At 38.3% G+C, this 144,179-nt stretch overlaps 8 protein-coding genes, 2 long non-coding RNA genes and 1 pseudogene across 13 annotated transcripts; 7 read left to right on the top strand and 4 right to left on the bottom strand.

Moving 5' to 3' along the window:
• Positions 1-1,552: 1,552 nt before the first annotated feature.
• LOC133712858 (uncharacterized) lies at positions 1,553-5,100 on the top strand. The gene is made up of 3 exons (XR_009847632.1): positions 1,553-3,058; positions 3,732-3,808; positions 4,835-5,100. It is a non-coding gene; the product is annotated as an uncharacterized LOC133712858 (long non-coding RNA).
• A 9,728-nt stretch (positions 5,101-14,828) lies between these two features.
• LOC133710701 (probable helicase MAGATAMA 3) lies at positions 14,829-26,662 on the top strand. Its single transcript, XM_062136834.1, has 20 exons — positions 14,829-14,971; positions 15,076-15,226; positions 15,324-15,484; positions 15,753-15,956; positions 17,177-17,368; positions 17,566-17,601; positions 18,897-18,982; positions 19,105-19,155; positions 19,822-19,933; positions 20,005-20,110; positions 21,107-21,204; positions 21,940-22,029; positions 22,132-22,224; positions 23,004-23,057; positions 23,159-23,217; positions 23,298-23,382; positions 24,127-24,495; positions 24,782-24,904; positions 25,016-25,105; positions 26,119-26,662. Exons 1-20 carry the CDS (start codon positions 14,864-14,866, stop codon positions 26,335-26,337), a joined length of 2,487 nt encoding a protein of 828 aa, XP_061992818.1. The 5' UTR covers positions 14,829-14,863; the 3' UTR covers positions 26,338-26,662.
• A 4,958-nt stretch (positions 26,663-31,620) lies between these two features.
• On the bottom strand, positions 31,621-38,615 carry LOC133710710 (disease resistance protein RPV1-like). Of its 2 annotated transcripts, none has more exons than XM_062136847.1 (8): positions 38,403-38,615; positions 36,264-36,793; positions 34,911-36,021; positions 34,401-34,679; positions 33,298-34,293; positions 32,828-33,181; positions 32,389-32,549; positions 31,621-32,311 (listed from the first exon to the last, which is right to left on the bottom strand). In XM_062136847.1, the coding sequence occupies exons 2-7, from the start codon at positions 36,779-36,781 to the stop codon at positions 32,547-32,549; spliced, it is 3,261 nt and encodes a 1,086-aa protein (XP_061992831.1). In that variant the 5' UTR covers positions 36,782-36,793; positions 38,403-38,615; the 3' UTR covers positions 31,621-32,311; positions 32,389-32,546. The 2 variants fall into 2 exon arrangements, with proteins under 2 accessions (XP_061992831.1, XP_061992830.1); XM_062136846.1 differs by having other exon boundaries at positions 31,621-32,284.
• A 6,215-nt stretch (positions 38,616-44,830) lies between these two features.
• LOC133710566 (uncharacterized) lies at positions 44,831-52,084 on the top strand. The gene is made up of 4 exons (XM_062136670.1): positions 44,831-45,753; positions 47,235-47,475; positions 50,520-50,697; positions 51,217-52,084. The coding sequence occupies exons 1-4, from the start codon at positions 44,910-44,912 to the stop codon at positions 51,775-51,777; spliced, it is 1,824 nt and encodes a 607-aa protein (XP_061992654.1). The 5' UTR covers positions 44,831-44,909; the 3' UTR covers positions 51,778-52,084.
• Positions 52,085-52,401: 317 nt separating this feature from the next.
• LOC133710567 (zinc finger CCCH domain-containing protein 14-like) lies at positions 52,402-53,874 on the top strand. Its single transcript, XM_062136671.1, has 2 exons — positions 52,402-53,287; positions 53,368-53,874. Exons 1-2 carry the CDS (start codon positions 52,571-52,573, stop codon positions 53,641-53,643), a joined length of 993 nt encoding a protein of 330 aa, XP_061992655.1. The 5' UTR covers positions 52,402-52,570; the 3' UTR covers positions 53,644-53,874.
• A 30,485-nt stretch (positions 53,875-84,359) lies between these two features.
• Positions 84,360-86,914, top strand: LOC133710418 (uncharacterized). The gene is made up of 4 exons (XM_062136485.1): positions 84,360-84,585; positions 84,667-84,740; positions 85,449-85,593; positions 86,122-86,914. Exons 1-4 carry the CDS (start codon positions 84,469-84,471, stop codon positions 86,650-86,652), a joined length of 867 nt encoding a protein of 288 aa, XP_061992469.1. The 5' UTR covers positions 84,360-84,468; the 3' UTR covers positions 86,653-86,914.
• Positions 86,915-87,429: 515 nt separating this feature from the next.
• Positions 87,430-90,808, bottom strand: LOC133710419 (vesicle transport protein GOT1-like). Its single transcript, XM_062136486.1, has 8 exons — positions 90,650-90,808; positions 90,453-90,509; positions 90,294-90,340; positions 89,644-89,735; positions 89,445-89,525; positions 89,261-89,358; positions 89,096-89,177; positions 87,430-87,732 (listed from the first exon to the last, which is right to left on the bottom strand). The coding sequence occupies exons 3-8, from the start codon at positions 90,322-90,324 to the stop codon at positions 87,694-87,696; spliced, it is 423 nt and encodes a 140-aa protein (XP_061992470.1). The 5' UTR covers positions 90,325-90,340; positions 90,453-90,509; positions 90,650-90,808; the 3' UTR covers positions 87,430-87,693.
• Positions 90,809-111,190: 20,382 nt separating this feature from the next.
• On the top strand, positions 111,191-113,430 carry LOC133710459 (protein RDM1-like). 3 transcript variants are annotated; one of them, XM_062136526.1, is made up of 4 exons: positions 111,191-111,370; positions 112,000-112,080; positions 112,173-112,311; positions 112,931-113,430. In XM_062136526.1, the coding sequence occupies exons 3-4, from the start codon at positions 112,191-112,193 to the stop codon at positions 113,308-113,310; spliced, it is 501 nt and encodes a 166-aa protein (XP_061992510.1). In that variant the 5' UTR covers positions 111,191-111,370; positions 112,000-112,080; positions 112,173-112,190; the 3' UTR covers positions 113,311-113,430. The 3 variants fall into 3 exon arrangements, with proteins under 3 accessions (XP_061992510.1, XP_061992508.1, XP_061992509.1); XM_062136524.1 differs by lacking the exon at positions 112,000-112,080 and having other exon boundaries at positions 111,195-111,370; XM_062136525.1 differs by lacking the exon at positions 112,000-112,080 and having other exon boundaries at positions 111,364-111,501.
• A 1,879-nt stretch (positions 113,431-115,309) lies between these two features.
• On the top strand, positions 115,310-116,231 carry LOC133708410 (uncharacterized). Its single transcript, XR_009845831.1, has 4 exons — positions 115,310-115,693; positions 115,817-115,882; positions 115,979-116,027; positions 116,119-116,231. It is a non-coding gene; the product is annotated as an uncharacterized LOC133708410 (long non-coding RNA).
• A 3,181-nt stretch (positions 116,232-119,412) lies between these two features.
• Positions 119,413-121,090, bottom strand: LOC133712256 (flavanone 3-dioxygenase 2-like). Its single transcript, XM_062138364.1, has 4 exons — positions 120,709-121,090; positions 120,350-120,600; positions 119,947-120,265; positions 119,413-119,855 (listed from the first exon to the last, which is right to left on the bottom strand). Exons 1-4 carry the CDS (start codon positions 120,922-120,924, stop codon positions 119,607-119,609), a joined length of 1,035 nt encoding a protein of 344 aa, XP_061994348.1. The 5' UTR covers positions 120,925-121,090; the 3' UTR covers positions 119,413-119,606.
• Positions 121,091-141,564: 20,474 nt separating this feature from the next.
• Positions 141,565-144,179, bottom strand: part of LOC133711544 (uncharacterized) — an 8,004-nt pseudogene continuing 5,389 nt past the window's right edge.

Here is a 144,179-nt window from a genome sequence, read left to right as displayed (position 1 = left end):
AATGTGCTCTGTAGATGGGCACTTAAATCCCTTGACGTAGTAAAGATCCTTGAGGATTCTTATTTGTTCTGGAGTAGGAATCCATCTGGTACGGCTTCGCCAGAAATCCATGTTGGCACTACTCCCGGCTGCTTGGGTGTTTCCTCCCTCCTCTGTTGGTTGCTGTTGTTGTAGTTCCATTTGTTGCGGGGTTTGGAGCTCCATTAGTTGCAGAGTTTGTGGCTCTTGGGTCATGGGGTGAGAGGATGTGAATATCGAGGAATACATGGTTTAGTGTTTGAGGGAGATTTTGTTAGAAGGATTGGAGTTGTTGAACTGGTGATTGGAGATCTGAGATTCTCAGAGGAAAGATGAAATCGAATCTTCAAATGGAAGAAAAGATCTGAGAAAGAAGGATTGAAGAATTGGAGGAAAAGATTGAAGATCTGAGAGTGAATAACTGGGGATTTGAGAAGAGAAAGGCTGAAGAGTTGAGAGAGAAAGGCTTGAGCTCGGAAGAAAATTTCTTTTCCTTTGGAGTGAACAGTCGCATCTCCAGAATGCACCTATTTATAGAACAAGGTGAGCAGATCTCCACCGTTGGATGAACGACCTCAGAATTTGAATCCACGCGTTGGATTAAAGTCGCCCCGAAACCCGGAAAAGCTGTTGGCGCGTGTTGAGCGCGTAAGAGGACAGGCCGAATCTCGAGACGCTGTGGCAGACAGCTTTAGCCGAAAGTGATTTGTTTTCCGTAAATCACGGAAGAGACGTGTCGTGGCACGTGGAGTGTACCGACAGTTTGTTGTTATTCTATCGCTTATGATAGAATAAATAAAAGAAGTTGCATGGATAGTAACGAGAGCAGCTGGTGCTCTAGTGGTTGAAGAGCAAAGCTCTTGTACAAGAGGTCAGAGGTTCGAACCTTGCCTCTCGTTTATTATTATTATGTTCGCTTATGACATAATAAGTATAACATTTGTACACATTATATTAAGCACAGCTTGTGCTCCAGTGGTTGGGGGACAAAGGTTTCGTGCGGCAGGTTGAGGTTTCGAACCTTGCCTCCCCCGTTATTTTATTTATGTCGCTTATGACATAATAAATATAACACGTGAGCATATATTAATGAAGGCAGCTCTTGCTTCAGTGGTTGGGAGCGAGGCATTGGTTTAAAGGGTCGGGAGTTCGAGACTTGCCTCCTGATATATTTTATTTATGTTCGCTTAGGACATAATAAATATAACGCGTGTGCTTCTATTAATGAAAGCAGCTCTTGCTTCAGTGGTTGGGAGAGAAGCATTGGTTTAGGGGGTCTGGAGTTCGAACCTTACCTCCTACAAATATTTTTGGATCCCGTATATGCTTGATATACGGACGCATATACGGTTTGTACGGTATGCATACGTATATATGGTCTGTACGGTATGCATACGTATATACAGTTGTACGGTATACATACATATATACGGTCTGTACGGTATGCATACGTATATACGGTATGTACAATTTCATACCGTAGTCGAGCTGAAAGTTGGTGGGCCGATTGGTAGGCCCAAATAGTAAGCCCAATTGTTCGGCCGAATGGTAGGCCCAAATGTTAAACCCAAATTGTTTCGGGCCGGTTCGAAATGTGGATGGTTCGGTTCCTTCGGCCCAAATGGCCGGTTCAAATGCTTAGCCCAAGGATTGGGCAAGCCCAAGCCATCATTACTGGGAGTAACGCGGATTAGTGGACCCTCCCAGAGCCCACAAGAAGGCCCAGGTGGCCCATAATGAATAAGAAGACGTTGTGGAAGTGTTTGGATTTTATAAATTCTTGATTTAGGGAAGCAATGTTTTTGCACATTGATTTGTGTGCTTGAGATTTGGCTAATGTTGGTAGTTAAACTCTAGCCTGTGATTTCTTGTTATGGAGAACTTGTGGTGATTTGTGAAGTGATGAATTGATTTAGTTACCATTAGGATATGACCTTTGTGGTTAGAACTGTTCGTATCTTAGATAGGTGTACGAAGAAGCTTTGTAGGAAGGAGGTTAATCTTGTGAAGGTGCTGTGGAGTCATCATGACGAGGGTAATGCATCATGGGAGTTAGAGTCTGACATGAGAGTGAAGTATCCACAGCTCTTTGTGGAATTGGGTACTTGAATTTCGGGACGAAATTCCTTTAAGGAGGGTAGATTGTAATAACCCATTTCTTTTAATCAAAGCAAAACAACATTGCTTTTACTTTCATGATTTTGATGCTTTACCTTTAATGATTATGCTTAATTAGTAGGGTTACTGATTGAGTTGATTGTGATCGACCGACACTCACACTCTCCCTCTCTCTCACTCACACTCTCACTCTCTCTGTCGGCCGAACCCAGCAACAAACAGAGCACGGTTTCTCCAATCTCTCTCTAGCACCACAGACCACCAAATGACACCGGACCACGTCCTACGCCTTCACCTCTTCCTTGCGCAGCTGCCGGTGGTATCTTTTGGCCGTCTCGTGAGCCGTACACGGCGGTGGAGCACGAGGCCGGTTTAACCCGATTTGGTCCCGAGCTTGATAACTCGAGCTACAAGCCACCAATCCTTGCCAAACTCCATCCTCAGGTTCGTCTCAACCTTCTGAAACTCCCAGAAGCACCCTTGCACGGCGGCGCGGCTCGTAGCAGCTGCTGAAGTCAACCCCGAGCTAGATCGAACGGAACTTTCGATCCAGATATCTCAAGCTGTGGAGCTTCGTTTCGAGTGATTCTTGAACTGGTAAACTCACCTTGAGTTTCTGAACAACTCTCTAGAAGGAATCGAAGCCTGAAATTGAAGTTTTGACGTCGAAATCAAGCCTTGCCGGATTCTGCAAAATTCTGGAATTTTTCCGACCACCGAAGCTTTCGATCGGTATATCTCGAGCTACAGACCATATTTTTCTGTACTTCTTGAACCAGTGAGTTCTTCTTGAGTTTCTTAACAACTCTTCAGAAGGAATCGAAGCCTTAAATTGACGTTTTTACGTCGAATTGGAGCTCGCCGTTTTCTGCAGTTTCTCGCCGGTTTCTGGAAAATTCCGGCCACCTTCATACTGTTCAAGGTAATTTTCGACCCCTTCCGGTCATTTTCAGACTTCGTGCTAGTTATGAAAGTTGTTAAGCATGATGAGAGGAAGAAGAGCAGCCCGGCCCCGACACCATTGGTGGTGGTCGGCGGCGGCTCTGCCACTAACTCCGGCGGCCCTTTCCGGCCACCTCCGGGGATCAAAAATATGGTTTCTGTACATTTTCAGATTCTATATTTCAATACGATCATTTTGATATATTATACGCAATTTTTGGATATCATATGATTAAGTTATGAATTTTTACGTTTCGATCGATTTCGATCGTTTGATTCGTAATATGTGAAGTTAGGACCGTCAGATGGACTTGTAGTTTTGTTATGATGATCTTATGACTGTCCCAGTGGCTTTGTGTGGTCATGGGCGAAGATCCGACCGTTGGATCTTCGTATAATTGAGAAATGGTGATTCGGAAGGCGATTCGTGAGAATCCGACCGTCAGATTTTCATATAATTTTGTGGAGATGTTTGTAAGGATGATTCGAGAAGATCTGACCGTTGGATCTTCGTGATAATATTGGAGGATGATCCTAAGGGCGATCCGTGAGGATCCGACCGTTGGATCATCATATAATTTCGATCCGACCGTTGGATTTCTGTATATGTGTGGTTTATGAATGATTGCTAAGTTAAGATCGTGTTTGACTAGGTGGTTGATGGATTGATTGGTGAACGATTTCGGATCGTTGTTTTGAGCTGTTAAGAAGACGCAGCGGGAATTTAGAGGTGAGTAAACCTCACGTGGTTCATATTACGAACCGAGTACCTTTAATTACTTTATTTTCTGTAGTAATTGTGTGAAAATATTTATGGAATAAATATTTGTTTTAAATCATATGGACTTGATCAACTACGGTCCATAGGTAAGTAAAATGATTTAATTATACAAAATGAATTTCATGATTTTCTTGTGTGAACTATAGTTGGTATTAGTGGTCATTCCTGAGTGGGTGATTACGTATATATATATATAATTACGTGATTATATGTGGAATGGTGTGACATTGAAGAGTGTGGAATTGTGATGATTTATTTATTATGGTTTGAAATTTGACTTATCATATTTATATGTGATGATCATGATTGATGAGTTCTTGTTAATATTCATGATTTACATTGGAGTATGTATAGAGTTGGAGAATGTAGGATTCTGAGGACGAGGTGTCCGAAGTTTGACGGTTATGGATAACCGGAGTGTTTGTGTACTGAGGACGGGGATGTCCAAAGTGCGACGGTTTATTATTAACCGAAGTTGTGTACTGAGGACGGGGATGTCCAAAGTGCGACGGTTTATTATTAACCGAAGTTGTGTACCGAGGACGGGGATGTCCAAAGTGCGACGGTTTATTATTAACCGAAGTATATGGTGCTGAGGATGGGGATGTCCAAAGCGCGACGGTTATAGTGTTAACCGAAGTATTTTTGCCGTTGCTTGACCCTAGGCCAAGGTGTCAGAGGTAACGAGGCAGTTAGAGCTCTAACGTGTTATTGGGATGGACCAGAGTGGTGTTATGTGGGTTGGGTGTTTGCAGGACCAGTGTGGTGTATTGTGATTTGAGGATTGTGAAAATGTATTCCTTGTGGTTTTCCATGAGTGGTTTGATGTCTCTTTGCAGACGTAATACTGTTGAATTTTACTTGAATTGTAATTTAATAAATCAACAGTTCTTTCTTGTTTACTCATACTGGCTGTAAAAAGCTTACCGGGTTTTGTGTTGTTGCAACTCCCGGTACACTATTCAAATTGTGTAGCGGGTAATCCTACAGGACAGGAGAACCAGGACGGTGATCGTGCGGTTAGAGCAATGGTTATAGTTTTACAGCAATTGTAATAGTGAGGCGAGTTAAGCTCATTTGAGCATTACAATTTGATTTGGTGGGAGTGTGCTGTAATAAATAACTTGAGGATTTGGGTTATTGTAAATTTGAGAGTTGTGAAGTGTGGTTGTTTGTGAGAAAAAAATTCAGGATGTTAGTTGTAATTTGTTATTATTCATGTTTCGGATTTGAATTGATTATTCAAAATTCGGGGCGTGACACGTATTTGGTTACTATTCTGGTGGCTCAGGCGGTTACAACAGTGGCTCTAACGTTTCTCTTGAGCTCAGCCTCAATCCATCCGGAGCTGCTGACTAGGCTTAGCATAGCATAGTCCTCGTTTTCCTTTTTTTTTTTTTGTAATATAAAATCAATAAGATGGTGTGCATGTTTTCTTTTCTTTTTGTTTAACCAACGACAACACCAAGGATCGAACCTTGGTCACCCAATACTATTTTCAAAACCATAAACAACTCTACTGCACACATCTTTCATAATGATTCAATAAAAACAATCACTCAAAAAGAATCCAACAATCAATTAAGTCGCATCGAGGTCTAGCTAGGATCCTCTGAGTCAAACCAAACACAACAATTGCATCGATAGGATTAGGGATTTATAAAGCTAAACACATCCTGAGTTAGCTAGGAAAAACCCACGTTTTTAGAGTTACTCTTACCACTCTTATAGAATCTCGATAATTCCATCTATCAATTGTTTCAACAAAAACTCACCACAATTCAATCCCTAACATTTAGCGATTCAGAAATCGAATCAAACTCCATATCACATAGTAATTCACTTGAACCACTATGGATACCTAACAAAGTCACTAAAATCAATACCCAAAATTGCACTTAACCATTTCTCCTAAAATCCATCACCACAGAAACACACCCTCATCTAATAACATTTACAGAGAGTTGACTCTAAATCTCCCCATTATTTACCGACCAAGATCAAACTCCATTTCAAAACTTTAAGTGTCCCGCCTACTTAAACTTAAAATACAAACAACCTCAAATTCACTGCAGTCCATCTCCATACTACGATCCAACACTTAAGAAAACTAGTTCACCACACAAAGGCCACAAAATTCAATTTCATTCACTTGAACAAAACTATATTCACAAGTCACGGTCAGGTCATCAACCCATGGTGTTCAAATGAATAAATTTCAAATCCAGTTTTCCTTGTGAATCGTAACGTATCGTTCCAAAATGATGCAAGCAACATCAACCACGTATATAAGACATATCTCACGAACTCAATTCAAATTCTGAATCACCAAAACTACTACTAATTCCAATTCTACCAACAATCCTGATTCTGAAGGAATTATAGTACTCAACGACAACCCAAAACAATGGTCTCTCATCTCTAACCATCGAGCACAAAATAAAATTCTTGTCTCGCACCTTAAACCCTGCTTAACAACTTACAAGCACAAGGAAGAAGTAACCACAATAATTTCTTTCCTAACCTCAACCCTACTAACAAACTCCACAAGGACATCTCATTACAAAACAAGATATTTAATCCTTGATACGTACATCCCATCCAAACGTCTGTACGTCCAACTTAAGAAGACAAAATTTATAACAATTCATACTCGTATCCACACTAGGTACGTGCATAGGTCAACATCATGCCTTCAACCAACACTTCAACATCCAAAAGGACCTCACTTCCATAAAACAAATCTCACCGACTCATCAGAGTTAAATCTAGAGGTCTCTATTCCTCGAAGATTACAACCTGCGGAAACTAAATTTATTCTAATACGAACTTAGAAGACAACTCTACCGTCCTACAGACATACACGCTGTCTAGACCCCATACTAAGACATACCCAATGATTATACCAGTACCGAAGAGTATATGATGGGGATCCGCTGCAGACGGGCCATCACTCGGGGAGTACTGATTATCACCAAATATGTACCTTACGCTCTGATACCAAACTGTCACGCCCCGAATTTTGAATAATAAATTCAAATCCGAAACATGAATAATTACAATTACAAAATCCAAATCTCGAAACTTCGAGTTCATTATTACAATTCACTCTCACAAGCAATATTGTAAAGCTCAAATGAGCATAACACACCTCACAACGTACAATTGCTGTAAAACTCTAACAATTGCTCTAACCGCACGATCACCGTCCTGGTTCTCCTGTCCTGTAGGATTACCCGCTACACAATTTGAATAGTGTACCGGGAGTTGCAACAACACAAAACCCGGTAAGCTTTTTACAGCCAGTATGAGTAAACAAGAAAGAACTGTTGATTTAATAAAATACATTTCCTTTAACTCAAGTATAGAAATGTAGAAACATCACAATTACAATGATCACCACAAAACCACTTCACTTTCTCACTCTCTTATATATATAAATATATATATATATAAATATTATACACTTATGAGTCACTCCCCGTTACCCTCATAAGATCACTCAACATTTGGCAGACAGACTAGAGCTCTAACTGATCGTTTCCACCTACCCGGCGCGAGGGCGTGGTTCACGATTTAATGCTATTAGTTTCCACCTACCCGGTACAAGGGCGTGGTTCACTAATAGATGCCATGGTCACCCCCGTGACCTATTGATCTCCACAGATCAATATATCTCAACAAATCAACAATTTATTGTTTCTCAACAATAAATTTAATACCTCTCACAATATTGTTGCTTTTCAACAATAAACTCAACACAACCATAACAGTACATAATATCTCACAATTTCAACAATACATATTATTTCACATAAATAATATATATATAGATAGACATTCACACAGGAATGCCCATTAATACCAACTATAGTTCATATGATTGCAAAATAAAGCAATTAATTATATTGGGTTCGTAATATGAACCACGTGAGGTTTACTCACCTCTAATCCAGCTGCGTCTTCTTAACAGCTCCATTAACAATCTCACGAATCGTCCGCCAAATAAATCCATCGATCACCTAATCCAATAATGATCTTAACTTAGCCAACAACTCAAAAGCACACATATACGGAAACCCACGGTCGGATTCTAATTTTAATGATGATCCAACGGTCAGATCGAAATTATACGATGATCCAACGGTCGGATCTGAATTTAATGATGATCCAACGGTCGGATCCTCACGGATCGCCTTTAGGATCATCCTCCAAAATTATCACGAAGACTCAGATCTTCTTGAATCACTCTAACAAACATCTCCATAAAATTATATGAAAATCCGACGGTCAGATTCTCACGAATCGCCTTCCGAATCACTATTTCTCAATTATACGAAGATCCAACGGTCGGATCTTCGCCCGTGACCTCACAAAGTCACCGGGACAGTCATACGATCAACATATCCAAAATTGAAGCAAAACCGATGGTCAGATCTTCACAGATCGTAAACCGAAGATAAACGTAAAAACGTTAAATAGTAACGTCAAAACGTAAATCCACTATTTATCAACTTTTTCTAACATGACCATGTTATATATCAAAACGCTCGTATGGATGCATAGATCATCGCCTAGATAATGAAAACTCGAAATATGGTCTGATGCGCCGCCACAAGCGGTGGTCAGTGGGCGGTCAACGCGGCGGTCAACGCCGGTCAACCACCTCAGATGGCAAAGTGACCAACTACAAACTGGTTCAAAATGAAAGGGTGGTCGACTTTCATACCTGGAGCTAAGTCTGGTTTGGCCTAGATCGTCCTAGATCAAGCGTTGAAGTTGGATTAATCTCGTGCGTCTGATCAGATTTCAGATTAAATCAGGGACGTCGAAAAAGTCAAACCATGATCTAGCGTTCTATACACAAAATCTTGATGAAAGGCTTACATGGGGATGATCAGCATGAAGAGGAGATCACGAAAATGGGAACGATCGGCCCATGCAACGCCGGAAAAGTGGTTTTCCGGTCAGGTCGGGTTCTAGCTTCGGGGGGGCTTCGATCCACTTCTGGGGGCAGCGGCGGAGCAAGATGACACCACCAGGCGACTGGGCGTGCGGCGGCGAGTTCGGCAGGCGCCGGGTCCTGAGCTGGAGGTGGCCGGAGGGTGGTGAAAAAGCCGGGTCGGGTCGAGCTCGACCCGCCGGGTCTGAGGGTTTTCGATCGAGAGAGAGAGAGAGTCCGGGGGACTATTCCGCAAAAACAGAAAAGTTTCGTCCTTAATGAATAAATCAGAAATTTTTCCTATTTATAGAAAATTCCCAATTTTCAAATATTCATAACTTAATCATACGAACTCCGAATAATGCGTTCCACATGTCCACGAACTCGTATCGACGAGCTCTACAACTTTCATGAAGGAAGTTTTCCCAAATTTTGAACGTATAAAAAGTCAACTTTGTTGACCCCCTAAAAACGTTCGTTTTCGAAAATAAAATCGTTCGAACTAATTCCACAACTTCTCCAAGCTTCGTACTCGCTCCTACTATCGTGAAATCATTTCTAAAAATCCACGGAATTTAATTTGGATTTTTTTCCGGGGTATTACACATTTGTAGAGCTCGTGGAAATAGTCATCGCCTACAAAGCATATTGTAAAGCAAGAGAAGTTCACTATGTGGAACAAGAAGATCAAGAAGATGAACTAGAGTGAAGGGTTGAAGACTTCAAATCTAGCTGGGATCAATAGATCACCAATTCTGTTTAAGTCTTTATTTTCCAAGAGATGTAATAGGCAATTGCCATATACTTTGTAGTAAATGTCATTGGTTTAGTTTTTCTTCTCATAGGCTCATCCAAAATGAGTATGATGTCTAGAAAGGTTTTGAGATAAGTGGTACTTAAGCGAGCTTTGCTCCACCTACATCTCTCTACTCACCTGGTCATATTTATTTTGGAGTTATTGAAAGAAGTCAAACAATTACTTTTGTTTTGCATTAGCTAGCATTTAGATTAGATTCTCCTAATGGTTAAGAGACAATTATGTACTCCGTTGGCTTATGAAATTTTTTTTGAGTTCTTTTCATTATGACTTCATTTTGATTCTGAGCATATTACTTTGTGACTACGATGGCTGGGTCATCAATATTAATTCAAGGACATGGAATAGCCCAAGTTTCCCTTGCCAAATGTCACCTTGATTACTGTCACAGAAACTCTCTACGCTCCTAGGGCAAATCACACCTATGAATAGCTAACGGATTCCATGCGAAAACGCATATAGAGAACATAAATGAGTTCCTTTGCAATACATCTAACAATTGCAAACAAATGTGCATCTTAGAGAAGTTTATGTGTCTCTCTAGTGGACTCTATGTCACTATTCGAGCTATTAAATTCAATAAAGTTATGAGAGAAGATCTCATAGATTTAGACATATATTGATTTTGTCACGATAGGATAGGTCATCCTGGTCATGATATGATGATCCGTTTACTAAATACTTCACACGGATATCCATTCTCTCGAGCAAAACAAAGCATGAATCAAAAGTTGATTCCTGGACTTAGTGTGACCGTTGTCGCTCCCTTTGGCACCGCCATTGTCCACGACCAGCCTAGGGCTGGCATAGTCCCTATCCATGATGCCATGGATGGCGTCCATCATGATGATGGCGCCCTAGGTGATGCTGCAATCATCAACTTTGCTTCAAATAGCGTTTCAGATGCTCAGGCCCAACCAAAATCCTCATTGGTTGCTTCTAAAGCTTCTTGCTCGTTTTACAAAGCATGTTCCTTAGGGAAATTAGGACTAAGACCATCCTGTACAAAGGATATGAAAATACTCATTATGTTCTTACATAGAGTCTGTGGGGATTCTGTGAACTAGTTCAACCAACTTGCGGACGTTTAAATATCTCATGATGTTGACTAACAAGCAAACACGCTGGTCATGTGTTGTGCCATTGTCCGCTTGTAATGCTGCTTATGCTACACTCCTAGCACATATCATATGACAACGGGCTCACTCCCCGGATCATCCTATTTAGTCAATTGGATTTGATGATGCTAGAGAGTTTACATCGAATACTTTCGATGGTTATTGTAATGGGACTGATGTTTGACATCTTATTCCCATGAACACACCCAAATAGTCTAGCGGAAATGACTACGATGGTAGCCCGGATATTGGTAATGTGCACCAATCTCCTTATATCCGCTTGGGGTGATGCAATATTGCATACAACTATGCTAATTCGTCTACGACCCACCACCACTCAATCTATCTCTGCATTACAGCTAGTGATTGGGTACAAATATTTCGTACTTACGCACATTTGAGTGAGCCATTTATGTGCCAATTGCGCCGCCACAGCGCACTATGATAGATCCTTACAGACAAATGGGCAACTCAGTTGGATTTGAGACTCCAACAATCGTCGGCCACTTAATGCCCTTGCAAGGCGATCTCCTTACTGCTAGATTTGTGGGTTGTCACTTTGATGAGACAGTCTTCCCATCGTTAAGGGGAGATAAGAACACAAATGTTCAGCAGGAACGACAGGAATTGTCATGATCTATCCCCACTATGTCTCATCTCGATCCTTGTTGAAGTGACGAGATCACACATCTGCTGCAAATATGCCTACAAGGAAGGACGTCCCTATGAGAGGACGTAGCGCCACCCTACATGGAGGTAGGCATGGCGCTAACGCCAAAGAGACTGACACTCTGTCATTATAGGCCATGACCCCAGCCAGGATGCGTGGGAGGCCCGTGGGTTCGAAGGATACTTTGACACATTCCAATCCTTTGATCATCAACACTCAAAATCCGTCTCATGATAATCTTCTGGATTATGGTTATCGTTGGGGGACGCCTCAACATCAGAACCTATTCCTGAGAATATAGAGCTCTTTGAAAATTACACTAGTGTACATAAGACATGTGAGAAAGACTCCATCATAATTGATGATGTAGTTATGCATTTCGTTGCGTATGAGTTTGTTGAGTCCGATGATATCGAACCACGTTCCGTTGATGAATGAATGCTAACGTAGAGAAATTTGGCATAAATGGAAAGATGTGATCCAGGTTAAGTTGGATTCTCTAACGAAGATGAAGGTTTTTGAGCCAGTGATGCCAACACCTGCTAACATAAAACCTATTGACTAATGGGTATTCGTTAGAAAGCGTGTTAAGAAAAAGAGATAGTAATATCGCCTTATGGTGCAATGCTTCTCACAAAACACCCTGGAATCAACTATGATGAGACATATTCTCTCGTAATGGATGTCACTGCACTCCACTACCCTGTTAGCTTGGTAGTTTCCGAATAACTAAACATGCAGCTTACAAATGTGGTCACTACGTATCTCTATGGGGATCTACATACAGAATGTACATGAAGGTTCATGGTGAACTTCATTTACACAAGTCAAGTGGCTCTAGACCATGGAGCGCATTTATAATAATGTTGAAACGTTCACTAAAGTGACTATTTGATTGGGAAGGGATATGCCCGCGTGTTTACATAACAAGTTTCGAATTCTATTGCGGTTCATGTTGAACATGATCTTCATTAGAAGCCCTTAAAGAGTTAAGGGAAACCACTAAACACTTGAAATCTGAATTTGAGATGAAGGATTTGGGAGAACACGATTATGTCTCAGTTTGGAACTTGAGCATCGTGTTGATAGATGCTTAGGCATTTTGACAATGTCAAACCTTCAAGCACCCCCATGATCATCTGTAGTCTTGATCCTGAAAAGGATCCTCTTCATCCAAATGATGATGACAAAGACGTGCTAATGGCAAAAGAGCCATGCTTAAGTACAATAGGCACAATATTGTACTTAGCTCAATGCGCAAGACCGGACATCTCATTTGCAGTGAACTTTTTAGCTAGATATAGCTTTGCGCCAACGCAACGCCATTGGATTGGTGTAAAAGATATCTTTCGGTACTTGAGATGTACGATTGATATGGGCTTGTTCTATCCCTACAGAGAGACGATGGATTCGGCCCGTCACACACCAGGAACGCCGCCAACACTGGCCTGCGTCCTCTATCCCCATCCCAAAATAACATGTGTTTTGAAAGGTTTTGCTGATGTTGGCTATCTCTTTGACCCACACAAAAGTCTTCCCAAGTTGGTTAAGTGTTCACCGTGGGTAAAGACTGTGATATCTTGGAGCTCTACAGAACAGACCCTAGTCGCTATATCTTCGAACAATTTAGAGATTATTGCTCTTCACGATGTGGTTCGTGAATGTATATGGATTGGATCCATAATTATGCATGTTCCAACAATTGTGGTTTGAAGTCTACCACAGATGAGCCTACAAGCATTTAAGATAATGCTGTTTGTTTTGAACAAATGAAGCAATGTTACATCAAAAACGACAACACCAAGCATAATCAGCAACAACAGACTCTCCTCAAGATCAAAGTGAACTAGGTTCGATCTGAGGACAGTGTGGCAGACTTGCTTACTAAGTCATTACCTAAATTCTACTTTCGAGAAACATGTTGGTAGCATCATTTGGGGAAGTTATCCGAACTCCCATGACCTTTGTCATCAGAGGGAAATGCAGACATCAGGGGGAGATGTCTAGATTTATGGTCTCGAAATGTGAATGGTGTGTTGTGCTCTTTTCCCTCTTCGACTGAGGTTATTTTTGTCCAACTGGGTTTTTGTTACTCGATAAGGTTTTTAATGAGGCAACTAGAGGAGCACCACGTTTGGGCGACACAAGGGGGAGCTAGTGTTCAAGTAAATCCAGAATATATATCTGACCCAAACTCTAGGTTACTTGACCTAGTTGTAATAGGGTTTTGAATTAGAGATATTCTCGGACATATTCTTAGATATCCGATTAATTGTACGATTATCTTTCCTTGTACAACTCTGATTCTATGTCTTGTAATCCTCTATATAAAGAGGTCCCTATTATCAATAAAAGTACGACTCAATTCTCTCCCAATTCAGTTTTCCTTAAACAAGAATGACATTCTTTTAAAAAATTCAAATTTTATTCCTTCAAAAATATTTCATATGGCTGCTAACGTTTGGAGAAACTTTCAGGCTTGTCATACTTTACCTCCTAAGAAAGCTTCCCGGTCTATCATTAAATGGATACCTCCTAACCATGACTCTTTTTAAGCTGCATGAATTTTGATGGCTCTGTGATCCTTAATTCTAGTGCAGCTGCTGGCTTTGTTTTTAGGAATTCCACTGGTGAGCCTATCTTAGCAGCAAGTACGTAATAATATCGGCCCCCTTGATGTTCTTTTGGCAGAAACATTAGCACTACAAGCTGGTTTGACTACTGCCTGGATCCATGCCTTTAAAAATATTGAAGTTGAAGGTGACTCAAAATTATTTCTGAATAGCATTATGGCTACAAGCCGCCCCCATTGGAGAATTATTCAGCTTATCCATGACATAAAAATTCTTGCCAATGTCACCCAAGTAACATCTTTCCATCATACCAAAAGAGAAGCAAACTTCTTGGTGGATGCAATTGCAAAGATAGGGCATTCTCATCATACTCAAAGTTGGTTACGGGCTCTTCCTCTTTCTGCTAATCGAGCATTAATTCATGTTCGATAGCTTAGGTGTAGGTTGTCGTATAGGGTTTGTTGTGTAACTTTGCTTCCTTTATCCAAAAAAAAAAATAAAAAAACTATTGATATTATATTATCTTATTATACTAATTATGATTTTCATAATAACTTTTCCAATATTATAAAACATAAGAATGAAAAGTTCACGAGAATCTTGATTAGCCATTCAATAAAAATCACATTTTTTTTCGTGAACCCAACGAGTCCTAATAGCATGAACATAAGTGTGAGATAATAAATTGATATTTAAAAAAAAAAATGAAAATGTTAAGAAAGAAAAAGATCGAAAGACTAAAATTATATTTTTTATTTGTCCAAAAAAAAAAGAAGAAGTGATATTTTTCAAATTCCCCCTATTTATATTTTGGGGTGAATTTTGCTTAATAGTTGCTAGTGCTCTAAACCCTGAGAGTGTGTGTGGGCTAAACCCTTCCGGCAATGGCTGTGGAGATAGACAAGCTTCTCCACGATGAAGCTGCTTGCATAGCCCGTTTTTACCGGATTATTCTCAGTTGGGACTTCTTCCGCATAACCCAGGAAGCCGACGTAATCTCTCTCTCTCATTCATTCATATACATATACATATACATATACATATAGGAGTGTTGGTATATGAAATTTCATGCTTTTTGAAATTGAATGTGAATCAGAAAAGAAATAAGGACAAGGAAAAGATAGATGAGAGCTTGGGATTTGGACAAGTCAAGGACAGTTACGCAGACGTTGATGACTATATCTCTACTTACGAGCCTCTTATTTTCGAAGAAATCAAAGCTGAGATTGCTTCCAACAAGGATCAGTGTATGTATCTCCGTTTCTCCAATTCAGACCAATTCCCTTTGTATTTTTTTTTTTTTTTTTTGATTTTTTGAATTTTTGATTTTTGATTTTTTGGCAGTGGGAACAGGCAAGACAACCTGTGTGAAGGAATGCAAGGAAGAGGATGGGTTTTACATGGCTACTGTTTTTGTTGACTTGGATGGTGGCCATGATGAACAGACAAAAGTGAAGCCCAATGATCTTTTTCTGTTGTCGAAACCACTTTGGTCCAAACAAACGGTAAAACTAGATGGTTGTTAGTCTTTGTTACATATTTATTGCTCTCCTAGTATGTATGCCAAATGCGAAAAGTTTTGGGGAATTGGGTGAAACAACGTTTCTCTATGTTTTTGTTGGTGAAATTGAAGTGGGGCACGGTTTAAGGTGTATATCGTATGATAGGCTTTGGTTTTGCACTTGGAGTTCAACAACCAGAAAAGAACAGTCTAGGATTTTTTTAGTATGGTTTTTGGAATACTTGCTCATTTGAGGGCATCGATTACGACAGGTTCCAGAGGAGAATTCTTATAAGAAATACGCATTTGCATTGGTGGAAAGTCGCACAAAAGAATCTATAAAGCTTAGAATGTATTTGGCTGGAGAAGTCAGAGACTTGAATACAGATGCAATTCAATATTGTCCGAGGCTGGCACAAGTGCGGTCATTGGTTACTTCTAATGGTGAAGGAGACAGGCTTTTTGATGTTACAAAGGTAATGCCTTACTTAGTATATCACTTATCTGTTGCTACATAATGTTATTTCGTTTGTGGGAAGTCTCTTTCTATTGTGTACAATTCTTTTAGTAGTAATTCATGCGTTCTAATTTCCCCCCATTATGGGTTTCTTTTATTAACGTACGATAAAAGATCCTTTATTACTTAGAAGTGAATCTAACTTTATGCTTGCTCTGTAATATTTTCAACAACAAAGGGACTTCCATTATACAAAAATGAAAAATACAACACAGGGGATTACATAAATGGTTAATAAATCAATCACAGACTGTCATCTCACTGAAATGATTGAATGCTTCCTTTCTTCCTTAAGCGTAGCCAACTACAATGAATGGTGGACCATACTATTCCAAATATAATGGCCTTTCATCCTCTACTACTCCATTGGGATAGAATTTATGAGCTTATGCCTTTATTATCTCTGTTAGAGGGTGTTGTGCTGTTTTGTCTCCACCAGACAACAACAATTGGTTGTTAGAGTCTTCAGTTCTCTTGTGAAATGTTCGAAGGAATTTTATAGGCAACCCTATTTCCTCAATTCTCTCCCTCTTCTGTTGTATGGAAAGCTAAAGTTTGTCCCAATGTAAGGTGTTAGCTTGGGTTCTCAGGTAAGGTCAATACATGTAAACATGGTTCAGAGGAGAAGAGCTGCTGTTTTCTTTCCCCTCTTTGGTGTGTTCTGTGTAAGTGGGCGGAGTGGTTGTCTCTACGATATCCAGTTGCATGAGATCTGTTAAAATGAGTTTTTAGGGAGTCTAATCTGAGTTGGGACAATCTAGTGGATTGTGTAGCCTCGTAGTGTGAAAGATACAAGAATCTTTAAGGGAAAAAAATGGACTGGGTTCGCTGGGCAGATGTGCTATAATGACTGTATTCTGGGCATTTGGATGGAGAGAAATAAGAGAATTTTCTGCTGGAGCTTCTGGGAAAGGGTTCACTTTGGCAACAGTTTCCTCAGGATTAAGAATTATCCATGCCATTCTGTGTCATTGAAATGCTTCTGTCGCTTAGCTTATTAAAATGTTTACTCTTTTGCTGTTTGATGCTATTTTTAGATGCAGCCTAGAACATCTAGCTGTATGTTCAGTGGACATCTTGTCCTCTGGGATGTACTTTGTTTAATTGTGAATAACAATATATTTCTTATATGTATAGAAAAGAGATTGATTTGACTTTAGTGCAAAAAACATGTTTCAGATTTGCAGTTTATCTACTACTGCTCGTGAATATATAGCTTTGCGGTCAATTGGTTCTGTCCCTTTTAAGGATTTGATACTTGCACCTTCTGAGAAAAATCTTGATGCAGAAGACCAAGCCTGGAAAGTTTCTGGACCTCTTGAGGAATATATAAAAGACAATCTTAATGAATCTCAACAAAAAGCCATACAGGTGAGTCACTATTAAAAGTATCCGTGTGTGCGTTATATTTCCTGTTTGAATGTTGCTACCTTCACATATATAAAACACTAAATTGATCTGATTTTTCTGTGTGCACCTGTACGTTGAGATTTATCTCTGTTGGTGTTTAAATTTGTATATAAAGATTTCCAGTTGTTCTAATGAAGGAATATTATTGTTTGTTGCAGGCCGGTCTATCACGAAAACCATTCATCCTGATACAGGTATTCCTTGTGTCCATTTGACAATTCTTTAGAGCCCATATACCAGCTTGCTTTTTTTTGTTTAATGTTTCCTGATGGAAAGATTATGAAACTGTTTTATTCAAATTTCATAATGAACTCTTATCATGTGCCAACGTACAACACCTAAAACTTATAGGTTCCGCTTTCTGATTAGATATTATGGGTCTCAAGTACGGTTATCTCTAATCTAATTATAATGGGTGACCAGAGATTAGTAAGATTGTCTTAGGAACAACAATGACACATGTTTAGGAGCAAGAAGAATCATTTTGTATTGATCCCTTTAGCCATAAATAATTAGCGGAAGTCTATGGCTACTATCAAATTCTGGTTGCATTAGTGCTTCAGTTACCCAAAGGATGACATGAATTTATGAGAAGGAAAAATGATGCAGTAGTAGTGTGGCAAAGTGATGCGGGAGCCAGTTCATATTGTATTCAAGAACTTCATCCAGTTACTAAGCACCATATAACTAAGAGGTCTGTTCTTCAGGATGTAAGAAATGCAATTCACATATACAGTTTTAGGTTATTGTCTTTTGAATTTCTTCATGCCATGATGTTCGATGTATTAACTGTCATAACTCGTGTCTTTAGAATTCTTAAGTGCATTAATTTGGTTCTTTGAATAATTCATGTATCAATGGCTCTACGAAAAGAGCTAGATTGTTAGCTTTGAAAAATTAAGTTGATAGTGAAAGTTCTTGATAGTTTCTTCTCGTGTGTGAAGCATGGGTTGACTTGGAGTGATTCCAAGGCACCTTTGGTGTGTTGTGGAAAGTTTCCTATTTCACTGATTCCTACCGCTGTGAAGCTGGTTGTTACTATCGTTTCTATAATTTATTCCTTTTTTACTACATCATACCTTATCTTATCTGTGTACTTTGTTGATAGAGGGTCTAAGCTTGTCATTTAAGGCACTAGGCATTCAGTTCTTGAGTTGAGGCTAATTTGTCGTGCTTGATATATGCATTGATGACATTACGACAAATAACATTCATAATTCACATTAGTCTTTTTTTGTTTTTTTCCCTAATGTCATCTTGTGTACAAAGCTATTTAGGTAAATAAAGATTAAAATTCCTTGGTGCCTTTTTTTTAATTTTAATTTTATTTTTTATTTTGGAGTAATTTCAAGACAAAATAATATAGAGCTATTAACCTATTATAAATTTATGAATATCCGAAGTTAATTACTGCATTGTTTAGTATGACTATATTATTGTATTTTGCACATCCTGTTTATGATACTGATTCAAGCTTCCATCCATATAGGGTCCTCCAGGAACAGGAAAGACACAGACTATCCTTGCGCTTCTTAGTGCCATTCTGCATGCTACTCCTGCAAGAGTAAAAGCCAGGTTTGAATATCTGTAAAAAGAAGAAGTGAATCCTAGGAGCTTAGAGGGTTTTAATATGAAATGTATAAATTCTATATTGTGAGAGAAGTTCTTAGATCATGTAATATTTACTTCTCTTGTAGGGTTGCACTGCTAGACATAAAGCATCAGCAGAAGTTATCTATTCAGGAGAAGTAAGTAGTTAATTACTTTTCTTTTTTCTTTGGGATGATAGTCATAAATGTATGGCAGAAATGTATGGCTTATGACTCAAATTATGTATATTTTCTTATTCACTGAAAAGTTGTATATTTTTCTTGTTCACTGAAAAAAATTGTATATGTTTCTTATTCACTGGAAAAAATTGTTTATCTTTCTTGTTGGCAAATCAAACCTTTGAGTTTGTACTTTTATCTCCAACCTCATGGCAGGGACTCAGTCCTTTATGTTCTACTTATTTATTCATCTATGTTTGGAATTACAGAAACAATGAAAGCCACCATACAGAAAACAAACCCTAGGACACACTTGGTACATTACTCCAACTCCCAGCTGAGAAGTATTGACCTATTTTTTTAAATAATTTTTAGGCTTTTTTAATTTAATTTAATTTTTTTAAAAAATATTTTAGCACCGAAGCCTAAAGAAAAGACAACAATCTAATTCTGTCTATGAAAAAAAATCCCCAACTTCCTCCATGCCATAAAAATCTCTTTTGCTTTACTCCATCCACTGACCCCACAAGAGGGTGAAAAAATATCACACGTGCAAAGAGTTATGGTTCTCTTTTGGCAGTCCCTTTTGTTGACATGTAATGTTTCAATAATGCACTATATATTAATGTTTTGCACTTTTCTTAGATTCAATCATTGGCAACTAGCGTCTCCCTGGCTTAGTGGTAGCAACCCTAGAGAGAAAACAATGCCTGTTAATGGCGATGATGGTTTTTTTCCAACCACTGGAAATGAGTTAGTAAGTGCCAGTCTTTGCATCATATTGATATCTGAAATATTCCTCTCTGCTAACCCTAATGTAATTTGCAGAAACCAGAAGTAGTCAGTTCTACCCGTAAATATCGTGTACGTGTCCTTGTCTGTGCTCCTTCAAACTCTGCACTCGATGAGATTGTATTGCGTGTTATGAACAATGGTACAATCCTCTTCTGATTTAGAACTCCAATTTCTCCAAGTAATTCATTATGCTCCTGTTATTTGGAGAACTGCTGGTTAAATTTTTAGTTTCTTTGTAAACTTTTCTATGTTTACTGAAAAATTCTCGTGGAAGCTTGATTACTGTGTACAGAAAAAACATACAAGTATTCTTTAAAGAACATTGATAAACTTATGCTTGAGGTTCATTTTGGTGTAATCCATTGAATATTGATTTGTCCTTCTATAGTGTAGTAGTTGTAAGTTGAAGAGGATAGCAGTTGAAACTAGATACCCAGTCAAAGCAGTCATAGGATGGCTTTATAAGAGAACCAGAAGAAAAGGAAAGTTTAATGTTGAAAGTAACCAATATACAGGACGACTTGTCAATCTTAAATGTTCAACCTAAATGTGTCTTATTACAATTGAAAGAGAACATTGTTCCACAATATTAAGGGATAAGGGAAGACACTTCTGATAGCATTGCGTACAAAATCAATTTATATTTAGAAAGACATGATTTAGCCTCAGTTTGTTTGCAACATTTGAGACATACAATGAATTTGGTCCTCAAAGTTCTTTACTGAAAAGAGTTGTTGAATAAATAAAAAAAATTAGGATAATGTAAATTGTTTGCGTGAACACTGGCCCTATGCTTTAATATATCTGGCCATCATTGACCCTATCACATAAGGAAAAACTGAACACTTCAATTTTCATGGATGTTTAGTTATCTACAAGGTACTTGTTCGGTCAAATTGGTGCATAATCTATTTCTTTTCAAAAAACTAAAAAAATAAAAAAAATTGGTGCATAATGTGTAGCTGACCTTTATTTACTTTATTTATTTATTTATTTATATTTTTTCATTCTTTTGGACAAAGTTTGAGAAGTTGAATATCTACTTGTAGTCTACATTATCATTTTATCGTTCATGCATTTATTTCCAGTTTTCTATGTGTTTCCACATGGATTAATGTATTCTTGCTATGCTCAGGTGTGCGGGATGAAAGTGACCGTTCATATAGTCCCAAAATTGTGCGGATTGGGGTCAAGGAACATCATTCTATCCGATCTGTCTCCATAAATGAGCTGGTACGTAATAGTTTCTAAATATTATCACTCTTAAACTGAGAGTACTTTTAAAATTTCCACATATCTATCATTAATTATTTCTCTTAAGCAAGCTGTCAATTGTTACTGCAAATTCATATCCTTCAGTATTACCTTCTGCATACTGATGAGAGAAGATAGAAATGCAAAATGAATTTAGGATTTTTCATCCTGCTAATTTGTTGAAGACAATTCTGGTGACGCAAGTCTGTAATTTTATGTCTATTGCTAAAGCTAAAATAACTTTTTGTTCTCCCTTGGATAGGGGTCGGGAATGGAATCAACAGAATATAATTGGGAACTCGTGACTAATCTATCAATACCAATAATATTTCTCGTTTATTGTCTTTCCGAGATATCTAGTCAATATATTTTTTTTTCCCTAATTTCTGGGTTCAAGAACCCTTTGTTTTATTTTTTTTTAATTCCTTTTCAAGATTTGAAAACGAGCTAGTGCAGACTCCAATAACTTTCTTATTTGAAGTTCAGTATGAGCTTGAAAAAATCACAATCCATGAGACAAATTCTGTCTAAAGTGTAGAATCTCTTTATGTCAAGGGGTTTCACATCCACACACAGAGGTAATTCATGATGCCCATGGAACCTGGGCTGCATTGTCAATGTTATAACTATGACACCCATGTAAAATTTTTATTGAAAATAACCAGGAAAGTGTACACATGTTGCTTGAAATTGAACAAAAATGTCCTGTTGCAGGTACAAAGAAAGAAAGGAAGCATGGGGGGTGCTAAACTAGATGGAGGTGATGAAGCACTTCGAGCTGTAATTTTGGAGGAGGCCATAATTGTAGGTTACAGTAACCTTCTGTTATAACGTTTACAGTGAGTTTTGTAAAGGGTTCTTTTTATTATTTATCTGATCTTCTTAATGAATATGTATGAATGGCAGGTCTTCTCGACCCTCAGTAGCAGTGGTTCAGCCCATTTCGGTAAATTTGATCGTGGTTTTGATGTTGTTATAATAGATGAAGCTGCACAGGCTGTGAGTTCCGATAATCCATTTTACCTATTTCATCAGTTCCTAAACTCCCTACCCCTTCGCTGATCTCTGTCTCTCATCTTGATATTCTAAAGTATAATACATATTTTTCCTTATCTATAATAATTAGTAATTTATTACTTCACACACACACACACACACATATAGTCTTTTTAACTACACGTTACAAATATGGGTTTACCCAAATTGTAAAACATTTTTGCTGTCCGTGGTAGGATTTTTTGTTTATTTTTTGTTTTGTTTTGAAGGAAATTTCATTCCTCACCTTGTCAACGATTAGGTTGTTCCTTAGAACTCGGAAGTTAAAATTTATTTTGAAACGTATCAATTAGAATAATTATTATTTTGGCCATGCTTCTACTTGGTGTTTAAAGCTTTATGCCATTGTAGATTATGTTAATTTTTCTAAACAAGCTTTGTCAATGCAAATGCAGTCCATCTAACATAACAAGATCAAGTTCCTGCCTAGTATAAATTTGAGTTTGTTTTAAGGTTTTAATTATTCTTTTATGGTCTTTTCATTAGTGTAAAAACACAATAGGTCTCTACTCTCGGGTTCAAACAATTATACTTTTCCTGTAACCCTCAAGTATGTTTTGACATTAGCAGATTCTTTTGACTTCTATGGTTGAATGTCAGATTATGATTAGCACTTTTGGTTTTATTTTTCATCAAAAGGTGGTGCATGTCTAATTCTAGGTGTATACTATTGATTAATGGCTCTTGAAGTTTTGACATCTACATGGTATGGTTGTGTTTAGGTTGAACCCGCGACTCTTGTTCCATTGGCGAATGGATGCAAACAAGTATTTCTGGTAATGCTATTTGTTGGTAATTAATTCCAGTTTTTGTTTTCAGTTCCTTTCATTTTTTACTGTGCTAAATTGTAAATAGTTGTGTGTTGTTTCACATTTAGATAGGTGACCCTGTTCAACTGCCCGCTACTGTAAAGTCTCCCATTGCTGTGAAATTTGGGTAAAACCACAATATTGTGATTTTCTTTTATCTTATTGATTTATTGGTTTAAATGTCTGATAGCTATTTCCTGATTGTAGGTATGGAAGGAGTATGTTCGAGAGATTTCAGCGGGCTGGATATCCAGTGACCATGCTGAAGATGCAGTATCGTATGCATCCAGAGGTTAGATGAAGAGCTCCCGTTGAAATTTACTAAAGATTGACCATACTATAAATAACCTTAGAAACTGTGGTACTACACCGGTGAAATTTCTCATGATACCAGAACAAATGAGAGACTGATAAACTTATCTGCCTACTATTACAACCTTCCCACTTTCATTGGATTCCACATGCTAGGTTCTCTTGTGGCAGAGAGCGGCCCACATTTGGCCTCATATCTTAACAACTTGAGTTGTTGAAGCCGCAAAGTCACAAGATATTAATATTAAATTAAGGTTTTGGTACTTTTAGACATGACACAGTATAGTATCCTATACATAGACATGACAGAATATGAATTAGAGAACAAAATGTGTCAAAGTTAGAAAGATACATAATATGTTATTCTGAAAAGAAGTAAAACATCATTGCTTTTACAAACCTGAAGTGTATAATTCATTTTCGTTTTATATACCAAAAATAACGTCTGAGGACATCTTGCTGTATTTAGTTAGTTAATGTATCTGTAGTCAGTACTGTTCTTGCTGTACTGAAGATGAAATAACTATAGTTAGTAACCATATATTTAGTCTAGTACTATTTGAGTTTGAACTCTCTTTTTCTCTCTCATTTTTTGTAAAAAGGCTCTCTATTTTGTTATTTGTTTATTAGTTGTTTCCCCTAAGTTACTCTACTTGTCATATGCCTCTGCTTTTGAGCTTCAAAACCTTCTATTTAAAATGTATATCCATGTATTCCTGAGCAGATCAGAAGCTTTCCTTCTGGAGAGTTTTATGCAGACTCATTGGAAGATGGTCCTAATATCAGAGAGCAGACAAAGCGTTCATGGCATGAGTATAGCTGCTTTGGACCATTTTGCTTCTTTGACTTGCATGAAGGGAAATCAGTCAAGCCTCAGGCAAGTGGATCTTGGGTGAATGCTGATGAGGTTGAATTTGTCTTGAACTTGTATCACAAGTTGGTGAGCCGATATCCAGAGCTTAAATCTAGTAATAAGTTTGCAATTATAACTACTTACCGTGCACAAGTAGATCTCTTGAAAGAACGTTTCAAAAGTACTTTCGGAGTGGACTCTGAGAAAGAAGTGGAAATCACTACTGTTGATGGTTGCCAGGTAAGATGGCTTATTCTTCCCATTTCTGAAATACTAGACACCTGATCTAGTTTTTAGGTAATGACATAATGTAATATGGATGGAGTTGTCCGCATATAGGAAATGTCATTTGGTGTTGCATAGATTCGTCCAAATGCTTGACATGCAATCCAGTTGCCTTATTTTGTTAACCCAACCCCACAAAAAATTAATTTAAATTAATATTTCAAGAAATGTTTTACTTCGTTGGTCATCTGAAGGTTTAAATGTTGTAGTATAAGTGAAGATCTTTAATGTTTTCTTTCAGGGACGTGAAAAGGAGGTTGCAATATTTTCTTGTGTCAGGGCAAGCAAGGAAGGAGGAATTGGGTTTGTGGAAGATTTTCGGCGAATGAATGTTGGGATTACTAGAGCAAAAGCATCTATCCTGGTATGATTCAAGTTAAAAGTTTTGAATGAAGTTTAAATACTATGCTTCATTTTACGAACTTATTTGTTGGTGGGTGTACGATATGCATTTTCAAAATTGACTATTTCTTAGGTGGTTGGATCTGCATCAACATTGAGGAGGAGTGATAGCCATTGGAATAACCTAGTGGAAAGCGCTGAAAAGAGACAATGCTTAATTAAGGTGAATATCATTTTCAAGTATATGAAATCTCACATTGGACATTTTAAATCTTGCTTCTAAAATTCCGTCTTCACTTCTTGATATTTGGTTTTGAAAATATATGTTCCACAATAGGTATTCTGAAAGCTGCCATCTTATGTAAAATGATTTTTCTATTTCTACAAACTGGCACCAATGTCCATCTGTCTTGGGTTGAATGCTCTAAAGTTTCTATAATTCTAAGTTTGAGGTATAATTATTTCATGGTATTGTACATATGGAAAGTTTCTTTTCTACTATTTTAACAAGTTAACAGGTAATGATCTTTTTCTGTATGAACACTGGTTGAATCATCTCAAGTTCTTTTTCTTCTAGGAAACGTGATGAATGAATAGTCTCTTTTGTAACTGTTAGCAATGTATACCTTAGTCCTATCTCTGGCAGAAGTTACATACGGAGGGTGGTGGGGCAACTGGGAGTCTCCAGTGTGGACTTCCAGTCTTTTTAATTAAAACAGTTCTGGTTTGGTAATGGCAAGAAAGCCAAACTTTTGTGGGACTTTGGTGCCTTCGCTCTATTGTGGGTGCTTTGGATGGAAAGAAAGAGAAGAATATCTTTAAGTCTATGAAAGTGCAGAGCTTTGGGAGAGAGTTGGATTTTGGTCAGCTCTTTGGGCTTAAGTTTTTGAGGCTTTATTGCTTCTCTTGTATTTTAATGGACTGCAGAGCAGCAGCCGTTTAGGAGTTCTGTTTTCGTTTTTGGTTGTTTCCATGTGGGTTTCTTGGTTTCTGTGGTTTTGTTTTGAGCTTCTGCTCTGTCACTTTCATGTGGGCATCTAGTCCACTTTGTTGTATCCTTGTTTAATAAGTGTGTTCCTTTTCAAATTAGATAAAATGAACTGTTAGTGATGCATGGACATAATTGACATATATTCTTGGTAACAAAATAGAGACATTCTTTTGCAAAACTAGATTTTCAGCCCGATACTTGTCATTTTATGTTATATATGTGTGAGTTCTATATTTCGAATGCAGGTTTCGAAGCCATATACCGCGTTTTTCAGTGATGAGAGTCTGGAATCTATGAGAACCAAGGAAGAAATCATGCCAAGCGAGGAAGTTCAAAATGATGAATTAGATTACAGCATGCCTACCTACACTGTTGGGGATGCTGATGAAGTGCAGGGAGATGACAATGGCTATGGTGACGGGGACGAGATGGACATGGATGATGGAGGTTTTGGAGATGACTGAGTCCACGTGTTGCTTGGTTAGTGTTTCATGATCAGGCTAGGCAGCTTGTTCTGTAGGCCTTGACTTCTGTCAGCCACTAAGATGCTTCAACACCCACTATACTTTTGTACAGCAATTGACATGGTCAGCAATTCTAATTTCCAAAAATCCTGTCTTCTTTGGACTTCGTCCTGCCAGTTAACTTACAAATGAAAAAAGAAAAAACAAAGACTTCATAGATACAACGCCAACGCTGAATGTTTAAACACAATGTTCTTACATAAATATAGATGAGATTCGCCACATTTATTATTGATAGACTGATTGATTGTGTGTTCTGGTTCCATTTCACCATTTGTTTTTTGCATGTACTCATGCCTGTATGAATTCTTTCGATTATATGGTCACATAAGATCTGTAGGTGATGTAAAAGTTGAGTGGTTTTGTTATGTAGTTCTTGCGATTGCTCTTCAATTATGAGGTGCAAATTAGAAAGTACAAACTCTTTTTAACACCAGCTATACCTCAGGCGTTAAGTGATAGCTTTATTCATCCCAAGAACGTTGGCTTTCAATGTCCATGTGGGAGGAGATTAATAATTGACTGTATCAACAACTCTTATGGCGTCCCTTAGAGAGTCCAACGTATTTTGAAGCTCAAACACTCATTTTCTTTTTCATTTCATTATGTCCTTTGAGAAGCAAACTTGATGGCGGATAGTTTGGCAAATAATGGAAACACCCTAAAGACGTTGAGTTTGGCAAAAGAGAGCTGTTATTTTCCTCTCCGCTTTCATCCTAATTAGCTAGCTAGGAGAGGAAAGAGATGAGAGAAATGAGCAGCCTAATGGCTCAGGGTTAAGCCCTCGTCTATTCTCAATTCTTAAGAGCTCTTAGTAGGCTGTTATTTGTCAGGGATTGGGGTGGACTATGAGGCATTGAAAAATCGAAAACCAATTAAACTGCACCAGACTGATTAGATTTAACTGGAACCGGAGTGAACAGGCTGGTCGGTGTAGGAAATCGCACTGAATCGGCCAATTTGGCTCCGGTTTTTGGTTTTATCAATATGAAATCCGACCCGAACCAAACTGAGTTCCCTTTACTCCTTTAACTTACTAAAAGGTGACTTGCCTACACGAGTGCTTTGTTTTTACCCTATAATCAATAGCTAGCCGATCTGAGTATGTACGTACTCCCAGTTTTGAAGTTAAACCTACAAGGGCCATTGCCAGTTGATGTTATACTCCAACACTCCAAGCGCAGTAGTCTCTTCCAGTCTTCCTCCATCATATACATCAAAGTGATCAAACCATTTAAATGAACCTGACCACTGAAAACTTCAATAGAAGTCGATCTGTTCGGCCTATGAAGGTAGGTTTGAAATTGAAACTGAATTCATACTATTGTTGGGGAAGAAGTACTTTGACGCCGGGATCGTCATCTGAGGATTTACAGTGAAAGCTGAGATTCATTCCTCCGCTCAAATCATTTGTGATTCTGACTTATGTTTTAGCATCACATGTAATTGTAAAGAGTAGAAAAAGCAATATTTATTGGCTTCACTGTGCTTCCAACTAACGAAGCCATGTTTGCTTTGGTTGAGCTAGGCTTTGGCTTAGTTTGGGATTGCTGTGTTGTGAGAAGAAGCACTTCCGAACTTGCTGTGAGAAGAAGCAGTTGAGTGTTTGGTAAACTGTTTTTAAAAGTGTTGTGAGAACAAAAAGCAATTTCTAAGTGTTTGGTAAGTTGCAAGACAAAAGTGCTTTGGCTGGGTATAATTACCAAAATGATCATACATGTTAATACACTAGGCACATTGCTCATCTCATCATCTCCTTTTTGTACTGTACTATTAAAATCAAACCAAGCAGCAACCTTGTTAATTAACTCAAGGGCTTGTGGGACATTCTTCCATGAACTCTGCAATTTCTATTTTGCCATAAAAATCAAGCAATCACTACAAACCATTCTAGCTCCCAATCTTTAGCAACAGTTGCAACATGATTAAAAAGATCCATGAAATTTTGTTCTTTCCAGACTTTGCAGACATCCACCAAGAAAGTATTTTTCCATACATCAGTAGCTACTTCACAGTCCCACAAACAATGAATAGCAGTCTCTTCCCTGAAACCACAACTCTCACAGCATGCACTAGACCCAATCTTTCGATAGAACAAGACATGTGAGCCCGGAAAATTTATCGAGCTTAATTGAGATAATTTGATAATTATTTATTTACGATCTCAAAAATTATTAATGGTGCTTGGAAATTATTTTCAGAATTTTTCACTGGGAAAAATTCTTGATTTAAGGGTTTGAGAGTAATGCACACAACACAACGAGTCTGTGAGAATTTTCGGAAAATTTTTCGGATACCCGAGCTAATTTTTACTAATTTTGGAAGTTTTGGGGATTAAAGAAATTATTAAAGAAAAATAGAAAATCAGGTGGAGCGATCTTTCTCCACCAACTGATTTTGGCTGTTAGATGCTGTTTAAAAGGAGATGGACCAGATCAGATCGATCTAGAAGGCTCGGGCTCTGACCGGCGACGCGACCTGAAAACGAGATTCGGCCGGAACTCCTCCGTACGGCCATCTTCTGGCGGCGCACCACTGGCGTTTGACTCCTCTTCTCAGCGCTGACACGTCTATGGTGATGGATCGTCCATGCAAGGATGTTGGAGAGAGATTCGAAGCTTGGAAGCTTCAAGCTTTTCCGGCGTGACTCCAGTCACCATTGTCGATGCTTGAGGTATATAAATTGATCTTCTCTTCACGCTCTACACATTAGTACACATAATTTTTGATTTCGCATGAGTTATGATCAAATGGAATTTTTGGTTGTTTTCGGTGCCGACGGAGCTCACTGTGCACGACAGTTTTCTGGGCTTCATGGTTTGATGATCATCTTAGAGCAAGAACCTGGGCTTGGTAGTGCTCAATTTCAGAATCTATGTAGTAGTGGAGTGCAAACCTGAGCGGAATTGGAGGGTGTTGGCTTCGAAGTTATAAAACATCGTGTTCGAAGCTACACACAGTAGCAATAATCGTTATTAACATAGTAAAGGTAAATTTCATTCTCATACTCCATGCGTATTGAGACTGTTTTGCTCGGTGCGTAGAAATGGAATGGGTTGTGGATGTATGCTTATTGTTGGCTTTGTTGTATTTCGATCCTCGATTAGAAAAGGACGAGGATAAAATAGGTAGTTGGCTAATTTTTCAGCCGCGTTCCTCCTACAATTGTTGGCAAGTATTATTTTACCACAGCCTAGGCTGGGCCAGTAATTGATTCCCCTGTTAGTGAATAGTGATCATGTATGTTAGGCATGAAGCCTTTATCCTTATTATAGAAAGTCCTTTTTACTAGCATTAATTGTTTCACAACTTATCCAAGGATGTTTTTTTTTTTTTTTTGATCGGGTTAGTTGTTAGTAACTCACACACCCATACAGTGGTATCCTAGTGCCAGGACACCTACACCGACATTGCGGCGAAAGCCTGGCAAAGCCAGACTAATCCACTGCACCGCAGACGCACAAACCCAAATGGTCCCTCAAATCTGCTGGCCACGGGATGGAGCTGGGATTCGAACGCTAGACCTGGGGGTTCCAGACTAGGCCATTCGACCAACACACCACACCACGTGGTTACTTATCCAAGGATGTTTTCCTCTATCTTCTTGTCATTAGTGGCCATGTAAGATGGTTGAAAACAATGGTTGAGGGGTTAAGTTTGTTTAGCAGTTAGTGTGCTTTCATGCTTTAACATTCAAAGGTGTTGGGAACATCTTTTAGTATGAATGTGTATACAATTTATGAATGATGTGCCCTACTCCCAAGTATATGAGACCAAGTTTTAATAAAGGGAAAGTGAGAGTATCGTAGCCAAAGGATTGAGTAACTCTACCCTATTTAGATTACCGCGAAAATAAAACGTAGAAAACACATGCAAGTCTACCTTTGCACAAATTCACAACCTTAGCCCTTTGGAAGCTAAAAATCATGAAGATGGTATTAACAATTATGGTAGTGAACGGCTTGATTGATTTTAATTTTTATGCAATCAAATTAAAGTACACAAAAATAAAGTAAGCAAATAAAAACAGAGACTTTGATGTAAGAGAGAAATAGAGACTTAGACATCACACGTAACCTTACTCATGCACATAATGTAACCCTAAATTAATGAAACGACATGCTTTGATAAATTTCCCCATGGTGCTTTGAAGAAGCTACCAAGAAACCAACTAGTCATGCAATTTAACAATCTCTTCTGAAGCAAAGCTAAATTACACAACCTTTATACCATTCAAATATTTCGGATCCTAAATGAGCTATGGTGCCGTGAGCCTAAATTCTTCCGAAACATAAACTCACAACATCATGCATTATTTTCAAGGTAAGAAATTCAAGCAACTTAGTTTTTCCCATAGGAGTAAGTTAAGCCACCACCTATTTAGCTACACATGCTCATGGAATCAAGAGTTTATCGAGTTCATGTTTCCAATTCATTAATTTCCTAAAGCATGCTTCTAGGTAATAAATCTATAAACACACTTAGGATACATGAAAGTATAGTAGCCAAAATATTCAAAACATGCATAAACATCAAAGAACATAGAAATTTACGTTGTTTTGTGCACAAGTAAGCCCTAGCCCCAAATTCAAATACTCACAGCTCATATTGACACAACTACAGGCCATAAACGTACATCATAAATAACAAACAAAGAGAACAAGGAGTGGAGAACAAGTGATATACCCAAGGATTTGACTATTTTTGGAGTCAAACCAAAAGCACAAGATGTCTCCCTTGCCTCTTAGATGCTATATGAAAAGAGAAATGCTTCAAAGTATATGGATTTCGGTTTCTAGAACACAAATCACTGTACAAATCCACAAAATCTCAAGAACAAAGTAAGAACAAGACTTGAATGTGTGAGAAACAAGAGAAGTGATTGATCAAACTGTGTAGAAACTTTGGTTTTGGTGAAACCCAAGTAGCTACACACCTTTCTTTTACACAAAACTCAAATAACTATGTACAAGGTATCAAAAACTAACCTAAAACTAGAGAAAAGAGAGCTTTTATTGTTCTAAAATGGGAGAACCAAGGGGATGCACGGTTTCGAGAGAGCGAATGGGCTATTTAAAGGCCAACAATTCAAATCAAGGGTGGAGATCAAAAGGAATCACTGGTGAGATGTAATTGACCAATGCGTAAGCACAAAATGTGGATCTAGTCTTTGACTTCATATAGAAATGACTTAGAAAGACCCATAGATATTTTGCAAGGCAATAAGGGTAGAAAAGTCATTGTGCAAGGGAACAAAACAATAAATGGGAAATAAAGGTGTAAGATGTAAGAGAGAGACCACTTGTCATCTTTCAAATTTTGAATTTCAAAATAACCTACACCTAAGGTCTTCCATTCTAAAGTCTCTAACCCTAGTCAACAGCTCTTCCTTGTCTCCACATATGTTCTTCGTCGGCCAACTTGGGTGGAAATGGTCGGGATTCAGTGTTGACTTGAGGGATAATAAAATATTTATCGAGGCTTGATAATCATTTTATTTGGTTATACTGACGTCAATAAAAAAACAGAAATAAATTCTTACACTCTGCTCAGAGAACAAAAACAAGAGAAATCTTGTGAGAAAAAAATCTCTACTTTTGTCAACAACCCTTGGGAGAGTTCTCACCGAGTTTTCTGTCAATACATCTGCTGCATCTTAATGGTGCCACAATTTACTACGTATTTCGGGATGCTTGGGGGGTTTCATTGGCTTCGACTTCATTGCAGACAACTTCTCTTCCCGATTTGTATGTTCCAAAGACTTTACTTTGATGAAAGTCCAACGTCCATGAAGTCAAGTTCGTATCAGGATGGCATTCATACCAATCCAGGTAGTGTAGCTGGTAAAGTGTTGTCACAAATACTCATCAAGGGAAATCAAATTATCCTGAAACATGGTGTTCAAGAGCAACACCTGAAGGTTAGGTTAGGCAAGTACACATCAAAATATGAAATATAAACTATTTTAGAATGGAGAATTTAGGGTCGCACCTTTTGTTTGTTTCTCCTTTTTCGCTTCACATGCCCAACCTACTGACATCCTCCAGTTCATCTCATCTGTTGTTCATCAAAACTCAAATCTTTTCGGAGGTCACTCTTCATCAAATGTTCGAGTCATTTCCTCACCTCATCATCATCACGATCATAAATCACTATCATAGTCATCATAAAAATTAAGATCATCATCATCTATACACATATCATACGTATAATCATATGTATAATCATATGTATAATCATATGTATACGTATAATCATATGTATACGTATAATCATATGTATACGTATAATCATACGTATAATCGAAATCAAAGCCATAATAATCTTTTCTGTCACTATCATTATCATCAGCAAAATACCAAAACTGATACCAAAATTCATTTTGCGAGTTAATAGCTTTGTCACATACTCGAACCGTTACATACTTCACCTCGAAATAACTATCTTCAGGTCTTACAACAACCTTGACGAGGTCGCCACTTTCCAAATTGCACTCTTTGGTTGGTATCTGTGCCAGTAAAAGATAATCTTCATCTGAAGCTTTTACTATGCCTTCTATCTGGGTGACAAATTTCCTCTTCTTGGTACAATTAATAATATGTATGAAAATCTCAAAGGAAGGTAATTCGTCATGACACGAAGAATAAACGATGCACAGAGTCAACACGTTGAAATTGCAACCAATGATCTGAGGCATATTGAAATGTTCGGTACCCCTGAAATCAGGGAACCACTCCGGGACTACATTTCCAGGAAGATAAATTACACCAGATCCTGTCCATCCCTATACCAAGTGAAGAAATGTTTGTATAAGCCAGTACTTCTTCTGTGTGCGTGTGGTGTGTGTGTGTGTGAGAGAGAGAGAGTGAGAGAGAGAGAGAGAGAGAGAGAGAGAGAGACCTGTAAGAAGCTCTCAGTAAGAAAATCCTTGGTGACGTTGTTGGTACCTAGCATTCTCAGTGTCATCATGCAGTTTAACGACTCATCCAAGCCTGGTAACTCATTCAAGCTGACACACCCATTTAGTTGCAGCATCGTCATATTTGACATTTCGGACAAATTTGGGATTCGTATCAACTCGATGCAGTCATCAGCATTCAGCCTCTTCAAACTTGTTGGTAACATAGGGATTGCATGAAGGTTTTTGCAATCATTCAGAAGTAGAATCTCAAGCTTCAAAAGGCCCTCGAGGCTTGGAAGCCAACAAAATTTATTGCCTCCTAGAGCCAATTTTACTAAAGAAGGTAGAGTCCCAAATTGTGGAATTGCATCATCAGTTAAATTGCAGTTTTCCAATGATAAAACTTGAAGCATCAAAAGGCCACTTAATCTTGGAAGGCTATGAAAATTATTTCCAGTTAGATCTAAAACTTCTAAAGAAGATTGAGTTCTCCCGAGATCCTTAGGAAATACTACATCATCAGTTAAGTTGCAGTCTGTAAGATATACTTCCTTTAAATGAACTAATCCCTGTAACAAAGGAGGTGATTCCAGATATAAAGATTTGAGGCCACATAGAGACAATGATTCCAGGTTCTCCAACCGTACCATGGATGGTATTATTCTTATAGCTGTGAAATCTGCGAAAAGAGTAGTCAGTGATAACATCTCCCTTACGTTTTCCTCCAGGGTTTCAAATTTTGAACAACCTGAGAGGAGAAGAGTTTCAATAGACTTCAACTTATAGAAACTCCTTGGCAGATCCTTAAGCATTTTGCAGTCTTGCAAATTTACAAAAAAAAGTGATTTAAGTTCTCCAATGGACTCGTGAACCTCGGACAAGCACTCACAGTGTTCAAGTATCAACTGCTCTAGATTTGGGAGTTTCAAAAAGTTTGGCAATTGTGTTATGCCATAGCAGTGACTGAGATTAAGAATCTTTAGCTTCCCAAGTAACTGTTACATAGCCAAAACAAAAGGAAGTTATCCAAAAAGAACAGAGAGTGCAAGATGGTAAAACTAAAAGGAGATGCAGAATATGAATTGCTGGAAATTATATGTACCTCACAATCTTTCCAAGCTTGTGTGAGGTTGCTATACTGTAGTTCAATAGCAACTAGGTTTTGTTGCATAAAGTCATGTGGTATGAAGTCCAGAGGACACCCATGCCAGCACAACCATCTTAACTGGCGCATGGGGTGATATTTGTAGTCTTCACTGACTTGTACGTAGTTCAGTTGGAGAAATCTCACATTCTTCATATTCGTAAATGCTTCTGTACTAAAACTTACATTGTCATGTCCAGATACATTTAGAGTGATTCCTAGAATTTCTTCAGTTCCCTGATAATATAAAAGGCGTACACACTAGTAAGGAAAGTACACACTAGTAAGGAAAGGTGATTTCCAGGTGAAAACAATTATGCAGATCAAGCAGTCATAAATACATGAACCATGAGGAAGGTACAAGACCTTATAGAAATTGGACTGCATAAACATCTCTGAATAAAATCTTTAGATGTGGAGATACATATGATTACATTAAAAGCACAAAAATAATTGGGAAGTACTTACAGATTTATCTGTCAGTACATCTATTGCATCGTCCCGACGCCAAACTCTACTACGTTTTCCAGGGAGGTTAGTAGATTCTGCACGTACCATTTCTCTACCCATATCTCGAAGTAAATCATGCATCATCAGCTTGTTTGCTTCACCAACAGTTACAAGACACCGTTGAATGAGGACTCTGATTTCTATTTCTGCGGAAAAGCCGCAACCATCCAATATTTGTATGACATAGTTCTTATCCATTCCAATAAAGAAACAAGCTATGTCAAGAAATATTTCCTTTCCATCCTTATTTAGTCCATCAATGCTGATTCGGAGCTTTTCCCATATTTGGTCATTATCAAGAATTCTCTCCAATTTCTCCAGTGCACTTTCCCACTCTATAATGCTCCTTCCCAACAGGAAACATCCTAATACTTCAAGAGCTAGTGGCAAACCCCCACAATATGTGATCACACTTCTTGAGAGTTCTAAATATTCTTCATCAGGACAACTATTACCAAAAGCATGCCAACTAAAGAGCTCAAGAGCTTCTTCTTCATTCATTGCTTCTGTCAAATAGATTGCATCCACTCTCAGTTGCTTTAGCAACTGTTCATCTCTTGTTGTTATTAAGACTATACTTCCTGGACCAAACCATGCATGGTTTATAGGGTTTATAGCCAACGCATTCAGTTGGCTTGTTCGATCAATGTCATCAATTATGACAAGTACCCTTAAACCCCTAAGTTTTTTCTTGATCACATTGATCCCACTATGAACACTATCTACCTTTATCTTGGTTGTTCTCAAGATATCAGAAAGAAGTTGTTCTTGCAAAAGAACCTCACCATTGGTTTGCTTTGTAGTTTCCCTAACATTTGCAAGGAAACTTTTACCTTCAAAGTCATGGTAAAACTGGTTATATATGGCTTTGGCAACTGTTGTTTTACCCATTCCACCCATCCCCAAAATTCCAACCATACGAACATCATTTGATGCACTACATAAATGATGATTTATATCTTGCACACGAGAATGCATTCCAACCGGGTAGACAGCTATGTTTAAGTATTCACTCGGAAGCTGTCTAGTAATCTCGTCAACAATTTTCCTGATAAACTTTGCTTCATGCCTGGCAAGGATAATCATAACCAGAAATAACATTCAACAACAAAAATAAAATGAATTAACAATTACTTATTTTGACAATAGGTTCACTATAATAAAAATATAATGGCTACTATCTGTAAATATTACGCAAAAGTCTGGCAAGAGAAAGTGAAAAGTAGTAGCCAACTTGGAGTCCTAGTTCCAAGATTTCTAAATATTTATGTTGAATATTAAAGAAATGTCAAGAAAAATGAGTAAATTTACCTATCTGCGGTTTTTTGAAGGTCCCAGCCAGACAAATTTGAAGCTTCAACAAGAGCAGCTCTCCACCTCTGCACTTTATCCATATCTGACAGAAAGCGCTCTTCATGTTTCTGAAATGCTTGTGCAAAATTACCATTCTGTTTCCTGACATCTGACGGATCAACATCATAGAATATTGGGAAAACCATTTGCCTCGATGTTTGTGTACATTCCATGATCTTCACCAGCTCGTCCAGACACCAAGTGGATTCTGCATATGTGCTTGAGAAAACAATAACAGAAATACTGGACCCTTGAATTGCCTGCACTAATTGAGAAGTTATATCCTCCCCTCTTCTTAGCTGGTCATCAACAAAAGTGCTGATTCCAGCATTTTGCAATGCCATGTAGAGGTGGCCTGTGAAGTTGTTCCGTGTGTCTTCACCTCTGAAGCTCAAGAACACATCATACATCCATTTTTTTGAGAAGGTGGAAGATGAAGATGAAGAGAAGGCTTCATGGACTGTCCTTCTAGCCATTGGTAGCACAGACTGCAGGTAGGGTCAACTCCAAATGGTTGGTTCTAAAAGTAATATGGAAAATATTGCAACTATACCCACAAACACTATATAGACCTATTTGGAGCGCTAATCATGCCTGTATGTAGTTAAATATAGATTAGCGTGTCATAAGACACAGTCAAATCAAAACTTAGGCTATATCATAGTCAAATTTAAGCTTTGCTTGGGTTGTAGTTGGCTATCATTAACAAATGCAACTAAGCTGTTATTTTATACCTAATGAAGCCAATGGTTTTATAAAAGTCCACATTTTATTTGTTTAAAGAAGTTGACTTTAGGAGAAAAGAGTGAGCATCAATTACTTGTAAAGTACATCATCTTTGCATCTTATCTTAGATATCCTTGACAGTTTACTAATTCTGATCACCTAGGGGTCACATCCAGAATGAGAAGAGAAGAGGCCCTTGAAATAAGACGCCACAATATTGTTCATTGTCAGCTTATTGTTATCCATATAAAATCAGATTTTTAAAGACAACAAAGGAATTCAATTAAATCCAAAAAAAAAAAATTAAAGAAAGTAGCAACTCCAAACCAAAATCAACAAACAGGAATAAGTCCCCAGGAAAGTGCAATCAAATTTCAACAAAGAGAAACCAAAAAACTAAATATAAAGAAGTCGAACTCTCCATTGGAATCTTTTAATCCAAACCAGACAGAGGCTTTATAACTCTATTAAAAGTAGCTATTTGTATGGTTTTCCAAGAACTTTGAGGGCAGAGGAGGTGTCTGGGGATTTAGGATTTCCAATTAACAGCAGGAAGATATTTGGCTGATGGAGGTTTGGGTATTTTATCTGAACAGCGAGGAGAGAGAAATTTCAAATCGTTGTCAGTTTTATAGGAATTAATTCTTGCAATCCCTATTTCCTCCCATGCTTCAAGTTTTGACATCTGTTCACTCAGTCTATTGTTTTGATAAGAAACAAATTTCAGTAACAAGAAAGAGGAATAGAAAGAATAGGAGAAACTGTCCACTGAAACTAACAAACCACAGCAGCTAAAAGGAAACAACTAACAACACAAAGTAACTCAATGGTAATACAAAGAAAAACCTTGTGTAAAAGGGACATAAAAGTGATGAAACACTATAGTACAGTAGCTTTCGAATCCAACAACAAACGAACAAAGCATATAAAGAACTATCACTGAATTCAGGAGAAATGGATGTCCACAACGAAGCAAAATAACAAACTCTATCCTACAAATGGTTCACCTCCTCACCCCTAGCTCCTTCAAAAGTATTCTTATTCCTTTCCATCCACATAACCTTAAAAATTGCCATCATAACATAACCACTCATTACTGGAGCTTCACAACAGGAATTTATTGTCTACAGCTCGACACCTTGGATGGAATAAGTTTGTGTTTGCAATATTTGAGCTTGGCAACAATTACAAGATAAATATGTGAGGTCAGACATATCATCTTGAAGTTGCACCAGCTGACTTAGAGAGAGAGATCCATTATCAGCAATCACACAGAAGCTCAAATCACCCAAGATTGGGGAGACTGAACGAGAAAACTATAATTGAAATGGGTGGAGCCAAGATTACTGAAAACGATTGAAAGCTGCTTACCTTTGACTTTGAGAGATTGAAAGTTGCACTGAGGGAGTGAGCGGTTAACCACCTAGGCTGAGAGAGGCAAGACGGCTTTTGGCTTCTGGACCGTCGGAGACTCGGAGAAGAAGAACTGAAGAAGACGATTCCAGAAGAGAAGAACTCGCGAAGGTCAACCCTTTCCCGCTCATCAATCCTGCCACACCAAATTATACGCTTAGTAACAGTGCCGGCTTGAGCCGAGCCGTTACATGAAGAAAAAAGACTGTTCTGCCCCTCTATATTATCAGCTTGCTTCTGACCTTTAGGCTTAGTTTGGGATTGCTGTGCTGTGAGAGGAAGCACTTCCGAACTAAAGCAGCTGAGGTGTTTGGTAAACTGTTTTTAAAAGTGTTGTGAGAACGAAAAGCAATTTCTAGGTGTTTGGTAAGTTGCAAGGCAAAAGTGCTTTGACTGGGTATAATTACCAAAATGGGCATACATATGTTACCAAAATACATAATTTTGTTTTTTGATTATGTAACCATACCAAATAAAAAAAATTTTCATGTAATTGTGTACATGTAAACATAACTTTGCTAGAAAGTCATCTGTTGTATATTAAGTGTACATTTGTTGTATAACCAAAATGTAAATTAGCATTGTAATTAGGTCTGCATATATGACCTTGATATATATTCACTCTAACAAGAATATTAAACAGAAATTTTGTAAAGGAGAACATTGTTCATATAAGTATAAAACCACCAATATAAAACCACCCCTTTTATGGTATAGTAAATGAGTAGAACATTAAATCTGTTGCATAGATGAGAGTTATGAATTTGGACTTCATTGCAAACCGAAGTAGAGGACATGAGTGTAACCGTAGAGCTTACATGAAAAATAACCCAGATTACAATGACTAAAATGATTGCCAAGACTCTGAAACAAGCCTTTGCTGAGCAAAACCTTACTTCAACTTAAACAGGGTTTGAGGGCGTCGATGAGTAAATTCCATCTATATAAAAGGCTGAAAGACCAACCAGCAAAATAACACCTAGAGAAAGAACACTGATAACATAAATAAGCTGTACAGAAAGTTTTCTCTCTACTGGTGCAATGCTATACTTAAATGACTTTTGCCAAATGTGCAAGTAAAATTGCAAGAACTACACATTTTTTCTTCCAAAGAAAATTTTCCAAAGGAGAAAAACATTTGGATAAACTGTACTTACAACATCGGTTATCGGAAATTAAGTTTATATGTACTATCAATGACACTATTTTTTTAACATGCGGTATTCACAGTGGCATCACTTTCTTTAGTATTCTATATTCCTGATGTTGCTGGATTCATCGACGACGCGTCAATCAAGATCAAGTCGTTTCATCGAATGCCATGACCTACAAAAGCCAAACGATAATTCCACAGTTTAGAGTTTAGACTCTACGCATTCATGAATAAAGACATTTTTCATTCCTATCTTGATATCAAAAGAAATCCTAGACATATAGCTTTAAATAGCATTTTTAGTTTCTAAAGTTGATACTTGATATCAAGGCATGCAGCATGCATCCCTCTACACTACAGAACATCGGTAGAGTTTCAAGACAGAGCAGAGTAGTGTAAAACTTTCAATTCCGATCCCAAGTAAATACAGAACACACTCAATCAATCACCTAAGTAAAATGCATCACAACTTAGTATACGGATCGAAAACGATTAAAGTTCAAACCCCCGTTGAACTAAAATCCCCAAAAGTAATTCCAATCGAGGCGAAACTTCATCCGAGACCACCCGAGGCCTCTGGGATACTTATACGATCAATATAACAAAAGTACAAGTCAATTGGACGGCCAAATCCTCACGGATCGAAAACCGAAACGAATCGAAAACCCTAACATGCATCAATTTTCTCCAAAATAACCTTATAATATATCAAAATGACTGTATCGATGCGTAGATGCATAAACTGAAAACATAACACAAAAATATAGTCTGACGCGCCGATACAAGCGATGGGTCAGCAGGCTGTCAATTGCGGTGGTCAACGCCGAGTCATCCACCTCCGATGCAAAAGTCGTCAACTACAAACATATTCAAAATGAAGAGATGAGCCACTTTCATACCTGGAGCTAAGCGAGATTCGGTCTAGATCGTCCTAGATCAAGCTTGGAAGTTGAATTATTCTCGGCCCTCTAATCAGATTTCCAGATTCAACACGGCCCATCAATCTTCAACGCTTGATCTAGCGCTATACACTCCAAATCGTGATGAAAGGCGAGTATGGGGATGATCAACAGGAGGAGATGATTCCAAAAATGTCAACCAATCGCCGAGGGGATGCCGGAAAACCCTTTTTCCGGCCGGGTCCGATCGACTCAACCGTGGTCTTCGATCTCGGTCTGGGGGCGACGGTGGGGGGAGCTGACACCGCAGAGAGGATGATCAGGCCGAGCCGAGTCGGTCTGGTCAGGTCCGCGGCCAGAGGATGAGCGACGGTGCCGGAAAACTCGGGTCAGGTCTGAGGAGAGAGAACAGAGAGAATTTGGGGGAGAAAATGAGAAAATGGGAAATTTCAGAAGTTTTGGGATTTATGAAAAAATCTCGGATTTTCTTATATTTATAGAAATTTCCCCAAATTTCAATCACTCATAACTTTCTCATACGAACTCCGATTTCCGCGTTCCACATGTCCACGAACTCGTATCAACGCGCTCTACGACTTTCGTGAAGGAAATTCTCACATAATCTAAATGTATAAAAAGTGAAACTTCGTACCCCCTAAAACGTGCACTTCGAATAATTATTTGTCCGAAAATAATTCCACTCCACCCTCGAACCACGAAATCGTACAAACGAACACTTTATTAATCCCAGGAAACATTTAGGAATTAATAACAAATTTCCGAGGTCTTACAGCCTTAGCCAAAATGAGCTCCATCGTCTTCAGTTCCAGAACAGCTACATCGCGCCTGATCGAAGCATTCAGCCCCCGCTGAAACTTTATAGCCAAGCTCTCAGCATCCATCTGTCTTACAAACCTATGCAGCCTTGAGAACTCCGCCTCACAATCCCTCACACTCTTAGTCCCTTGGACTAGTGAGAGGAATTCCCTCTTTAATTGCTCCCTCACTGAAGCCATAAAGTACTTCTTCTGGAAGAGTTCCACAAACTCATCCCACGTCATGGTGGACACATCCCTAACCCTATGTGTGTAGTTCCACCACACCTGTGCATCGCCTTGAAGCATAAACGAGGCTATCTTTCTCTTCTTCATGTCGTCACAGGCGACCATCTCGAAGTAAGTCTTCATGTTCTCGATCCATTGATCTGCCAACATGTGATCCGTATCTCCTTGGAAATGGATTGCTCCTAGCCTCGAAATCTCCTTTGCCAACTTCGACAGACGAGTGGCATCCACAACATTCACAACATTCATAATAGGTGGAACAGACAGCTCAACATTTGATGCCTCTACATCATCCTCGAATATCTCCTCAACAGGAGGGATCTTGCCCCTACCTCGGGCTCTACCCCTACCGCTAGGTCTGCCTCGACCCCTTGCTCTGCCTCCCAGATGATCCATTACCTGAGAAGCATAGCAACACGTGGTTAATACTTGCATAACTCTCAAACACAAAGTATAAGTCAACACTATATATGACTAAATCAATCACAACACTACGTCAGAGGATACAATTCCGTCCCCTACGTCAAACAAGAGTTAAATCTAAGGGTTCTCATTCCTCAAAAGACTATAACTCAAAGGAGCTACACAAAGCTCCTACACTTCACTCGCTTAGCTGACACTACTCTGATGACTCCACACTCTAACATTCCTTACATACCCAATGATTATATCAATACCGAAGAGTATCTGATGGGGATCCGCTGCATACGGGCCATCACTCGAGGAGTACTAATTATCACCATGTACGTATGTAACCTCAGCTTTCATACCAAACTATCACGCCCCGATTTTTAAATAACATTAAAAATTAATATAATTCTCATAATTATACAGACGTGATGGTCCAGCCATCAATACAAAATACCTGGAAAACTTTTCCCTTTTATATTAAGTACATACTGATACCTTGAACCCACAATGTCAATATATACTCGCTCAGCAGAGTCATATATTACACAAGTTTACGAATTAAATTGTCACAACCAAATAAACGTAAATGCTCCTTAGAGCTCACTACATAGCGGAAGTCATAACAATGGCAAAGCCAACAAAATTTGTTTCCTACCCGTACTGCTGCTATTAAGCTACCTCAGCTTCAGCCACGATTACCCTGACCTGCAGGATTAACCCCAACACCATGAAATAGTGTACCGGGTTGCCACACAACAAACCCGGTAAGCTTATGAAAGCTTGTATGAGTAACTCAAAACATATCAATCAAGCCACTCACACCAATCAACTTAAGGAAACAACTCAACCATGATTCCTTCCAACCATCTATGTCCTTTCCACAGAAGGACAACATAAGTCACCACCGTGATAAAAGCATATCATTTGATAACTCAACAAATCAATATGAATGTTCAAGTCCCACATGGATAATAAAAGAAAAAAAATACTCTCGAGACTCTCTTTAACTACACACTTATGAGTCTCCAGCAACCTCGACTGTTACCCTAATAAGCTACAATAGCAGACAGACTAGAGCTCTAACTGATCGTAACCACTCACCCGGCCAAAGGCGTGGTTCCCGATAACATGCCTTGTCACCATCTGTGACATATGATTTTTTGACCCATCTAGTCTTCGAACCAAACATTTGAATAAGTCGCACCCGACGGAAAAATGTTACATAAATCTACTAAAAGATTTCTCCTCCTTGATCACCATTTGTGACGCTTGGTACAAAGACCAATACATTCAAAATAAGTCACACTTGACTCAAAAATGTAACATCAAACTCAATACTTTTCAAACAATAGAAAACAACTTTTTCCATAATATTGTTTCTCAAAAAGTCACATTCAAACAATAATATGAACACAATCATGCATATTGTTTCATCACACATCACTCACAAGAATATATATATACACACACACACACACACACACACACACACGAAGTCATTCGCTCAGGAATGCCATTAATACCAACTATAGTTTGCAGTTAAATAAATAACTCCCAAAACGATAAAGGGAACTCCGTTCGTAAATGAACATTGTGAGAGAAATTCCTGTTGTGTCTTCACACAACTAGATTACTTACAGAACGCACTCTGTTAAGCACCTAAGGAAGAGGCGAAATGATCTAGGTAGGTATCACTGGTAAAGGTTGCCGAAAAATGAAATTCCGATCAGGTCGGAAATCTGGATACGGGTCGGGTCAGTCGCGTTTTAGGAGAGAGAGCGGAGGTTTGCAACTTTCTGAAAATGGAAGCTTCCAAAAATTAAAATAGTAAATTTCGGAAAATGGAAATATTTATAGTGGTTTCCAAAAATGGCAGAAACTTCCAAAGACCATAACTTTCGCATACGAACACCAATTTACGCGTACCACATATCCACGAACTCGTATCGATGTGCTCTACAACTTCCATGAAGGAAACTTCGAGAAACCCAAAGTATAAAAAGTCAACCTTTGTAAACCCCCCTAAAAGACGTTTTCTGAAAAATTAATCGTCCGAAAATCATTCCACTTTACAAATAACATATGAATAAAGCAAAACACTCACAATCAAATAACTGGTCCATTATTAATTGCAATAATTAATTAACAAAAATCCAAGTCATCATACCCACATTAGAAAAGTGATAAAAGATAATATAATTTATAAGTGGGTGGCTCACGCCCAATTGTACCAAGGTCTTTTGTGGTTAAAACCCAACACCTAATAAGTTGGTTAAGTTGGGACAATATTGGTACAATAGTGGGTCACGGGCCATGCTTGTTGCCGTTAACATTGTTGTATTTCTCCTTTTGTTCGACTACATCAGGTTTGGCTTCCTTCTCCACTAAATATATATGAGTAGAAGATAAGGGCTATTGAAGAAGCAATGGCTAATCAAGCTAGCTTGCAATGTTTCGATTGTAGCATCGGAACTTCAAGCCTTAAAAGGCCGGATTAGAATTTGCTATTGATGGGTGCTGTTTAATTGTTGAATCTGATTTGTCTTGTTAATTCAAACTAGCCATATTTTGTCGCGGGCCAAATGATGACCAATAGTTGAAGACTGAAAGAGATCCATAAACTTTTTACTCGTTTACAAATGAAGTATGTTATTCAAACTCCATTTTGATGTTTACAAACGAGGTTTCGTGCCTTTTTCGGCTCATGGATTTTTTCGCCATGGCCAACCGCCAACACTCCCCTCCTCGTAATATGAGATTTACCGAAACAGTAGGGGAGAAAGGACGGTAACTTGATATTTACTAAACCCTAAACCCCCTGTAAAATAAAATCTTTTGGGATTACTCTACAGCTTCTCACATAGCACACACGATACCCAAAGCTCATAACTTCATAAAATCTCCTCTCTCTCTCTCTCTCTCTCTCTCTTTGAAAGCCATGGCAGACGATATGGGTTCTGATACTACATGCGTCGGCAGCAAGCGAAGCGTGGAAGAGATCGAAGAGACTCAAACTGGGTCTCCAATTCCAGAGCAAGATAGCCACCACGCAAACTCGTCTGACATCGTTTCGCCTCTGAAACAAGACCACGAATTCATCCCCAAGACCCCGCCTTTCCTCGTCCCTGAGTCCTCCAAGAAGGTCAAGTCTTCACCTGACTACGCCCAAGATATGCCCGCTTCTGGGTTTTCTGTTTCTGATTCTGTGGGAAATGAAGTGGGTCTCTCTGGAATTCAAGAAAGCAAGAACGAAGGCTTGGCTGCTGCTGAGAATCTCTTGGATGTGAAAAAGAAGCAATTGTTGGAGGAGGTTGAAGCCAATCTTGTGCCTGCAGAGAAAAAGGTCTCTTCTTTGAGAGTTGAAATAATTGATGAAACTGCATTGATTGAAACCTTCAAGCCAATGGGTTTTCTGGGTCATGCTAAATCTGGTGCACAGAGGAATGCAAAGCAAGAAGTTAATGGAAAGAAGGCAAGAAACCAACGAAGGAAAGAGAAGCTGGCAAATAGGTTCAAGCCTGAGAATACCATCCATGTGGCTCAACCTCCTCACAGCTCAGGAGCCAAGAAGATCACTTACTCGAGGATGGAGTTGGAGGCCATGCGGTTTGTGAACCTTGCAGAACAGAGGAAGCTGTGGGAACATGTGTACAATGGGCTTGGGCCAGTGGTGGCAAGGGAGTATGATGATCTGGCGGTCTCTAAGCATCAGAAGAACATCCAGTTCAACTCTGATCATCGTAAGCGCTATGGGAAGATGGACCAGGCACCTGGCATTCTTGGTAAGTACTGTTGCTTGATACACTTTGATATTTGTCATGGGTTAATTCTTGTTATAATTCAGTTGGGTGATAGAAAATATGATATAGAAACTGTGTCTGAGGATCTTTGTCTAACTTAATTGCATGAAACTTATGTCTGCTAGTGATTTCCCTGCTTGTTCTAGAGTTATTGCTAATTTTGTTCTTAGATTCCTTTGTTGTAATGTATGACATTCTTACTGTATGAAATAGACGTATCTGTTAGAACTTTAATAAAAATATATAGATGAATCTGGTGCAAATATGAGCCTGGATGGACCAGTTATCGTGGTGACAAAATGTTGATCATAATGTTAGAAGACTGATTTTGTGACCCTTTTGGTTAGAAGAAGCATTTGTGACATAGTTTCCTTGGTAGCAACCGTTTTGGCTGTTGTCACTGCCACTGTTTGTAGTTTGGGTCTCCCTTTACATTCCCTTTGTGCGGCGAAATTAAATGGATTACTCCAACCATCTCATCTATTTTATGGCCAGCTAGCTGTTCCGTTTTATCCCCGGGCAGTTAAGTAGAAACATTGCCTACTTTGATGAAAAATAGTTTCTTCTTTAATGTGTTTTCTACTATATTTGCGAAACCAATTATGGCCCCCCTTTCCCCCTGATAAGTAAAATCGAATGCCTTGCTTTGGTGGGACAAATATATTCCAGTGCTGTATCTCCTCATCATCTTGTCTGAGTACCTGAGTGAGCACCTAGATTACAACAACACCTATTTCAATAAAGAAGCCTACTTTGGTATATGTCCATCATGCTTATTCGTAATGTACCTTGTTCAGTATTTTTTTATCTTTGATTAAGCCACGTTTAGTCATTTGGCCATTCCATTCCTGACATTCAAAATTCCAGATTTTGCATTGCCATTTGAAATCAAGATTTTTCTCTTCCATTCTTGTAGTCCATTCAGGGAAATTTCTGAATTCTCTTCATATACCTTTTTCTCCCGTCCTTAGCTCTGATGGTGTCAATTTGATGGGTTCAATTTCTGTTGTGCACAGGTGTGGGTGCTTCAAGGGGAAGATGGAATCAAATGAATATCTTTGTGCATTGAAGAATGGCCTAAAGCAATCTGCAAAACACCTAATGTCTAACATAGTTGACATATGTTACTTCTTCTGTGTACTTAGGTTCTTGATAGTCGTTTGGTGTACTACTTGTATGCAGTCCTTGTACATGTAAATTCTTTTTTTTTTTTTGGCTCTGTAGATTGTGAAACATACTTGGCATTGCGGATGTTGTTGTATTACATTCTTTCTGCAGTTGAAAAGTAATAAAGTGATTTTTCCGTAGTAGAATCAATTGTTTTGATGGCATACTTGAATGAATTACTATTATGGATGTCAACTCGAAAGCTGAAAAAGAAAAAAGAAAAACTTCGCTTACTTTGTTTGGATGAAATGATTCTACATCTGTGTGATATTGCTAAAAGTTTTGATTAATTTCAGGGGAATCATTAGGAAACTCGGTGAATAATGAAACCCAAGATGTCAGTCTCCTGGACCCTGTTTGCAGTTATAATGTTACTAATGAAGATGGGTATCCATTTCCAGAAAAAGAGTGCAGCGAAGATGATGACAGTGATGAAGAGTATGCTAGCATTCAGAGGCCTGCCTTTTTGGTTGAAGGAGAACCCAATTTTGATTCTGGGTCACCAGAAGATGGATTTGAGTACCTTAGGCGTGTCAGGTATATTTCATTTGTCTTGTCCATCCCATCCCGTCCCTTCTTTTTTTATTTTTTTTAGCAAGTGCCCTCCCTTCATCTATAATGCGGTTTCTTTTAGGCTATATGACATGGACTTAATGAGAAAAGAGTGAATGAGAAACTCTTAAAACCAATAAACAAACATAGGGAGAAGAGTAAAACTAATAATAGTTTTCTTTGCTTCTTTAGGAACCCATACAGAGATAGGTGTCATACATATGAGGTAAAAATTGCTGTTGGTCAAACCTGGTCTGTAAACTTTAGACAACCACTGAAACTGCATATTAGGCACGATCACTGGAGTCATATACTAGTTGTCAAGGATGATTGCCGAAATTACTATTTGTAATGACCATGATTAGTATTGGAACCCTATTGATTGATCCTGACTAATCTGACATAGAGGAAGTTTTTTTGAAAGCAATGGTCCTCTGTAAAACTTAGGTATATTATCTTTTAATATTCTTTTGTATTCCTTTTTATTGTTCTCTCTTGATGTAGGAAAGCATAGTTGCCCATTGCTTCAGCTCGTTGGCTAAAAAAGGAAAAAGAAAAAGTAAACAGAAAGAAAAAAAATGAAAGAAGGACAATATTAATTTTTTTTTTTTTTATCATGGATTAGAGTGGGGAATCCCGACTTGAAATCCCTACCACAGAAACCTTCCAATATGTTGAGTTCCATGTGTAGAGAGAACCCAATGTGAGGGGAGCTTAAATTTAAATTGCTTATTGGCCCCATATATTAACTCTTAGCATTTCTGGGAATAATGATAGATCAATAAGCTTTATCATATATAATATGGTGAAATTAGTTGGTGATTCCCAATTTGCAATTCTAGACTGATTTATCCATTATGTTGCTCTTGGTTGAGGTGTTTGACCTAGATGTGCAAGAATAGTTAAGTGGGGCCATGTGAAGGCGAGGAGCCACTTAGGAGCAGCGAAGTTTGGGAAAACAGATAAGGCTTGCTTTTTGGGAGTCACTACTTATGTTCCTTCTATAAAAGCTTAGATTGGATATTCTGTTTTATGTTTGGCGGGGTTTGACAATAGAAGTTGGGAAAATACACTAGGTGCCACCGGGATTGGCAGAATATGATTGCATGAGAAAGAATTAGATGGCCTAAAATGTTTCTTGGGGGTTTGTACCCAAAAAAGGAAGTTATCTTGGAGGAGGCTTTACAAAATTTGTGTCATTTTGCACTCACTGTATATGGGGAATCACTAGCGATCTGGGGTTCTCTTAGTTTCCTTCAGGCTCGAGGAATATATGCTCATGTTTGTTACTTATTGGCTGGCATAATGCACGAGTTCAACTGATAAATTTGGATTTGGAAAAAGATCAGTTATTCAGGATGATTTTGTGATGTAGGATTGTATTGGATGTGCTGTTATTTTGTGGAGTCAGACTTGCAATCTGGGGTCACACTTGTTATTCAACCTTTACAGGCATTACCAAAGATGTAAATATAAACCTAGCTCAAAAAGGAGGAGCATGGTTATGCTATCATATATTGTGCCACAGAGATGCATTTAAGAAAGATAAGAGGGACAGTGGTTTCTCGTAAGATGCATGCATCTCAGGTTTGTTTGATGTCATCATTTGAAAAGATGCTGTGGATGTAAATTCAGGTTGTTGCTTTGCGTAGTAAAATCTGTATGTCAAAGATACAAAAGGTAGTAAGAGAAATAATCAATCTTCATTTCCTTTTCTTTTTGATATTAAGTAGAATTTTGAGCATTCCAAAAAAAAATAAATTTAAAGGTAGATACCCGTAAAAAGGTTAGAGGCATTGGTGATCACCATGAAGATCTGATTGTCATTACTTTAAAGTTTCTTAAATGATCATTTAGATAGGTGGGCAGAAAATCCATGGTCTACCCAGAAGTTGCTTCTGGCTACCTAGCTTCTACCGCTCGAATTGTAGAAGCTCAGAAGTGGATTTAATTTAAGGTCTGAGGTGCAATTATGGATGATAGCTGGTAAAAATGCCTGGCATCCTTACTTAGATGGGGGCTTAATAAAGTAATAATAATAGCTGAGTATGCGCCATGTTTCTTTTAGATCTTTATGTACTTCTGGGGCATTTGGGCTTGGTGAATGTGCTTCTGATTTTAGAAGTGCGACATGATATGTGATAATGTGAAGGAGTGGTTGCCTCTGCCATCTGTATGTTGGAGGGATGGACTATCAAGTTTGGGTCAAATTGTGAACTTATGAGCTCCTACTTCCTTTTATTCCTTTAATGAGATTGTTGAATTTAAAAGTCATTACCATCAAAATGCTATTTGTTGAGCCTATTGGTTAAGCGAATTCCTTGAACTGTTGATTGAATTTGAACCATAGAGAATGTTCGAGAAACTGAAATATTGACCGATTTGAAAAATAAAATTATGTAGATAAAAGTTTTGTAAAATCATGTAATAGAATCCGGATTCTTAAATGTGTTAATACTAATTAGTGATATATATTATTTTCATTCACATTGATGTTCTCTAAGACTGCCAACTTATGTATTAGAGCTGCGATGAAGATGGGTATCTAATGATATTTTCCCCATTAGTTGGATAAAACCTGTATTTGATGTTATGATGCCATTATTAGTCTGGGTTTTGAGGAAGAATGTGAAAGGATTAAAGGGTTATTATATGTAGTCAATATACGTGAATTCAAAGACAGTTGAAACTCTTACTATCAGTTAAAAAAATTAATTGAGTATCCTATGAGCTTTCCACATTGTAAAGGGGAAAACACTAATAAATAATCAATAACCCAGACCCTGGTTCTGTTCTGAATCTGGCCCTATACATAAAATTCTCTGGCGATTTCTGTTCTTACTTCGTTTCTTGGAGATTGATGTTTTCTGCTAGTTTCATTTGTTGTAATATTTTAAATAGATTCATTCGTCTCCTATGGCAGGCACCTGGTTGTATATGTTGGCAACATACCTTTGTATTATATATAATTTGCCATGCTCTTTGTATAAAGTTGATACATAATTGTATTTAATCTTTTTCATGCTTAGGTGGGAAGCTGCTCAAATTCCAAAAGTGAGGGTAGCCAAGGTTGATAGAAGCAAATTTAACAGAGAACAGAGTGATTATATGCCCAAAATTCCTGAGATTGCTAAATGTCCAGAACAATTGCTGTCGCTGAAACAATGGGAGGAGGCTTTTCTTGCCGATTTTTCAGATCTAAGGCTGGTATGTTCTGATCCTGATTGTACTTTGTGCTCTTGCCATAGTAGCAGTATTTAGTATGCTCTTTTGTTGAAGAACAATTTTATGTGCTCATCCCCTATCAGTCGTATTGTTAGATTGGAAAGCTGCGGGGAATTGATAGATGTTGTTATCTTGAACATTTTGCCTTGTTAGTGTCGTGTTTAGTGTAGCTTCACTCTGCCTTGGTTTTTGATTGAGGAATTTTTATCCTGTATTGTTTCTTGAACCCTTTTCTGATTCCAGTGTCTTCTCGAACATATATGTATTTATATGCCTGGTACAAATTTGTTATAAAGGTGGTCACTTCTACTTGTCATTGTGCTTGTATCTATATGCCTGGTACATAGGATGCATGGATCTCTACAAATTATAATTTACATACTTTAGGCTACTTCAAAAAAAAAAAATTAAAAAATAGGGACCTAAAGTTGGCAATACCTTTGCTAGAATCGAAGGAAACTTGACTTCATTTTTGACTTCCACTTGTTTTATGAATCTCAGGATCTGTCTCGTTTTGAGGGTTCTGGTGCCAACACATCTCAAGATTTGCAATCAAAAGTTATTCTTCACAAGAATTGCTCCTCCCATCAGCCACCGGTCAATATTGTTTTTGAAAATTTTGCTCATGTCAAATCTACGGAAATTGACTGCACGGAAAACTCCGATTATCAGCCATCCTTGTTGACTGCTGAAGGTGGTAGTGCCTCACCCCCTGTGGAAAACTTCAGTCCTAAAGCTTCTGTGGATCATAGTTCCAGAGACTCCCCGTTGTTGTCTGTGATTTTTAGATTGGACTCTGTTGCTAGAGTATCTATGTTGAGAAAACGCATAAAGGCAGCAGAGGACACCAGCACACTGTCAAGGGATGATTGCCTGTGGCTATTTGCGCTGTGTGCAGTTGTTGATACTCCACTGGATGCTGACACCAGTGCTTCTGTGCGGAGTCTGCTAAGGAAGTGTGCTGCATTGCGAGCTACAAAATCTACAGTTGACGATGAGTTAATAATGTTGAATATTCTTGCCACAATATCAGGTAGATATTTCGGGCAGTCAGAAAACTGAAGCTTTCCTTATTTTCTACGTCTCCCCTTGATGATGAAAGGGAGACTACGTAGTGAAGAGCTGCACTGTAATTTATGAAGAGGTGTTAATCCGTTTTTGGTTTCAATAACCGGAGGAATTCATTATTATCATTCGCATACTTGTTTGTGGTGCCATTCGTCCCCTTTCGCAAACTAGGCTTGGTATGTGTATCTGCCTGCATCCGGTATCAATCAGTTTGGAACTTGTATTAGCATTCCAGCAGTTTTGTAGATAATGGTCATCATGGTGCTATATATATATATATTTTATGTTGTGCCTCGAATAACTTTGAATGACACTGTAGCAGTGGGAGTGTTTTCCATAGAAGTAAATGTAAAGTTTTAGGAGTTCTGAAACAAAGGTCAATATATCTGAAACTGGATTCAGTGGATTGGTTCTGCCCCGGTTTGATTTTTTTCAGATAAAAAAAAATAAAAATGAAAGGATATCTGAAAGGGGCTTCAGGTGTTGCCAATTACGAAAATGAGGGGCCATAGAGTTGGTTAAAGTTGTGATAAAGAAGCAAACGAGGAGGATGCAATTATTATGAAATTTGGTTACGTAAAATGCAAAACTTAATGCAACGTACCTAGCTATGTCTTAATCAAGTCCATTAGTTTGTAATTTTCATTTCATCTGCTTCCACCTTACTCACACAAAAATACTTCGATACCACGCCAAACCAAACATTCTCTCTTGCAACAGCAACAACCCCTGAACTACCATTTCTTTAACCTCTGCACCAACTGACGCTTCTCATATATATTCTGTTATGGCTTCTAACTGTTTTGATGGTTCAACTTGTCAATTATATTATTCATCCTCTCAATTACGTGAGGAAGCTACAATGCAAAGCAAGCAAGCCATGGAGACCAACAGTAGTGCCGCCTCCCCAAACTCATCAGCGTTATCCGACTCTACTACTCACCAACCTGCTGCATCAGATTTTGGCAGCTCCATGTATAGCTCCATTTTCCCGCAAAAGTTCACTCTCCCAAGTTCCCTTTCTCTAACGCCCTCAACGCTCTCCGATGACGACGGCGACCACGACGACGACGACTGCAACACCATGCACCGCCTCGGCCAAGCTCAGCTCGTTCTAGAGTGCGAGGAGCTTCGCAACCACCTCAGGGACCTCAACAACGAGGTAGACTCGCTTCGCCGCGAGAACGCTGTTCTCCGATCTGCAAACACCGATTTGGTCAAGCTTCTGTCGTCCCCGGCAGCTCTCCACAACTTCCTCAATGCGTCCACCTATCTGAACAGTTTCATGGCCAATGAGTTGAAGCCACTCGGAGTGGGAGTATTTAGTCCTCGTGATGGCGACGAGGCCTCCGATATCAGCCCCACTAGCGTCATCATGGAGCGCAACCGCTTCAATGCCGACCGGTTCTCACTCCCGAAAAGCATTTCGGTTCGCTCCAGCGGTTACAAAAAGGTGAACCCATCATTTGGTGCCAACCAACTGCTGCAGGATGGTCCTGCAAGGGTGAGTTTAGTTTATTTTAACTTGATCGATGATGACTAGAGTAGCGTAGCGTAATTGCAACTTCATTACAATTTATTCAGGTACCCGAAGAGGGGAGTAGTGGCGCAATGCAAGTGAAAGTGAAGGCTTATAACCAAGGGATGTTGAAGACGGAGCTTTGCAACAAGTGGGAGGAGAGCGGCGCGTGCCCTTATGGAGACAACTGTCAGTTCGCTCACGGTGTTAGAGAACTGCGTCCGGTGATGAGGCACCCGCGCTACAAGACCCAGATCTGCAGGATGGTCCTCACCCGCGGGACTTGTCCCTACGGACACCGCTGTCACTTCCGCCACTCCCTCAACGACCCACATAGATGATCAAGGCGCAGTTTCATAAGTTTGGTATTTAAGAAATATTATTCAATCACTTTGGGATAATAATAGTAACAATTACCAGGAGGTAATCAATTGTTTATATCTGGTTGCTTTTATAGTGTTTTTCATTTGTTAATTTTTTTTGTTTTTTTGATTTGTTAATTACATCTCCTTTGTTACACATGAAATTATTATTTTTGTGAAGATGAACCTCTGATCGATGTAAATCATTCTATGATCAATAAAGAAAGTTACATTTCTGTCTTTGTAAAATTCGATCATGGTCTCTTGACCTAGAGCCGCTCTATCAAGGTGTTCTTCAACGACAACAGTCATAAACCCTAAACCACCGTACCACTACTTGGTGGGTCGCCTCCTTATCCTAAAACCCCATATTGTGGGATTTCAGCTAACAATTCCCTAATAAATCTAGTGTGTGCACAATGGCCTCTCTCTAGTGTGTGCACAATGGCCTCTCGATCGGACAACGTTAAACTTTATGTTTTTGCTTGATCAAGAAGCTGATCGAAATCGTATTCTTAATGGCGGACCTTGGTCCTAGCGCAACATATATGATGTTTGTTTTGGCGGTGTATGTCGACTATTGGGTGCGGTGGAATTAGTGCTGTTGCGTTCTTTGGAGACTTGGGTTACGATGAAAGATATACCTCCATCTTTGCATCATATATCTTGTTTCTCTTTCAATGGTTGGATCAGCAATGGGCCGTTTGCTCATATTTGATCAGTTCGCGCCCTATCAAAAGGAGTTGAAACAACGTATTTGTTTGGTCCTTAATATTGGACAATGCCTTCGTGTTCCCTAGCAATCACCTTCTCGCCATAAGTGGAAGTTTACTCGGATTTCGTGTTTTGAAAGAATCAAAAGCTTTTTTGAGCATGAGTTGGGTGGTTTTGATTGAAGTTGATAGTAAAGCCACCCATACTATATATACTGCATAAATTATAATGAGAAATTTTTAGGTAGGGCAAACGTACCAGCCACGTGGTACGTCGAGCCAATCACGTCTCTCTATTTATTAATTGTATTCCAAAACAACCCACGTTTTAATTATAATGAAATACTCAAAACACCCCGTACATAAACAATAATTAGCTAGGTATACCGCCATGTGGCGCACCAGCACTACTTAATAATCTCTCAATTATAGTAAACAGTGGCATGTGACTAGTAAGTGGTGTGAACACAGGATGCTGTGTATGAAGCATAGCCAATGTGCTTTTGATATCAGCCAGCTTATGGACGATGCAACGTGACGATCAGTAGTACTCATAGACAGGTTGCCGCTCGATAAGGACATGATATTGGGGAATATTAATGTATATATGGCAAGTAATCTCCAATAATTAATATATTCATTCATGGACTACTTGAGTTATTCCTTGACTACTCTACGTACACGTAGTAGTCGAATCATTTTTTTTTGAATAAGTAGTAGTCGAATCATTTTTAGCTTGCCTAAGAATATCCCAGTAAATCACATCTTACTTCAATAACAAGTAACGGAGTTACGTGTAGCTTACACAAAAACTCTAGTATCTTTGCTTCCTTCCTACCTATATATAAGAGCAATAAATTAAACACTACTTTACATACATTCCTACCTTAAGCCTATTGCTTGAGAGCTTGACTCGATTGTCGAAGGATCTTTACCATCGAACATATATTTTTTTTTGTAGGTACCTGGCGCATACTAGAGATTCCCCTCAAATTTGGTGTTTTCAGCTGGTTATCTTCGTTGTTTATACACACGCACATGTTCTTAGCTATAACCTTGACATCAAACAAGAGTTTAACCCAATGATTTTATCACCAGATCTAGAATTTCATATATAAATGTAACTAATGTATTTCATTAATCAAAAAGGATTTATCCAAAACAGCTAACATTGGTAGCAGACAAGAACTTGGCGAACGACGACCCTAAGAGCAAATGCATCCATGAATCAAGGGTAATTGCTTATTTGCCAACCAAATTAGTACTACCAATCCACTATTCATCCAAAATTGGCAATTACCTCCAACTTGCACAATGCACCAATAAAAGGCAATTTGCCTACCAATTCACTATTCACACTTCAAATTTGAATAATACATTAATTCAAAATATTGTTAAACTTATAATTTAATTAATTACATAATTAATAATAAGATTAATCATACAACATTAATTTAAAAAAATTCAGAAGTTATTTAGAAATTAAGGAGAGAGTATACTCATTGAATTTTTAGAAATAGATTTTTTTTTTTTTTAACTTCAGCTAATTTTGGGTGAAAAAAAAGAGAGTTATCATTGGTATTTAATTACAACCATTGGATTGACATCCGATGGTTGAAATTAAAGAACCGTCGCAAATCATGTGTGTTTGGAAACTTGCAGGTTAGCAGCAACTGTGGAGCCCATCATAAGAAGTCGGGCTATTCATCAAGCAATAATTGGTCACCCAATAGCCCTGGCAACCGGCCCCCATGTGGTCCCTACAAATTGGTCGGGGTTGCATGACACAACTGATCTCTCTCTCCCAATTAGTCAACTAACGAGTACGTTGGTGTGTTTGCTCTAACTACAACGGTCCTAAGGTAGGGAAATTTGTTCATTCAATTGGTGAACGCTTGTTAAAAAAACATTTGCAAGTAACTAATTGTGTCAGACATTTCGGGTTATTATTAGAACTTTTTATGACATTCGTGTGTGTGTGTATGTTGTTGTGCGGAAGCGTAACAAACACAATATTGATATGGAACTAGATGAGCAACCAAACAACTAAAAAGAAAGCAAACACAAGAACACAAGAATTTATAGTGGTTCACTCAATCAATGTGATTGAGCTACGTCCACTTTTGGAGCCGGCGAGGAATTGCACTATAATCAATTGGAGAGAATACAATTTGAGTTTAGCAATAAAACTCTGTAACCAAAACCCTAATACAATTAGGTTAATTGTCTCACTCTCACACACCTACCAAACTGGCAACAACAAGGCATACACACACACACACACATATATATATATATATATATATATATATATATATATATATATATATATATATATATATATCCTAGTCAACCTAGGCATACATATATCTCCTAATTAACCAAGAGAGTCTTGCCCACGTGATGTTCACACCATGAGCCACTCACATTGGATTTTGTCCACAAATCAAATTAAAGTCAATAATCTCCACCTTGGCTTTACTTGATGTAAATTCTCTAAAGTAGAACTTCACAACCAATCGCCGCTCCGACATCCCCGTAGGGAATTTCAAATTCTACAAACACCAATCAAGTTCAGGCATTGTTTGAACTTGCTCAATGGAACCGACTTTGTCAACATATCAGCAAGATTATCTGTAGTTCTAATTTTGAGGAGTTGAACATCACCATCCTCCACCATCTGACGAATCTTGTGAAATTTGACATTGATATGTTTAGTACGAGCATGAGTAACTTGGTTCTCTGCTAAATGAATAGCACTTTGACTATCACAATAAATATCCACATATTCTTGAATAATTCCCAAGTCCTCAAGCAAACCACGAAGCCAAATTGCTTATTTTGCACCCTCTGTTACCGTCATGTATTCAGCTTCTGTGGTCGACAAAGCAATTGTAGATTGCAAATTCGACTTCCAACTCACCGGTCCACTAGCAAGAGTAAACACATAAGCTGTAGTAGATCGACACTTATCCAAATCACCTGCGAAATCAGAGTCCACATATCCAACAACACATTGACTCATCTTATCCTGTTGAAAAATCAATCTAACATCCATAGTACCAAGAATATATTGTAGAATCCACTTTACTTCTAGCCAATGACCTTTACCTGGGTTATGCATATATCTGCTCACCACACTTAAGGCCTGTGAAATATCAGGTCTAGTACACACCATACAATACATCAAGCTACCAACAACACTACCATAAGGAACTTTGGCCATATATTTCATATCATCATCTGTGCTAGAAGAGATAGTAGATTTAAGCTTAAAGTGAGAGGCAAGAGGTGTACTTACAGGTTTAGATTTATCATTCATGCCAAACTAATGTAGTACCTTCTTCAAATATTGCTTCTATGACAAACAAACTTTGCCTCTTGATTTATCTCTTTCAATTTCCATGCCCAAAATCTTTTTAGCTTCTCCCAAGTCCTTTATCTCAAATTCATCACTCAATTGTGATTTCAATTTATTTATCTCCACCTTGCTCTTTGACGCAATTAACATATCATCAACATATAAGAGCAAATAAATGAAGGTCCCATCCTGTAGCTTGTGAAAATAAACACATGGATCATAAAGACTCCAAGTGTACTTCTAATCGAACATAAATTTATCAAACCGCCTGTACCGCTGCCTTGGAGATTGTTTCAAACCATACAATGATTTATGCAGTTTGCAAGCCCAATTTTCTTTACCAGCAATTTTAAATGGGAAGTGAAATTTGCACACCCACTTTTACAATCTGCACTCCCTTTGAATTGTTTAATATTATTTTGTTTAGTGTTGTTAATTCTCTTCCATAACTACCCTCCTCTCTCTCTCTCCCCCCTCTCCCGCGTTCTCTCTCTCTTCGGGTTCTTTGGTTTTTCCGGCATAACTCTGCCGTCCGGCCACCTGACGGCTTTCCACCGGTCATTTTATGACCGCCTCTTCCTGCTGCACACGCCAGTGGTGGTAGATCACGACATCTTCGCCGGAGAAGGAAGAATCGACGCCTTGAAGTTTACTGTAGCAGTTAGAGGTTTTCTGGCGATTTCTTCTGATTCCGGCCATCTCCGGAGATGAAACCGGTCTTGATCGGAGCGGCTTGAGCCATATTACCATTCCCCTCGAGTTTCTTGATTCAATTTGCAGTGTGGAGGGAGAATTGAAGAATTCCCGATGCGAGTTAGGGAATGTGAGCCCGGAAGGAAGAGATATTTACAGAACCTTCCTCATGCTGGCAAAAGTCAAGCATGGCTATAACAGCAAGTTATTGCTGTACAACGTGGGCAAAACAATGGCTATGAATCAGGAGCACAAAATTGAAAATTAAGCAACCAAGCATTGGAGGTGAGTTGCTTGAGAATATATGTCCTGCTTTTGAGTGATGGAAGTATTGATAATTGCATATTATATAAGCCCAAATATGATTGGGCATATCAATTTAGATGAGATAAGGAAGAAGCAAAAATTCAATTGATAGGAAGATGAGAGAGAGGAGAAAATACCTCATTGTAGTCAATTCCTTCTTTTTGTGCATAGCCTTTAGCTACCAACCTAGCCTTGTACCGTGATCCTTCCTTTTTAGCAAACACCCACTTGGAACCAATTGCTCTCTTCCCATGTGGTAATTGAACCAACTCCTATGTTTTATTCTTGTGAAGAGACTTCATCTCCTCACCCATAGTTTTTTCTCACTCTACACAATCTACATGTGACAGCTTCTTCATAAGTAGTAGGAATTTCTTCTTTAGTAACTGGAAGTGCATAAGTCACCATATCATTAAGCGAAGCTGGCTTTTGAGCATTCCTTTTTCCCTTTATAGTTGCAATTGGTCCATCTTGTTGTGTAGGCTCTTGGGTTGGAGCCTCTATTTCAACACTCATGTCCTCAATATTTGAATCATCTAAATCAATAGTAGGACTCACTGGATCAATTGGAGTTTCAACAATTTTTTTCTTTAACTCCACCTGCTGCAAACTCTCTACGGTCATTTTTTGCTCTTCAGAATTTTTCTGCTTGTTCTGATCAACCATAATAGCCTCATCAAAAGTCACATCTCTGCTTACAAAAACTTTCTTTACATCTGGACACTAAAGCCTGAATCCCTTAACACCCTCATTAAATCCCAAGAATATAGCTTTCTTGGCCCTTGGATCAAGCTTGCTTTCCCTGGCATAAAAATAAGCAGGACAACCAAAAATATGTAAATAGTGATAATCAGTAGCAGGTTTACCAGACCATACCTCCATGGGAGTTTTTCCCTCAAGTGCAGCAGTAGGTAACCTATTAATGAGATGGCTTGCATACATAACTGCCTCAGCCCAAAATTCTTTGCCTAATCCAACATTAGACAACATACACCGAATTTTCTCCAATAAAGTCTGATTCATGCACTCTGCCACCCCATTATGTTGTGGTGTCTCTCTAACTGTAAAGTGTCTCATAATATGTTACGTCCCGAACCTAAATTTATCAATTTACTGGTTATTTAGATGGTAAACGACAATTTAACTCACTTTTTACTTTGTTCGATACTTTTAGTGGACCAAATAGTAAATTTTTGTTCGGGTCAGTTTTTGAGAAAATTTTTTTAGTGAAAGTCGTAGAGGACGTTAAACTGAGTCCGTGGGTATATGGTACGCTTAAATCGGAGTTCGTATGCGAAAGTTATAACCGAAGAACTAAAGTTACTATTCAAGATAATTTAGTGTAAAAAATGAAAACCTACTGATACCAACTGACAGGACCCAACCCAAAATTTCACCCTGAAACCTAGGGTGGCCCTGCGGAGCCCACTTTTCAAGAAAATTCGGCAAAACCTCCCCTAAAAGTGGACAACCCAAAACCTGTTTAAACACATTTCACTTCAAATAAACCATCATTAATTATTCTCCTGGAGCCACCCTGCTCCTAAAACCATACAACTTGACAAAACAGATTATCATACAACCAAATATGTCCAACTAGTAATTTAAAAGACCACATCCAAGTAATTCAAGTTTGCAACCATCTCTGGAGAAATTCTACTCAATCCAACCCATAATTACAATATTAGCAAATAACATCCCATGGTTATCAGAGCAGTCTAAGGAAAGAGAATAGAAAAATGATACACTAAGTAGGTTAGCAAGTAACCTACGAATGATAGATGGCAGCGGTGGTGCTAAGCCTCAACTCCTAATGCCGAACAGCTACACTGCAAACTGGGCATTTGAAACCAAAGGGCCCAGGGAAAAGCATACAAAATGTTAGCGTAAGTGGAAAAAAATAAGTAATTGTAAAAGAAAATGGATTTTATACTTTCCCACATTTATTCCTTTAAGAACCCGATGCAAACAACAATTAAGGAAAATAATTCAAATGATGTTTAGTTCAAGAAAATCGACTAGCCCCGCTAGTCACAAACAACCAAGTAAAAAGACTGAAACTCTGATGCTCAAGAAAATAAGACTAGCCCTGCTGGTTAAACAAAATCGGACTAGCCCCAATAGTCAAGTAACAGTAGAGTATGGGGAAGAAGTTATCACCATACGAGTAAAGGAGCCTCCCAGGCTCGGGTTGGAGCCTCCTAGGCTCTTGAGCATCCCATGCTCTTTGCTCAACTCACTCACAAACACATAGTAAGCTGGGAGGAGTACTAATAGGCTAACTAGTAATAAAAAAAAATGACCCAGGTATAGTGGAGTAAAATCATAAGATAACCGAAAACTAATAAGACTTCCCCAAAATCTCGCAAAGGAAAACAATACGAGTACGATTCCCAATCGTACTCGAAAATTCTCAAGAAAAGGCAAATAAACCACCGGCATGTCCCACACGCCAAGACACATTCAAAAAGAGAAATATCTCATGACAAAAAAATCATTAACCACAAATTCCGGAATTTCCTCGGAAAGCTTGATCTCAAATCCGATCATAAAGTAAATCAACTTCCAAAAATCACAATCGTAATTAATAATTTAACGTTGCAAAGATAAATCTCACATATGCTTAAAACAACATAAATAAAAGTGTTCACATTTAAAAGTGGTTGCATGCATATTTACTTTCAAAATAAAAGTCCACTCACTGTATACGGCTAAGCCTGCCGTTGATCCGAACTTGCCTCGTGTGGTCCTCCTCACATCCTGTACACTGTAGCACTCATGAATAACACATAATGGAATTTAAATTTACGTTAAATATAAACTGAATTCTAAATATCGCCTTTAAGCACCAAAATCTCCAAACTTCCTCAGATTCATTCCAAACTCCACCACTAATATCGGTTTGTCGATTAAAGTGTTCCACAGTGGAAATGAGGGAGATCCAATGGTCGGATTCCCATAAATCGACAACCGAAACTCCAAACGTCGAAAATTCACAATCGATATCAAACTTCTCCAATTTCCACCAAAATCATATCTACAAATTCTACAACTCCCAATTAATTTATCTAGCCAAAACAGCAAGTCAGAAACTGCCCTACACTCCTCCACGCGTCACCAACAGTGGTGGCGCGTGGGGCCCACGTGCCGTCGGCCAACTCCGATCCGGGTCACCAAATTTCACCAATAAGATCATCTCAACATTTCCAACATCTTTCACAAGTACAACAATGCCAAAAAAAATACCTTGGTTGGTCGGAATTTAAGCAAAACAGCAAGAAACCGATTTGAACAGTAAAAGCTTCAAATCTTTGATTTGTCTTCCACACTCCGATTTGCTTCAAGAAACTTGGAAGGATTCATCAGTGAAGGATGGGTTTTTGATTGGGACTGTTTCGTCGTCGATGGTGGCCGAAATTAAGAGAAATCGCCGGAAAACCCCAATCTGCTACAGTAACCTTCTAGGCTTCAATTATCTCTTCTCCGGCCGAAATACTGTGACCCACTGCTATAGGCATGTGGAGGAGGAGGAGGCGGTTCAAACAAGACCGGTGGCATGCTGATTGGTGGCCGGACGGCTGCGAATAGACGGAAAAAGCAAAAGGGCCTAAGAGAGAGAGAGAGAGAGATTTTACTGGGGTGGGTTTCCGAAAATGAAAACCTACCACAGTAACTTTTCCTTTTTTATACTAAATTATCATGAATAGTAACTTTAGTTCTTCGGTTATAACTTTCCTATACGAACTCTGATTTAAGCGTACTACATACCCATGGACTTGGCTTAACGTCCTCTACGACTTTCATGAAGAAAATTTTCTCGAAAACTGACCCCAACAAAAAGTCAACTATTCGGTCCACTAAAAGTATCGAACAAAGTAAAAAGTGAGTGAAATTGTCGTTTACCATCTAAATAACCAGTAAATCGATAAATTTAGGTTCGGGACGTAACAATCTCCCCTCCTTATAAAAATTTCATCCTCGAAATTAACATACTGGCCTGCTAGAAAAGATAGGGATACCGCTGTCTCATCTGATCCTCTGGTTCCCAAGTAGCCTCCTCCACCAAATGATTACTCCAAAGTACTTTAACCAAGGGTATCGTCTTGTTCATGAGTACTTGCTCTCTCCTATCAAGTATCTGAATCAGTTATTCTTCATACATCAAGTCTTCCCTAAATTTAATAGGCTGCTTTTGTAGGACAACAATATATTTGCGGAGCATGGATACATGGAAGACATCATGAATCTTTGATAATCTTGGAGGTAGTATCAACTGATAAGTAACTGGGCAAACTCGCTCCGATATCTCAAAAGGTCCAATGTATCTATGTAACGTCCCGAACCAAAATTTACCAGTTTACGAGTCTTTCGATGGGTAAACGACATTTACATTTACTTTTTGGCTCCGTTTCGACATTTTAGGGGGCCCTAAAAGTTGAATTTTTGTTCGGGTCAAAATTTGAGAAAATATTCTTCATGAAAGTTGTAGAGGACGTTAAACCGAGCGCGTGCATATGTGGTACGTAAAAATCGGAGTTCGTATGAGGAAGTTATAAGCGAAAAGGTAAAGTTACTGTTCATGGTAATTTTCTATAAATAGCCGAGTTACTGTGGTAAGTTTCCATTTTTGGAAACCTACCGGCTTTTCTCTCTCCTCTCCCCCGACCCTTTCTTCCTCTTCGGTCCGGTTTCTTCTTCCTCCGATTTCTCCCATCTCCGGCCGACCCACGACGGAATCCGGGCACCAGCAAGCTCGCCTCCTCCTCCTTGTCACGCCTGTGGTGGTGTCTTGCGGTGGCTCGGCCGGAGGAGCTTGGAATTGAGCCGCGAAGATTACTGTAGCCGAACGGAGGTTTCGTCGATTTCCGGCGATTCCGGCCATCTCCGGCCACCAAACCGGCGTCGAAGGTGCGGTTTTTGCCAAGGATCATTTTGCCCCTAGCCTTGAGCCACGATTTGCAGTGTGGAGGTCGAATCGAAGATTTGAAAGTCTGGGTTACCATTCACAATTCGGGTTCAAACTTCTCCTTAATTGTTGAGGTACTTCTAGTCGTTTTCTGGATTTAATTGTAGCAGTTATGAAAGACGCTTAGAATGTTGAGTTGATGATGCTGGTAAAATTTGGTAGCCAGATATGGTGGTTGACCGGCGGCGCGTAGGGCCCACCTGCAGTCGTCTGTGGCGGCGCGTGAGGGCGCGTCCGGCCGTTCCTGGTGAGTTGTTTTGGTCTATTGAGTAGTTTATATTGTTACGAATTTATGGATAGATGTTTGGTGGAAATTGGAGGAGGTTTGGATATTAATCGGAATTTCCGAAGTTCAATAGTTTGGTTATTGATTTATGAGAATTCCACTATCGGATTTCTCTCAATTTTGCCCTAGAAACCTTCAATTAAAGAATTGGTGCAAATGATAAAGTTTTGGTGTTAATGGTGAAGTTTGGGTTAAATTGGAGAAGAAATGGAAATGTTAATTTATGAGGATTTGATGTGGGAATCGTATTTAATTTCCGGATTGTTATTCACGAATTATAATTGTGTACAGGGCGATATACCGAGCTATTGCTCGATGAAGGAATTCGTATACGTGATCGCCTAAATAGTACTGTGAGTGGACATTTATTTTAAATTAAATGTGCATGCAGTATATTATTATTTTCCGATGGAGGTTTAATTTATCATTTGAATGATTGAGTACTATGATTTTATGAGCTTGTTTTCTTGAGATTTATTATGCTCTATGAGTTACGGGATTTTTAGTGGTTTTCCTTCCCGAGGGCTTTTAATAGATTTTTCAAGCTATTTATTTATGGGTTATTGAGTTGGGAAACGATTTTCGGGAAGTGATTGATTAAGAAAATATTATGAGAATTATTGATTTCGAATATCAGTTTATATGATGATATACGAGTACGAAGGATTTAGCAATTATTTGAGAATGGTTGAATTATCGAGATTTATTGAGTTTTGAGCTCCGCACTTATCAGCCTTGAAGTTAGATTGAGATTTCTTTCCGAAAGCATTTATTGATTTACAGAGTATTTGACTTATGCTTTCGAGGATTTATTGAGATATTGAGATTTGAGTTTGCGAGATAATCCTGAGTTATGCTTTCGGTGAATTATTAATGTTTTATTGAAGTAACAGCGAGTTTCTTTCCGAAAGCAAGTAACTGAAAGAGGTTGTTTCCAGTTTATTGAGGAGGCTATTCAGTTTATTGAGGAGGCTATTTACGGCGCATGCGCATATTACCTAGTTGGCAGTCCCTTCTAGGTAATAATCTGGTTGGCAGTCCCTTCCAGACTATATTCCGGTTGGCAGTCCCTTCCGATGCGTCATCTGGGTGGCAGTCCCTCCCAGATGGCATGAGATGGTTAGTTAGCAGTCCCTTCCGATGCGTCATCTGGGTGGCAGTCCCTTCCAGATGACATGAGGTAGTTAGTCGGCAGTCCCGTCTACTACCTGTGGTTAGTTGGCAGTCCCTTCTACCACCGCCTCCTATTCCGGTTGGCAGTCCCTTCCGATGCGTCATCTGGGTGGCAGTCCCTCCCAGATGGCATGAGATGACTAGACAACAGTCCTTTCTAGTCATCAAGCAAGCCTCTTGAAAAGGATGTTTTTATAAGGATTGAGGATGAGATTTTAAGAGATTTCAAGATGTTTTATTTCTACGCGATTAAGATTGCAGTAAAGATGATGATTAAAAGTATTTTTCAAAATTGTTACTGCATGCAAGATTTTAGAGAATAACTTGGGAAAGCATTAAGTTTTACTTATTCATTCGAAATTACTTATTTTTCGTCCACTCACTCTAACGGTTTTTAAATGTTTTCCCCTGGGCCCTTCGGTTTCAAATGCCCAGTTTGCAGGCCAGTTTAGCTTGAGGTCGAGCGTACTTGGGGTTGAGGCATAGCTGTCATAGCTTCCGCATTATAAAAGTATCGGCCTTTTATCTTGTATTCTACCTTCTTGTACGCCTAAGAAATAGATTTCTCTGATAACCTTTGAGATTAATATTTTTAAGTTCAGAATTGTTTGTGAAATTGGGAGGTGTTGTGATTTAGGGAGCATGGTGGCTCCAGAAGTTTGTGGTGGATTATTTTAGAAGTGTAAATGTCTTTCTACAGGTTTTTGGGTAGTCCACTTTTAGAGGGAGTTCCGCCAAATTTTTGGTAGAATTTCTTCTAAGGTGGGCCCCGCAGGGCCACTTCGGATTTCAAGGTGAAATCCGGGGCGGGTCCTGTCAATCTAGGATTGAGCTTCCCACGTTTTCCAAATCGTACAAGACCCTTCCATAGAGATAGTTTCAGGAACACCCAATCACTTATCTGAAACTCAAGATCTTTCCTGCGGTTATCTGCATAATTCTTTTGCCTACTTTGAGCCACTTTAAGTTTTTCCTTGATCACCCTAATCTTTTCAGTTGTAATCTGCACCATCTCTGGACCAATAAGTTTTCTTTCCCCCACTTCATCCCAACACAATGGGGTGCGACACTGCTTGCCACAAAGAGCTTCATAAGGAGCCATATCAATGCTGGAATGGTAACTGTTATTGTAAGCAAACTCCATCAAGGCCAAATGATTATCCCAATTTCCCTTGAACTATAAAACACAAGATCTCAACATTTCTTCTAGAGTTTGAATAGTACTCTCAGATTTTCCATCGGTTTGAGGGTGAAATGCAGTGCTAAACTGTGATTGTGTGCCCAAGGTTTCCAGTAAACTACGACAAAACTTTGAAGTGAAATGGGGATCTCAATCAGAAGTAATGGAGACAGGTGTGCTATGAAGTTTCACTATCTCATTCATATACAACTCGCCATACTTATCCATCTTATAAGTCTTTTGGACCGGTAGAAAGTGTGCGGATTTGGTAAGTTGATCTACAATTACCCAAATGCTATCATGACCACTACGAGTATGTGGTAAACCTGACACAAAATCCATAGTGATATATGCTCCCATTTCCACTCTGGAATTGGCAATGGTTGTAACAAACCCGAAGGCTTTTGTCTCTCTGCTTTCACCTGTTGACACACTAGGCACCTACTCACGTAAGCTGCAATTTCTCTTTTCATATTCGGCCACCAATAGTGTTCTCTAAGAGTCCGGTACATTTTGGTCCCGCCAGGATGTATGGCGTAAGCAGAACTATGAGCCTATTCTAATATTTCCTGCTTAACATCATCTTGATCCGGAACACAGATTCTATTCCCAAACATTAAAGTTCCACCCCTTTTGATAGTAAAGTCCGTTCTAGAGCATTCTCAACCGGTTTTCTTAGTTGCTCCAAAGATACATCATAATATTGTGTCTCTCGTACTCTGTTAAGAAGGATTGGTCTTACGTGGAAACTAGCTAGTAAGGTTGCAGATCTATCATCAACTGCCAAGCTAACCCTGATAGCTCATAAAGGAGTGGGACCCGAACTGTTCTCAAATGTGATAAAGAAAGGGAGGGACGACCAATAAGGCTGCATAGAGACTAGCTCGTAATTCATAAAGGAGTGGGACCAGAACTGTTTCCAAATGTGATAAATAACAAGTAAATCGATAAATTTAGGTTTGGGACGTAACACAATGCCCTCATCTTGACATAGTTTCAAGAACGGATAAAATTTGTATTCACCACCATTATCAGACCTGAGCCTCTTAATTTTTTTACCAATAGAGTCTCAATCATCTTCTTCCACTTCACAAATATATCTAAGACTTCATCTTTATGATTCATGGTGTACACCCACATTCTTCTAGAGAAGTCATCAACAAAAGAGACATAATAATGCTTACCTCCCAAAGATGCAGTTTTGGTAGGTCCACATACATCAGTGTGAACATAATCTAGACTATCTTTAGTTTAATGAACTGCGGTACCAAATTTAACTCTTATATGTTTTTCCAAGACACAATGTTGACAAAATTCTAATTTTCCGGTCTTTGCACCTTTCAATAGACCTTGCTTCACTAATCCCTGCATTGCTTTATCACCAGCATGTCCAAGCGCATATGCCATAATTCTGTATTGTCTGCATCATCATCTATAGTCTCAGATATTGCTGTTTCACCTGTCATTGTGCTCCCTTGTTGTAAATACAAATTTCTGAACGTTTCACCTCTCATCATCACAAGTGAACTGGAGACAACTTTAGCAACTCCACTTTTCAATGTAATTGTGTGCCCTTTTTATTCTAAAGTTCCCAAAGAGATAAGATTTTTCTTCAAATTTGGAACATACCGGACATTAATTAACTCTCTGACTACTCCATCATGCTTCTTGAGACGAATCGTACCAATCCCTCTTGTTCTGCAAGGATTGTTGTCTCCCATCAAAACTATTCCACCATTCAACTCCTTGAAAGTAGAGAACCATTCCCTATTAGGACACATATGATGTGAACAACCTGAATCCATAATCCACTTGTCAGAATAACCAACTGGAGATGAACTAGCCAAAGCAAACTCAATCTCATCTTCTTCAAAATCTTCAAAAGCTGCTGAACAACTCAAAGCAAAATCAAAGTCGTCATCTTCATCATCTTTACAACATTCACTTCAGAACCCTGCTTGTCTCTGTTCTTCAACTTAGGATAATCTTTCTTCCAATGGCCTTTGTTGCGACAAAAAACACACTCGTCTTTTGTAGGAAATTTACTTCTTGACTTGGAACGAGATTTACCTCTTTTTCCAATAGGTTCTTTCTCATCAGATCTGCCCCTTATAACAAGTGCTTCACCTGAAACATTCTGAAGTTGCTTCTCTTTCTTTCGGCACTCATTATTTATCAATGAATTACACACATCATCAAATTTCACATCATTCTTTCCATGCAACAAAGTTGTAATCAAATGCTCATACTCGTCAAGAAGAGAATTTAGCAAACACAAAGTTTTATCCTTATCACTATTTTGTACATCCAAATTAGCCAAATCTGCAAGTATCTTACTAAAATCACTGATGTGTTCAGACACAAAAACACCCTATCAATAATTAAATCGGAAAAGCCGCCTCTTCAGGTGAAACCAATTTTCATCACTCTTAATCATATATTGGTCTTCTAATTTCTTCCACAACTCTTTTGCAAAAGTTTCTTTCATGACAAAGAATTTCTAATCTTTAGCAAGGCACATTCTAATAGAACCACAAGCCCACTTGTTAATTCTCGCCCACTCCACATCATCTATAACTGCAGGTTTATCTTCCAGATCTAATTCTTGTTGACACAAGACATCCATCATCTCACACTGCCACATGCCAAAATTGTTGATGCCATTAAACTTTTCAACTTCAAATTTGGCATTACCAATTGATGGTCTGGTAGTCGACCAACGCGAAGAACCTGAAGACTCAGCCCCTTTCTTTTTCTCTTCAACCATTGGTTTCCAACCAATGAATCAATTCCCAATTCAGAACCAGAGCTCTGATGCCAGTTTGTTGCACAGAAGCGTAACAAACACAATATTGATATGGAACTAGATGAGCAACCAAACAACGAAAAAGAAAGCAAACACAAGAATTTATAGCGGTTCACTCAATCAATGTGATTAAGCTACGTCAAACTTTCAGAGCCGGCGAGGAATTCCGCTATAATTAATTGGAGAGAATACAATTTGAGTTTAACAATAAAACTCTGTACCCAAAACCTCAATACAATTAGGTTAATTGTCTCGCTCTCACACACCTACCAAACTGGTGGTAGCAAGGCATATATATATATATATATCCTAGTTAACCTAGGCATACATATATCTCCTAATTAACCAAGAGAGTCTTGCAGGCCCACGTGATGTTCACCATGAGCCCTTCACATTGGATTTTGTCCACCAATCAAATTAAAGCCAATATTCAATATATGTATTGTCCTTTCTAAAGAGAATGTTGGCGTTACAAATGAGGCCAATGTATAAGGTACACAAAATGTGAATCTATGTACATGTTCTTATTTCCATACAATTTCTCATGATATATATCTTTACGTCTTTGATGAATAACCAAAGTTAGACTAGACTAATTATTACAGATCGATAGATTCTCAAGAAGACATAAATGGGTCATTTTGTCATGACCTTCTATTTGTTTGAACCTAAATTTGGCAAGGCCCACGTAGCAGATAATTAAGCTAGGGCCCACAGGAAGCAGGACTGGGTCATGATGGGCCATGATATAATAAGTATTTAGGTCCGGCTCACTTCACCTCAGCCGAGGCCCGGCTCACTTCAACCGAGGTCCTGCTCACTTCGCTTCAGCCGATGTCTTACTCACTTCACCTTAGTCGAGGCCCGGCTCACTTCACCTCAGCCGAGGTCCGGCTCACCTGAGTCGAGGTATGGTTTACTTGTGGCTGAGAAATTCATATCCAATGCCCGTTTCAATTGGTCAGGGACACTGATGGCAGGACATTATGAGCAGATAAAAGCTACTAAATGTCAAATTCTACGTTCAGAGACAGTGCAGCACTAGGTGTGGCCGTTACAAAAATAAGCATTGAAGAGTCATGATGGTCTGTTACAAAAATAATCATTGAAGAGTCATGATGGTTGATTGCCAGTTATGCACATCAAAGGAATTTTATTCATAGAATTCAATTTGTAATCAATCTAGTCTCAACAATTAAAGCTGAGATTGTATTTGTTTTATTTATTCTGCACTATAAAAGGGGCCGTAGACATCTTTGTTAAAGGTCCACGACCAAAAACACAACAGCTGAATACAATTTCAACATTCTCAAATTCTATAATCGTATCTCTACACTCTATCAATTTACAATATCTCTCGTGTCATTTTACTTACTGGTATTGTTCTTGTCTTTCCTGCACTTTACATTCTTGCATATTTATTTTGTCGTTCTTTAATTCCTTGCTCATTATTTTTCTTGCACTTGATTTCTTTGCATCTACTCTCCTGCATTTACTTTTTCACAAATCATATTAAGAAAATCATATAAACAAGTTTTTAGAGTTCATGCGTTTCTTCGTCCGTACTCGTATTGAATCAAGGCATCAGGGTAGCATCTTATACTTTGATTTTGTTTTTACTGTGACTTGTGAGTATCTGCATCCTATAGATTTATCAATTAATTATCACTTGCACTTTCACATTCACTCACCGAGTTGCACAGCACGAACACTCCGGCTAGCAAAGCCGACTCGTGTAAAGTCCTTGCATCCAAGGTAGAGAGAACCCCGCGGTCGAGATCGATCCTTCCTCGGCCCACAATAGACTGATTAGAAGTCAAATCAGCGCAAACTCAGTAACCTAGATTAAAACCTTGCTCGGCCTCTCGGCCGCGAGTTGGCACACCCGCGCACACGTCACCAAGCCAGAAGGACGCGTGTAAGCCAAGAAGACCTCGGCTGAGTGACACGTAGCCGAGACGATTTTTGAGCGAACACTATTTTAGACGATTTCACTTGACACTAATAGTACAGTAAAAGGACAAATTTAAATGTATTATTTCTTACGTGTGCTAGCTTTTCATGATAACGGCAATTCATTTGTTGTCTATATTTCTCACACCATTTATGTAGTAACACATGTAAACAACTATTTAAATTTGAATCAAAAGTTTATTTGAGATGGTTTTATTCCACTTTAGAGATATGTATGAAGTTTTTTTCATGTGAAGAAAATTTTGATCGTTATGAGTAAAGGAGGAGCTAGTAGAAATACTATATAGCAGACAACTTTCATTTGAAATCCAAATCAAGGAGAAGAAGAGATTGGTTCTACTAGGATATTTAAGTTTAGATTGAATTCTTCCCACATTGAAAACATGAGTGAGTTAAACAATCCAAAAATAAAAAATAGTAATAACTCATTAAATAGTGGGTACAAAACACTCCTATAGCCAACCAATTTGTAAAGCGCACGTCTATGAGTTCTAGAAAGAATATCATATTCTATTATTTCTCTATTTCATAACTAGATTCTTAATTTCCTTTAAACATACGGCATACTCGATACAATTAATCACAGTCGAAGTTAGATTACAATCCTACCATAAAATTTGTAGGCAAATGCTAAATGAACAAGTCTTGCGAGAAAACAAGGCATGTATAAGAATTAATTTGAGTTTCATAAGAATAACAAAGCTCGTAGCATTGGTTTCTCTTATTTAATATCAGATACAAATTACATGATGACGGTATAGATAATGTTTATCATTTCTTCCGTTGACCTTAAAATTATTGCTAATAGATTCTTTAGATATAGATTAGAAAATTACATAGTAGCATATGACCAAAGATGTAAACACAAAAAACTCACTTTAAAAAAGATTTATTCAAATAACGACATGAGCCCAGGCCCAAAAGTCAAATGATGCAAGCATGACTCCCAGTTTTAATGTAAAATGACCAAAATGCTCGAGTTTCATCAAAATTTACGGGTATTGCCACTAACCCAATATCCAATACCCAAAAACAGAAAATCCAAACCGCTCGAACGCCAAAACAGAAACCCAAAAATCCCAAATCTCCGAAGCAGTAGCAGTTGGGATTCAAATCCATGCGCAGCTCAAATCTGGCTTCAATGGAGGTCAACAAGGTAAGCCCTTACTCCAATTTCGCTGCTATTTGGTTCAATTAAGATTCCGTCCGGTTTTGATTTGTGAGGTGGACTAGATTTGTGAAATTCAGTAGCTTTGTGAAAATTTTGTATGCTTAATTTGGATTTGGGGTTGATTAGTGGTTGGATCTGTGAGGTTTCAGTATTGAAAATTAAGTTCTTTACTCTCCTTCTTCATTCTTTACTCTACTTCTACTGATTTTCTCTCTCAAAGTTGATTGCTTTTCTGGGTTCTCTTCTCTCTCTGTATGACTCTGTAAACTATCATGCTTGTTTTGTTATAGATGCCTTCAAAGGGTAAGAAGAACTCAAAGGCCCAATCGAGGCTGTCCAATTCTGACAGCTTTACCTCTTCTAGGTCGATTGATTTTGAACCCAATGAAGTGGGTTTTGCCACCTCTCTTGAACAAGCTTCCAGCAAATACCTATCTCTGATTGGAAAATTTGCTTTCATTGGTCGTGTCACCGATGTCGATGACACCTCCAAAGGCTGTAAAAATTGGCTTTCAGAGCCTTCCATGGTTGCCAATTCCTTCACTCTTGGCTCCATTGTATCGATAATGTATTCTATATGAGGACTACTACTGTGTTTGTATTTCTTTATAGTGGTTGGATTTGTGAGGTTTCAGTATTGAAAATTTAGTTCTTTATATGCAAAGAGATTTTAATCAAGAAAAGGATCAACTTTTCTGTAGTCCATGAGAGAACTAAGCTTTATACTGTGTAAAAACATACCAATGATACTCTGTTTGTGTAGTTTATAGCAAACCCTCCAATCATATTTAGCTAGAGTTGTTCTTAAGGTCTTAAGCCTCTGATTCTTTTTATTAATAAAAGCTATTATTGATCTGCTACTGTTCAAATTAAATTGATCTGCTACTTTATAGTTATATAGTTTATGTCAATGATATGCTCTGCTACTGTTCAGTGATATGATCTGCTACTGTTCAAATTGAATTGATCTGCTACTTTATAGTTAATTTATAGTTTATGTCAATGATATGCTCTGCTACTGTTCAAATTGAATTGATCTGCTACTTTATAGTTTATGGTTTATGTTAATGATATGATGTCACGCCCCATATTTTGAATTAATAAAGATATTCGAATCCGAAACGGGAAAACATAACAATAACAAGAAAACACACATAGAAAATTTTTCATTTAAACTAAGCAACAAACAAACTAAACTCACAATGTCAATACCGACTCGTTCTTTAGAGTCACATATTACATTACAATAGTTTACAAATTAAACTGAATATCAATTCAACGTGTAACCACTCTCACCAACTCACTACACAGCGGAAGACTACAAGTATAAGCGCCCTTCTACACCACGTGACGGAAAGTCCACCTCAGCTTCGATAACGATCACCCGATATTCTAACCTGCACAATAACCCCTACACCATAGAATAGTGCACCAGGAATGTAAACAACAAACCCGGTAAGCCTTTCAGCATGTATGAGTAAACTCAAATAAAATGACTCACGTCACTCATGCTTATAATTTCTCAATTCGTGAGATAATTAAAGCAACAATATTTAATTAACACAACAAAAACATCAAGTTCAAACTAATCAATATCATGCTCAATAATTTCAACCCAACTAAAACCCACATGCTCTGACTCTCAATTCATTTTATCTCACTTCCCACAATCTCCAACTATACAAATAACTCCCAATATTTTAAACATTTTACGTCCCCACAATCTATCAGATCACCATTCCTTTGCCTCAACGGCACAACCAGGAAAACATACTCATTTCCCTCAACATGACGCGGTTGCCAAAATCATGCCACCCCAACTCATTTTCCAATCACTACAGATCACAACCCACAACTATACCCACAATAAGAATTAAGCAAAATCAGTAATCCCTGCATAGAAACTTAGTTCAGGAGATCACATGAAAACAAACAAAAGAAATCATATAAATCCCTGCATAGAGTTTAGTTCAGGAATTTACATTAAAACAAACAATACAAAAAGCAGTAATCCCTGCATATAACTTAGTTCAGGAGATTACAATAAAGCAAACAATACAAAAACAGTAATCCCTGCATATAACTTAGTTAAAGAGATTACATTAAAATTCAACAATTAGAAGGAAAGGAAAATCAATGAAGAAGTCAAACAACTCCCACTAAAGTCAATGATCACCCATCAACTCCAAACTAAAGTCGATAGTCGATGTTCTCCCATCGACTTTGACTAAAGTAGATGATCACCCATCAACTCCAAACTAAAGTCGATAGTCGATGTTCACCCATCGACTTTGACTAAAGTAGATGATCACTCATCAACTCCAAATACTCTTTTAATACAATTCCATCAATCACTCACATGATGAATTGTATGCCGCTACACTCATACAATTACACCAATCACTCACATGATGAATTGTATGCCGCTACACACATACAATTACAGCAATCACTCACATGATGAATTGTATGCCGCTACACTCACACAATTACATCAATCACTCACATGATGAATTGTATGCCGCTACACTCACACAATTACATCAATCACTCACATGATGAATTGTATGCCGCTACACTCATACAATTACATGTAGCGGCATACAATTACATCAATCACTCACATGATGAATTGTAATCCCGAAAAGAGTAATGCTCGCAATAATAATTCAATCAAATCACCATCATTACTTCACCAATGTCACACCATCCAATATATATATTCCACGTAAATATATATATACGTAATCATTCACGCAGGAATGACCACTAATACCAACTATAGTTTTATAAATTATTCCTCTCGAAAATCATTTTATATCAAAACATTGTTTTAACTTACCCATGAACCGTTGTATTTCAAGTTCATATATTTTAAAACAAATAATTTGTTTCGAAAATGATTTAACAATTAAACAAGTAATTCCGAGTAATAAATAAATCCGTTCGTAAATGAACCACGTGAGATTTACTCACCTCTAACTCCAGCTGCGTCTTCACACAAATACCAAGACAAGCACAAAATCATCAAAACTCCGCTCACACAATTCCGTCAATCACCTAATCACATCAAGGTCACACTCAATACAACACAAAGCACACAATTCACAAAACACAATTATATCACGATCCAACAGTCGGATCCTCATCCAAGACCATCCAACGTCTTCGGAACACTTCTACGATCACTATATCAAAACTACAAGTCGATCGGACAGCCGAATCCTCACGGATAGAAAACCGATCGAACCGAAAACCCTAAAACTTGGAAAATTCATAACATGCTCATACGATTTCCAAAAATTACAAACTATATATCGAAATGCTCGTATCGACGAGTAGATCACAATGAAGAGCAGAAACTGCCCCAGAGGTGGCCGGAAGCCGCCGGAAACCACCACCACAGTGGCGGCACCGCCACCAAACCAAAGTCAAAATTTGACAAAACTTCCAACACCAAAGTTCTTCATCTCAACTCCAATTGAAACTTTCATAACTAGCACAAAGTCATAATCAAATCCATTTGGCCGGAATTTACCTCGCAAGTTCAGAAATTCGACGAACCCTAGATTCCCAATCTTCAAAATTCGACCTCCACACTTTGAATCGTTGCAAGCCTCTTGGAGGGAAGCATCAACGTCCAATGGGCTAGAAAAACCCTCAAAGAACTCGAGCTATAGTGGCCGGAGATGGGAGAACCAAGGCCGGCGATTTGCAGCTCCACCGTGCAACTTCTCGGCCTTGTAGCGTCGTCTACGGTGCTTCCCACGACGAATCACCACCACAGACATGTAGAGGGGACTGACGAGAGCAGGATTCCCTTTGGAATCGAAGCAAAAGGTGGCCGGAGGAGGAAGAAATCGACCGGCGAAAGTGGGAGGCCGATCGGGCTCGGGGAGAGAGAAACTTTCCGAAAATGGAAAGTTGATATTTTTATGATATTTTCGGATTTTTTTTGTATTTAACCAAAATGGAAACTTTTTCCAACGGCCATAACTTCTCTCCGATTTTCGCGTTCCACATGTCCACGAACTCGTATCGACGCGCTCTACAACTTTCGTGAAGGAAGTTCTCACAGAATCTAAACGTATAAAAAGTCAAACTTCGTAACCCCCTAAAACGTGCATTTCGAATAATTATTCGTCCAAAAATAATTCCACTCCACCCTCGAACCACGAAATCGTACAAACGAACACTTTATTAATCCCAGGAAACATTTAGGAATTAATAACAAATTTCCGAGGTCTTACATATGATCTGCTACTGTTTAATAATATGATCTGCTACTGTTTAAGGATCTGCTATTGTTCAATGATATGATCTGCTACTGTCAACGATATAGTTTATGTTAATGATATGATCTGCTACTATTCAGATTGAATTTTTAGGTGAATATGTACTATCATTGATTTTTAGGTGAATAGTTTGGTTTTTCTACTAGCAGTGGTTTTTTGTACTATCATTGTTAGACTGAAGGTGAACTACTTATGTGCTACTGTGTGCAGGTGCAAAGGTTTAGTTATATGATGCAGTGACAAATAGGATGCAAAACTTTTCTCTGCAATAAAGAGGATCAAACAATGAACTAATTGGAAAGAGAAGCAAATGGAAGTTTTTGAGGTGCAAAAACCCTTGAAGAAACAAAGGAAGAATGGCGATTGAAAATGTTTTACAACCGTGTTAGATAGAATATTTTTGGTAAACCAATCTTATGAGATTTGGTGTTAACGGTTACTTTAACACTCAACTTTCTAATTCTAAGTAGGATAATGCTACTGCTATATAAAATTGTAACAGTTTACTACTCAGTTTTTTAGATTTGCTTTGGTGATCCTAGATATTGACATATTGTTCATCGACTTACATCTTTTGTACTTATTGGAATGTAAGTGGATAGACTATGATGAGTTTGATTATTTGTTTCTTTATCTTTTTTGACCAGTTTGATTCTTGGTTACACTCAACTTTCTAACTAATTGACCATTTAGTTAAAATTGTAGCAATTTATATATATCACTTTGACACTTAACTTTTCTAATTCTAAGTAGGAGAATGCTAGCTACTGCTATCTAAAATGATTTGTATTTGGAATTTGTTATCGGAATGAAAATTGGGTTTGATTGCTAAAAGAAGGAATAATGTTTTCTTTGCAACATTAAAAGTAACAAAACGAAAAGATTGAACATAAAAAGGGCAGCGTGCCACTATACCGCCAAAGCCCTGCTACTCCACTAAAAAGAGAAAACATACAACCCTGCTACTATACCACATCAAAGTACCAAACCAAAACAACTAAAAAACTGCACTATTAAAACTAAACTTGAAAGCAAAATGTACAACTGAAACACATAATTGACTAAAATCAGAAGGATTATATGGCTACTACTACACTAGCTAAGACATTGATCAAACAAAAGTACAAAACCTGCTACTGCATTACTGGAAATCTTTTTATGTTAATTTTGAATTTCTTTTGTTTGATATAACAACACAATGTGCGAAACAAAATGAACCTAAAATAGGCACCGTGGCGCTACACTGCCAAAAATCAACCTATAAATTTTTTTAGAAAATGATAAGTTTTGGTAACAATAAAGATCAGAATCAAATAGTCACATTGCAAGACCTGCAATTGTGGTGTCCTAATTTATCACAAAGTGAGCACTTGATTGGCCTAGACTCTTCACCAAACGATCTGATTCTTCTTGTCCTTGGCCTTCTTGGGGGCTTTCTAGTCTTCGAAGGCTACAATCCGAAGTTTGGCACGCAAATCTTCAAACTTGGTGCTTGATTATAATGAAAAAAGAATAGTCTTTGCCCTATATGTAAATCTTCCAAACTTTGAATTTGACATCCTACACAAAGCATTCATACACTGTTAATACAGCTCTAGATACATTGCTACTGCATTACTAGAAATCAAGCTCTACTGCTACTACGTTATTGGAATTCAAACTTTAGTTACATCAAAGTAAAAATACTACTAAAAAACACATAAATCACTAAACGAGAAGGAGTATAAAGCTGCTACTACAGTACTAACTGAAACATTAAACCAACAAAACTAGAAAACCTGCTACTGCATTACTGGAAATCAAAGTCTATATATACAAAACTCAATCATCACAAAACAGAGAGTTTTGAAGGAACTTGAAAATAGATTTAGAACACTATTAGAACTTCGATAAAAAAATTAGAACAGCACAAAACCCTACAGCTCTTCAACAAAAATCAATAAGCCAATTCAAAAAGATAACATCAAGCATAGCAGAAGAAGAATTGAAGTAAAATTAAGAGGATCAACATACAAATCCTTCAATAGAAACATCAACAAAATTAAATTAATTGAATCGAAGTAAAAACAAAACAAATTCACAAATTTTTGAAACTAAGAGTACTAGAGGAAGAAGCTGAAAAATTCGAGAGGAAACTAAAGAATAATAGATGAAGGAAGCATCAAATTTTCCTGGAAGCTCAATCTTCTTCAATCGGCCGGAGAAGCAAAATCAAGCTTCAATGGAAGAAAATCCCCTGTTTCTCTCTCTTCGTTCTAACAAACGAAGAGAAACTGGGTTTCTCTCTCATCAATCTAAAAGAAGGTGTTATTATATTTGAATTATTAAGTTAATTTAGTTGTCTTAAGGTTAATTTGGTAAATCAGCTTATGACACATGTCAGTCAGAGAATAACTTGTCCTTAAATGTAAATATTTGTCCTTATAAGCTTAGAACCAACTTATAAGGATGTATTTGTGAAATCATTCTTTGTCAAGGAGTTATATGTAGTTTGTTATAGATTTCGTACTTAAAGACAAATTTAAGAAAGCAATTAAATAAAAGTACAAAAAAGTTATGTTACATTAATTAACTTTTTCTCTATAATTAAGTTGACAGATATGTCTCTGCTTAAAAAGACTCCCCAGCCTCACATGAAAAATAAGGTTTGTGGGTGTTAGGAACTATCTTGTTGGGTGATGATATGAATCTCTCAAACAATTCTTACCCACCTACTCCACAAGTTTTGCACGACTTCAAGCCTATGCCTTCCTCCCAAGAGGTGAATTAGCTTCTTAATTAATATCTTTCACTTTCCCTTCTCTATGTTTTTTTCTCTTCTGTATCAGTTCTAGGTATATTTGGTATAATTGAATTAGCTTCCTAATTATACATGCAAGTAGAGAGTAGACACCATATTGGTATAATTGAATTAGCTTCCTAATTTTTCATTTGTTTTAAATTCTTTTATTGATATTGGTTATCATTGATCTAATCAAATAGGAGGCTGAAGCGGCTAGACGAAACAATTTTGTCCAACTGCAGATGAATAATGTGCAGCTGTTTTGGAATAAGCAATTGCTCGAGATTCACAATACTTCAGGTTTAATTTCTTTCAAATATTGTTTATTTTTCATTCTTTTTATCAAATGAACAACTGAAAATACACAACAAATTAATAGTCATGGCGGTGAGTAGCACTCACAGCCTCCCATATCTACTGTGCAATTAGATCAAATGGTATTGAGTTTTATATATTTATTTATTTTATTATTATCATCATCTAAAGAGATTCCTATTAATTTAAATTATATATTTTACCATTTTTGGTTGAAAAATCTGCAAACAAATTACTGTTGTTAGGTTGAATTTGTTCGATCTGCTTTTAATTTTTGTTAGTAGAATTTCGATTTCCATCAGGCTTTTCAAAAAGAATAGAAAAGAAGAAAAGAGAAAGAGTATTAGAAGAAACAACCAAAAGTTTTTGGGGTTGTCTAGAGTATTTGGATGTTTATCATACACTCATTTACATCTAATTGAACCAAAATTACAATTTAGTTTAACTAAATTTACAACATTAACAACAAAGTTATCACATTTGTTTTACACATTTACATATAATTGAACCAAGTTACTACATCGACAACAATTTGTTCATAAACTTGTAAAAATATCGTAGGTGGAGTAATTATCTGTAATAGAACTAAAATTACCCGAAAAATAACTCTATTTACCACAATGACAACAAAATTGTTGTCAGATATGTAAATGAGTGTATCACATACATACAGATACCGTAGAATTTCCCAAAGTGTTTTATTTTTATTTTTATTTTTTGGGAACATGATTGGTTAATTATGCATGTAAAAACAGTGTCTAGGAGTTGCCATCAACTACCTCTTGCGCGGGTGAAAAGGATTATGAAATCAAATGGAGTGGTCAAGGTAATTAAAGTAATAACTTAGTAATTCAAAATTGACCACATATATCATATATAGGTTGGATGTTTGTTAATTATAAAAATAATTGTATGATACGGTTGATGATATGGGGAAGCAGATGATCAGTTCAGAGACTCCGATCTTGTTCTCGAAAGCATGTGAGCTATTCATAATGGAGCTTACACTTCGGGCATGGCTTCAGGCAGAAGTAAGCAAGAGGCGAACATTGCAGAAGTGTGACATTGCCAAGGCTATTAGGAACGATCAACTTCTTCACAATTTCTTGGCTCCTATTGTTCTCTGTACTCTCCATGACCACGAGGGCGAGAACGAGAATGAGGTAGAGATTCTGGGTGACCCTTCATCAATGTCCTCCGCTCCTGGTTTTCCTTCCAAGGTATGTTAGCCGATACACGTTTATGGATCCGGTTATTTCGTAATTAGCTAGAATGATATATAGATAGCAAAGTTCAATCAAGTAGCAAGCTAAACGAACAGTACGTTTGAATCTGAGACCTCACTCTCGTGATGAATTCATTTGCCTTGCAGTGAGGAAACTGCGTGCGTACGTACGTGCTGGAAATAAATGATGCGAATGAAGGAAGAAATAAGTGGATCCATCGAGGAAGGATGTTTGCGGTAGAGATGCTAATAAAAGATCAGATTCTTTTTTTTTTTTGTTTTTTCAATTGGTAGTGAAAGAACTTTTATTATGTTAATGGAATAAATGCATGCATATATGCATGAAAAAAAAATTATATTCCAAAAGAAGCACTATGGCTATATTGGTCATAATTATCTAGCTAGATTGCTTGTGTTGAATTGGCCGGATAAGGAGCAATGAGTTAATGGCACTAGATCGATATGAACCTAGAGTTTCAGAACCAATTATAGTATATAAACGAGATTTGTTGTCCTCTGCCATCTTGCTCATGGCCAGCTGAGAAGAAGAATAGGGAAAAAAGATAGGGAAAGAAATCATAACTTCTGGATTTCTGGGAGTTGTATAAACGATTTGATAATACTCTACAGTTACGAATCTAAAATCACACACACCCACTGCAAGAAACTGAAACAACAAGGAAACATGGTCTTTAGCAGTTTGTACAAGACAATTTTATTGAATTTTAAAGAATGAGGAGGAGCTCTCTAATGCACGCATCTCAAACTATCTTATAGAATGTTAAAGGCACGGGAAAGAAGTAGCTTGCTTGTGAAGCCATAACACTTGGTTCAGCATTACTGAAGATTGCCTTTTATGTTTCCAAATTAGTGAGCCTGAGGCGCTTATTGAGATAGAGGAAATTGCTAGCTCTCTGTCTGGCTATCTCTGCCTCCTGTTCAGGGGAAATCTCCCTAAAACCACAGTCAGTTGGTATTTTGGTCTCACTTTAATTCAGAAATATGGTGGCAGACATCTTAGTTAAGCATAGTTTGGACAATGATTTAGGAGTGTGCGGACTGGACACAAATCCCCCCTTTGTAAATCAAGTTTTGATGGATGCATGATATGGAATTATGGATGGCCTGGTGAGGCCTAGGACTATTGTAACAGCTTTGGTCGAGTGAGGGTAGATTTTCTTTCCTTTTTCTAGGCTTTAATGCCCCATTTAATCCTAAAAAAAAAAATAATAATAAATAAAATAAAATAAATAAATAAATAAATAATCAAGTTAAATTTGGCTCTGTGATCATATCTCAAATAAGTCTTTACTCTTTCAAGTTAGGATTGTTATCATAGATTCCGATGAGTGGTTGGATTTGGGTAGCTGGTTTGTTATTAATAGATTTCAGTCTTCTGCCAACTTAAAGTCGTGCGTTTCATTATCAACCTGTGTTGAGGATTCCAGGAGATCCTGGGATGGCCCACCCAATAGTTATCTATTGTGGTCAGATCCTATCCTAGTTATTGCTACCTATTTTGGTCAATTTAGATCGATCAGTTGTCCAATTCGGCCTTCGTCGTTGGATATATTGACATGTCAGTCTCTTCTCTTTAGACTTTAGAGTGAGGATGTGTGGTGTGAGTTTAGAGTTGTTTGTCATTGGTTGTAATCCCTTGTCAGGTGCTGTGATTGTGGTGTAATAACAGCTTATTTAAATGAATTTTCTTTTGATGAAAATAAAAAATAAAAGGGAAAAATTCACCAACGGTGTCTGGACACTTAGGGGACTTTCAGAATGATACCTGAACTTACAAAGTTATCAATGTGATACCTGGACTCATTTTTTCGTATCAACGTCGTACCTACGACCAATTTCCGTCACGGAGCCGTTAAATTTTGCAGGGAAAAATTCATCAATGGTGTCTGGACACTTAGGGGACTTTCAGAATGATACCTGAACTTACAAAGTTATCAATGTGATACCTGGACTCATTTTTTCGTATCAACGTCGTACCTAGGACCAATTTTTGTCACGAAGCCGTTAAATTTTGCACGTGCGATGCACGTGAGTCACTTAATGAAGACAAAAAGACCGCTTTACCCTCAAAAGTTTTTTTTTTACCTTTTTTCTTTCTTTCTTTATTCTTCTTCTTTCTTTCTTTCTTCTTCTTCTTTTTTGGTTTCTTTATTCTTCTTCTTTTTTGGTTTCTTTATTCTCTCCTTCTCTCCTTGCCAACACCACCGCTTTCGGAGAACCCACCATCGAATATGCAGGAAGAAAAATGGGGGAGAGCCACAACAACCTCCACCACTGAACAACAACGTCGTCCTCCGCTGCTTCTCGATTGGGTTTGGGGATAAGGACTTCTTCTTCCTCCACTGCTAGCGAAATCGTAGAGGCTCAAGGCCACATTCTAAGGGCCACCGGCCGGAAGGACCGCCACAACAAGGTTTGCACCACCAAAGGCCCCAGGGACCGCAGCATCTGGCTCGTCGTCCACACCGCCATTCAATTCTACAACATGCAGGACCAGCTTGGATACGACCGGCCTAGCAAGGTCGTCGATTGAAGGGGTGGGATTGGAGCTGTGATTTGAGAGTAGGGGGCTGGCGGGGTCTGAGTTTCTGATCAATGGTGTATAAAAGGGGGTCGGAGGAGAGAACGAGAGTGGTGGTGGTCAAGTCATTGGCGGCGGCGGCGGGGATGAACTCAGAGTGAGCGGTGAAGCCTCAGTGCACAATTTCAATTTGCTATAGGATTTGAAGTTGGGGGAACCAGAAACATATGTGGTGCATGAAGGTGGATTGAGACGCAGCGGCGGTGTTTGATCGACGATCGGCGGTGGGAATCGGACGAGCAAGATGATTTGAATCTTGATGATTCAAATCAGGGGAAGAAGAAACAAGAAAAGAAGAAGAAGAAAGAAAGAAAGAAAGAGAGAAGAATAAAGATAAGAAAGAATTTAATCGGTCATTTTGTCTTCATTAAGTGACTCACGTGCATCGCACGTGCAAAATTGGGAAAAATTCACCAACGGTGTCTGGACACTTAGAGGACTTTCATAATGATACATGAACTTACAAAGTTATTAATGTGATACCTGGACTCATTTTTTCGTATCAACGTCGTACCTACAACCAATTTCCGTGACTCACGTGCATTGCACGTGCAAAATTTAACGGCTCCGTGACGGAAATTGGTCGTAGGTATCACATTGATACGAAAAAATGAGTCCAGGTATCACATTGATAACTTTGTAAGTTCACGTATCATTCTGAAAGTCTCCTAAGTGTCCAGACACCGTTGGTGAATTTTTCCCAAAATAAAATGATGAGTGTATGAACTCTTCCACCACAATCAGTGTAGTCTGTTAAAATGAAGCACATGTCATGCAAACACGTGGCATAAAGTAGGGGTATATGATAGTCGAATGATATTGGAAATTATTTGGAAAATGTTCTCTTGGATCTTTTGACAATGTCATATTACTCTGCAACTTTGAAGTTTGAACCGTCCTCAAAAAGTTAAAAGAGCGCGATTGAGTCAGTGACAATTCCCGCCATTAGGAGATAGATGGTGTCCACCAGAAGAACGTCGGCCTCTGCAACGCCGCCCCAACCTTATTCAAATACCCGAATCCTCAAAACCCCATTTTCTACCCCCAAAACCATCTCTGCCTCCGTCAAATCGGTAATCCCCTAAACCCTGATTCTCTTTTCAGAATTTTTACCCAATTGCTTTTACTTTTATTGGGTCTGTTTTGTTTTGTAGGTATTATTGGATGATTGGTGGCTGGTCAAGGCTCAAGGAAAGGGCTTGGCTGTTGAAGGCTTGGCTAAAACACAGTAATTCCTTTGACCTTTAATATCTACTGCATTTTCAGCAATTTAGAACAAAACCCAGGAAGGTTTACTGATTTTTAGAGTGGATTTCAGTCAAAGTAACTAAATAAATAGGACCCTCTACAGGTTTTATATTAATCTTTTGCTTCAGCCTGTTGATCAAAGCAAAAGATTTGAAAGAAAAATGGACAAGTTGTTTCCAGGATGCGTTGAATATTTTGAAAATTGACTACAGGTTTTATTTAATTAGCATTTTTTGGGTTTGTGTTTCTTGGTCTATTCATTATTACGAAACAACATTTCTCTTAAATTTTGTTTTGTTGTGTGTTTTTTTCGTAACCAGTTTATCGTTCCTCTTTCCTGTTCCTATTGTGAAAGAGGGCCGTGAGAGATCGTTAACTTGAGAAAGAAACTAGCATTCTGATTTCTGATTTCAAAACTAGCTAGTTTGAATCATAAAAGTGTAGCTAACAAGTGTCTTGTATATCCAGCTGTAATTAAAGAGCTATATCAGCAAGCTGTGGCTGTTTGTGTTTCTTCTACCAGTTTATTACTTGATCCACCTATGATAGTTTTACCACCCTTTATAAAGTTCTGGCACTGGGCTTGTGCATGACTATTGACTGATTAGATCTGTATAATTTCTGTTTTAGATAAATGTGTTGATGATAATTCTTCATGTTTGTAGCTTTCCTGTTTTTTATGTGACAGGAGACCTGCAATAAGAACTTTTAGCTCGGCAGCAATTTCAAAGAGACATACTGCCACAATTCTTGAGACAACAGATGGCATCATTGTTACACTCTGTGGTTTTTTAAATATCTCCCGCACAAGTCAAAATGGTTTTCCGCCTGAGGTATGTCATACCTCACTTATGCTTCTCTCACCTCTTTACGAAGGACAAGTAACCCAGAACCCTAAATGTAAAGGAATAAAAGATATTAAATGCTATATCAAGAGTAGATACATTTTGACTTAGGATCGGTATGTTCTAATTGCAATGCCTCCTTTACGGAAAACATGAAAACAAAAATCATCACTCTGTATGAATGAAGTGATATTGATACAGTCTTAATCAAATTCACTGCATCTATAAATATTGATTTATTTCAAACTTATGTGTATTGACTTAGGATCAGTAGGTTCTAATTGCAATGCCTCCTTTATGGAAAACATGAAAACGAAAATCATCACTCTGTATGAATGAAGTGAATTGATGCAGTCTTAATCAAATTCACTGCATCTATAAATATTGATTTATTTCAAACTTACGTATATTGGTCTGTGCGTGTGTGTGTGTGTCTGTATTGACTAGTTTCAAATAAGGTCATGGCTGTACAGCTACTTCCAAATGAAGTTAAGATTGTGGCAGCTAATCTGACAGGTATACAATCGCTATCTGCTTGGATTTCCATATGACTGGGAGGAGCATGCAGCTGGTTTATTGGTTCAAGGTTCTACTGACAAAAGTGCCTCAGCCAGAAATTCATCGTCTCAGAAGTTCAACATGTTTTTAGAAGACAGTGAAAGTAATCCGTTACCATTTTCTATAGCTGATGTCCCAGCGACAGTTACACGTGATTTTATAATGTCTTGTATTGGAGATTCTGAACAATTGAAGACCATATTCGGTGATATACTGAGAACATCCGGGGACAATGTTCTTGGGGATACCACTCCGCAAATCAACTCAAACATGGAAGATAGTCATCCAATTGAAAATGTGAAATCTGGACGAAATGAAACACCCACCATGGCTAAGAAGGTTCGGATTGATGATGACAAAAACAAGACTACAGACACATGTTTAAAAGGCAGCCAGAAATCTAAGAAGGGAATGTGTTCCAGAAGAAACCAGACCAGCACGAAATCTGTACCCACAAGATCAAGCGCCAGGCTGAAGAATTTGAAATGATATGCAAGACGCATCTTTAACTTACGACTCGGAACTCAAGGGAGTGCATTAGCTCTAGATGTTCTGTATGCACCAAGGCGAGGCAACTTGCAGAAAGAAAGACGCACCTCCAACTCACGAATGAGAACTGAAGGGAATGCATTAGTTCTGGATGTTCTGTATGTAATGAAGTGAGCCATTTCTTTAGTCAGCAGTGTTTTAAGAAAGGCTTAAGCCACATTCCTTGTATACTTTATATTATATATACTTGTTTTTGAAGTAAGGAGCTGATCTTTTAGTAACGATTTGCAGGTCATTTATTTATTGTTATGAAATTGAACTGGATTGGATTTATCTGATTCACTTTTAACTATGAGGATATTACAAGACAACTTTTATATGAAATACATTTCAACCTTGACTTGGCTAACATGAAGCCACTCGTCTTTGGACATGGAATTATGCGACCTAATGTGTGAATCGGGTATGAAATAACGCCAACACTTCCTTCAACCGAATCTGTGAACCCGTTTTACTTGCATATTGCTCAAACGACGAAGGATTGCATCAGTCTGGTTTGAGGCAGGCTTGATTTGCACGCCCTTAGTACCTCTTTGATACCTTCTACTTTTCTTCCAAGCAGACACAGTAGGCAGTTTAACATACGAGCTGCATTGGTGTCGGCTTGTGATTTGACTCAGCATAATACAATTGTCATTGCCTCTTTGAATCCAGAGGTATCCAAAACTAACTACATGTCATTGAAGATTATTGATTACTCTCATTTACTCTGAACACTTGACAATTTGAACACTGTATTCAAAAGAAACAGAAGTTTGCATTTAGCAATAAGAACAAAAGAATCAGACTAACACAGACAGCTACAGATAAAGCTCATCCCTCTTTTTTCTTTTTTAACTTCTTTTTTGTAAAAGATAAAGCTCAGTAATTTCCTACAGTCAATTTGTGGGCTGAATTTAAAAGAATTATGTTTATCCATCTAACGTATATTACAAGAAATTACAGGTTCGCCTGCATCAGATTTGGCACTCTGTTTCCTGGCTACACAGGCACCCGTCGACCACGGTATCGGTCAAAGAACTGCACATATGAAATGGAAAAAGAGATTACATCAGAATGACACAAGCTTAAGGAGAAAAAGAGGAGATACACCCTGCATTCTACTCAATCATGCAAGAACTACATGAACACAAGCCAGTTATCCTGGAGCAGTTGTCATCATGATTCACAAAAATACTGCAATGTGAATGCTACCAAACTAATTAAGGCGTGGTTCTTGTATGTAACCAAGTACTCTTCATTTCAAAAATGTGAAAAGTAAAAACCCTTGACAATAAATCTCAGAATTTCAAATAAGATGTCTTCCAGACGTCTATTTGACATTGACTTATAAAAGAGGTGTGTCGTCCATTCTTTAAGATATTTTTAAATGTTGAGTCACCTTGACATGGACCATAAACTAAAAATGCAATGCGACATCAATGGTAGAGACTCCAGACATCAGGGAAGTTAAAGCATTTCAGGCAAAATGAAGGTTCTAGGCACCTCCTTCCATGATAGTTGGACAAAACTGACAATTTCTTGAAAAATTATGTCTCCTAACGATATATACATAGGGTTCTAACCCAACCAAGGCAACTAAGAGTTTTGAAACAAATTGTAAGATACGCCCACAACAAGGTAACAACAAAATCATTGGCCATACAAATAACCACTAGTTTTTGCTTTTAGTTTTTGACTTTTTTGTTTGATAAGAGCAAACAAACACTAATTGATTGGATGGAAGCACCAATCTGACCATTACCTAACTAAAGCTAAACCCATTTCAGAGATACATCATATTCAAATACTTTAGAAGCCAAAATTAATACTCTAACTAGTCCCTTTTTTTGGGTTAAAAATAAGAAAAGGTCCAAAGACTGTCAGATTTGCTCCTCAGAAACTTCAATTTAACAAACATCTAGTCAAACACCAAAGCATATTAAGATTATGGACAACTTACATTAACAAAAGAAGAGTAGCATGAAATAAAATAAATAAAAACTGGCATCAGATTTTACAAGGGAGATCCCATTAGGGAAAAAAATAAGTCATAACTTCACAGACACACATCTGTGTTGGCATTGTGTGTGTGCACGCGCCATGTAATCAGCAGCAGTAGCAAGGGAAGGGAAGGGAAGGCAGATAATCATGGTCATATAATTGTTTTACAATAGTATCCAGTTTAGTAAGTCTCAAGTTTGCATTACCTGTCAACTCAAAACATTTTCCTGATTATAACATTTTGTCTTTTTTGTTTAAACTCAAGTCTCTATGTATATTAAAATGGCCAGACCAACTCATATGACAAGTGTAGATGTAAATCACTAAGGCACTCACTAATGCACACGTCAAGCAGGCACAAGATTAAATTGACAGCTAAACATCAACAAACTGAACATACCGATCTAATATATGGCTGTTGGACCACCCATCCCAGAATTGGAATCTTCTGCAGAAAAACTGCCAATGTTGGCCAGAAGCCACTGCACAACATACTTTCCATCAGCAACTTACATCTAAACCGGAGTATTAACACTATGAAAAGGGTCAAAGTAACAATATAGACCTGAAGAGTACAACGAAACCATATGCCTCCAAAATCATGCCCACAATTGGCCACCCTATGAGCACAAAGAAGAACCCAACACCAAAAGAAATTGACCCCTGTATAGTAGAAGAAAAGGCAAAGGTGAAAAAAGAAAGTTGAAATACAAGGACACAGATCCAGTGAAAAGTTGAACATCAAAAACCTTAAAATTTTGACGTTTCATGAAGAATTGCAGCGTGGACTTAAATCCAATTGTTAAAGTCACCCCTGAGAAGAAGAGGATCTGATTAAAAAATAAGAAGTGTTAAAACACATATCGTATCCAATAATAAATAAAACAAAACATAAATGCACAGGAAGCAGATAACTTAGCAAGAAGAGTAGATGTAAAATACACTCACATTTCCCATTGCAAGTAATCCCTTGTCAAAGAAAAAAACCATTCCCAGGAATGAGAAAAATACGCCAAATCCTGTCAATCCCAGTCCGATCTCTGTCTCATTTCAAAATTGCATGAATTAGAGGTGACACCAAAAGTTCAAATACATCAAATACAGCTCAACTGGCAATCAATCCAACCTTTCTCAATGAAATTTGACCCCCAGTAAGAAGAGGCAGGACAAGCAATGCAGTATAAAACATACTGGAAAAATAAGTTCCTATAATAGCTTCTTTTGTATTAGAAATAATTCACCGCACGTGTTGCAATCCACCGCACATCAATTCACACAAACTCAGAAAAAAGGCATAAATACCGGTCACCAGAACCAAATTCCTAAGCACAGCAGCTTCGGTCACACTACACTCAACTATAGTGCCAGATTTTAATGAATTACGATACTAGTAACCACAACCAAATTCTAAGCAGAGCAACTTCAGTCACACTAGACTCAACTATAGTGCCAGATTTACTGAATCAATAAACAATATTACCTATAACAAGTTCACATAAATAAGATGCATATAGCTTAAATCAAGAAAGTAATTAAAGAATCCAAATCTATTGGGAAACTATGAGAATAGCAAAGATTAGTAATAAAACTCGTCTTACTTTTCCGATCATTCATCTCGAAGGAAACCATTTTTGCCGACGACTCACTGCAAACAATAAACACAGAAAATGAGAAAAGAATTCACAGATCAAATAAACGAATCAAAACGAAGAAAATTAGGGATTCGTTAAAGAACTTGACGCATGCGGCAACAGTACCTTAGAGAAATCTGAAGAACACAAAACTCGATTAGATGATGAGGATCTTGCGAGGACCTGTAAAGAAGGAGATTGCGATCAACTTATCTTAAGAGGAGCAGATAGTGAATCTAATAGCCCTAATTTTCATCTTCTTCTTATCTATTCCTAGGGTTTCTCCGCTACCAAATCGTCGCGTTGAGAGAGAGAGAGAGAACCTGTGAGTGCGAGCGAAGCAGACTGAGAGGTTGGAGCGGAAATGGGTTTGTTAAGAGAGAGGGGGCGCGTGATGAACACGAATAAAATCAGTTATTCTGGAAACGAAGAGCTTAATACGAAAGTAGGAGTAATTGAGCTTTTTCTTGCTTATAATCCCCCCCATTTTTGGCCGCTTCGGATTTCAAGTCAATGCAACAATTTAATGATGATGTTTTTTTTTTTTTTTTTTTTTAAAAGATGGTGATGTTGTTTAGCCAATAGGAGTTCAGCACTTCAGCTTTTGGTCTACCAATAGGAGTTTAGCTTTTGGTCTACTTTTATAATATATTGATCTCAATGTCTTAAATATTAAATAAAAAAAATAAAAACTAGTCCATGCTTCTTCAACTTTTTTTTTTTTTTTTCTATATCAAGTTCTAAATATGTTTTAATTAATGGAAACCTATTTCATGCGCCTATAGTGTGTAAGCACTCACAGTGACTCGGTTTTTCCTTCGTCTCTGCGCCACATCCGGTCATAGAACGGTCCCAAAAAACCGTATGGTCACGTTTAGTCGTTGCCTAAACTCCACCACCCTCCATAACCTCCCACAGCGGTGTATCGAAGAGGAGATAACTGAAACGGGTTGCAAGCCGGCTCTTCCTCCTCCAACTACCTAGATCTCCGTCACCACTTAGGTTGCGTTCCTCTCTTCCTTGTGGTTCTAACGCCACCAACCATGCACATCAAATCAGATTGTGGAGGGAGAAAACATAATTGGAAAGTTTTGACTGAAAACCTTTTGAGGTAAATTCCTCATTTCTTGTTCATGTTGGGACTGGGCTCTAGTTATGAAAGTTATAGATGATGTAGAGATGAAGCCAAAGCCACCGATTTCACTCTTTTGGTGATGATTGACAGGTGATGCATATATGCAATATAGGTGTATAAAATAATTTTCCTAAATTCTCAACCTTAGAATGCTCTCTATCCCCTCTCTAGGCAGCCACTAGGATTCTTGTTGGCGACCTAGCCTACAAGACTATTGATTTGTCTCTAATATGATCTTGTAGAGCACCTAGTATGCTTCTCCTACATTTTTTAACCTTCGTACCATTCCTCTTATGTCATGTTTGAAATCTTCTTTTATTCTTATTTCATGTTTATCTATGGAGGTTTCATTCTTCAACAAAGATTTCAGTGTTTGAGACAGTGGTTTTATTTTATTTTAGAGCTAAATATTGTTTAGTCCCTGAAGTATGCCTTCGTCCTTGTTTCAATCCCTGCTTTTCTAATTTAATCTTAAATGTCCCTGAGGTTACAATTTTGTGTCTAACAGGTCCTCGTCGTCTAAATGCATCGTTAACTAGCTGACGTGGCAGATCAGTAGACGCCAACTCAGCGTCACGTAAGCATGGTGGATGTTAAAATGTCGAAAATAACCCTAGCCTCCCCTTCTAATTTTTTTAATTCTTTTCTTTTTTGTTCTTGTTGCAATCTCTTCTTCCTCTTGTTCCTTTACCCAAACACGGGCCTCATCATCCTAGCTCTTCTTCTTCCTCTCATCAAATCCAACATCAAAGCTAAAGAAGACAAACAAAGCCACTCTGTGAGACCAAAAACGAGGAGAACCCAATCTTTGCCTCATGTTTTGGTTCTCATTCCCGAGCAAGTGCGCCACCTCTACACCACATTGTTGGGCTTCTCAAAGAATCGGACTCTGGTGTAGATCTCGTGATCAGAGTTTGGCCACAGAGGCAGAGCTTCAACGACCACGACCTCGGTCCAGTTAGATCCAAATGGAAGATGAACCAGACTACGGAATCCGACGGTGATGACGGGTACAAGGCCGACAGTGATGGCGGGTATGAGTCTGACGGTGATGACGGCGATGCGGTTGCTATTTTGCTGAAACAGGCTGAGGATTGGGATAGGTAACCCAATCTCAGTGCTTCGGATTGATTGTTTTCTGGTAATTTTGGGTTTCAAAGAAAGAATTGGGGTTAATTTGAGGTGGAATTTGGTTTTTGATGAACTTGGAAATACCCATATGTTGGATATGTTGGTTTGATTGATTATGCAGGTGTAGTTCTTGGAATTTGTTGATATATAATCGCAATGAGATTGTTGGTTAAGCTCGGTGGTGGTTGTGGTAGTTTTGGTGGTGGTGAAGGTAGGGATCTCGGGGATTAGAAATGAGGAGTTGAGAGGCAGTAGCTTGGAGAAGTGGGTCTGGGAATGGTTGTGGTGGAGGGTAAGGGTGGTCGGATTGGGTGTAGTGACAAATGGAGTAGGAGGTGGTGCAGCAACAAGTGGTGGTGGTGAGAAGGTGGTTTTGGTGGTGCAGCAGCAGAGGGAATTCTAGTTTGAGTTCTTTGAGTAAGAGATTAGGGAGAGAGGTTGGTTGATTCAGTTTCAGACGAGGCGGCGAGTGTCACGCCCCTGATATTTAACACAAATAAAAATCAATATATAATCCCATAATTATACATGCGTGATGGTTCGGCCATCAATACAAAATACCTGGAAAACTTTTTCCCTTTTAAACCAAGTACATACTGATGCCCTGAACCCACTATAGCTATGTTTGGGGGGGCTTTTTAGCTCCCCTGCTTATAAGCACAAGAGGACTATGTGTTTGGTTAGCTGACTTATGCTCAGCTTCTTCGAAAAGCCACTGTAGCTTCTCTAAAAAAGCAGAAGCTGCCTGAGGCCAGCTTTCAGAAGCCAGAAGCCAGCAGGCTACTGTAGCGGAGGGTACTGTAGCTAAATGAATGTTTCAAAATGACGGATTCTATCCTCCATTGGTTTAGGCAATTACAGATTGCCATCAAGCCTTCGAGATGCAATCAGAGGCCGCACAACATTTTCATCTCTATCCCATCTCCACTCTCCCTCTGACGCCGCCGGGCTCTCATCACAGACGAAGCTTCCCTCTCATCAAAGACGCCGCCTCAGCCTCTGATCACGAAAACCCCAAGCACAGAGCAACCGAGCCAAACACCATCACATCATGACCTGAACCCACATCCTCCCCCAATTTCAGATCGGGAAGCCAGCTTTTCTTCATCCTCTCTTTCCTACAGAACGCATTCTGGTAAGGAAAAGCTAGTTTGTGTTTCTTGATTTTCGATCTCCGAAATCAATTTTTCTTTCAGCTTGGTTGAATAAAATTTCAAAAACCTGTTTGGGTTCTAGTATTTATTTCTATTTCAAGATTATGTGTGTGATTTTCAAACTTGGGTTTGATTTCTGGGCAACAAAACGTACGATTTGGTTGAAATTTTTTTTCAGACTTCATGGGTGAACAACGAGAGCTCTAATGGGTCAGCTAGGACAGCTGAGGAGGTGAAGGTGGTGAATTTGTTTGAGGACGCGCGCCAGATGGGTCAATGGGACTTGGGACTTGAAGCAGTTTGAGAAAAGTGGCAAAACGTGCTTTCTTCCTCAGCTCTCTCTCTCTCTCTCTGTCTATTGCTCAAAACAATAATCCCCAGCTGCTTCATTGTTCATGGTTTTGGGTGATAAGGGTGTTTGTTTGTTTATTAACTCATTGAGGATTATCGGGTATTTTCTCAATTTGTGTTTGAGCTGTGAATAATTGTTAGAGTATCGCAATTGAGGTCCAATCTGTAATGAACTGTCAATGTTCGATGTAGATTTGTCTATAGTTTAAGTCGAATTTTGTTGTTAAAACTCTTATATGATTTCCTCGAAAGAGAAGAACAGCAGGGAATTACCTGGATGCCAAATGATAGTTTTTAGTTGTGTGATTATCGGAACTGCATTACATACACGTTTGTTTGGACCATCCACACAATGCAGTTCTCCTCATATGTTCATCTTTTGAGAAGGAGTGCCACCCTTACATGTGTGACACAAGTTACCGCCCTTACATGGTTGTGGATGAAGTTGCATCAATATCACTACTTGGTTATGCTTCATATGATGTAAAATGTGTATATATGAGTTAATGTAATGTAAGTTCTGCTGAAACAAGGTTTGCCTCAGTTTGTCAATTGCAAAGTTTTTACTGATATTCAAGCAAAAAAAATACAAAAACAAGAAGAAGAAAAAATTGTGGTATCAGTAATATCATATCATTTGATGGAGAATATAGTGGAAAACTTGTATGACTTGCAGACATTAACAAAAATTAATAAGGACGTAATAAAGATGAAAAATAATAACAAGAAGTACTCATTGTATTACTAAACAATTAAGGCAAAATAATTTCTCATGTCCAATTTGGTCATTCCACAAACAAAAAGCACAAGCCAGTTTGATTTACCAAACACTTTGCCACTGCTTCTGTCACTGACAGCTCTTATAAAAAGCCAGTTTACCAAACACTCACCATCTTTGCTTTTCAGCCACTTATTCTCAGAAATAAGCAGAAGCCAGCTTTTCTGAAAAGCCCAGCCATACCAAACATAGCCTATGTCAATACAGACCCGCGCCACAGAGTCATATATTACGTAAGTTTACAAATTAAATTGCCACAACAAAATAATAAGTAAATGTTCCTCAGAGCTTACTACAAGCGGAAGTCTTAACAATGGTAAAGTCACAAAATTGGCTTCCTACTGTAATGCTGCCAGCACGCAACCTCAGCTTCAGCCACGATTACCCTGACCTGCAGGATTAACCCCTACACCATCGAATAGTGCACCGGGTTGCCACACAACAAACCCGGTAAGCTTATGAAAGCTTGTATGAGTAAACTCAAAACTACAAAGCAGAATACAATCTTAAGTCACCTCAACCTAAACAACGATACGCACATAACTCACACCTACAACCATCAATTTCATATCCTTCCATATCATGCTTACATAAGTCAATTCGTGACTAAAACCTCATGCTCAGATTCTCAACCTAGCATCCAATTACAGAAATTCCAGTCAAACAAGACTTTCTCAAGCAATGTTTGATACCATTCTAACGCACTACGGTGAATTCCAAAATCACACTTATTCCCTCTCCACTAGAATCCTTTGTCATCAACATGACATCAAAGGTGAAAATCAATGAATCACCTTCTAGAGTACAATTCGTCACCACTATGGCCTTTAAGATAAATCAAACCATCAACAGATAAATCCAAGAAGAAAACAAGGCAATCATAATTCAAAACAAAGTGAAATAATTCATGGTAACCCCTGTGTATAGTTTTAGTTCAGGAGGTTACATTAAAACAAATAATTCCAGTCATCGAAATCATCACAACCCCATACTCGGACATTTATAGGTAGCTTCGACCATCCCAGCAGTCCTTTCGATCGTTGTTAACTTAATAACAATTCAACTCCTCTACAGAGCAGTCATTACACTGATCATCACATGGATAACCATCATCGTACTGATCATCACACAGATTTCGTTGGTCATCACACAGATAGCAATCATCCAACTGATCATCACACAGATTTTGCCAGTCATCACACAGATAGCCATCATCGTACTGATCATCACACAGATAACAATCATCACAAAGATTCATCACACTGATGTCATCAATTCATTACACAGATATTCCTACATAAGCTTTACATGACAATCATCACAAAGATTCATCACACTGATGTCATCGATCATTACACAGATATTTCTACACAAGTTACCATATCTAAAATCTCAATTAAGACAGTCATACAAGACTCATGGTATCTCAACACACGAATTAGTCGGTAATTATAAATATATAAAAATTAGTTTTGCAACACTGTGAGTGTGGAGTTCTATTTAAACTTGAGTTTCTCAAAATAACTTCTAAAATGAAAAATGGCGGAAAAAGTAGGGGCCCGACTATCTGATTCTCAGTATTACCTATGTAGCATTTAGTGCAGTTTGCTTTCTTGCTCTTCTCAATCTCCAAGACATTGGTTCTCTTGGAAGAAACTACATTGTTCTTCTCTTCTCTATAGCAGTATTGTTATGATCTTGGATGAGTTCCCATGTCAGAAGATCGGGATGCTCGCATGACCAAATCAAGCTTGGTTATTCCTCAGAAGAAAAAATATGAAGTAATTCATGACTACGTCTTTGTATCAGATGAAGAGATTGTAAAGCGGAAGATGCAGGTGTCTTTTCCTACTGACTATGTGTGGGAGTGGTCAAATATTTGTGCCCTACAATTTAGACAAATACAAATGTGGAAATGAATGTAGCAATAATTGCGGCAGTTTTTAAAACAGTAAGTGCGGTAACAATTGCAACATTGAGTATGACAATTATTGTAGCCATAAGTTGTGATAATTACAGGAATAATGACAATATTAATCGTGACTTGTCGCTCAAGTTATCGGCAATTTGCAAGACGTGACTTGCCCAAGCCGTGATGTCCAAGACGTGACTTGTCCTATTTTTTATGTAACATCAATTTTAACATTTGTTTGCAGGTTTATGCCACCAACTAATCTCCATTTAGTATTAATTGTAAAAAAAAAAAAACCTCCATTGAATTAACAACATACCTCTCCTCGAATTACGAAACACGAATTAGTCAGTAATTATAAATATATAAAAATTAGTTTTGCAACACTGTGAGTGTGGAGTTCTATTTAAACTTGAGTTTCTCATAATAACTTCTAACATAAAAAATGGCGGAAAAAGTAGGGGCCCGACTATCTGATTCTCAGTATTGCCTATGTAGCATTTAGTGCAGTTTGCTTTCTTGTTCTTCTCAATCTCCAAGGTATTGGTTCTCTTGGAAAAAAACTACATTGTTCTTTTCTTCATTATAGCAGTATTGTTATGATCTTGGATGAGTTCCCATGCCAGAAGATCGGGATGCTCGCATGACCAAATCAAGCTTGGTTCTTCCTCAGAAGAGAAAATATGAAGTAATTCATGACTACGTCTTTGTATCGGATGAAGAGATTGTAAAGCGGAAGATGCAGGTGTCTTTTCCTACTGACTATGTGTGGGAGCGGTCAAATATTTGTGCCCTACAATTTAGACAAATACAAATGTGGAAATGAATGTAGCAGTAATTGCGGCAATTTTTAAAATAGTAAGTGCGGTAACAATTTCAACATTGAGTATGACAATTATTGTAGCCATAAGTTGTGATAATTACAGGAATAATGACGATATTAATCGTGACATGCCGCTCAAGTTATCGGCAATTTGCAAGACGTGACTTGCCCAAGCCGTGACTTGCCCAAGCCGTGACTTGTCCTATTTTTTATGTAACATCAATTTTAACATTTGTTTGCAGGTTGGTGCCACCAACTAATCTCTATTTAGTATTAATTTTCAAAAAAAAAAACCTCCATTGAATTAACAACATACCTCTCCTCGAATTACGAAACACGAATTAGTCAGTAATTATAAATATATAAAAATTAGTTTTGCAACACTGTGAGTGTGGAGTTCTATTTAAACTTGAGTTTCTCATAATAACTTCTAACATAAAAAATGGCGGAAAAAGTAGGGGCCCGACTATCTGATTCTCAGTATTGCATATGTAGCCTTTAGTGCAGTTTGCTTTCTTGTTCTTCTCAATCTCCAAGACATTGGTTTTCTTGGAATAAACTACATTGTTCTTCTCTTCTCTATAGCAGTATTGTTATGATCTTGGATGAGTTCCCATGCCAGAAGATCGGGATGCTCGCATGACCAAATCAAGCTTGGTTCTTTCTCAGAAGAGAAAATATGAAGTAATTCATGACTACGTCTTTGTATCGGATGAAGAGATTGTAAAGCGGAAGATGCAGGTGTCTTTTCCTACTGACTATGTGTGGGAGCGGTCAAATATTTGTGCCCTACAATTTAGACAAATACAAATGTGGAAATGAATGTAGCAGTAATTGCGGCAATTTTTAAAATAGTAAGTGCGGTAACAATTTCAACATTGAGTATGACAATTATTGTAGCCATAAGTTGTGATAATTACAGGAATAATGACGATATTAATCGTGACATGCCGCTCAAGTTATCGGCAACTTGCAAGATGTGACTTGCCTAAGCCGTGACTTGCCCAAGCCGTGACTTGTCCTATTTTTTATGTAACATCAATTTTAACATTTGTTTGCAGGTTGGTGCCACCAACTAATCTCTATTTAGTATTAATTTTCAAAAAAAAAAACCTCCATTGAATTAACAACATACCTCTCCTTGAATTACGAAACACGAATTAGTCGGTAATTATAAATATATAAAAATTAGTTTTGCAACACTGTGAGTGTGGAGTTCTATTTTAACTTGAGTTTCTCATAATAACTTCTAACATAAAAAATGGCGGAAAAAGTAGTGGCCCGACTATCTGATTCTTAGTATTGCATATGTAGCCTTTAGTGCAGTTTGCTTTCTTGCTCTTCTCAATCTCCAAGACATTGGTTTTCTTGGAAAAAACTACATTGTTCTTCTCTTCTCTATAGCAGTATTGTTATGATCTTGGATGAGTTCCCATGCCAGAAGATCGGGATGCTCGCATGACCAAATCAAGCTTGGTTCTTCCTCAGAAGAGAAAATATGAAGTAATTCATGACTACATCTTTGTATCGGATGAAGAGATTGTAAAGCGGAAGATGCAGGTGTCTTTTCTTACTGACTATATGTGGGAGTGGTCAAATATTTGTGCCCTACAATTTAGACAAATACAAATGTGGAAATGAATGTAGCAGTAATTGCGGCAATTTTTAAAACAGTAAGTGCGGTAACAATTGCCACATTGAGTATGACAATTATTGTAGCCATAAGTTGTGATAATTACAGGAATAATGACAATATTAATCGTGACTTGCCGCTCAAGTTATCGGCAACTTGCAAGACGTGACTTGCCTAAGCCGTGATGCCCAAGACGTGACTTGCCCAAGCCGTGACTTGTCCTATTTTTTATGTAACATCAATAAAAAGGCTAACACATTTTTTATGCTCAAACTGGCTAACTAATGGATTTTTATTTTAAGGACAAAAGCTATTTGGCTTTGGTGGATTCCTAATGTCTTGGTTTTCCCCAATAACAACTCATGCTTTTGATATAAAGTTTCAAAATATTTGGAGTAAGCTCTAGATTACATACACAATGAATTGATCACTCAATGAAAGAACTAGTGCATTTTGACTATGCATGCACTTTCGGCTCAAAAGCTCACATATAATAAGTATAAATAGTTTCAACAAATTTAGTTATCATCTTTCCCACATGATTGTATCTAGAATGACATAGGCAATATGACTTTACATCAGTTTGAGCACAAAACACCAAATCCATTTATTAAATAAGCATTGATCTTCAATCGCTAAACATGCTCAAAATCAATCAATCCAGTTGGACATAAGTTCGGTCTCATCATCGGAGATTTTTTCATTTTAAGAACACACACAAACAAGCCAAAATATTTCTGTATTTTTCAAAAATTTTCAATTTGTATGAATTTTTCAATAAGGAGCAAGAAAATAAAAGGATAAGGAATTCCTTAGCCTCACATCACAAACTTGAACCACACATTGTCCTCAATGTGCAATGAATGATGGTGAAATAAATGCAAAGAATAAGAAAACATACTAACTACAACATGCTAGTCAATACAAACTAATTAACACATTGGCTTAACAAGCACCTCACACTAAAAACATCATATAGTCCTTAATGTGGTATGAAACTATTAAGATCCTATCAATGTTTTGGGGAGCATGCATCATTAAGGACCGCAACTAGCATTCAAAATAACTAAACTAACTACATGACAAGAAAGAAAGGGTAGCCATCTCATACTTGAACTTTAGATAATCCTTTCAATAAAACCTAAATATTTTGTGTCTTATCCATTGACCAAGGGTGAAATAACTGTCCAAAACTCTCAAAGCCACAACATATAAACACATAAATATATAAACACACAATTCATGCTAGGAAAGATAAAGTGAGATATTAGAAAGCGCAATCTATTTGAAGATCCTCCATTTAGTTCCATAATGCAAATAGGTGATAACCAAATAAGGCCAAGTTCTTGTCATCCATTAAGCTCCATGCATATAGAACCAAAGGTACCTCACACTTTGGCTTTGAACACATCAACCCAAGCTCTTGACTTCTTCTCAACTCTCAAGCTTCATCTTGGTTTATGTTTTCTTCATTTTGGAGTCTGCCAATCCGGATTTAAGTTTAAGGACATTAACAAGGTCCATTGTGCCTCAACTTAGAACTTTAATAATTTCTAGAAAATTAGAACTCAAATTAGAATTTGTAAGTAGAAAAGCAAAAGGGAAGAGGAATCCAAATTTGGGTGTTGTCTAACACTCAACTGTTCGGTAACTCCTCGTGAAATACGACCAGGTAAGAGTAGGAAGAAATTTTGGTGGAGCCGAAGCTCACTTGAATACATTTCTCTCATTCAAACCTTACCTAGACATCGTATCTAATCGGATGAGCCTAGTTGTGAAGGGTGAATAAACTCGACGTTACAAAGGTGAAATCCAAATCCTATTTACTTAAAAACTACAAGCTTTAATCAAATTCCAATTTAAAAGAAATAAATCAAAGAACTTTATAGAAATTTTAAATAACTAAAGGTGAAATTGCACAAGTAATAAGCAAATAGCAAATATGCAATACTATCTTACTAATTGCAATATGCTCAATTTAGTCTTTTCTTACCATAATTTACAAATTTACTTACCCAAAGTACTTGTAGCGATTTCAAAAATTAAAATACCACACAAAAATTACCAAATAAAAAGAAAATAAAGATAAACTAAAAAAAAAAAAAAGGTTCCCTAGTCCCACAACAACCTAATAGGGCTTGAGTTTTATCTTAATCCCCGGCAATGACACCAAAAACTTGTTGGGGACATCCTTGAGTATGAAAATGTATGCAATTTATGAATGATGTGCTCCACTACCAAGTATAGGAGGTCAAGTTTTAGTAAAGGGAAAGTGAGAGTGTTGTACCTAAGGGATTGAGTAACTCTACCCTAACTAGCTAGATCACCGTGAAAAGAAACCTAGAAAAAACATATGATGTCTACCTTTTTACAAGTTCACAACCTTAGCCCTTTGGAAGCTAAAGATCATGAGGATGGTATTTGCAATTGTGGTAGTGAACGGCTTGGTTGATTTTAATTTTTACGCAAACAAAATAAAAGTGCACAAAAAGAAAGTAAGCAAATAAAAATAAAATAGAGACTTTGATCAATGAGATAAATAGGAGTTTAGCCTTTGCCCCTAGCCCCCCTCATACATATTATGTAATCCATTTTCAAATAACAACATGCTTTGATAAATTCCCTCTCGGTTTTCGCTAGAGAAACCAAGATACCAAGTAATCATGCAACCTAACTATGTCGCGAAAGCAAAGCTAGATTACACAACCTTTGTCCCATTTACATTCGTTAAAACATAAAGCGGCCTTGATGCCTAAAGCCTAAGGCCTTTTGACTCTTAAAATCATGGCAACAAGCATTAATTTTAAGGTAAGGAATCCAAGCAATCTATTTCTTCCTATAAGAATAAGCTAGCTAGACCACCATCCTATTAGCTACACATGCTTCTCAATTACAAAAGATTGTCAAGCTTAAGTTTCCGATTTCATTAATTCCTACAACATGCTTCTAGAGACAAATCCAAAAACACATGTAAGAAAGCATTAAAGTAAAGTAGCTAAAGGATTCAAAACATGCATATTCATAAAAAAAAATCATGGCATCACACTGTTTTATACATGAGTTTGGCTAAGGCTAAGGCCTAGCCACAAATTTATTCTACTCACAATCCATAATTACACGTCAAAGCCATAAACATAGTAACCATCAAGTAAAAGAGAGGAAGAGTGGAGAAAGTGGTTGGTTACCTATTGGTTTGGTACTTTTGATACCAAACCAAAACCTCAAGAACTCTATTTGGCTCCCCTTGATGCAAAACTAGTGAGAGATGTTTCGAAGTATGGAAATTTCAGTTTTTTCAAATCCAAATTGCCATACAAATTCACAAAAATCTTAAAAACTATGAAGAACAAAGGCTTGAATGTATGAAAATAAAAGTTGTTATTGATCAAAGATGTATAGACTCTTCGGTTTTAGAACCAAATCCAAGAAGCTATACACCTTTCTCTACACAAAGCTAAAAACTATGAACTATAAGATGAAGAACTAAGGAAAATGGAGAGGAAATGGAGAGATAAAGGAGATGAAATGGATGAAGGAAGACAAGAAAGACATCCAAAGTGAGGAGGGGTTCTTTATATAGGCCAAAAGTGATGAATGGAGGGTGGAGATCAAAGAAAATGAAGGGTTGGATGTAATGGACAAATGTGTAAGCATAAAATGTGGATATAGTCTTTAAATCCACATAAAAATGACTTAAAAGCCCATAGATATTTTGATGGAGGAGATAAAGTAAGGGTACGAGGGTCATTGCAAGGGAACAAGACAATAAATGAGAACCAAATGTGTAAGATGTAGAAGGAGGGACCACTTGTCATCTTTCAAATTTTGAATTTCAAAACAACTCACACCATATCTTCCTACCTAAAGTCTCTAAGGCTATTGAACAGCCCTTCCTTGTCCTCCACACATGCTCTTGGCTGGCCAACTTAGCCGGAATTCGGCGTTAACCGGTGTCGACCCCTTTCATCCTTTTGTGTACCTTTGTCGAATTTTCCTCTTTCAATTTAAATTTTCACCAAGGCTTTTGAATTGGCTTTTAAATCCACATAAAAATGACTTAAAAGCCCATAGATATTTTGATGGAGGAGATAAAGTAAGGGTACGAGGGTCATTGCAAGTGAACAAGACAATAAATGAGAAACAAATGTGTAAGATGTAGAAGGAGGGACCACTTGTCATCTTTCAAATTTTGAATTTCAAAACAACCTACACCATATCTTAATTCCTACCTAAAGTCTCTAAGGCTATTGAACAGCCCTTCCTTGTCCTCCACACATGCTCTTGGCTGGCCAACTTAGCCGGAATCCGGCATTAACCGGTGTCGACCCCTTTCGTCCTTTTGTGTACCTTTGTCGAATTTTCCTCTTTCAATTTAAATTTTCACCAAGGCTTTTGAATTGGCCTTCACTTTCTTCATGCCAAATGTTCTTCCATGAGTGCGGATCATCCTGGTAAAATTTCAGAGCTTACTTCACTGTGGTTTGCCTGAAAAAGCTGCTGGAATCCGTACAGGTCGGGTTTTACAGTTTTCATCTTCTAGTGCAGAAAATTTCACTGATCTTTTGAAAGTCTTCCACTCCGAACCGGCTCTTATACTCTTCATAAGAAATGATCATCAGGATGTCTAAAATATCTTTGTAAAATTTTGGCTCATTTGGAGTTCATTTGGTCAGGCTGCCTCTCCTCCTTTCTTGTCTAGCTCGGTTTCTCCCAGCTGGAATAAGAAAATGTGCTAAAGTTGACATTTTTCGTGCATTTCCAAGCTTCTCCATTATTTCCTATCATGATAAGAAAAACATAACAGATATGTATAAATAAAAGCAAAGGTTAAGCAAAAGTGCAAGATTAGGGGAATAATTATTAGGTAATTATGGACCTAATAGTTACCTGAATTTGATAGGCGAAGAAGCACTCCTGGAGGTAAAAGAAAATCAAACCTGCACCTGTTAGAGGAACCAATCTTTTCTTTTAACCTCGTTATATTGGTGCCCAAAGATGGCTGGTGCAACTAGTGTGAAGATTTAGTAGTAAACTGTCTCCTTTATATTTCTCATTCTAATTTTTATCCACGTATTCTTGTCTATTCATCAGGTGCTAAAGGATTGTCATGGAATTCTGGCTCATCATCATCTAATGCTGGAAGCTTGCTAGTTAAATTCAGTATTTGAGAATGATTGTCTTCATTTGCGAAAGGCTGGTTCAGGAAATTGTTTGCTTGGTGGGTTGCCAGATTGTGTGATTGCATATTCAGCTCGTTTGGTATGTTTCTCTCCTGCTGCCTAATTCGTTTAGTTTTAATGTTGAAATCAACTATCATTTATTTTGTTTTTCCTATCGATTTGCTTAAAGGTGAGGGTCATAGACTCAGAAAGAACTTGAACAAAGCTTCTCGAGGTGATTTTAAATCACAACTTAGAAGAAAAGAAGTATTGCTCATATATATGTCTTGAGGTTGAGAAGAGTGACGTGAAGGTTCTCTCTCTCTCTCTCTATAATATTCACATGTCTTTTGTGGGTGACATTGGCTTATTATTGCTTATTGGTTGACACAGACTGACGATGTGTTCAACCAATGGCTTCAGAGTTTAGCTGTTACTCTTAACAAGATAATTGGCATGCCATCATTTTTTGCCTATTTTTTGTTAAGTATATAATAGAAAGATTTATTGGGTGGGCTTGCTATATACTTATCAACAAGAAAACATTGCATGAATTTGATATGGTGATTTTTAACTTGATGCTAGAGATTTTAATTGGGACTTTCTATACTGCTTGTGTTGGGGAAATAGTTAATGAAGCTTAATGTGTTAATCATCATTAAGAGTAAAATATTTATAGGATGAAAAAAAGCTTATAACATTATATGTAACAATACAATTACCTCAAGGTTAAAGAACAGTAAATCTCTCATTTTTGTCGATCATTCCAACTCTATTAATTTAACTTTTAGTGTAAAACATCTTTTGAGCATCTTTAACAATAGCTATAGATTTAATAATTTTTCTCTAGCAATATTAGATATTTCAAGTGTTTTCTCAAATCACAAATTGTTGTCTTGATAAAGGGCAAAGAAAATAAAATAGTATATATAAATATAACTATGCAAAATCCATAGGTAAATATAACTAACTATTTACCAAAAATTATATTTAAACTTTCACTTAAGTATTATGTTAGAGATGCTCTTAGTTTATAGCTCTAATTTGAAACATCTTTAGCTTATTCTTTCAAATTTCGGTTTGTAACATTTTCGGTCTTATTATGTAAATAGATATATTTTGGATATTACGTTTTGTTTGCTATTTAATTGTTGGTGTAATACCCCGAAAATTCGTAATTAATTCCTAAATGCTTCGGGAATTATTTAAGAGTTCGTTGATACGATTTCGTGGTTCGTGGATGGAGCGGAAGTATTTCGGACGATTATTTATTCGAAAAGTATGGTTTTAGGGGGGGGTGCGAAGGTTGACTTTTCATACATTGGGATTCTCCGAAATCTTCCTTCACGAAAGTCGTAGAGCGCGTAGATACGAGTTCGTGGACATGTGGAACGCGAAAATCGGAGTTCGTATAAAGAAGTTATGGAGGATTGAAGTTTTTGGATTTTTCTATAAATATGGAAAAATCTGAGATATTTTCATAAATCTCAAAAGTTTCGGAAATTATATTTTCCTCCCCAGATTCTCTCCGTTCTCTCTCCTCAGAACCCTCGGGGTCTGATCAACCCGACCCAGCGTTTTCTCTCTGCTCCGGCGTCCTCCGGCCACGACCCGGCCCTCACCGTGCTCGTCGCTCCACGCCCAGACGCCCTCTTTGCCGAGCCGCTGCTCCCAGACCCGGATCGAAGACGCCCAGCCAAGCAAACCGACCCGATCAGATCTCGGCCTTGCCGGCGTTGCATGGGCCGATCCTCCTCAGTTTTGGGTTGTTCTCCTCCTTCTGATCATCCTCATATCCTCCTTGCATGACGATTTGGAGTGTAGAGCGATAGATCAAGGTTTGAAGTTTTTGACGGTTCTGATTCAATCTGGAATCTGATCAGAGGGCTGAGATTAATCCAACTTCCAAGCTCGATCTAGGACGATCTAGACCTTGTCTCAGAAAACGTCAGGTATTAAAGTTGTTCAATTCTTTATTTTGAAGAAGTTTGTAGTTGACAACTTTTGCATCTGAGGTGGTTGGCCGTCGTTGACCGCCGCGTTGACCGCAGTCTGACCTCCGCATGTGGCGGCGCGTCGGACCATATTTTGAGTTTATATTATCTGGACGATGATCTATGCAAACATACGAGCGTTTTGATATATTACAAGGTTATTTTAGAAAAGGTTGATAAATGGATGATTTACGTTTTGACGACACTATTTAACGTTTTTACGTTTTATCTTCGGTTTACGATCTGCGAAGATCTGACCATCGGTTTTGCTTCAAATTCTGATATGTTGATCGTATGACTGTCCCGATGACTTTGTGTGGTCACGGGCGAAGATCCGACCGTTGGATCTTCGTATAATTGAGAACTAGCGATTCAAAAGGCGATTCGTGAGAATCCGACCGTCGGATTTTTGTATAAATTTGTGGAGATGTTTGTAAGGACAATTCAGGAAGATTTGACCGTCGGATCTTCGTGATAATTCAGGAGGATGATTCTAAGGGCGATCTGTGAGGATCCGACCGTTGGATCATCGTTTAATTTCGATCCGACCGTTGGATCATCTTTTAATCTCGATCTGACTGTTGGATTGTCATTTTAGTGTGCTTTATGAATCCCTTGCTAAGTTAAGATCATATTGGATTAGGTGATCGACGGATTGATTAAGCGAAAGATTCATGAAATCGTTGTTGAGCTGTTAAGAAGACGCAGCTGGATTAGAGGTGAGTAAATCTCACATGGTTCATTTACGAATCGAATTATTTAATTGTTGGAAATTGTTGTTATAATTGTAAATCGTTTTCAAATTTAATGCTTTGTTTGAAATAATATGAACTCGATCGACTACGGTTCATAGGGCTACGGCTCCCAGGTAAAAAAATGAATTTAAGTATAAAATGAATTTCTTGGTTTTAAAGTGTGTGAACTATAGTTGGTATTAGTGGTCATTCCTGTGTGGATGATTACGTATATATATATTTACGTGGTATATATATATCTGGATGGTGTGACATTGTGATATGTAGACTTTTGATGTTTTCATTCACATTATTGAATTGAACTTTCACTTATGCCGGAATTATATTTGAGGACTTATATTGTTGAATGAGTGATTGAAATTATGATGTGACAATTGAGAGTCAGGTGGGATTTCTTTAAATGGCTGAATTCTGAAGGTTACTGTGGTTAACCTGGGTGCAATGTCATCGTAAGGCTGAACCTCGACGGAGGCAACAGGTTACGGTATGGTTAGAGCTCTAGTCATGTTGCATGTACAGTTTCATGATTGTAACTGGGTTATTGCATCATGGGTGTGTAGTCTGTGTTTGCATAGTTTCATAATGGTAACTGGGTTATTGCATCATGGGTGTGTAGTCTGTGTATGCATAGTTTCATGATGGTAACTGGGTTATTGCATCATGGGTGTGTAGTCTGTGTTTGCATAGTTTCATGATGGTAACTGGGTTATTGCATCATGGGTGTGTAGTCTATGTTTACGTACCGTCATGGTGGTAACGACGTTACTGCATCATGAGTACGTAGTTTTCGGAGAATGTTCTGGTGTTCTTTCCTTAATTCATATGTGAGAATCAGAATGCTATGAATTCTATTGTTGATTTAATTGTAATCTCCTGAACTAAACTTTCGATGCAGGGATTACTATAATTTGAATTGGGCGACTTTAGTGATCTCCTGAACTAAACTTTCGATGCAGGGATTACTATAATTTGAATTGGGTGACTTTAGTGATCTCCTGAACTAAACTTTCGATGCAGGGATTACTATAATTCGATGCAGGGATTACTAATTGTTACCTAGTGTGATTATATGTTTGGTTGTGTTTGTGGAGTTAAATGTTGCTGCTTTAATTATCTCACGAATTGAGAAATTATAAGCATGAGTGACGTGAGTCACTTTATTTGAGTTTACTCATACGGGCTGAAAAGCTTACCGGGTTTGTTGTTTACATTCCCGGTGCACTATTCTATGGTGTAGGGGTTATTGTGCAGGTTAGAATATCGATCAATCGTCATCAAAGCTGAGGTGTACGTTCGGTAGCGTGGACATGGAAGGGTACTCTTGGTTCTAGTCTTCCGCTGTGTTGTGAGTGTAGAGGGTGCGTTTACTTATTGAATTGATATTCAGTTTAATTTGTAAACTATTGTAATGTAATATGTGACTCTAAAGAACGAGTCGGTATTGACATTGTGAGTTCAGTTTGTTTGTTGCTTAGTTTATTTGAAAAATTTTCTAAGAGTCTTCTTGTGATTGTTTGTTCTCGCGTTTCGGATTTGAATTCCTTTATTCAAAATTCGGGGCGTGAAGGTTGGATTTTGAGTTTATAGATTTATTTTCGAAAAATTCTTGACCTAGCTTGGAAGCTCCGGTGACTCAGTGACCTCAGTTGTGGTGCATAGAGGGTATAAAAAGTAATGCAGGGCATTGATGTGAGTTTTTAATGTTGAATGGAGCATGAGTTTATGGAACCTTGTGAGCATTTTGGCTAAGAAAAGTGAAAAGGCGGTTTTAGTTCAGCATATGAAGGAGTGAGAGAACTTAAAACGAACAAGAACCTTTTATGAAAATGACAAAAATTGGTCCATTTAGTTTGACCATTTTGCAATTTGAGATTTAGGGCATTCCTAAACCCTAAACCGTACACTTTTAGCTAGCAAGTTGCAATTTGGAAGAAAGTAAAGCTAGAGGTTTTACATTCACTAATCAACCTATTATCAGTTTTTGACTCGTGAACCTCTATTTGAGGCATAAAAAAAAAAATTAAATGTTAGCCTCATGATTCTAATCTTTTTAGTCTCACTGTATTCTCTTTATGATTATATATGAATGATAAAAGCGAGATTACAAAAAATGAGGAGGAGCTCAAAAAGTTAATGTGCACTATCATCTTATGAATCTCGAATAAAATTAGAAAATTGAACTTAGGATATATATCATATATTGACTCTTTTTTTTTTTTTAAGAATATCATGTCGATATATATTAATACTCAGGCCAGAAAGGACTATTACATATCCTCCCTCTACCATCTCTGGGTAGATAAAGAGTTTGTGAAAAATCACAGCGATACATAGATTAGGTCCGATCATTTGACGGTACCCATGCTCACTTATTCAAGCAAGCCTACAGACTATGAAAAAACATAGTAAATAAGCAAGCCCAAAAACTTACAGTTACCCTAAAAACAAAGGAAATAGAGCTCCCTAAAAAACTTAGGGAATTATTGAAAGTAAACAAAGCTACTAACATAGAGTTGGGGCTAGGTCAAAAAAAACCAAGCCCAACATAGCAGACCAAACAGCCCCAAGAAAGAAGCCCAAACACCGGCCCAAACAAAGGAGGGTTTGACCCCAGCCCAGACCATCCTCAGCGTCAATGGTCAACTGCCACAACCCGAAGCCGACTGTCGCCGCCGCAAAAAACCAAACGCTAGCCCCCGCCGCCGCCACCTACAGCCAGTCCTCGCCGCCTCAAACCCTCGCCCAAATCCCGCTGCCACCCAGCGAAGTCCGAGCAAGCCACGCTGAAACCAAAACCAGTCTGATGCAGGCCAACCAGCCACCGCTGCCACCGTTCAGTTCCTCCATCACCGTCATCCAGCAGGGAGGTGCCTCGACGTCGCTCGACCCACGTTGTACCGCTGCCCACCGAGCCCAAGACCTTGTCCGGAGCATGTCGCCAAAGCCATCCAGTTCAAAACCAAGCCAGAACCTCTCTCCAAGAAGCACCCAGGCCGCTAGTATTCTATTTCCCGTCCGGCAGCAGCCACTAGCCAGCGAGGTGAGCCACCGCCGCCCATGGGCGCCACCGGACAAGAAGAAAACTTTGCAAACTCAAGACCAAGAAACAGTCCGAGTTTTGTGGAGCTAGAGTTTTTTTTCAACTTATTTTATGTAGTAGATGCTTTTCATATATTGACTCTTATACTTGAAAAATGAGAAGAAAATGAGATCCTAACTATGGCATAGTTTTGATTGTCCAGTACATAATCGACATTTGTCCAGGGATTTTTTATTTTTTAATTTTTTTTAATCTTCAGTACGGCTGCCCTTAAAAAACGAAAATAAGTTACAAATAGAACTCTCTCAACTTCCACTTTGCCCCCTAACTATTGCATAGTCTCGATCGTCCAATAGACAATCAACATTTGCCACGAAATAAAAGAAAATAAATTTATGTAAATTGAACCAATTAAAAACAAACATATTATCACCTGAATGAATTATATCAGCCTAAACTATGAACACATGCCGCTTCCGATCGAGATTTTATATATATATATATATATATATATATATATATATATATATATATATATATATCGGTAAATTGCAGTTTTTGATGTCTTAACGATCACTAAATTGGCTGAAATTTTGCAAAGGTGATCTATACATTAGGACCTACAAACTGAACGGTTAAGATGTGAAAATGTGATCGGAAAGTGGGTGAAAACACCAAATCCGTACCTAAACAGGACATCCTTACCTGATAAAAATCCTATATCAGTCCGGCTACACTAAGGACGTCCTTACCTAGCCTTAGGTACGGATTTCCGGTTTTCACCCACTTTCCGATCACATTTTCACATCTTAACCGTTCCGTTTTTAGGTCCTAATGTATAGATCAGCTCTGCAAAATTTCAGCCAATACCTAGGTAGAATGGTGTCAGTGAGATATTAATGCAAGTTTAGACCTCGACTTCTCCGGACTCCGGAGTGATTGTGCCTCCTCTGGTCAGGCCAGAGTATTAAGAGAAATAAAAAGAGAAAAAAGAAAAAAGAAAAAAAAAACTGCGGCGCAGTGAAATTGGCAGTACCCTTTTATAGCTATTTCATTTTCAGCAGCAACTCTGGCACAGTGGATTGTTTGCTCACTCGACCCGTTTTCGTGAAATTTGACCCTTGTACATCACCACAGACAACAGACTTTTATTCTCTTTCGGCGTTCACAGAATCACAGGTCACTCACTCTCTCTCTCGTCACCTTTCTGCTAATTGTGACTCGTTTCTTGTTCTTGCTTTCTGGGCATTCTTATTTTCTAAAGCTTTCTGCTCTCCAGCAACTGGGTTCTTTTCTTTTTTTGATTTTGGGTAAGACCCAGAAACAGAAATTCGGAAAGTTCATTTCTTTTTTTGCGATTTGGATGATATGGAGGATGAAAGAATGTTTGTGTTTGTTAGATGTTTCATAACTGCATGCAAATTGGTTAGGCAAATGTGCAGAGATGACTGAAATGATGAAATCAAGAAATCTATTTGTAGTTTTGTATGGAACTATGAAGATGACAAAGAATTGTTGTATCTAGAGTGATTCATTTGCTCCCTAAACCCTGAGGAACTCTGTCTCAGATTTCTTATTTTCAGTGTTTTTGGGGGTTAATTTGTATGTTTGTGTGTTCAAGGCCATGCTGTGGCAGGGTTCATAGTAGATTTATCTGTTTGGTTTTATGAAATGGCAAGAAGAAAACTGTATAGGATTAAGTTATGATTGAAATGAATATTGTAATGATGTGGTCGGTGATGAGATCGAATTGAAGGGAAGGGTGTTGTCCTGAATCTAATTGAAGATTACTGCCTTTTCTTGTACAGATTGGTGCCAAATATAAACGATCATGTGTTGCTAGAAAACCTTTGAAGTAGCTAATTTATTTCACTAATGATTTATGTTGGGTGGGTGGTGCTTATGGATCTCTGCGGAGCCTTGACTTACGGTTTGTTTGGTGTTTTAACTGATGCTAATGCTAAATAAGTTTTGTATGCAGGTTTACAGTCTGTAGACCATGAAGAGGTCACATCCATCAAATGACCAGGTTGATGTTATATCATCAGATGACTCGTCTTCCTCAGATGCAGAGATGGAAGTCACTACTGAGTATGTTAGCAAGCAGTTAACATCTGAAGGTAATTGCACAATAGAACATTGTCTTGCTGAAACTAGTCAACTTAATAAAAGTTCAATCGTATTGTGATTCAGATTTACTTGTAACTTTGCGCCTGCATTGGATGTATGTTTCTTCATAGACTATTAATGAATCCGTAGTCCGATTGAGCTTGTTATCAGTAAGTTTCTCAGAAATGTCTTGACTTGGTGAGTTTGGAGAAATTTATTCATGGAACATCATACCCCTTTAGCGGGTTTAGATTATTTTCATTAATGCCATGGAGAAATCATCAATCTGTAAAAAACCCTGATCCAAGCTGTGCAATGCCATTTGTTTCGGTAAATGGATTAGTAGTTTAGCATTTTTTGCTCCTAGGATTAATGCCAGCAAGTTTGTTTTTCCTTAATCTACACCGGGGTGTCTTTATAGTTATTGTTGCAATATTTGGAGCTATCTTTATAGTTAAAGTTGCAATTCACGAGTGGCTAATACGTTACTGTATATTCCATTTTGAGAAGTTATATCCCTTTCAAGCTACCTTGATCATTCCCTTAATGAATACGTTGTTGTTGCATTGATTTTATAGCTTTGTTTCCTTATTGGAGCCCTAAGTTCTCTAAAACTGCTTTAAATTACAGGTGCTCTGATGAGAAGGGCAGAGATGTATCAGGAGTACATGAAGCACATCCCAATCCCAACACACCGTGGCTCTGTTATTCCATTTACCTCATGGATGGGTTTAGGTAAATCCATTAAGCAGCTTTATGGACAACCTCTGCATTATCTCACCAATATTCAGCTAAAACAGTGGGACCAATTGAGGATCGGCAGTGAAGACGAATACAGGCCCTTGGATGCCATTATTCACCCCTGTAAAGCCGAAGCCACCATCTGGCTCATTGAAGAAGTTCACCGAAACACCTCATCTCATCATCATGTAGCCAATCTGTGGCTATCAGATCCGATGCACCATGCTTTTGTTGATTCCATCTTTCCCCAATTAAACAGCAGCTCGTGAAAAGGCGAAAGGCCTTTACTTTGTTATATTTTGCTTGTTAACTTTTGTCATGTAAATTTTTGTTTGGCTATAATCAAACTCTTTCTTACAGTTCAAATTGAAATCAAACATATTTTGGTTTTCATAAATTGTAAGCTTGCAAGAAGCCTCAACAAACATGCACACAAAAAACACAACAACAGATGTTCATGATAATAGAAAGCGACTTTGTGTTATTGTGTGAACTTTGAAGCAGTTTCCGAGGCAGATTGTAGATTTGGGAAAGGTGATTGTGTAGGTACATAATGTTATGTAGTCATGCATCGTCTGCACCATGTGCTACCATCACCAGTCATAATGCTCTTTCTAATGGCCTTTTATTGAAGGGTACCGAGGTATCAACCGTATCATAATCTTTCAGGAAGCTAAAAATAACTTGTTCTTACTGAACCAAAATAATAATATTGGTTGTTTTGGGGTGCTTGGTTCGATCGAACTTAATCTCTTTCAAAACTTGGGTCCGTGAGCAATAGCACAACTTGAGCATGATCTTTTAATATCGTCTCATGTTCACATGGTAACCGAAGTCATCGAATTATCCCTGCTTAGTTTTACAAGTCTCATTCGTTTCACATGGTAATTGAAGTCATAGAATTATCCCCGTTTAGTTTTATAAGTTGGTGATGTGATTGATAAGTAGTGATACGAGGGGAAATCCACTATGTATTGTAATATTTCCAACATTTTGAGATATTTGAGTTAACTAAAATATTTTAACAAATTCTACTGTTTTTCTCATCATGCCGTGTTCTTTTAAAAATATAGTTAATTATTTTGTGGTCATGTTCAAAAGTGTAACTTCCAGGCTGACCGGTGGAGAAAGTTGGAGTTAAAAACCAAAGACTGGGTGAACGTTTGAATTGGTGTTCAATTGGCTAGGCGTTTTCATCAATGGCTACTTGTATTGGTTAGACCAGATTATTATGGAACATAATGCTTCTCGGATCTCTAGTGTTAATTGTAACTCGGTTATGATTTTTGATGCTCATAATGAGTTCTTTGATCATATGGAACTCCCCCGAGCTTGCATGGCCATAGCTTACAACTGAGCAATCTCGGAAAAGGGATATAGTATGGGAAACCGATGAAAAAATTAAACCCCAATTTGGCTCCCTAATCTTGCCACGAAAGCATTGATTGATTAAGGATGTCAAATTAAGAGAAGAACAAAAGACAACAAAATAATGTCAGATATGTTCTACTGAATTTTTTCTTTTCTTCCAAGTGAATTTACAATATCTTCCAAGTGAATTTGCAATTTGTTTGAACCCCTATGTTTCTCTAATGAGAACAAACGTCTTCTAATTTTAGATGTGACGGGGCAGAGAACCGACAAGATATTTTTTGAGGAAAACTCTTCGATACTCACCCAGAAGGATTGTCACGCTATATTTTTCAGAGATAGCTTTCTGTCACCGTTTCACTAGAAAAGTTCTGCTGCATGAGCAGCTGCAGCACCTTTGTGATGACTTGATGATCTTTAATGATCTTTTCTGTTCCTACATGTACAGTTTTAGTTTCGTAATCAATTTACAATGTCATTATCTGTACTTGATTATCAGTATCTTATATTAAAATTTAAACTCTTAATGTTTACTGTAGTTGCAATGTTTTACTGCAGTGAATTTTGTAGGGCTAGCAAATCCTCCCGAGACAAACCAGCCAACCGTGTACCAACCGAACCGAAAATGTCGGCTACCGAAGTATTGGTATGGTAATACCGAACCGAGAGGAACATATTGGTACGGTTCTGGTATTGATTTGAAGATAAATACGGTATACCGTACCGTACCGTATATTATATATATTATTTATATATTTAAATATATTTTATATCTATCGATCTAAACCGTTGATTATTAATAGTTTTATTTCATATTAAATTATAACCGTCGATTAGACTATAACTCTCCAAACCCTAAAGGGGTAATACGACTACTACCCACCACTCCACCAGCCCACCCAGAGACCAGAGTCCCAGACTGCTCAGCCACTCTTTCCCTCAGCCCCTCGAGGCCTCGAAGGCTTGAGGCTCGAACCGAGCCATTTCTCTCAGACTCAATCACTCAAACCCTCTCCGGCTCTCGATTCGATTCAAACCCAGAACTCTTCGATTCGATTCGATTCGATTCGAGGCCTCGAAGGCTTGAAGTTCGATTCGATAAAAGCTTCAAACCCAGAAAATCTCGTATCTAATCAGAGATTCATGGCCTACGGCCGAAGTTCGATTCGATTCTAACCTAGAACTCTTCGCCTCTTGACCTCTCCTTTGAAGTTCGATTCGATTCAAAGCTTCAAACCCAGAAATCTCGTATCAATTCATTCGATTCATGGCCTACGGCCGGTGAGTTTTCTCTCTCGTATCAATTTTTGGTAGATTTGAGTTTTCTCTTTGGTTAATCTTTGGATTCTAGACCGAGTAATCTCTAAAATTGTAATGGTTTTACTTTTTTGCATCTTGCTGCAGTTAATCACTTAATCTCAAGTGGAATCAGTCTCTTTGAAGTGGAATCTTGATTTTTTACTTGTATATGTGAGTTCTAAACCTGTGAGTTTGGACTCTTTCTTAGTTTCTTAGTTTCTTTACCAATTTATTCTGGGTTTCATGGTTTCCCTTTTGTGCTTGCAGGAACAGGAGGACCGAGGACTAAGAAAGCAAAGTGACTGCACAACTGAAGGTATAATTCATATTATGCAAAGTGATTGTATGAATGTATAATTCACTTGTATTTGACTTGAGAGTTTCTTACTGTAATTACTAATTTTCAGGTGTTGCTCCAATCTCAACAATTCAAGAGGTTTAGGAGCACAGCATTTGGTTGGTTTGGAGAAAGAGGCTAGGTCAGTTTTTTATTGCAAATTTAGATGATGAAAATGTTATATGTTATATGATGAAAATGGTTTGAAGTTTCAATTGTTATAAGCTTTCTGAATTTTTGTTTGTAAGAATTGTGAACTAAGAAGACATGTTTAATGTTTTTGTGAACTGTTTGATTGTGTTATTGTTTTCTGTTTTCTATTTAGGGTATGGTTTGTTGCTATGTGGAGTTGTGGACTGTTATATATATGTTTGATGTTTGTTTGTTTCATTTCTTTCTTCTTCTTTTTTGTAGCTATGGGTACTCGAAGTGCTAACCTCAGTCAAGCTAGTAGCTCTAGCCCTTCGATTAGTTCTGCAGCTAATATGACGAGTACTGCAGCTTTAGATCATTCCCCTTTAGGACAACCACTCGTAGGTCAAACACTCCCACCTTTAGGTGCTTCTGGTTCAGGTGTTGAATCTGAACCGTCCAACTCACAACCTCATGGATCAGCTACTGCTGGGCAGAAAAGAAAAGAGCCTGCTAACAAGAGCCCTCTGTGGGCTCATTTTACTAGATGTAAACACCCAACCTCAGACCAAATAGATCCCATTTGGTGCACTTGCAATCATTGCAATGAGAGAGTGTTGTGTGACAGTAAAAAGAATGGGACAAGCTCAATGTGGGCACATACTAGGAAATGCATTAGTTGTCCTCTACATGCAGAAACTGATCCCAAGCAAGCTAAATTGAATAGGGATAATGTGAGTGGAGGAGCCACATACCATAAGTATAGCCGGAAGAGGTGTGATGATAGGTGTATCGATATGATTATCAAGGATGAGCTCCCTTTTAGGCAGGTAGAGAAGGAGGGATTTATAGCTTTCTGCAAAGAGTTACAACCTCAATGGCCGGGATTGAACAGAAAGAAGGTTGCCAAGGGTGTGTTAGATAAGTTCAATTTTGAGAAGGCTGTTTTATTGAGTCAATTGAAGGCAAATGATGAGACTAGGATCTCCATTACCACCGACACCTGGACATCGATCCAGAATATAAACTATTTGGTACTTACTGCCCACTTTATGGATAATGACTGGAAATTGCACAAAAGGATCATCAACTTTTGTACAATTACTAGTCACAAAGGGGACGAGATTGGAAGGGTAGTAGAGCAATGTTTGAGGCAGTGGGAGATCACTGAAGTGTTTACAATCACAGTAGACAATGCTAGTGCTAATGACTTAGCTGTGGAGTACATGAAGCGAAGGTTGAGGAGTTACAAGACTTTGATGTTTGACGGAGAGTTTATACATTTAAGATGTGCATGCCACATTATAAATTTGGTAGTTAAAGATGGTCTGAAGGAGTTACAAGAAGGGATTGCTGCTATATGGAACTGTGCCAAGTATGTTAGGAGTTCATCAAGTCGTCTTGACAAGTTCAGGGAGTTTGCTGTTTTGGAACAATGCAGGGCAAATGCCAATGTTCCATTAGATGTAGTCACAAGATGGAACAGCACATACCTTATGCTTGAAGCTGCACTAAAGTATGAAGCTGTGTTCGGCAGAATGGCTGAAGAAGATTGCCATTTTAAAGCTTATTTTGACGAAACAGATAGAAATGGTAAAAGCAGGGTTGGACCACCATCTAATGCGGACTGGAGGAATGCAGAAGCGTTTTGTTTGTTTTTGAAGAAGTTTTATGAAGCTACTGTGAAGCTTAGCGCTTGGAAAAAGATCACTGCAAATATACTATTGGTTGAAATGGTAACATTGCAGACTGAGATTGACAAGGCTGTCATTGCAGAAGACCCTATTTTGAAGAGGGTTGCCACTTCAATGAAGACCAAGTTCAACAAATATTGGGGAAGCTTCGAAGTGGTGAACAAGATCATCATGATAGCTAATGTTCTTGACCCAAGATACAAGCTGCAGTGGGCTAAAGTAGCAATGGAAAAGGTCAATGCAAGCTATGAGACAATTCATTCAATACAAGGGAACTTGAAGACAATATTGCTGAAGATGTATGATGAATACAAAGGCAATGAGAGCAGCAACCAAGCTGAACAGTGCATGGGAGAAGATTTTGGATTGGACGAGGATGACATGGAGAACCTTGATGAAGTCAGCAAGCAAATAGCAAGGGAGAGGATGGCGGAGCAGTCACAATGCATACGAAATGAGGTTGATCAGTATTTATCGGATAGGTATGTTAGCCTCCTTGCAAAGAATTTTGAAATTCATAAGTGGTGGAAGGCCAATGAGTTAACCTATCCAGTCCTATCAAAGTTAGCAAAGGATGTTTTTGCTGTTCCTTGCTCAATAGTGGCCTCGGAGAATGCATTTAGTTTGGGATCAAGAGTGGTGGATCCTTTTAGAGCTTCATTGACACCAAAAAAGGTGGAAGCCCTTGTTTGCACTTCGGATTGGTTAAAATCTGACCCCCCAAATTTGTACAAAGATCCCACTGAAGATGACCTTGAAATGTACCACACTTTGGAGGAACTTGAGAGGGGTAAGCTACTCATATTTTCTGCTTATTTATTTTATGAATCATGATATTGTTTTTAACCTCCTCTTTGTTATTTTGCAGAGAATGCTTTTAATCAAGGAGTGGCGGGAACAATGACCAATACCAGCTCTACACAGTCACAAACTACTGCCTCGCTGCCCTCGGAGCCTACATCTTGAGCTTTCAGCTTTCTTGTTCATTGATTGAAATTGCAGAAACTACCTAAATTCTTCTTCATTGACTGAAGTGATGAATGATTGATGAACTATGAAGTGATGAATGATTGATGAGTTGAACTGTGAATTATTGAACTGTGAATTGATGAGATGAACTGTGAATTATTGAATTATAATTTGTATGAACTATGAATTGATGAATGATTGATGAGATGAACTGAACTGATGAACTGAAGTTATGTATGACAGTTTTTTTGCTTATTTTTCATTTGCTTATGGTTGGGCCTTTGTTTGGAAATTGCTGACAGGTTTGAGCCTTTACAATTTCAGTTGGGCCATAGCTGAAAGCTGGCCCAATCTTAAACTCGGTTGGAGGCCCAACCAACCGATACCAACTGATACCGAGAAGTTGGTATACCGACTTTTGTGGCCGGTAATGGTAGCCTATTTTGTGTACCAAGAGTGTCTGGTACGGTAGATGGTATTGGTCTTGAATGTCCGGTACCGAACCGAACCCACCCCTAGAATTTTGTATGGTCAGATTATATGCCTCATGTATGGTTCTGATCATCTTCATAATATATAGACGTGAATGAAGTCATAGATAAACGTACATTACCAAAATAACCATAAGCTGTAGCTTTTTAGTTCCACTAGTTGCCTGTCTTTTCTTCCACATAAAGCAACAAGACATTATTCATATGCACAATAATCTTGATGTTTTTTCGATCCCCTCGTAACAGTTCACTCCATGAACATCAACAGCTAGCTAAATTTGGAGTTTAAAGGGCTCAAGTACAACTTCGGTGTTGCCCTGCTTCATTAGGTAGTTGGAAAGGAACTCTTTGTATTGGAAGCCCTTATAGATTTGAGGATTACTTGCATTGATAAGAGCTGCTGCAGGCTGTATATGGCAATCCTGGGAAGGTGCAATGAAAAATGCAGCAGATGTCCGAGCATTACTTGAATTTGTCACTGCTCGATGTTCAGCACACTTCAGCTTCCCATTACTTATGATCTGCATCCCAAGTTGACCAAAATTAACCGCCATTGTAAAGAAGAGTGATTGATGTTTATGATTTAAAGCATAAGAAAAATTGGTGACGTACCTGTAACTGATAGCCTATGTTAACCACTAGTCCTTGCGGAAGAGGTTCCACACCAATCCATTCCCCATCCTTAAAAACCTGAAGGCCATGTACATCCCCTTGAAGTAAAATTGTGATGAGGTTTGGATCACAGTGTTTAGTTATTCCTAATGTCAAACTTGGATCTGGACAAGGTGGATAATAATTAACTGAGAGTAGAGTCTCTTGGCTAAGTTCATCACTGAAGTGCCCATATCCAATCCCAAGTCCTTCACTGATCAAGTCTAAAATGTTCAAAGCTACTTTCCTCACTTGGGTGGAACATTTGCCAACATGCTCTCTGAAAATGTCATAGATTTCTAGCAGTTGTTACATGAATATCTAGTTACTTAATTTGACAACATATAGGTCATGTGGCCCTTACCGATATTTAAGCGGTTGTTGAGGCCAAAGTGGAATGAATTTTTCTAGAGGGTGACAAGGGTGTCGGAGGGCATCGCGCCAGAGATGAACATTCTCCCTGTCATAATTTCCGGTGCTAGTTATGAGCCTGCAGAGTTTGTTGGGGTCCTCAGAGAAGAAGCTTGCCTTGTCTTCTGGAGGCAAAGCAAAAAACTCCCTGAACACATCCATGGTGTCATGCAACAAATTTTCTGATATGCCATGGTTGATTACCTACATAATTCGTGAATAACATTTAGAATTGGATGATGATATAAGCATATATATAGTAAGTGAAAGTTGAAGCAAGAAAAGCTCGATTGTGAAGCAAGCCTCAGTAACCTGAAAAAACCCGAACTCTTGGCTAGCCTCAAGTATTTGCTCAACTATACGAGTTCGATCATGACCTTCTGCTCCACCACCACCAAGATTAATCACTGGAATGTTGTCAGATGAAGGAAGAGTGCTAAGCTTCCCCGGTCTTGCATTGGGTGGGAATATGTAAGTCTCGGGCAGGGGTTGAACATTATTGTACCAGCTAGAAACAAGCTTCTCCATTTGTTTTGCTTGATGTGTTTCAATCTGATCTCACAATGAATATTGAAGAGAACTACTATCTCATAAGTAAGGCCGGCTATGGAAAAGTAAAATATCTGTTTCCATCCGATAATGGTTTGTTCTTCCACAAAGTCTTGCACTCTTGCACATAAAAAAATAACAGATATAAATAAATTAAATAGAATCTGACTACATATGTTAAATGGATGCCAATTGAAGCATGTAAGACAAAAGAACCAGTTGAATGTAGTAAAAATGCTTGAATGTCTTATAGGATTGTGCAGATGATTTCTGCTTGGCATTGGTCCATCCAAATATGGAGAAGAATTTTATGGCAACAGGTCATTATCATGGGCTCATGGCCGGCTTTGTTTATAACTAAATAACGTCATAGCTAGTCACTAGAAACAAAGCCAAATTAAATGACAGAATCCATGTATGAGTTCATGTTTATTCTTATTTTTCTAATTCCTTGCAAGAGCCGGTAATTCAAAGAATTAGATCCTTGAATTTGGAGCTACCATACGCTTGGCAGCCAATCTTTTTTTTTTTTTTTTGTTTTTTTTTTTTTGAATGCAAGTTTTTGAATTATGTCATGTTGATGTAAGTAGTGTGGTACTCTGTTTTTACTTGTCCTGATCAGGCAAGGTTTTTAACAAGGCCACATTAAGGCCCTAAAGTTGTTTGTAACTGTGCTTCTATTAATGAATTTCTATTGATAAAAAAAAAAAAATTCAAATAAAGAATTAGGCGATATTAGTTCACCAATCTAAAAGTTGGTCAATGCAGAGTAAACTTTAGAATTGGATGATGATAAAAGCATACATAGAGTAAGTAAAAGTTGAAGCAAGAAATGCTACATTTTTAAGCCTCAGGTATTTTCTGAGCTGTAAGAGTTCGATCATGACCTTCTGCTCCACCACCACCAAGATCAATCACTGGAATGTCGTCGGATGAAGGAAGAGTGCTAATTAAGTTTCCCCGGTCTTGCATCGTGTGGGACTATGCAATTCTCAGGCATGGGTTGAAATTTTAGCAGCTAGTAGAAACAAGCTTCTCCATTTGTTTTGCTTGAATGTGATCAATCTGATCTCACAATGAATATTGAAGAAAAAGACTCTTTCAGTAGGCCGGCTTTGGAAAAGTTATCTGTTTCTGTAAGAGAATGGTTTGATCTTCTATAAAGTTGCACATAAAGAAAATAACACACAGATTAACAAACTAGATGGAATATGAATAGTTTGGCTAGTTGAAGCATTGACCAAGTTTTAGTTTGGCTACCAGTATAAAAAAATCAAAACCATGATCTACTATGTGTAATGATCGAATGATAACCTAAGGGAGTAGTCAACTGCAGAAGATCAATTTTTTTTACATACACACTGGTGGTGGATGCAGGAATTTTCTTTGTGGGACTGACATGATGAAGCAAATCATTTCAGCCCTATAAAAGCAATATATATGTAGAACCTGAGAACAAGAGGTAAACCAAACCTGAAAAATCTTGAATTCTTGACTAGCTCTCACACTTTGAAGCTTGAAGTCTAAACATTGTTTTCAGATGTGTTATATTCATCCTGTTGGAACAAGGGCTGGATTGGTCTGGTGTGCAGTGGTTGTATTTTTGGGCTGAAAACTCAGTGAGTGTGGACCCTGGGCTGAAATCTCAGCAATGGAAGAGATTGGGTTTTGCATAGTGGCCGAGCAATAATTCTATTTCAAATAATCACTGCAAGAGCAAATACCTTGTTTAAGGAAAATGGAGCCTGTTTTTATCTCGACCAATCTGAATGCATGGTGACAGAAGCATGAATACCAGTCCTCTGAGTGGTCTACTTAGATATCTGCACATGAATGCCGGTACAGGGATCTCAATCTACAATCGTATCATCACTTTCTATATTGGTGATTTTGTAGATTGATCTTTCTCAATGGATGCAGACATGAATAAGTATTTCTACATGCAGAATTGTGATACTCAAGATATCAATGTATTGGTATTCAAACTAAGGTATTCAATCCTTCTCACTTCTTCATAAACTCTTTGAGGAAGAATCAGTATCAGGATACTACAAAATAAGCTAATATTTGTATATCTATTGATTTTACTAAGCTAATCTTCGTAACCACTGCTATTTTTGAAACAACCTCAGCATATGACATCAGCTCTGATGAACTAGTTATATTGTTACTACTTGTCTGCTTCACAAAAGCAAGGAAAAGAGAAAGATACAGGTTTATATTCTTAGATGATTGCAAATACATGCATATAAATCGGTGTTTGGAACTCAATTAAGCCTTAGATATCAGCCTGATGATATTTTGGAGACTCAAATCAAGGAAGGACTAGTATCATGCCACTTGCCTAGGGCTACGTCTCCAGCAAATTCTTGGTCAGCCACCCCACTAGACCACCGCAATGGAAAAGACATGCAATCAGAGTTTCTCAAGAACAGGTGAGAAATAAAAATTGCCATAATCCTCTTTTTTAATGTGCTAGAAGTACTAAGCATTCATATGAGTCATATCTTATTTTGATAGTAAGGTGGTTAGAGGAAAAAAGGAACAGAATACACATTTTTGTATAGCAAGGGACACACTGCTCATTGCTGCTTGCTCTGACAATCATAAGAGTCTCATCACTGTCAAGGTGTATAACTGTATGTTTGCTCGTAACCCTTCCAAATACATAAGCAAAGGAACATAACAGGTTAAGAGCTAATCATGTTTAATTTGAAGTTTTGAACTACTTGACCAGAGATCATACCTTTGAAATAGGTAAAGTCTATCAGTGGATAAATCTAAGTGGGATTCATTGGATATTTACAGCACCAACTTGCTTGCATGAATCTACAGCATATGTAGACTCCAAGAAGCAGTATTCACAACATCAATTCCATCCTTAGAAACAAAGAAAACCGACTTTTACATCCTCAAGAAGGTCAGCACATGCCTGCCGCATCACCTTGAAACCAAATTTAGCCAATTCCAGACTAGATTTCTTAGCTGATACTAAAAAATGATATATGTATGTGATCCAGTCAAATCATTGGCCCAATTTGTTTATGAATTTAGAAGTTGTAATCTATATATAACAACTTAATCTGCCTCTGGCATGTAAATGTGATCGACAGGAAGATTTTTCTTAAAGTGACAGTTTCACATTCCATTGGCTTAACACAATAACCATATATCCATATGCACAATGCAGCATCATGCTTCTTAAACGTGATATGTTTCAATAACTTGTAAATAATGAGATAAAGGCACTTGAGCATAGAAGTACTAGGAAAAGTATATGGGGACAAGTATAACCAAGGGAAATAGCACATGCCTTTACTCCTAGCTTATTTGCACTCGTCTCAAATTCAGTCAGATCAGCATGTACCTGAATTTGCCCAAATCTGCAACCATTCCAAGTGGAGAGGTTTTAGTTCCCATTGAAAACGGAAGCAGCAATCTAAATGGATAAAATTAATCAGTTAATCACCCAGAAACATAGTAGTAAATAACAACTGAAACCAAAGAAAATGAATTAGAAACCAAATAATAATACTGGATCATTTGTATGCACTACTTTAATTGCATGCGTAGCTGATTGCCATCAATATTCTCCACAATAACGCAAAGAAACTCATGAAAGGCCTTTAGGTTCTTCCAAGTATCACCATGTGAAATGTTTGTTAAATTCTTAGACTCGTTCAGATTATAATATTATTGTAGTTCTAGATGTGAAAAAAATATACAAGTTTTTACAATTCCTACAGATTGGCTTCTAAGAAGTAGCTTCATCATACATTCCCATATTACAGCAATGTCGGTCTTACAACCAGAACCAGAGAGTGCATATTCTTCGCTAGTTGCAAAATTGGTCAAGTACACCAATTATATTGTACAATCATTGGGTTTGAAAATCAATCTACTGATATAAAGATTAACATGAAAATTATTATATGTTTGACATTCAATGATTCAATACATAAATCAAAACAAATGACGCAGAGAATAAAGGGGAGGAAAAACCAAATCTCTACAAATGTCAACCCTAATAAGCAAAATATCTGCAGATTTTAGAACAAAGAGAATATCCTAAATTGAAAAAAATCTTCAAAGAAGGAAGACTCACAAAAATCTCGATTCTCGCACTTTAAAACTTGACGTTGAAACTGCATCAGCATTTCAATTGGTTGCTTCAAACAACTGTAAAAGAATACATCTGAGTAAAATTTGCTTCCCTTAATGCAGACTACTACAAGCATTACACAGGGTGAAACAACAGTTGGCTTGGGATTCAACTGAAGCAGACATGGGTGGGATTTCTTCAAGGAATTGGCTGCAAAATTGCAATATTCCATGTAATCAGCATAATGGCAAAGATGAGATACTTGAGACCTCAGTGTATAGATCTTTAAATTGAGGATACTCCGATACTTCCAACTGTTTTCTAAATTTACAGAGGAACTTATGAAAATGAGCTGTTCTTTCATTTTTCCATTTATTCCATTAAACTAGTTTCTGATTGTAGGATTATGATCAAACAAAGTCTAAATACAAACCTTAATGGGTACGCACTAAAATTCTGAAACTGAATAGTTTTAATACTTCCTTCAAGTTACAAAACTTGAAAAAAGAAATGATACACGCATTTAACTACTCATTCTACGAGGACTACATACATACACTTACTCATTGATCAGTTTTGATGAATAAAAATGTTTTTGGAGAGAGCCTGATCTGCAGCAACCTCTAAAGAGACTCATGCCACTTTCTAATGAATAGAAAACTCTCATCAAGCACCACATATGATCACTGCAATGCAATAGAGGCAATCAGAAATTTTCAAGAACGCATTAGAAATCAAAATTGCCATCAATTGGAATATTAAGATTGATCCAAGTTCTTTCATAATATAAGTATTAAGTAGAAGTAGTAGCTCTTCTATCTTAAAGTGCCACTAGACATAGTGAATGGTAATCCAGATTGATGTTAGCTACTGAATATATGCTGCTTGCTTGCATGAATCTACAACAGAGGCAAACTCCAAGAAGGCGCGCATAGAGCCATACATTTTGTTCCCTTCTGAGTGATTTTAATCACATAGTTTGAAGATGAATGTCATTTTCCTCTCTTTTTTCTTATATTAACAATTTCAGAGTAATAAAATCAATGTCAATGCCTTGTGTACTGTAGCCACTAGTTACTGCCTTAGAATAATGCATGGACTATACATATATAGGACTGCCGATGCATAGATCACTTTGAATGTACATATGTAGTGCTTATAGTGTAAATTGACAAGCTTGTTCAATTCTGGAGTAGAGTTGCTAGGCTGAAAATGTGAAACTTGCCCTTAATGCACCTCAAAACAGGCCATAGTTAATTGTACATGATGTACATGGTTACAAAGTATCAAATTCTAATGCAGTAACAAACAAGATAGATCTGCCCATCTGCTCTAAAAGAAGACTAGGCATTGCAGAGGGTAAAACAATGGTCGCAATTCAATTGTTAGCAGACATGGATAAGAATTTCTTCATGGAATTGGATGCAACTGAGATTATTCTCAATGTAATCAACACAATGCTGGAGTCGCAGAGTTGAGATACTCATAGATTTCAATGCATAGGTATTCAAAATGACGGTACTCTTGTCCTTCCTACTTTGCTCCGTACGAACCAAATCCGGCATATGGTGAGCCAAGGAGAGAAACTCCTGCTCAAACTCTAACACTGACTGATCCTCTCTCTTCTTCAAATTCAAAAACTGGTCCTGCATCCGATTAAGGTGGGCATCACTAAAGTACCGTCCATAGAAATGGGCCTAGCTTGAACATATCCCATGTCATCGGGCCAGCATTTGCAGGATCATTGACCACACCAGTCCACCAATGCCAGGCGGTATCCTCAAGGAACTGTGCTGCCAAATTCACTTTCCTGTCCTCTGGAAGGTCCATCTGGGAGAAAACTCTCTCCATCCTGTCAAGCCACCGCTGAGCCTCAACAGGTGAGGCGGCAGAAGCAAAAGTCTGGGCCCCATGCTTCCTAGCACGTTCCACAGAGTAGTCGGTACGTGACCCGGGGAGCGCTGCAGCAATCTGTCGAAAGAACTGCCCAAAAGTATCCGCAAACCTCCTAGGCATCTGTTCATCATCCTCAATAGGAGGAGTTTCCCTACGTGCTCGGCGATTACGAGCCATAGTGCCTGAAGAAAGAGTATTAAGAAGTTCAAGGATCAGTACAACAAAGTATCTACTTTACATGCATAATAACACACTAGTACCGAAGAGCACACGATGGGGATCCGCCGCGGTCGGGCCATCACTCGGGAGGTACTAGGCGTCATTAGGCATATAAAGTAGCAAGGAAGTAAGGAAGTCTACAGAATCTAGAAACCTAGTGCTCTGATACCAACTGACAGGACCCACCCCAAATTCCACCCTGGAATCCGAAGTGGCCTTGCGGGACCCACCTTTAAAGGAGATTTACCAAAAATTTCGGCATAACCTCCCTTAAAAATGGATAACCCAAAATCCTGCGGAAACAAAATTCACTTCTAAAATCCAACCACAACTCCTGGAGCCACCCTGCTCCCAAATTCCACCAATCCCATCTCAAAGCTAACAACATCATACATAATCTCCGAAAGGTACAAGTTACTACAATCACCAAAGTTAGGTCATAGACCTCAAATATAATTCATACAAGTTTGGGTCACATATCCCTTAGTAATCAGAGCATTCTAGGAATAAAGTTTAACATAGAGTACCATAGGCTAAATAAATAACCTACAAAATATGATGACGGAAGCGGATGCGGTCACTATGGCTCACTTCAGAACGCCGAGCAGCAACACTGAAAACTGGGCATTTGAAACCGAAGGGCCCAGGGGAAAGTACATAAAAACGTTAGCGTGAGAAATAAACAAATATAAACCAAATGGATTTTATACTTTCCCACATTTTTCGATATATATATAAAATCCGGATGCATGCAACATTTATAAAACACTTAAGAAAATAATCCGAAAAACATTGAACTCCAGAAAACCGACTAGCCCCGCTAGTCACAACAACAGAGTAAAAGATTGAAATTTCAAAACTCGAAAATATAAGTCCAGCCCCGCTGGTTAAGAAAACTCAGACTAGTCCCCGCTAGTCAAAAATAGTATAAGTAGGGGAAGATGATAGCCATACGAATAAGCCACTCAGGCTTGGGTGATAGCCTCCCAGGCTAAAGAACTCCCATAACTCCCGTAATATACCCTTACGCCACTAAGTGTAGCGATAGGATACTGGGCTACAGAATTACTGTCACAGAGACAGTAACCTGCGCCACAAAGGCGGAAGGGCTACGGTGATCCCATCACCGCGCCACAAAGGCGGAAAATCAATGCTAGCATGATAAAATCACCCCTCAGTATGGCACAGGGAAACATAACCAAAAATCCAGTAAATCCAAAATACATAAGGCTTCCCCCATCTCTCGTAAAAGAATTTCCAACGACGTGTCCCACACGCCAAGATAATCTCAAGTTCAAAATAAATAGGAGAGAAAATAATAATAAAACATAATCTCCATGAATCGAAACAAAACCAATTCCAAGTTCATCATCAAGGCACTCCCAATGCCAAAGCCGAAAGTCGATAAATAAACAAGAAATATAACTCCATCGAAATCCCATTTCGAAAATCCTTTAAAAGTCTCAAATCGACGAATAGAAATATAATAAAAAAAAATGTATAATTCCGGAAATCACCTCGGAAATAAATAATTCGTCAAATAATAATCAATCTCTGAAAATAAATCATATGCTCGAAATGTAATATGATAAATAATTAGAGCATTACTTCAAGAAATAAATGCATGCATCAATTCTTAAAAACAGAAGTCCACTCACAATATATGCTCAATCCTGACGTCGCTCGGTATTTTCCTCGTATGGAGACTCCTCTCGTCCTGTACGAATAACATTCATAAATATATATATAATTCACATGACGGAATTAACTCTACAATACTTATAATTGGAAATTCAAAACATCCCCCCCTTTCCTAAAATCCAACTCCTCAACTCTCCACAACATCCATCCTTACTCCCACAATAATCTCTCATCGATAAATAAATTCTAAAGTGAATTCGAAAGAAATTCGGTGATCGAATTCACGAAAATCAATAGTTAACCAATTAACTCAATTCGTAAATCTTCCGATTTCCACCAAACTTCATGCATTACATTCTACAATCATTATAGGGTACATGGGATTAAAATGACAATTAAAACACAGCTCTACGCGCCACCACGCGCTACCTACAGTGGCGGCGCGTGGGGACCACGCGCTGGCGGCCACTTCCTCCGATGACCACCAAACTCCGGCACTAGCATCTACACAACAAGCCCAATCAACTTCCCAACTACAACATCAACCAATTTTACCTCGAAGTGGTCGAATCAAGCCGGTGAAGGAAAGCCCCGAAGCTTCAAGAACCCTAGAAATGAAAAATCATCAATTCAACCTCTACAATGCAAATTGGAACGAACTACCTTAGGGGAAATGATCACCATCAAAAACCAAACCTTCGATGTCAATATGGTGGCCGGAGGTGGCCGGAATGGCCGGAAATCGGCGAACCCCAAAACTGTAGCCGGAGAGAACTTTGCTTCGATCTGAGCTTTTCTGGCCAAATCGTCGAAAACTAAGGGCACCAGCGTGACCAGGGGGAGGAGACGACCCTGTGGTGGCCGGCTTTCTGCCGGGTGATGGCCGGACGGCGGCCAATCGAAGGGAAGAAGGATTTCCCGAAGACGAAAGAGGGGAAAATCGGGGGAGAGGAGAGAGAAAGGTGGGTTTCCGGTTTTGGAAACCTACCACAGTAATTTCCTTAAATATATAATTTTCTTATCATGAACAGTAATTTTCTTAATTCACTCATAACTTTTGCATACGAACTCCAATTTTTACGTACCACATATGCCCGCGCTCGGGTTAACGTCCTCTACAACTTTCATGAAGGAAATTTTCTCAAATTAATAACTCATAAAAAGTCAATTTTTAACCACCCCCCCTAAACGTTAAAATTAAAATCGTGAACGGTAACCAATAAGAATTTCATGTAACTCGGTAAAAAGGTATATCAGGTGTGGGGTGTAACATACTAAGATCAAGCTTCTTTAAATTTTGAGAAAAATGCACCAACAGTTCCTCAATGTGCACCGGCCAGTTTGATACCCAGACTCACAAAGCTATCAATGTGATACCTGGAGTCTTATATTGCCATCAACAACATACCTCGGTGGTTCTGTTAAAAAGGTGACGTGGCAAGCACGTGAAAGGAAAAAAAAGGACAAACATGTCTTTTTACCCAAATGGCAGAACTAATCAATTTTTTTTATTGTTTTTATTTTTTATTGACAGAAATATCAATAAAGGATAAAAAAAGGAATAAATGGGCTGAAGTCTTCTTGGAGACCCGAAAGTAGACCCGAAATCGGCCCTTCATTTCAGCAAAACACCGTCGTCTGTGCCCAGCTTGCCGGAGGACTCCGATTCACTTTCTCGGCATCCCCATGGTACGCTATGGCGATAGCCAAACGGAGACCCAGGACTCGTCGCTGACCCAAATCTACGACCAGGGCTCTACCTACTTTGGAGACCACTCCCAGAACCAAGATCTCAAGGCTATTACTGGGTTCCAAGCCTTTTCGGCTAACTCGGGCTCGGAGGTCGAGGACTCGGCTTCCATGGCCAGGACTCAGTTCGCTGGTACCTAGTTTACAGGTCACTTGGTTGAGTCGATTGGGTAAGCTTGGTATTCTGGGTATTCTGGGAAGTCAGAAGAAAGGAAGAACTGAGAAGTCTTGGTATTCTGGGTAAACTTCTTGCTCCCAATCGATTCACCTATATTCAATCAAACCCATCTCCGATTTCACTTGAAACCAAAGGAAGCCGCAAACTTCAGATCAGATTTAGAGACCAGCAAAGACATTCAAGTCGATTTCGTTTTTGTTATCCAGTATATATCAAGCTTGCTTGATTGGAAATCTGGGCAAGTCGTACTTAATCAGACAGTTGATAACATCAATTCCTGGGATCCTTACCTTAGAATCACGTTAACATTTTCTTCAACGAAGGTACAAATCACATTGACTAAAGCTTAATCGCAGATTCAACAATTGTCGAAGAGGGTGAAGGCCATCCCAATTCCATGATTACCTGTGCATTTTCTTGCTGCAGTGCTCGACATCAAGTTTGGTTTGCTGCGAATTGGACATGACGTAACAGATTGTCTTGAATTCTTCTCTCTATTGGGTTACTTAGTTACTCTGCTTCTGCGATATCCGGCTCTCTATTGGGTTCCTCTGCTCCTACGATTAAGCTTTAGTATTTTCTTGATTCATCCTTCTTGGTTTCAATTGTTGAATCTGGGGTTGAAGTCCACAAAGTTGTCAATTATCCAATAAACAACAATGATTACGAACTGAATCAAACCAATTCCCTCGTCCTTTCGTATACTTCCACTCACTTACTCTACCTTGAACCTTGAAGAATGAAAAGACTCCGAGAATGAGGTAGGAAACGAAAAGTGATAGAATAGGAGTGCCGGAGTGGGTCATACCGTGATAGTCATTAAAAAAAAAAAAAAAAAAGGAGAGAGAGAAAAAAATTTTTTTATCTAAATAAATAAATAATTTCAAGGGCAGATAAGTCATTTCTCCCTTTATTTTTCTCCATGTGTTTGCCACGTCAGTTTTTTAACGGAGACGTCACCGATTTTTGACGGAACTATGTCGTTGGTAGCAATATAAGACTTCAGGTATCACATTGATAGCTTTGCGAGTCTGGGTATCAAACTGGCCGGTGCACAAGAATTGAGGGACTGTTGGTGCATTTTTCTCTTAAATTTTGCAACCCATAAATGCTGCCTGGTAGAGTTGTAAGACTTTTGCAGTCACTAAGATCCAGCACTTCAAGACCAATCAGATTTCCAATTGACTGATCCAATTCTCTGATGTCACTGCCTTATAGAAAAAGCTTTCTCAAGGAATCCATCTTTATTGGAATTTCTAGAAATGTAGCAAGTTTTGAGCAATCATTCGCAACAAAAACCTTTAGATTGTTCAGCTCATAAATATCGTACGGCACAGTTGTAAGATTTCCACAATTCGATAGTTTCATCTTTTCTAGACCAATAAGTTTTGTAATGGAGGGATGCAATTCTTTAATGCGAGTGTAAGATAGATCCAAACTTCTCAAGGAACCCATTTCTTCCCCAACTTCTGAAAATTCCTCAAGCTTTTAAGAGCTAATAGAAATAGTTTCTACAGATTTCAAGTTGATTTTTCTTGGAAACGTAGTAAGGTTACAGCAGCGGTCAATATTCAAGGTGACAGAACCCAACCTGAAATTTCACCCTCGACCTTTTGGTTTTGAATGCCCAGTTCGCAGTGTAGCTGTTTGGCATTAAGAGTTGAGGCTTAGCACCACCGCTGCCACCTATTGTTCGTAGGTTACTTGCTAACCTACTTAGTGTATCATTTTTCTATTTCCCTTAGACTGCTCTGATAACCATGAGATGTTTTTTTGTTAATGTTGTAACTTATGGGCTTGAATTGAGTTATAATTTATCAGAGATGGTTGTAAACTTGAAATATTCAGATGGTCTTTTAAATTATCTGTTGGACATGTTTGGTTATATGATAATTTGTTGGTGGAGTTGTTGTTTACAGGGGGAACAGGGTGGCTCCAGGAGTTGAGGGTGTAAAGTTTTAGAAGTGGTGTTTTACTTCTTTTCACAGGTTTGGGTTGTCTATTTTTAGGGAAAGTTCAGCCGAATTCTCGGTAGAATTTTCTCAAAAAGTGGGCCCCACAGAGCCACCTAGGATTACAGGGTGAAATTTCAGGTTGGGTTCTGTCAGTTAGTATCAAAGCATTAGGTTTTCCGATTCCTGTCATTTATACTATCTTATATGCTTGATGACACCTAGTATCTTCCGATGATGGCTCGACCGCGGCAGATCCCCATCATGTACTCTATGGTGCTAATGTGTTCATCAAGTATATAAGGTAGTTATGATAGTGTTTTTGGGTTGTGAACCCTTCTAATCCTCCTTTTACCTTAGGTGTTATACCTCGTAATCGCCGAACATGTGGGGAAACTCCTTCGATTGATGAGGAGGGGAATGCATCTAGAAGTTTTGTGGATGCATTTGGACGCTTTTCCCATCAGTTTACTGCAGCACTCCCTGGCTCCATTACTGATTTTGGCATGGAGAGGGCGAGGAGGCATGGAGCGTATAGTTTTTCCGTTGCTCATGAGCCTTTTGATGCCCAGAATTGGTTGAATCGGATGGAGAGAGTTTTTACTCAAATTAGATGTCCTGAGGATCGGAAAGTGGGCTTGGTAGTGGATTTTCTAGATGGAGTTACTTTTGATTAGTGGCACCGGACCAGTCAGGATCCAGGGAATGTTGGCCCGATGACTTGGGACCCGTTCAAGATGCATTTCAATAGGCGTTATTTTGGTTCGGACATGCATGACAGGATGAAAAATGATTTCTTGAATCTTGAGAAAGGAGACAAGACCGTGTCAGAGTTAGAGCAGCGCTTTACTCAGTTATCCCATCATGTACCAGACTTGGTAAGCACTGAGGAGGAAAGTATTTCCAGGTTTATTGATGGAATAGGAGAGGATTACTGCTTGCAGTTGACGGCTATACCATTCTACACTTATCATGAGGTAGTTAAGGCTGCATTGAGAGGAGAAACTATGTTTTTGCCTGGCGTTCGACCTCGGGATACGGGTGGCCCTAGCCAGGGTCTATCCAAGAGAGCCACCTCCACATCTGGATCTGGATCCTCAGCTGGTAGTAGACAGATTAGTGGTTCTAGTTCTAGATCTCGTTTTAGAGGCGGGGGATGTAACAGGTGGTCTACTTGGGGACAGTTTGGCTGAAGCTAGTTAGGACAGTCCAGGGCTGGTTCGAGTAACCAGAGTGGGGCTTCAGGTAGCCAGTCCGCTCAGTATGGGCAGTCTCAGACTATGGGGTGTTTTGAGTGTGGGCAGCAGGACCACTTTAGGAGGAATTGCCCTCTATTGACTCAGAGAGCTGCACCTAGTTCTTTTCAGGCAGTGGATCAGTCATCAGCTGGTGCCTCTACTAGTGGTCCCCGCACCAGTTCAGCAGCTCATGGTAGCTCTCAATAGGGTAGAGGTCAGAGAGGACGTCCTGCGATACATGCTATGACCCAGCAGGAGGGTCGCGACTCATCAAATGTTATTATTGGTACGTTGTTCATTTTGGTCAGCCTGCTTATACGTTAACTGATCCTAGTGCTACGCACTCCTTTATGTCAAGTAGATTTGCAGGCTTTGCAAATGTACCATCATCGCCCCTTATTGGCGAGTGGTATGTATCATTGCCTGTTGGAGATACACTTAAGATAGAGTGGGTTTTCAAGGATTGTAGTGTGATGGTTGATGGTATAAACTTGGGAGACAATTAATCCCTTTAGATCTTGTTGAGTTCGATGTGATTTTGGGGATGGATTTTCTGTGGACACACTATGCTTTGGTTGATTGTTTTCGCAAAGTAGTAGTGTTCCGAAGTCCAGGAAAGCCGGTAATTACTTTTCATGGTGAACAAGATGTCCTTTCCTCTTGTCGGATTTTGGTCTTAACAGCTTAAAAACTTTTGAGTAAGGGCTGTCAGGCTTACTTGGCATATGTGGTGGATACTAGTAGGGGAATGTTGAGTGTTGAGGACATTCCCGTAGTCAGGCAATTCCCAGATGTGTTTCCTGATGAATTACTTGGCTTACCTCTTATTAGGGAGATAAATTTTACTATTGACTTCCTTCCTTGCACAACACCTATCTCCCAGGCACTTTACAGGATGTCCCCAGCCGAATTGAAAGAGTTAAAGATTTAGTTGTGAAAACTAGTGGATAAGGGTTTCATTTGACCCAGCACATCTCCTTGGGGTGCCTCGATGTTATTTGTTAAGAATAAGGATGGCACCTTGAGGTTGTCAATTGATTACAGGAAACTGAATAAAGTCACAGTGAAGAATAAGTATCCTCTACCCCATATTGATTATTTGTTTGATCAGTTGAGGGCTGCCAAAGTCTTTTCCAAGAGTGACTTGAGGCCAGGTTATCATCAGTTGCGAATCAGGGAGTCTGACAAACCCAAGACCGCTTTCTGATCACGTTAGGGTCATTATGAATATGAAGTAATGCCATTTGGATTAACCAATGCTCCTGCGGCTTTTCTGGATCTCATGAATCGAGTGTTCCGCCAATACCTTGACCATTTCATGATTGTGTTTATCGATGATATTTTGCTCTACTTCTAGAATAAAGACCTTCATGCTAAGCATTTGGAATATGTGCTCCAGACCTTGAGAGAGGCTAAGTTATATGCAAAATTCAGTAAATGTGAATTTTGGCTCGACATCATAAGATTCTTGGGTCATGTTGTTTCTGCAGAAGGCATTAGTGTGGACCTTCAAAAAGTAGAAGCAATGTTAAATTGGGAAAGACCTACCAATGTAACAGAGATTCGCAGTTTCCTTGGGTTCAGCGGGTTACTACAAGTGATTCGTACAGCATTCCTCAAAGATTGCAGCTCCTTTTACTGGGCTAACCAGGAAGGGTGTTAAGTTTGTTTGAATAGTGTTTCGAAGAGCTCAAGAGACGTTACTAGTTCCCCGGTTCTAGCTTTACCTGATGATAGTGGCGAATATGTGGTTTACAGTGATATCTCAAGACAAGGTTTGGGTTGTGTTTTGATGCAACATGGAAATGTGATTGCCTATGCTTCTACACAGTTGAAGCCACATGAGCTGAACACCTACACATGACCATGAGATTGCCGCAGTTGTGCTTGCACTTAAATTATGGAGACATTACTTGTATGGAGCTCAGTGTCAGATCTTCACTGATCACAAAAGTCTCCAATATCTACTTACATAAAGGGAATTTAATTTGAGGCAAAGGAGGTGGATGTGGAGTTGATTAAAGATTATGACGTACTGTACTATTGAGTATCATCCAGGAATGGTGAATTTAGTTGCTGATGCTCTTAGTCGGAAACCCTGCCTTTCTTTATCACACTTGAGAATAGTTCGGGCCCCACTTCTTTATGAATTGCGAGCTACGGGGGTTAGCCTGGCAGTTGATGATAGATCTGCAGCCTTACTAGCTAGTTTCCATGTAAGATCAATCCTCATTGACAGAGTATGGGAGGCACAATATTATGATGTATATTTAGCGCAGTTAAGAAAAGCGATTGAGAATGGCTCTAGAACGGACTTTACTATCAAGACAGATGCAACTTCAATGTTTGGGAATATAATCTGTGTTCCGGATCAAGAAGATATAACGCAGGAAATATTAGAATAGGCTCATAGTTCTGCTTACGCCATGCATCCCAGCGGAAGCAAAATGTACCGGACTCTTAGAGAACACTATTGGTGGCCTAATATGCAGAGAGAAATTGCAGCTTATGTGAGTCCGTTGCCTAATGTGCCAATAGGTGAAAACAGAGAGACAGAAGCCTTTTGGTTTATTACAGTCATTGCCAATTCCAGAATGGAAGTTGGAGCATATCACCATGGATTTTGTTTCTAGTTTTCCACGTACTCATAGTGGCCATGACAACATATGGGCGATTGTAGATCGACTTACCAAATCCGCACACTTTTTATTGATCCAAAAGACTTATAAGATGGATAAGTTGGCAGAGTTGTATTTGAATGAGATAGTGAGACTTCATGGCACACCTGTCTGCATTGTTTCTGATCGAGATCCCCATTTCACTTCGAAGTTTTGGCGTAGTTTGTTGGACGCCTTGGGCACTCGATCGCAGTTTATCACATCATTTCACCCTCAAACTGATCGACAATCGGAGAGAACTATCTAGACTCTAGAACACATGTTGAGATCTTGCGTTGTGCAGTTCAAGGAAAATTGGGATAATCATTTGGCCTTGATGGAGTTTGCTTACAATAACAGTTATCATTCCAACATTGATATAGCTCCTTATGAAGCTCTTTATGGTAAGCAGTGTCGTACCCCGTTGTGTTGGGATGAAGTAGGGGAAAGAAAACTCATTGGTCCAGAGATGGTGCATATTACAGCTGAAAAGAGTGATCAGGGAGAAACTTAAAGTGGCTCAAAGTAGGCAAAAGAGTTATGTAGATAACCGTAGAAAAGATCTTGAGTTTCAGAAAGGTGATTGGGTATTCATGAAATTATCTCCATGGAAGGGTATTATACGATCTGGAAAACGTAGGAAGCTTAGTCCTAGATACATTGGACCTTATAAAATATAAGGTCCAGTAGGTTCAGTTGCTTATCAATTGGTACTACCATCTAGGTTATCCAGGATTCACAATGTCTTTCATGTGTCTATGCTCCGTAAGTATATTGTTGTTCCCTCTCATATCCTAGAAGAACAGCCTATTCAATTAGGGAGGATTTGACTTATGAAGAAAAACCAATTCAGATACTTAATAGAAGGAGCAAGTACTCAGGAACAAGACGATACCTTTGGTTAAAGTACTTTGGAGTAATCATTTGGTGGAGGAAGCTACTTGGGAACTAGAGGATCAGATGAGACAACAGTTTTCCCATCTTTCCTAGCAGGTATGTTCATTTTGAGGACGAAATTTTTGTAAGGTAGGGAGATTGTTGCGTCCGGAACCTCAATTTACCGGTTTGCTTGTCATTTAGATGGTAAACGACAATTTCTTTCACTTTTTACTTCGTTTCGATACTTTTAGTGGACTAAAAAGTTAACTTTTTGTTCAGGTCAGTTTTTGAGAAAATTTACTTCATGAAAGTTGTAGAGGATGTTGAACCGAGTCTGTGGACATGTGGTACGTTTAAATCGTAGTTCGTATACAAAAGTTAGAATCGAAATACTAAAGTTACTGTTCATGGTAATTTGTCTATAAAAGGAGGAGTTACTGTGGTAAGTTTCCATTTCAGAAACTTACCTTCGAGTTACTTTCATGAAGAAAATTTTCAGAAAAACGTACCTGAACAAAAAGTAAATTTTTTAGTCTACTAAAAGTGTAGAAACGAAGTAAAAAGTGAAAGAAATTATGATTTACCATGCCATCTAAATGACAAGCAAACTGGTAAATTGAGGTTCAGGACGTAACAATCTCCCTACCTTATAAAAATTTCATCCTCGAAATTAACATAACTGATAGAAAATATAGGGAAACTGCTGTCTCATCTGATCTTCTGTTTCCCAAGTAGCTTCAATTCCTGATATCGCTAAAAACAAGCGCGCAATTTAACCCTGCAAAATGTAGTTGTTAGTATAGAATAAGTAGGGATCGTTCTAGCCGGGGATTGAGGGTACACCTATAATTGCAAAAATAAATAAATTAATTAATAAAAGTAAAAAGTATTATATTTACAAAAATAAAAGAAAGAATAGAAATATATACAAGTAAACACAAATAAGGGGGGTTTGAGATTTTTAAATCAAAAATTAAAATAAATAAAAGGATTAAATACTTGTTACTCCTCAAACTTTTCCCTGAAAAACAGTTTAGTCCCTCGCCTTTCAAATTAAACTGGATGGTCCTTATTCTTTCTAATTCTCACACAACATGTCCGAAACAGGTCTAAAATGACTATTCTATCCCCAATATCCTTTTTTTAATTTTTTTCTCTCTTTTTCTAATTTTTCTCTCTTTTTTTATTTATTTTTTCTGCTTTTCTCTCTCTCTCTCTCTTTTCTCCTTCTTTCTTCGTTCTTCTCTGCTATTTTTTTTTCACGAGCCCAACTAGTTTAGCTTCTTTCTTCGTTCTTCTCTGCTCTTCCACGAGCCCAACAACTTTCATACCTGCAAGAATGTCCAATTCCAAACAAAAAGGCCGGAAAACAGCCCAAGTAAAAGGATTTCCGGCGAGCTACTGTTCACCTTCGAATATCTCCTCTAACGGTCGATTCAAGCTGCAATAAGCATACCCACAAGATCAGTGTTCTTCCAACAACAAGATTCACCAAGGTTTCCAGCCGAAAAATCACCGGAAACCAAAAACCCAACCAAGAAATCGAAAATTTTCGGTTTTTCTCTCCTCTTCGATTTGCTTCAATCCAAGCCTAATCACCTAAAATCCTTACCAGAGATGGAGGAGGAGGAAGAGAGGAAGCATCGATGGCCGGCGACGAGGCCAACTGGGGTCCGGCTGCGGTGATTTCGCCGGAATTTGGGTCCGGTCCAAGGAGAAGAGAAAAGAAAGGGGGAGGGGGCTGGAGGTGAATTTGGGTATGGGGTTACTCTTGGATTTGGGAGTGTGAATTTGGAGAGGTGGAGGAATTTTTTGGGGAGGATTGGCTCTAGATTAAATTAAATTGGAATATGGAGTAGAGTAAGAAGGGGAAAAAAAAATAGCAGAGAAGAACGAAGAACGAAGAACGAAGAGAGAGAGAGAGAGAGAAAAGCAGAAAAAATAAATAAAAAAAGAGAGAAAAATTAGAAAAAGAGAGAGAAAAAAATAAAAAAAGGATCTTGGGGGTAGAATAGTCATTTTAGACCTGTTTTGGACCTGTTGTGTGAGAATTAGAAAGAATAAGGACTATCCAGTTTAATTTGAAAGGCGAGGGACTAAACTGTTTTTCAGGGAAAAGTTTGAGGAGTAACAAGTATTTAATCCTAAATAAAATAAAGAAAACGTAAAAACACATATACAAGGGTGGAACGCAAGGAACAAAGATCAAAACCACAATCATATGAATGAAATCCAATTACAATTCCTATAGTTGATTTTCTATGTCATGAGAAAGAAGTTGACCATGTGAAACGTTAGAAAGCAAACGATTTCCCATTTTTTACTTTCCTTGAATGTTTAATCTAAGTGAAAGCACCTAAATTAAACCTATTGAACATGCAATCATAGTCTAGAAAGCTAGCTAATCAAGAACACATTCAACGCATGAAGAACAAAGAAAGGATGTCAACCAAAGTGCACAACCTAGTATGAAAAAGTTCATCTATTTGCAATCCTCCTTAATTGATTTCGACTTTTGTCCAAAGCCTTTACTACTTATGAAATAGGTTCACAAAACTATTAGGTGAATTGTTAACCTAAATCTAGCCCCAATTACATGCATATATCCTAAGTTGGCCACCAAAGAACATAAACATATAAAAGTTTTCTGTAATCCAAAATCAATCAAGCAATCTCACATACGCAACATAAAAATCAACATATAAAAATTACAACTTTATTTCAAAACATAGAGACTGGCTTTAAACTTTGTCCTTAACGTCATGTTAACTAGAATTCATAACTCTAAGAATCAAACAAAGGAAAACAAAAGAAAGTATGAAATACACCGTGAAAGATGGATGACAAGCCTTGAGACAAAGAACTTGAAGATCCTTGAAAGCAAGCAATCTTCTAGGGACGACACAAGGGTGGATGGCGGCTAGGATCTTAATGTATTGCATGACTTCTTCTCCTCATTGGTTGAGACGCAGAGCTTCTGAATACTAGAGAATGGAGAGAATTTTTCTGATGTTGAAAATTATGGGAGAAGTGGTGTGTTGTGGTGTCTATGATGATCCTATTTATAGGAGGATGACAACTTAGTCTTGAAGTCTTCAAGATTGATCCACACAGCATTAGCCAATCAGATAATTCCACGTCAGCTTTGCGATGTCATCCAACCAATGAGAAACCTCCAATTTAACACCTTGATTTAGGGAGATTATTTTTGCATTAATTACATGATTCTTTTCTGATTTATCTCCTCAATTTCAACCAAGAATGAATGTGGACATCAAGGAATGTATCTGGACCTGTTTTCAACCTTTCTGCTTGTTGCAATCCCTTGAATTTCTCCAAGATAAGTTCAAAACGTCACTTTCCATAATCTTCTTTTATTTTCTTGACAAATCATGTATTTATCCCCCAGAATTACTCCTTTTACCTCCAAGACCCCTATAATATCTAGGGTTCTTCATTTTGCCAAAAATTCCCAAGTATTCTAGAAGATTCTCGAGTTTTGAGTCATCTTGAAGCCACATGGTCTCCTACTGCCTTGCCTTTGTCATCTCCAACGTTTCACATCCTTCTCATGTGTCTTTAAGCTCATTTCCTTGTCATTTTCTCCAATGTACCTAGAAAGTAAAAACTAAATTAAAATTGATTAAGTAAAGGAAATAAGTAAGCAAAATATGGGGAGTTAAATATTAAAACGTCGCATTAAAATGCTCCTATCAATTCCTCCACCAAATGATTACTCCAAAGTACTATAACCAAAGGTATCATCTTGTTCCTAAGTACTTGCTCCCTTCTATAAAGTATATGAATCGGTTTTTCTTCATAAGTCAAATCCTCCCTTAATTGAATAGGCTGTTCTTCTAGGATATGAAAGGGACTACCAATATACTTGCAGAGCATGGACACATGAAAAACATTGTGAATCCTGGATAACCTGGAAGGTAGTACAAATTGATAAGCAACGACTGGGCCAACTGGCTCTGATATTTTATAAGGTCTAATGTATCTAGGACTGAGTTTTCCACGTTTTCCAAACCATACAATTCCCTTCCATGGAGATAATTTCAAGAATACCCAATCACCTTTCTGAAACTCAAGATCTTTTCTGCGGTTATCTGCAGCTCTTTTGCCAACTTTGAGCCGCTTTAAGTTTCTCCCTAATCACTCTAACCTTTTCAGCTGTAATTTGCATCATCTCTGGACCAATGAGTTTTCTTTCCCCTACTTCATCCCAACACAAAGGGGTACGACACTGCTTACCATAAAGAGCTTCATAAGGAGTTACATCAATGCTGGAATGATAACTGTTATTGTAAGCGAACTCCATCAAGGCCAAATGATTATCCCAATTTTCCTTGAAATGCATAACGCAAGATCTCAACATGTCTTCTAGAGCTTGGATAGTTCTCTCCGATTGTCCATCAGTTTGAGGGTGAAATGCTGTGATAAATTGTGATCGAGTGCCCAAGGCTTCCAGCAAACTACGCCAAAACTTTGAAGTGAAATGGGGATCTCAATTAGAAACAATGGAGACAGGTGTGCCATGAAGTCTCACTATCTCATTCATATACAACTCCGCCAACTTATCCATCTTATACGTCTTTTGGATCGATAGAAAGTGTGCAGATTTGGTAAGTCGATCTACAATCACCCATATGCTGTCATGGCCACTACGAGTACGTGGAAGACCAAAAACAAATTCCATGGTGATATGCTCATACTTCCATTCTGGAATTGGCAATGGCTCTAATAAACCCGAAGGCTTCTGTCTCTCTGCTTTCACCTGTTGGCACACTAGGCAACGACTCACATAAGCTGCAATTTCTCTCTTCATATTAGGCCACCAATAGTGCTCTCTAAGAGTCCGGTACATTTTGGTTCCGCTGGGATGCATGGCATAAGCAGAACTATGAGCCTCTTCTAATATTTCCTGCATTATATCTTCTTGATCAGGAACACAGATTCTATTCCCAAACATTAAAGTTACATCCCTCTTGATAGTAAAGTCCGTTCTAGAGCCATTCTCAACCGCTTTTCTTAACTGCTCTAAATATACATCATAATATTGTGTCTCTCATACTCTGTCAATGAGGATCGGTCTCACATGGAAACTAGCTAGTAAGGCTGCAGATCTATCATCAACTGCCAGGCTAACCCCCGTAGCTCGCAATTCATAAAGAAGTAGGACCCAAACTTTTCTCAAGTGTGACAAAGAAAGGCAGAGTCTCCGAATAAGAGCATCAACTACTACTTTGGCGCTTCCTGGATGATACTCAATAATACAGTCATAATCTTTAATCAGCTCCATCCACCTCCTTTGCCTCAAATTCAATTCCCTTTGTGGAAGTAGATATTGGAGACTTTTGTGATCAGTGATGATCTGACACCGAGCTCCATACAAGTAGTGTCTCCACAATTTAAGTGCGAGAACAACTGCAGCAAGCTCAAGGTCATGTGTCGGATAGTTCAGCTCATGTGGCTTCGACTGTGTAGAAGCATAGGCAATTATATTTCCATGTTGCATCAACACAACCCAAGCCTTGTCTTGAGGCATCACTGTAAACCACATATTCCCCGCTATCATCAAGTAGAGCTAGTACCGAGGCACTACTTAAACGTCTCTTGAGCTCTTGGAAACTCTACTCAAACAAACTTACGATGCTTCCTGGTTAGCCCAGTAAGAGGAGCTGCAATCTTTGAGAAATCCTGTACGAATCGCATGTAGTAACCCGCTAAACCCAAGAAACTGCGAATCTCTGTTCATTGGTAGGTCTTCCCCAATTTAACACTGCTTCTACTTTTTGAGGGTCCACACTAATGCCTTCTGCAAAAACAACATGACCCAAGAATCTTATGCTATCGAGCAAAAATTCACATTTACTGAATTTTGCATGAAACTTAGCCTCTCTCAAGGTCTGGAGCACATATTTCAAATGCTTAGCATGAAGGTCATTATTCTCAGAGTAGACCAAAATATCATCGATAAAGACAATCATGAAACGGTCAAGGTATTGGCGAAACACCCGATTCATGAGATCCATAAAAGCCACAAGAGAAATGGTTAATCCAAATGGCATTACTTCATACTCGTAATGACCATAAAGTGATCGAAAAGCGGTCTTGGGTATGTCGGACTCCCTGATTCGCAACTGATGATAATCTAACCTCATGTCAATCTTGGAAAAACTTTGGCACCCCTCAACTAATCAAACAAATCATCAATATAGGGTAGAGGATACTTATGCTACACTGTGACTTTATTCAGTTTCCTGTAATCAATGCACAATCTCAAGATGTCATCCTTCTTGTAACGGCCCGGAAGGATCACGTTACAGCGCCGCAAGCCTCTGAACACGAGTCTGCGAGCATTAAACTACTCAAACTACCCCTTGTCTTTCGACTTAGGGCGTCTGCAACTACGTTTGCTTTACCGGGGTGGTATTGCAAGTTGAAGTCATAATCCTTCAAGTACTCCATCCACCTCATTTGCCATAAATTTAAATCATGTTGCGTGAATATATATTTAAGGCTTTTATGATCGGAGAAGACGCTGAATTTGTTTCCGTACAAGTAACGCCTCCACACTTTTAACGCGTGCACGACCGCAGCAAGTTTGAGATCGTGTGTAGGATAATACATCTCGTGTATCTTCAGTTGCCTCGACGCGTACGCCACAACTCTTCCATTCTGCATGAGTACACAACCAAGTCCTTGGCCTGAAGCGTC

This window comes from Rosa rugosa, chromosome 5, assembly GCF_958449725.1.
Source record: "Rosa rugosa chromosome 5, drRosRugo1.1, whole genome shotgun sequence".
NCBI lineage: Eukaryota > Viridiplantae > Streptophyta > Magnoliopsida > Rosales > Rosaceae > Rosa > Rosa rugosa.
The sequence above is the reverse complement of the archived record's forward strand: the minus strand, read 5'-3'. Positions and strand labels throughout refer to the sequence as shown.

Coding starts and splice junctions, on each gene's coding strand:
- LOC133710701 (XM_062136834.1), top strand. CDS start 14,864: ATGGCTGTGGAGATAGACAAGCTTCTCCACGATGAAGCTGCTTGCATA. Junction 20,111..21,106: donor ATTGCGTGTTATGAACAATG/GTACAATCCTCT, acceptor TGCTATGCTCAG/GTGTGCGGGATGAAAGTGAC. Junction 23,383..24,126: donor AGTATCGTATGCATCCAGAG/GTTAGATGAAGA, acceptor ATTCCTGAGCAG/ATCAGAAGCTTTCCTTCTGG.
- LOC133710710 (XM_062136847.1), bottom strand. CDS start 36,781: ATGGCTAGAAGGACAGTCCATGAAGCCTTCTCTTCATCTTCATCTTCC. Junction 34,680..34,910: donor ATGTACTGACAGATAAATCT/GTAAGTACTTCC, acceptor TTATATTATCAG/GGAACTGAAGAAATTCTAGG. Junction 34,294..34,400: donor AAGCTTGGAAAGATTGTGAG/GTACATATAATT, acceptor GCTATGTAACAG/TTACTTGGGAAGCTAAAGAT.
- LOC133710566 (XM_062136670.1), top strand. CDS start 44,910: ATGGCAGACGATATGGGTTCTGATACTACATGCGTCGGCAGCAAGCGA. Junction 45,754..47,234: donor CCAGGCACCTGGCATTCTTG/GTAAGTACTGTT, acceptor GATTAATTTCAG/GGGAATCATTAGGAAACTCG. Junction 50,698..51,216: donor ATTTTTCAGATCTAAGGCTG/GTATGTTCTGAT, acceptor TATGAATCTCAG/GATCTGTCTCGTTTTGAGGG.
- LOC133710567 (XM_062136671.1), top strand. CDS start 52,571: ATGGCTTCTAACTGTTTTGATGGTTCAACTTGTCAATTATATTATTCA. Junction 53,288..53,367: donor TGCAGGATGGTCCTGCAAGG/GTGAGTTTAGTT, acceptor CAATTTATTCAG/GTACCCGAAGAGGGGAGTAG.
- LOC133710418 (XM_062136485.1), top strand. CDS start 84,469: ATGGTGTCCACCAGAAGAACGTCGGCCTCTGCAACGCCGCCCCAACCT. Junction 84,741..85,448: donor GAAGGCTTGGCTAAAACACA/GTAATTCCTTTG, acceptor TTTATGTGACAG/GAGACCTGCAATAAGAACTT. Junction 85,594..86,121: donor AAAATGGTTTTCCGCCTGAG/GTATGTCATACC, acceptor CTAATCTGACAG/GTATACAATCGCTATCTGCT.
- LOC133710419 (XM_062136486.1), bottom strand. CDS start 90,324: ATGGTTTCCTTCGAGATGAATGATCGGAAAA. Junction 89,736..90,293: donor CGAGATGAATGATCGGAAAA/GTAAGACGAGTT, acceptor GAAATGAGACAG/AGATCGGACTGGGATTGACA. Junction 87,733..89,095: donor AACAGCCATATATTAGATCG/GTATGTTCAGTT, acceptor TCATATGTGCAG/TTCTTTGACCGATACCGTGG.
- LOC133710459 (XM_062136526.1), top strand. CDS start 112,191: ATGAAGAGGTCACATCCATCAAATGACCAGGTTGATGTTATATCATCA. Junction 112,312..112,930: donor CAAGCAGTTAACATCTGAAG/GTAATTGCACAA, acceptor TTTAAATTACAG/GTGCTCTGATGAGAAGGGCA.
- LOC133712256 (XM_062138364.1), bottom strand. CDS start 120,924: ATGGAGAAGCTTGTTTCTAGCTGGTACAATAATGTTCAACCCCTGCCC. Junction 120,601..120,708: donor AAGAGTTCGGGTTTTTTCAG/GTTACTGAGGCT, acceptor CGAATTATGTAG/GTAATCAACCATGGCATATC. Junction 120,266..120,349: donor CAACAACCGCTTAAATATCG/GTAAGGGCCACA, acceptor TGACATTTTCAG/AGAGCATGTTGGCAAATGTT.